Source organism: Anomaloglossus baeobatrachus, chromosome 9 (assembly GCF_048569485.1).
Source record: "Anomaloglossus baeobatrachus isolate aAnoBae1 chromosome 9, aAnoBae1.hap1, whole genome shotgun sequence".
NCBI lineage: Eukaryota > Metazoa > Chordata > Amphibia > Anura > Aromobatidae > Anomaloglossus > Anomaloglossus baeobatrachus.
In genome coordinates this window covers 85,744,835-85,889,013 of record NC_134361.1, presented here as the reverse complement: position 1 = coordinate 85,889,013, position 144,179 = coordinate 85,744,835, and the positions used below count along the sequence as shown (strand labels likewise).

General features: G+C 44.8%; 1 protein-coding gene across 1 annotated transcript; it reads left to right on the top strand.

The window, feature by feature from the left end:
- The first annotated feature begins 84,439 nt into the window (after window positions 1-84,439).
- FGF16 (fibroblast growth factor 16) lies at window positions 84,440-141,099 on the top strand. The gene is made up of 4 exons (XM_075322689.1): window positions 84,440-84,524; window positions 87,233-87,756; window positions 129,188-129,291; window positions 139,469-141,099. Exons 2-4 carry the CDS (start codon window positions 87,483-87,485, stop codon window positions 139,730-139,732), a joined length of 642 nt encoding a protein of 213 aa, XP_075178804.1. The 5' UTR covers window positions 84,440-84,524; window positions 87,233-87,482; the 3' UTR covers window positions 139,733-141,099.
- Window positions 141,100-144,179: the final 3,080 nt, after the last annotated feature.

Here is a 144,179-nt window from a genome sequence, read left to right as displayed (position 1 = left end):
CCTTGCTTGCTGTGTTTTTAAAAGAAGCCAAGATGAACAGAGCTGGGATCAGGAAAGACTTTGCTACCTACCCCGGTGTCATCCTGTGGACGGCTAAGAATAGCGTATTTTTGAATGTGCTTGATGCAAATCAAAACATCCTGTTTGCAACTAGGGCCCAAGTGCTGCCACTGATGGGGTGGGTGTCTGTGTGGCCCAATTTTTGGAAAAAAGGGAGACTCCGCTTGGAGTAACCCTTGCTTGCTGTGTTTTTAAAAGAAGCCAAGATGAACAGAGCTGGGATCAGGAAAGACTTTGCTACCTACCCCGGTGTCATCCTGGGGACGGTTAAGAATAGCGTATTTTTGAATGTGCTTGATGCAAATCTAGCTGTGAAGTGTACAACTGGGGCCCAAGTGCTGCCACTGAAGGGGTGGGTGTGTGTGGGGCCCAATTTTTGGAAAAAAGGGAGACTCCGCTTGGAGTAACCCTTGCTTGCTGTGTTTTTAAAAGAAGCCAAGATGAACAGAGCTGGGATCAGGAAAGACTTTGCTACCTACCCCGGTGTCATCCTGGGGACGGATAAGAATGGCGTATTTTTGAATGTGCTTGATGCAAATCTAGCTGTGAAGTGTACAACTGGGGCACAACTGCTGCCACTGAAGGGGTGGGTGTGTGGGGCCCAATTTTTGGAAAAAAGGGAGACTCCGCTTGGAGTCACCTTGCGGTGTTTTACATGACTTTAGAAGGGCGTGCCATGCCTATATCTGTGTGTCCTCCTCTTTTTCCTTGTCCAGCTGTTTTGTTTTCGCATGAGTACATGTCCTTGTCACTTTCCCATGTGTTTGTGTTGTGTTGTGAGTTGTTTGTCACCTTTTGGACACCTTTGAGGGTGTTTTCTAGGTGTTTTACTGTGTTTGTGATTGCCTGCCATTGTTTCCTATGGGCTCGAGTTCGGTTCGTCGAACGTTCGACGAGCCGAACTCGAGCCAGACCCCCCGTTCGGCGAACCGCCTCGAGCCGAACCGGGACCGGTTCGCTCATCTCTAATAAATACTAAAACAATGTAACCTTTAGTTCCTGAATTTTTATTTCTGAATACTTGTGCATTGCACTATATTTATGCCATGGAACATTTCCAAAAGTGTTACACAGACAAATCACGGGGGAAGAACACAATATAGTGAAAAGAAGGCGTCAAGTGGAGGTGTGAGTTGAATTTTCACACAATTAGAAAACATGTCACCTAGAGTGCAAATAACAAATTGCACCTGTGGTTCCAGTTGTAAAACACTATAGATACTGTCATGTCCGAAAGTGTTGGCACCCTTGAAATTGTTCCAGAAAATGAAATATTTCTCCAACAAAATTATTGCATTTACAGATATTTTGTCATACACGTTTATTTCCTTTGTGGGTATTAGGACACAAGAAAAAAACTGAGAGAAAAATGCAAATTGGACATAATTTTACAAGCAACCCCAAAAATGGGCCAGACAAATTTATTGGCATCTCTCCAAAATTGTGGGTAAACAACTTTATTTCAAGCATGTGGCTCTCATTCAAACTCACCTTTGGCAAGTAACAGGTGTGGGCAATATGAAAATCCCACCTGAAACTAGACAAAAAGTGAAGAAGTTGACTCAATCTTTGCATTGTGTGTCTGTGTGCCACACTAAACATGTAGAACAGAAAAGGGGAAAAAGAACTGTCTGAGGACTTGAGAACGAAAATTTTTGTAAAATATCAACAATGTCAAACTTACAAGTCCATCTCCAGAGATCCTAATGTTCCTTTGTCCATAGTGCGCAACATAATCAAGAAGTTTACAATCCATGGCACTGTCGCTCCTTGGACAAGGACAGCAGAGAAAAATTGATAAAAGGTTGCAACTCAGGAAAGTCCAGATGGTGGATGAGCAGCCCCAATCACGTTTCAAAGAAATTCAAGCTGTCCTGTAGGCTTAGGGTGAAGCATTGTCAGTGCAAACTATCCATCAACATTTAAATGTAATGAAACGCTATGGAAGGAGACGCAGTAGGCCCCTACGGCTAACATAGAAAGACATAAAATAGCTAGACAACCAACAACGGTTCTCAGTGGCACACATATCACTTATTATGGCAGCGTTCCCCCCTCCCTGACAAGCCTCCGGAAGAAGCAAGTGCAAAACATGTGTCGGGGTGAAGGCACACCCTGCCTCTACCCCCTGTGAGGAAAGAGTTAACTAAAATTGAATAGATGGACATTCATGCTGCTTTGCAAGGTGCACAAACAAGCCCAGCTACGCTCAGACGCTGAGAGCGGATTCAAGGACTCTGAATGTTATGTCTTGCCAAAAAAACAGAGATAAGACTTGTGTTTAATCAAGGACAAATACTTTGCCGAGGAACAAGACTTTCGCTTACCGAGAAGGGAAACTCATTTATGCTTTGCCAAGAAATGAAAGTTATGCCTTTGTACAAGACATAGCTACGCCCCTATTAGGTTGATAAAACCTGTGTGTGAAAATAAATTAGCAGTCTTCGGAGCGCACACTCCTTTGCCTTATGTGCAGATATCAGCGTCTGTCTATATCTCATTGAGGTTGAAGGAAGCTAAGGGGGGGGCCCGGGACTCCCTCTTCATTTGGTCATCGCTGGCAATAGTTGTGACCTACTGGTCAACTTAACATTTCTGGCGCCGGAGAACAGGGACCCGTATAACCCAGGATCCAGCGGACCATCTTGCCATCCTGAGGACGAGGGGACCAGACGTGGGGACCAAAAACACCTGGCCAGGTAAGAGTTGAACCTTCTTCTGCTCTTTTGCTCCCCAACTCTGTCCTCCTCTTTCCTCACCGCTGAAAGAGGGACACTGTGAGTAGAAACTGGGTAATTGGTGGGTCACTACTGAACTCTGAAAGAACTTTTGCCAGTAGATGTTTTTTTTTTTCTGTGCTTTGTGTCTGCTTTTCTGCGTTTTGCCTCTGTGCTTCTGTCCTGTCTAAATGGATGTGATATTCACTGCCCTAGTGTTAGTTGGCGGACCCCTGTTTGCCATTTTTCGTGGATATAGAGTATATCTCTGGTACAAAAAGGGTAACCCACCAACATTCAACATACTCAGCCCCCTCTGAACAAAGTTAGGACCCCACCTTAGGTAGGAATACAGAATAAGGAGTCAGTCTCCGGGTACTTCTAGGATAGGTGAGGCTAGTCCAAGGAACGTTCAAGGGTCTAAAAGCTGCAGAAAATAGGCGAAGAATGGGACAAGGAATATCAAAGGACAGAGCTGGATGCACCTTGCAGATTCTCATTACGTGTTACCATGGAAAAAGAACAGCCAGTCAGTCCAAGGAAGTTTTTAAGACATTTGGATTGAAGGGGAAGGACCAATTGGACCCCAACAAATGGGACAAAATAAGAACTACCAGAGCAGGAGTAATAGCAGATAAATCATGGACTGAAGTGGTCACAACTCTTTCTGACATGGCAAAGACAGCCCACGATCAAGGTTGGATATACCATGAAGAATCAGACACATGGGAAGAAACTGAGAAGAGAGCTAATAAGGATCCTGAACCTCCGCCGTACCTGTCAACTACTCCTGTAACAACCCCACAAACAGCAGGACCCCAGGGATGGACGTGCACTAATTGTGGCCAACAAAACCCGGATTGGGGAGAAACATGCCTGGCTTGTGGAGCCCCACGTTATAAACAAGCCACAGCACCAGCACCTCTTTATCCCGTAGTGGAAAGAAGAGTCCTTATAACACCACCTGCCGACCCAGCACAGCCAGATGCTCCCAGAGATGCAGTCCCCCGTACGTATGAGCAATACATACCCTGGACTCCTGCCGAACAGATGGCTTTCCTACAAAATGCTCCAGACCCGACTCGAAACCCAGTCAGTTTTTCACGTTACTTGGCCCAAATAAAGGTCTCTTACCAGAGCACTTGGTTGGACATGGAGGGTTTATGTAGAGTCAAAATGTCCCCTGAAATGTATGCCAAACTTACTGCCCATCTGACAGGGCATGTTCCGGATGATACCACTGTGGCATCCGGCCAAGACTTCATGAGAACACTCAATCTTTTCTGCGCCCAGGAGCAAAGAACTAAGGGCACAATGGGACCAGTGCATCAAGGTCCTGTGGAGAATGTCAGCTCATTTTACTACAGATTGATGCAGTCATTCGCAGATGAAGGGCTGGATTTACAAGCAGGCGCAATACAACACCTCATGGTAAGATCCTTTATGGATGGAATACATGCACCTCTGGCAGATAGGTTGAAAGCGTGCTGCCCCAAATGGAGAAACATGGAAGACATAGATCTTCTAGTAAACAAAGCAAGTGGCTTAGAAACTGACACAAAGGATAAAAGGACCAAGAAAGTTGTCATAGCGGCAGTGGACGGTCAGCCAGAAGTCACAAGAAAAAAGGGACCGACCTGCTACTATTGTGGGATCAGAGGACACGTGATCAGAGACTGCAGAAAGAAAAAGAGGGAAGGTCAAAACCAACCCAAGAGTCAGGAAGAAAAGACTGCCTGACTTGCGGCAGCACGGGATAGGGATGCCAGAGGTCCGTTTATACACGTCCCCCTTCAAATTGGTAGCAAGGAAATTAGGACTCTGCTGGACTCAGGAGCCTTACGCTCCATGCTCCCCAGGGACCTGGTACCTGAAGGCTCCATCTCATCCGAGCCTACTATAGTATCCAGTTTTGATGGACAAGCCCAGATAATCCTAATAACACATCCTTTAAAAGTGAAACTGGGACCAAACATATTCGTGTCCAAATTCTTAGTCTCCCCCCTGGGTGGAGATGCCATAATGGGAGCAGATGTACTATCAAGATTACAGGCTCAGATTGTCTATAATGAAGATGGATCTGCTGTCCTGCAAATTCCGGAGGATATTCCTGAAGAAGTCCTGTGCACCATTCAGATGATCGATGATCGACCAGAATTTGATGCCACACAGGAAGCAGACATGGATCCTGTACTTCTCCAAGTTCCTGCAAAACTCTGGTCCACATCGAAAACTGACCTCGGCACACTACCCGTGCCCCCATAAAAGTTTCAGTCAAGCCTGGCATTACACCTCTCCAAGACAAGTCAGACTTCAATGTGCGCTGCTGCTACCCCCAAACATCTCATTTGCTCGAGTAACCAGTCTAAACCTTGCTGATCTGTTGATCTTCACCAGTTTAGAAGGGGGGGACAGAGGAAGAGAGTGACAAACGTACCAGCAGCGCACCATTTGACCACGATTGTCAAGAACTCATCCAACATGAGGCAAAGCCCCTGCACAATATTCAAACAACACCACTTACAAATCCAGACTTTGAACTTTTTGTGGATGGTAGTAGATATGCCGACGAAACAGGCAAATTCCACACCGGATTTGCGGTAGTAACCCTACATGAAGTCATAACCAAGCAACCACTACCTCCGCACATATCTGCCCAAGAAGCAGAACGTCTTGCCCTTATCTGGGCAATTGAGTTCCTGAAGAAACGGACAGCGAACATCTACACGGACTCAGCTTATGCACATGGCATTGTGCACGAGTTTGGCACTATCTGGCAGACTAGAGGATTCCTCACAGCGGCTGGAAATCCCATGAGGCATGGAGCCTCAGTGAAAAACTAATGGAAGTAGCCTTGAAACCAAAGCAGTTGGCAATCATAAAGCTTGCTGTTTAGACCAAGGCTCAAACACCCGAGGCAAGGGGAAATCTCTTGGCCGACCAAACAGCAAAACAAGCAGCCTTACTCCCTTTGAAGGAGATGGAAACAGTGTCAACGACGTAGGAAGAAACGCAGAACCTCTCTGAGACACAGGAAAATGCCTCTGAGGAAGAAAAAGCCCAGATGGCGGGCCAAGGGGGCACAAAAATTAGAGGGGATTTGGTGCCTAAACGGACTTTCTGTCCTGCCACGTAGTTGGTTCCCTGCCATTTTCCAAATACTTCACTACCCTATGCACGGTAGCACAAATTCAATCATGAACCAGGTGCAACTTCATTGGGTAGCCCCCGGGTTCAGAAAATACGCCTCCCAGAGAATTAAAGCTTGTCACATCTGTCAACAGCATAATCCAGGCCAGCTAACAAAAACCCCGCAAAGACATATGCCAAAGATGTTTGTCCTGTTTCAAAGAGTACAAATCGAGTATATACAACTGCCAAGACATGGCCTCTACGAGTTTGTACTTGTCTGTGTAGACCTTTTCTCAGGATGGCCAGAGGCCTACCCTGTCAACTCAGCCACGGACAAAATCACAGCAAAAAAAATTGGCCTGTGAGCTGGTATCCCGGCTTGGACTCCCCGAAGTCATAGAGTCAGACCAAGGTACCCATTTCACTGGACAAGTTTTCCAGAATACCTGTTCCCTGTTAGGCATTCAGTCAGCCTTACACACACCTTACCACACACAGTCATCAGGGAAAGTGGAAAGGTTAAATGGAACTTTAAAGCTCAAACTAGCCAACGCAGTGGAGGAGACTGGTAGGCCTTGGAAACGATGTCTCCCCATAGCTCTTTACTCTATAAGGACCACCCCACAGGGAAAGCACAGGCTCTCACCTCTTGAAATACAGTTTGGAAGTGCCCCCAGATTAGGATGCTACTTCCCGCAGGAATTATACCTACAATGTGATAGCCTAACATCTTATGTTGTCTCCCTGCAGCAGAGACTAACTGAAACCCACCAAAGGGTCTATTCTTCTCTGCCCGATCCTGATGCCGTTCCAGGAACCCACTCCCTAAAGCCTGGTGACCGGGTCTACCTAAAGAAGCACGTGAGAAAGACCCTCGAGCCCCGATTTGAAGGACCTTTGACTGTCCAGCTGACCTCACCGACCTCCGTCAAATTAGAGGGGAGATAGACATGGGTCCATGCCAGCCACTGCAAGAAGGCCTAATACTGCTGATAAGTATTTCTATGTGTACTTCCTTTTTGGGGTCTTCGACACCAAGGCAGAATTCATTTGAGACCCACCATGAAGTGTTAGCAGAAAAACTTGAGGTCACAGACTGTTGGATATGTACACAAGTACCTGTGACAGCCTCCTCCATGCCTTACTTAGCTATACCACTGCCTATAAATGAAGTGTTCCAATGGGGAGGCTATTTCAATAGACTATCAGTCAATGACGCAAAGTATAAAAAATTGTGGAACATTAGTCTACCCATACCAATAGTAGGGTGGGTAGATTTCCCCTGGTGGCAAGGCAACCTTACTACCGGCCTACCCGGAACCCAACAATATTTAGCCTTTGAAGGAAACAGCTGGGTACCCCGTAATTACACAAAAACACCTATTATGGGCAATATTCCAATGGAAGGAATCAAAATAAGTTTTGGGCGAATCTCTGACAGCACAGATGCCTTGTTGTTAGAGAGACTTCTGCATGACCACATGTGGGCATACAATTCATTGTTTCCAGAAGGCACAAATGATACTTGTTATTCCAAACCTGGAAATTTATGGTGCAATGATTCTGACCCGTATGTGCCTGGCCGAGAAACCTGTGGTGAACAGTCTGCAGGGTATTGTAGTCCCCTAGGCCAACTTCCCGGATGGTGTATGCTGAGAAGCGTATCAGCTTTTATAGATATAGTGCATAGACTAATACTACAACATTCTGCCATCTGGGATCTCCCACCGCAAACCTACTGGATCTGTGGCTACAATGCCTACAAATGGCTACCAGTGGGAGTAAATGGCACTTGCACCCTAGCCCGTTTGACACCTGCCACTTTCATTATTAATACTACAGATATACCGGCAGGAAAAATGCCTCTCCACCTACTGGTAAAAAGAGCGGCAGATAACAAAGACAGGACTAGTGGCCGACCCCATGTAATTCAAATGAGCCATGTCAACAAATTTTTCAGCACCCTTTTCCTCTAGCCTATGGTAATGCAGATGTATGATAAGTTGGTGGAAAACACCGACTATCTTGATGATCAAATTTTCGAGGTTCTCCAAGCAGTAAATAGTACCATTCCCATACAGAGACAATTAATCATTGTAACCAACCAACATACTTTGGTACTGGATTACCTCACAGCTGCCCAAGGGGGTATGTGCCAAATAATAGGCCCTAGCTGTTGTCACTACATAGACCCAAAGGGAACCTTAAAAGTGCAAGCCAGCCTAAGGCCCGTTTCACACGTCAGTGAAAAACACAGACGTTTTTCACTGGCGTGTAAAACACGCACATGTCCCTGCGTGTGCCGTGAATCACGGCACACGTGGGTTGTCTAAGTGCAATCCGGGCTCCGTTCTCCGTGGCCCGTGATTGCACTTAGAGATTAACTCACCTGTGCCCGCTCCCGCTCTCCGTGGTGCTGAATCCTCCCGCGGTGCAGCATCCGGCCGGCAGTGACCCCTGCAGCAGCTGCTTCCGGGTCGGCTGTGTCTCGCATAATGAATATGCGCGACAGTAATCAGCCGGCTTAGAAGCAGCAGGGAGGACGGGCTGCAGAGAGCGTGCCTGAAGCCGGGTGAGTTAAAATGTTTATTATTTTAAATGCACGTTTTTTTCTGGCACATGTTTCACGGACCACACCACTGCGTGGTCCGTGGAACATCAGTGATGCCAGAAAAAAATGGACATGTCTCCGTGCAGCAATCACGCACACGTGGGTACGCTGCACGGAGACACATGCAGTGAAAAATCACTGACGTGTGAGCAGACCCATTCATTATAATGGGTCTGCGTATGTCAGTGATTCTGGTACGTTTAAAAAAAGCACAAACGTACCAGAATCACTGACGTGTGAAAGGGGCCTAACTGAGATACAAAAGCTGAGGAAAAAACATGATGAGGAGGTACTCAGGAGCTCGGATGCTTGGTGGAGCAATACATTTTCAATGTTTAACCCCGCAAACTGGTTTAAGGGAATAGGAGGATGGTTAATGGGGATACTGCAATCAGTATTCCAAGTGCTACTATGTCTATTGGTATAAATAATCAAAAATTTCGTGTAAAACACCTTAAATTGTAATAATAATCAAAAAATACCTCAAGAAGGAATAGGTGTCTCTTTTTCACATTTAAAAATAATTTTTTATTCAGGAATTTTAGTTAAAATTACATCAAATAAATATTTATAAATACTAATAAAAGGACTGGATCGAATGCCCATAATACAACGGCGGTTAAACCATAAATTACAACCTTTTAATTATTAGACTGACCAGTATGTAAATATAATTTTGATGTTATTCAAAAAATAAAGCATAAAGTGCAAAGTGCTTTTTCATTATAGAAAACATCAAACAATTGTGGACAAGAAGGCATTTAAATAAAAAACCATTATAAAGCAAGTGCCAATAGACCGCAATAAATATTGCTGAATACAAAATACCTTGGAGATGGTCAGGGTGGTTAGGTATGCCGCAAAATATCCCGACGCGCGTTTCAGCGTGCTTTCTTCAGGGGATGTGTGTGACATCCAGCAACAACCTGGCCCCTGCTGTGAGGTTGCTGGTTGTTGCTGAATGTCACACACAGCAACATCGCTAGCAACATCGCTGTTGCGTCACAAAACCCGTGACTCATCAGTGATGTTACCAGGGATGTTGCTTAGTGAGACGGGGCCTTAATGCTCATTAGTTTCTTATTATGCTAAAACTGAGTTCTATTCACAACAGTAATAAGCTTAGAAAACCTTTAATGTGCAGACAATAAAATGATAAGGAGTCATTAGAAAAGTATCCTTTCCTTACCCTTATCATAGTGATTCCCTGTGCCCTGCAGAGAAAATTATTCCAATGGCAATTATACAGAATATGTGTACATTCATTTTTAGCTTTATCATTGTACCTGTATGTACAAAAGATATGATTAGTGATGAGCGAGTGTAATCACTGCTATTCACTATTCACACAGATAGCATAGTATTTGAGTTACTTGTTATATTGCGAGTGTTTGTGTACTCACCTCGCGATATTCATATGTCCCGCCCAGCAGGTTTGGCGCCTGATTTGTAGCCACTAAACATGCTGGGCTTCTTACCCAATCACAGTAATGCTCCAGCCATCTTGGTTGCAGCATTATTGTGATAGGCCGGCCGCGCAGCGTCATAGGGTCTATAAAAGCCCTTCTGCCACCATTTTGCGCACAAGAGCAACCCCACTGTGGCAAGTCTGGAAGATTTTTCTGAAAGTCATTCAGGGAAAAACATTGTAATCTGTAGCATCTGCCATACCAAGATGAGCAGAGGCCAGGGCAAAGGCAACCTGAGCACCATCAGTATTCGGAACCGCATGGCAGCCAAGCATTCTAGTAGTTGGGCAGAACACCAGGGTATGAAACTTGTGTCTGCAGGTCAAACCACTGCCATTTCTCATGTGCTACGTCCTTCACAATCTGCTTTCCAGGAAGCAAGTGCAAATATATCCTGCCCACACGCTGCGAATACACAGACACAACAAACTTCAACCACATCCACTTCCTTGTCTCAGCAAAGCGTCCAGTTGTCCATGCCTGAGAGCTTGAAAAGGAAGCGTAAATACCCAGCCATACACTCACAGGCATAAAACCTAAACTCGCACATTGCCAAATCGAGATGTTGCCATTTATGCTTGTGAGAACACAGTGTTCCCATGATCTCTTGGCTGTGCCTGCCCCACGATACAGTGTTCCCAGCTGACACTATTTTGCCCGGTGTGCCGCCTCCGCATTACACAAACATGTGTTAAACAATCTCAACCGTGCTCTGACCAACGTCGTAACCGGGAAGGTCCACCGTTAGACACATGGACAAGTTGTTGTGGACAGAGATGATACATATCTGTCACAGCACACTGGGTGAACCTGGTGGAGGCTGGGACAAAGTCGCAAACTGGAACATCACACATCCTACCCATGCGAAGAATACCGGGCCCAACATCTACCAGACTTTGTGTGACGCCCTGGGCAAGCCAGGGGTCACAGGTCATCACACCACCACACCCTACACCCCAGTTAGGCACATACAGCTAACCCAAAAATCCTTGTTGCCTTCCTCCAGGGGCTGATGTTCACACCAGGGGGTGGGCCAGGTGGTTGGCTCCGCCCATCGAGGAGTTCACAGCCCTGGAGGCGGGAAGAACCAGGCAGATAGAGTTTGGAGGAGGAAGTGGAAGGAGTGGAAGATTAGCTCAGGGGGAGCTTGAGTGAGGAGCTAAGTGAAGGAGTAAACAGTGAAGTGTAAAGAGAGTGAAAAGTGACAGAAGTAAAGCCTGAAGTTGGTCCGGCTGTGTGCCCGGACAGTGACAGCAAGGTCAGCAGATGGCGGTGATTGTCTGGAGGGGTGACTGCTCGGAGGTTGCTGGAAGGACCGCGGACGGGTAGTGGCCCGGCGGTCTGGAGCAGTATACGAAGGACAGTCAGCACCAGGGCAGGGGCCTCTCGGACCCCGGCAAGGCTAGGAGTCGCCATAATTTGCCAAATCTGTCAGTGAAGGGGACGTCTGTCTCCAAACAACCAAGTCCCGATTGAAGGCAACAGTCCAACCATTAAGGAGGAACACCGCCACCGCCAGGGCACCAGTTCCTCGGGGCCAGCGCCTGCGGGCAAAGTAGGGCTCCTCCGGCCCATATCCAAGCCGGGGAGCGGGTTACCGGTGGGAACCCATCGCTACCAACACAGGAACATCAGGTGCAGGAAAAGGGACATCACCGTCACCTACTGGGGAAAGCAAGTGCAGCCGTCCGTGGGAACCGTCTTTCCAGCCGTGTGTTTTACCGAGAACTGTGTCATCGTCTCAGGCTGAGTGAGTACCACAGTGCCGCAAGGCACAGCGCTGCCCCCCGCGTCCCTGCGCCCACCAAGCCCTGCATCTCCCACCTCATCACTGGGCCCCGGGATCACCAACCCCTACCCACGGAGGGGCAACACAACAACTGGCTGCTCCATACCATGCTTCCCGGGATCCCCATACAGAGCAGCGGTGGTGTCAACAAATCACCACAACCGTGGGTGGTGTCACGGACAATATACTTTATCCCAAAACCCAATCCCCTTTCACTCACGGGCGAGGAGCGCCGCTCGAGACCCCCGGGATCCAGCCCACCGCTCGAGCCACCACTGAGCAGCCGGACCCGAGCAGAGGGGTGAGCGCAGTGCTGACACCCTCCTCCCCGCCCGTGACATTTGCACCTCATCATATGCCACTTGCTATCTCCCCTCCTTCTCGTCCTGATCCTCATCCTCTGCTTAATTACCCTCCCATCACTGCTAAGCTGGGAGCTGTGCAGCAGCGCATCAGCAAAGCGGCAATACACTCTGCTGAAGCTGATCTATTTAGGTCAGAAACCACAAACTGCAGCAGAGCTGTGTCAAAGAATAAAAGAACAGGCCAATCAGTGGCTCTCTCAGCTGGACCTCCAACCCTGTCTGGTCAATTGAGATAATGGGTGTAACCTGGTGGCGGCTTTAAAGATTGGCAAGCTGGTACATGTGCCATGCATTGCTCATGTGTTGAACCTAGTTGTTCAGAATTTTCTCAAAATATACCCTGACTTGTCGTACCTACTTGAGAAGGTGCGCCATATTAGCGCCCATTTCCACCATTGCTCTACCGCTTCTGCTAGTCTTACAGTGCTGCAAAAGCGCTTCACTTTGCCAAGTCACTGACTCATGTGCAACCTGCCTACACGGTGGAACTCTAAATATCATATGTTGGCGAGTATTAGTGAGCAGCAGAGGGCAGTAGTTGAATACCAGCTTCAACATACCCATCAGACTGAGAGTCAGCCACCACACATAACAACTGTCAATTAGGTGTGGATCACTGACATTTTTTAGGTTCTTGAGAACTTTCACTTCATAATCTCAAAGCGGAAGCTTTGAGTGCCCAGCATGTGGCTATGGAGCCAGATTTCCCAATGGGGATACTACCCAGCCAATATTCTGAAACAACATAGGGTGATGATGAGGAGGGAGAGGACTTGTTTTTCTGTGCTACACAGGGGACTCTCAACCCCAGTTTCATGTCTGTCCAGCATGGATGGGCTGGAGAGGAGGAGGTGGAGGAGGAGGCGAGTCATCGTGAGGAGAGGATGGGTATTGTTCCTCCTGGTGGGGGCACAGAACCTTTGCCTGTTTGCAACTTGGCCTACATGGCACAATTCATGTGTAAGTGTCTGTGGCAAGACCATCGCGAGATACACATTTTATCCAACAACCTATACTGGTTGATCCCTTTTCTGGACCCACGGTACAAGAAGAAATTTGCACAATGGAAACAGGGTCATTGTAGATCAGTTGATGAAAACATCACCGTCAGACAATGCTGGAGACAGAGTTACTGACTCTTTTCAACACCAAAAATTAATGGGGAGAGACACCAACACAAGGTCCAACAGAGGTGAGGGGAAAATGTGCTCAAATTTGGACATTTTTAATAAACCAGCATATCAGCAAGGGCTAACTGTGCCTGTAACAATGCCAAGGAAGGATAAGTTGCACAACATGGTCAAGAGGTACTAAAGTGACCATAACTGCATCCTTTTTGACGCTTCAGTTCCCTTTAATTATTGGGTGTCCAAGCTGAACACTTGGCCCAACCTCTCCTTATGCGCCTTGGAGGTGCCAGTCTGCCTGGCTGCTAGTGTGATATCAGAGCGTGTTTTTAGTTCTGCTGGTACGCACACACCTCTCCACAGAAAATATATACAGACTTACCCTGATTAAATTCAACAAGGACTGGATTTTTCCAAAGTTTGTAATCCCTCCAGATGAGAGCAAGCCATACTAAGTTCCGCCAAAATGTTGATTTTGCCTACTACTGTTAACATCCACCCCTTCCCATATAAAGCCATTTCTTTCCTGCGTCAATCATGACTCAGCCCATGGGGCTAATTTTTGTAAACACTATGCACATTGTGCAGTGGTGGACAAACCAGGACAGTACGCCTACTCCAGCCTTACTACTATTTGTCATTGGAGGTCTTTATGATGGTGACTCCCTGTGTCAACCATGACTCAGGCCATAGGGCTAATTTTTCCAAACAATGCACATTGTGCACTGGACAAACCAGGACAGTAGTCATACCAAACTAATATTTGTCATTGGAGACCCTTGTCACGGGTTGTCCCACATTGTGACTGAGATAGGGGATACATATTGGATAGAAATCTGCTGTCAATCACCATAGCTGGCAAAAAAACATCCCTGGGTTGTCCCACATTGTGACTGAGATAGGGGAATCATATTCAATAGCAATTTACAATAACTGTTGATGAACAACTGTTGGCCCTCTGAAAACTTGAATTGAGGGCCACAACTACTACACTGGTCCTACGTAGATAATGGGATGTCATGGGAGGCCCTTGTCATGGTGTCTTCCTGCATCTATGACACTGCCCCCAGGAGTAACTTTTAGAAATCCAATGTACATTCTGCACTGGACCAAGTGTAGAGTATCAACAGGTCTTCTCTTCCTACATAATCTGGGGAATATTGCCAATAAATATCTCTGAGCCATTTGGAGAAGCTTCTCCAACCCATCCTGGAGGGGGGTTACCATATATCCTTTGTCCATTCACTTGCACAAGTGATATATTTGAGCTCGTCTTCTAGTTGACTAGTGCAGCTTTATTTTTTCTGTTGGCAGAGTTCAGCCAAACCTGAGGCTCGCAGGCTGCAGTCACTTCTCCCTTCTTGTACTCTATGTCATTTTCCCTTCTTCTCTGTAGTCTCTGCCCTTAAATAAGTTAAATGAGTAAATGAGGGCCCTACAATATGAATAAGTGAGGGCATTCTCAAATGTACAGAAGAGGGTCCTACAAAATTTATAGGAGGGCTCTTCCAGGGCGACCTGAGGGCTTTTACCAAAATCAGGTTTCCTGACACCTTCAGATCCTTTGAAACCTTGAATTTAGGGCCTCAGAATGACATGGAGGTGGAGGAGGAGCATAAAGCCCACCTCCACAATGGGCGCATTGTAAACTGCTATGGAATATGTATTTCACTATCTGAGTCTCAATGAGGGAGGGACTGCCCAAATGTATAAGTAACAGCAGTCCCTCTAAAATGGGTACGGGTACGTTCTAGCTGGCCTTGTAAAGTGCTAGGGAATAGCTAACTAGAAATTGTGTATGACAGAGGGACCTACAAAATGTATAAGTCAGGGCCCTTTCAATTGTAAAAGTAAAAAAAGCCAAAATACTACATGTGAACAAACGCTAAAAGGGATATTTTTTTTTCTTCAGTTTATTTAGCCTTATATAGAAGTGTTTATGCAGGAAAAACTGTTTCTTAACCTTTTTGGCCTGTAAAATGCAATTTAGGTTAGGTTTGGTAGGTGTTCTTGTGCATCTGTAAAAGTGGCGTAATACTGTGACATCCTTATTCCCAGAAACCATATGTGAGTCAGAAATGCATGCAGGCATATTCTCCAGGCTCTCCCCATTCAGTTTCATCACTTTTCCATCCATTGCAGCCTTTTCCTCAGGCCCCCAGACCTCTTTGTTGGGTCCAGCAGAAAATTAGTCGCATTTCCTATTGACTTGCATTGTACTTGCTATTCGTAACGAATACATGAGTATTACAAAGTACTTGTTACGAGTGTAGAGATTACGAATATGTCGGTACTCGCTCATCTCTACATATGATCAATAAAAAAAATGTGATGTGTTTTTTTTCAAAGTCTGATCCATGAGGGTTTGTCTTCTGCTGGACCTTCTGCTGGTACTATGGCTGGCTAGTCTGAACCTGACAATCACAAATATGGAAAATATAGTTCCATGTGAGATTAAACTTTACTAAATAAAGCCCTTGTTCTACTGTATTTTTGCAAGTTGCTATTAAGAAAAGTATTGTTCTTGCAAATTGACCTTACTAAGCTCTACATTCACATTTATTGCCCACAGGCTGCAAAAACGTTTTGGCTCTTGTCTAATATGTACACTACAGATACAATACCACTTATAAGCTGATGACTAGCTGATGAAATCTACCTTTCTAGCCTGGTTGTTACCTCTTCACTCTTGAGAATCCCAGAGTGTCTATCAGCCTTAAGGTCCAGTCACACTAAACAACTTACCAGCGATCCCACCAGCGATCCCAACAACGATAGGGATCGCTGGTAAGTTGCTAGGAGGTTGCTGGTGAGATGTCACACTGCGACGCTCCAGCGATCCCACCAGCAACCTGACCTGGCAGGGATCGCTGGAGCGTCGCTACACGAGTTGCTGGTGAGCTCACCAGCAACCAGTGTCCCAGCCCCCAGCGCCGCGTGGAAGATGCTGCACTTGGTAACTAAGGTAAATATCGGGTAACCAACCCGATATTTACCTTGGTTACCAGCGCACGCAGCTACACGTGCAGAGAGCAGGGAGCAGCGCACACTGAGCGCTGGCTCCCTGCTCTCCTAGTTACAGCACACATCGGATTAATTACCCGATGTGTGCTGCAGCTAAATATGCACAGAGCAGGGAGCAGCGCACACCGGGTGCAGCTGCACAGGGTACATATATAGGGTATAGAGTACAGGGTGCAGCTGCACAGAGCAGGGAGCAGCGCACACTGCTTAGCGGTGGCTCCCTGCTCTCCTAGTTACAGCACACATCGGGTTAATTAACCCGATGTGTGCTGCAGCTACATGTGCACAGAGCAGGAGCCGGCACTGACAGTGAGAGCGGCGGAGGCTGGTAACAAAGGTAAATACCGGGTAACCAAGGACAGGGCTTCTTGGTTACCCAATGTTTACTGTGGTTACCAGCCTCCGCAGAAGCCGGCTCCTGCTGCCTGCACATTCAGTTGTTGCTCTGTCGCTGTCACACACAGCGATGTGCGCTTCACAGCGGGAGAGCAACAACTAAAAAATGGCCCAGGACATTCAGCAACAACCAGCGACCTCACAGCAGGGGCCGGGTTGTTGCTGGATGTCACACACAGAAACATCGCTAGCAACATCGCTGTTACGTCACAAAAGTTGTTCGTTAGCAGCGATGTTGCTAGCGATGTTGCTTAGTGTGACGGGGCCTTTATCCTACTTCTTCTCATCACGCTTTTAAAACTCATTGTGGACAAAAACAAACTCATAATCTTTCCTCCATCTCACTTATCCTCCACACTTGTTCTGTTATCACAATAAGGCTGCTTTCACACTACGTCTTTTTAACATGCGTCCTGAACGTTTTTTTAACGCAGAAACGGATCCAGTGCAAATGCGTTTTCATTTCAATGCATTTGCAATGGACTTGCATTAACATGCGTTCACCTGCGTTTGCGTGCGTTATAGTGAGGATCCAGCGACTTGCAGTTTTTTAACATCTTTCAAAAACGCTACTTGTAGCGTTTTTGAGCTGCGTCCAACTTCTGCAAATTGCTGGATCCTGACTAAACAGCATGCAAACGCAGGTGAACGCTGGCATGCTGATAGGCAGGATCCTGCTTGCTCTACTGAGCATGCCCAGAAGCCAGCCTCCGTGATCAGTCTATCTCTCTCCCCCTCTCTCTCCTCCCTCTCTCTCTGTCTCTCCCCCTCCCTCTCCCCCACCTGAGAGCTGCGGACACTCGTAACCAAGGTAAATATCGGGTAACCACTTATCTTAGTTACCCGATGTTTACGTTGGTAACGTGTGCAGGGAGCCCGGCTCCTAGCAGCTGCAGACGCTTGTAACCAAAGTAAATATCGGGTATCCAAGCAAGTATACTTGATGTTTACCTTGGTTACGAGCCTCGCAGCTGTCAGATGCCAGATCCCAGTCTGGCACGTTTAGTTCCCATCACTCCCGATCACATGACTCCAATGCCCGCCCCTAAACATCCAGTGACAGGATCCTGCAAAGTAACACATGCGTTTGCATGCGTTTTTTGCTGTAAAAGCAGGATCCGCTTTTGCAGCAAAAAAACGTTCAGGACGCATGTTAAAAAGACGTAGTGTGAAAGCAGCCTAAATGACATCACACTTTCCCTTGCCTCACAAGTCTGATGCCTGGGAGTAAACCTTGATTCTGCCTTGTACTTCAAACTGCTCATCCAAGCCCTTACTGCCTTTTGCTGCCTTCAACGGAAAAATATTTCCAAAATCTGACCTTTTCTCATCCCCAAATTCACTAAAAGCTAGCACACACTCTCATCTTCTCCCGCCTCGACAATTCCAATATCCTCATCTGTGGCCTTCCAAATAATCTTACATCTCTGCAGTCTATCCTTAAAGCCACTGTCTGAATAATCCACTTTATGGTTCACTACGTCTTCACTTCTCACATTTGCTTATCCATGCACTGGGTTTCACTTCCAAAGAGAATCCAGTTTAAGATACTAACATTGACCTACAAGGCCATCCATAATTTGTCTCCTCTATATGTCTGAAAACTGATATCCCGATAACTCCCTACACCTCATGTCTGGTCTTCACAAGACTTCCTTCTCTCCTGCAATCTCACACATTCCTCATACAATTGCCTCCAAGTTTCTTCCCAAGTATCCCCCATCCTCTGGAATTCAGTCAAATCGTCTCCCAAATTTGGAACCTTCAGATACAACCTGAAAACACATTTCTTTAGGAAAAAGTACAGCCTTCAATTTCCTTACTATCCCTTGAATACCACTATATCTGCGCCAACCCCCATTACCCAGTAGTTTGTAAGCCCACCAGAGCAGAGTTCTCTTCCTACTGTTCCTGTCCCAGTCTGTCAGTTTCTTTCACTATATGCATATGCATATGCACTATATGCATGTAACCCTTTTCATATGTACAGCACCCTGGAATTAATGACTGTATAAAAATTAAAATATAATAAAAAAAAAATAGAATGGATACAAGGATGCAACATAAATTTACAATTTGATATGTTTGTACAACCGCAAAATAACTCTATAGATAATTATACATAACTACAATTGAAAGTGTTGAATCCTTCAACACATTTAGCTTAAAAATTGTCAAAAAAAGTTTTCATATATATATATATATATATATATATATATATATATATATATATATATATATATATATATATACAGTTAGGTCCAGAAATATTTGGACAGTGACACAAGTTTTGTTAGTTTAGCTGTTTACAAAAACGTGTTCAGAAATACAAATATATATATAATATGGGCTGAAAGTGCACACTCCCAGCTGCAATATGAGAGTTTTCACATCCAAATCGGAGAAAGGGTTTAGGAATCATAGCTCTGTAATGCATAGCCTCCTCTTTTTAAAGGGACCAAAAGTAATTGGACAAGGGACTCTAAGGGCTGCAATTAACTCTGAAGGCGTCTCCCTCGTTAACCTGTAATCAATGAAGTAGTTAAAAGGTCTGGAGTTGATTACAGGTGTGTGGTTTTGCATTTGGAAGCTGTTGCTGTGACCAGACAACATGCGGTCTAAGGAACTCTCAATTGAGGTAAAGCAGAACATCCTGAGGCTGAAAAAAAAGAAAAAATCCATCAGAGAGATAGCAGACATGCTTGGAGTAGCAAAATCAACAGTCGGGTACATTCTGAGAAAAAAGGAATTGACTGGTGAGCTTGGGAACTCAAAAAGGCCTGGGCGTCCACGGATGACAACAGTGGTGGATGATCGCCGCATACTTTCTTTGGTGAAGAAGAACCCGTTCACAACATCAACTGAAGTCCAGAACACTCTCAGTGAAGTAGGTGTATCTGTCTCTAAGTCAACAGTAAAGAGAAGACTCCATGAAAGTAAATACAAAGGGTTCACATCTAGATGCAAACCATTCATCAATTCCAAAAATAGACAGGCCAGAGTTAAATTTGCTGAAAAACACCTCATGAAGCCAGCTCAGTTCTGGAAAAGTATTCTATGGACAGAAGAGACAAAGATCAACCTGTACCAGAATGATGGGAAGAAAAAAGTTTGGAGAAGAAAGGGAACGGCACATAATCCAAGGCACACCACATCCTCTGTAAAACATGGTGGAGGCAACGTGATGGCATGGGCATGCATGGCTTTCAATGGCACTGGGTCACTTGTGTTTATTGATGACATAACAGCAGACAAGAGTAGCCGGATGAATTCTGAAGTGTACCGGGATATACTTTCAGCCCAGATTCAGCCAAATGCCGCAAAGTTGATCGGACGGCGCTTCATAGTACAGATGGACAATGACCCCAAGCATACAGCCAAAGCTACCCAGGAGTTCATGAGTGCAAAAAAGTGGAACATTCTGCAATGGCCAAGTCAATCACCAGATCTTAACCCAATTGAGCATGCATTTCACTTGCTCAAATCCAGACTTAAGACGGAAAGACCCACAAACAAGCAAGACCTGAAGGCTGCGGCTGTAAAGGCCTGGCAAAGCATTAAGAAGGAGGAAACCCAGCGTTTGGTGATGTCCATGGGTTCCAGACTTAAGGCAGTGATTGCCTCCAAAGGATTCGCAACAAAATATTGAAAATAAAAATATTTTGTTTGGGTTTGGTTTATTTGTCCAATTACTTTTGACCTCCTAAAATGTGGAGTGTTTGTAAAGAAATGTGTACAATTCCTACAATTTCTATCAGATATTTTTGTTCAAACCTTCAAATTAAACGTTACAATCTGCACTTGAATTCTGTTGTAGAGGTTTCATTTCAAATCCAATGTGGTGGCATGCAGAGCCCAACTCGCGAAAATTGTGTCACTGTCCAAATATTTCTGGACCTAACTGTATATATATATACTGTATATATATACTCCAGGTATGGTTGCATATTTGTCTTACATATGAAGGTAATGGGTTAAGAAATCGAGGGTGTGGTGTACGTGATATCACAATAGAACACAGTGTACTCATTGCTCCTTATATTAAAACTTTTCCTACTTATTTTAGCACTCTATGTGGCAATTACAATTGTTTACATACTTGCCTCACCTTTTCTCCTACCTGGCACATAGCATGCTCCTTTTGAGAATTTCCATATATTGTTTTGCTTTATACCTTATACCATATATTGGACAAAAGACTTTCTTGATACAAATATATCTGTTGTATACATTGTATTACAGTGATAACACATTGTGACAAATAAAAGTAGCTGTAGATGGTAGTTTCATAGGTCACTTTCCTTCTATATATGTGGATTAGAATATTAATGTGCCTGTCCCTGGAGAGTGGGGTGTTACATTCCTTTAAAAGGACATTTGAGTTATTCCAGTGCATTATTTCAATACAAGGTAAGATATGTGATGAGACACAAGTCTCGAAAGGGAAGTACTGTATGTCCAAGCTCCTGGAAAAATAACTGGATTAGAAGTAAAATTTTCTTTTCCACTTCTGTGAACGGCATACATAGCCAATGAATTATATCTTCAAGATACCTGTTTATTATACTTAGTGTAGGCAGATATGCTCCTGGATATTTAAAGAAACCTTGTCAGTTCAGAAATTCTGTACAATTTATGCGTAGCATGTAGCGATGATCCTTTGAAATTTAAAGTCACAAACTTCACCCAATTTTCCCCCAAAAATTGAATTGCAGTTAATATATTTGTGCAAATCGCATAAATTAAAAAATCTGCAATTGCCTGGAGTTCCCCTTGGAATCAATTAATCTTCCCTTCATCGTTAAACTCCTGGAACACTTGGTCCACTTGGGTTTGATTCGCTATCTCTCAGATAACTCTTCTTGACCCTTCAGAATCTGGTTTCTGACTTTTTACACTCTACTGACTCAAACTCCACCTACTGAAGTCTGTAATGATCTACTAACGGCAAAATCTAATAGTTACTACATCCCTCTGATTCTCTTGGATCCCTCTGCTGCACGTGACACTGTGGATCACCAGCTCCTCCTTATTATGCTCTGTTCTATCAGCATCAAGGACATTGCTCTCTCTTAGTTCTAATCTAAACTCTCTGACTGCTCCTTCACTGTATTCTTTTTCAGCTCTTATTCCTTTTATTTTCCCCTTCTAATGGGGTTCCTCAAGGCTCAAACCTCCGCCTCTTCTCTATACACTGCCGCTATTGGACAAACCATCAGCAAATTTGGTTTCCAATATAATCTCTATGCTGATGACACTCAATTATACAAGTCTTCTGCTGACATCACCCCCACCTTAATACAAAATACCAGGTCTTATCTGTCAATTGTATTTAATACCATGTCCTCTCTCTATCTGAAACTGAATCTCTACAAAACGTAACTTCTTATATTTTCTCTCTCTACTAACTTACCTAAATTGCAATTGCCTTGGGTGGTTCAACCATAACTCCCAAGAAGCATGCTTGTTGTCTTGGAGTTAATAATTGACATAGAGCTTTCCTTTATTCCCCATGTCTAATCACTCACTTGCTCATGTTACCTGCATCTTTAAAAAATTCCTAGAATCCAACCTTTCCCCACCCTTGAAACTATTACCGTTGCTCCTATTCATTCCTGCCTGGACCACTTCATCTTTCTACTGATTGGTCTCCATGTAACCAAACCTTCTCCTCTTCAATCCATCCTGAATGTGTCAGCCAGGGTCGTATTTCTGTTTAGCCATTTAACTGATGCCTGCACCTTGTGCCAGTCATTACACTGGTTACCCATTCACTACATAATACAATACAAGCTCTCTACAGTTCTGCCCCACCCTATATCTCCTCCCTCACCTCTGTCTATCACCCAACCTGTGCTATCCATTATGCAGCTGATATAAGACTAACATCTTCCATCCGAACCTCACACCCAGACTTTTCTTGGACTACACCATTTTTATGCACTACCACAGACATTCCAATGGATACCTAGCACACACATTTTTAGGCCTCTTTCACACGTCCGTGAAAAACCACGCACGTTTTTCACGGACGTGTCAAAGGTGCGTTTTGCCCTCCGTGAGTCTTGTTTATGGCACACGTGTGTTCTCCGTGTGTTATCAGTGATAACACACGGAGAACGGGAACTTTCTACTCACCTGTCCCTGGCTTCGTTGTCCGTGGTGCTGATCTTCGGTCTTCGGTCCTGCCGACTCCCCACTGCTGCAGCTTCCGGCCGCAGTGAAGTGAATATGAAATGAGCATAATGAGCGGCGGTCAGAAGCAAGTGACAGCAGCGGCAAAGACAGCAGGGCTGGAGAAGGTGAGTAATGTTTTTTTATTATTTTCTCAGACACATGTGTTTTCTCCGGCGCGTGTCACACAGAACACCTCCGTGTGGTCCGTTTCCGTTCTGTGTGACACCCGTGATGCCGTAGAAAAACGGACATGTCTACGTGTGGAGCACACGGGCACACGTATGCTCCACATGTACACACGGTCCATGGCAGAATACGCACGTGAGCGCAGACCCATTGATTTAAATGGGTCTACGTGTGCCCGTGTCTCCGGTACGTGAGGAAACGGACCAAACGCGTGCCGGAGACACGGACGTGTGAAAGAGGCCTTAAGTATGTTTTAAAAACACAACTCTCTCAATTTACTAACCTAGCTCTCCACTGTTCCCTCTTTCTAAATTTCATTCAGAATTTAGCCCCTCCTATTCGTTTGTGTCCCCATTCTCCATGCACCCAATAGCACCTAGTAACCGCACTTAGACAGGTACTGATTGATGACCGGATCATGCAGCTCATTTGAAATGCCCTATTTATTATAATAATGGCTGGACCATACATGACAAGCACATTCTACCTATTGTGTCCCCATTTCCTTACAGATTGTAAGCTGGTGACCAGGACCCTCACTTCCCCAGTAACTGTTGAACTATGTATTCGTATTGTCTTTATTATTGGTACATGTCCCTGCTTAATTATAAAGTGCCGCTGACTATGTTTGCACTGTATAAAATTATTATTATTATTATTATTATTATTATTAATTGAACATGGTTTGAGCACAGTAATGAAAACAGCATATTCCACAACAACACTGCAGTATGAGACTTTTAAGGCTAACTAAATTGTATAAATGGTCTAAAAATTATAACTTTTAAGATGGCAGATGCTTGCATTGCTGTTGTTTTATAGACAGGTGGTGCAAATACAAGAAGCCATGGCATTTTTGCACGGCTTAGTGCAACAATTGTTTAGGAGTTATAAAGTGCTTTGCACTTTGCTAAATTTAAACCAACCAAAAATTATCCATTCAAGAGAAAAATAAAACAGGTTTCCTGTGCTGTTTTGAAGTAATGGCCTCTCAACCAGAAGTAAAAAAAAAGAGTAAAAAAAAAGTGGTCCATAACTAACTTTGCTAATCACAAAATGATTAGACAATTACAAAGGCTTTTCATCAAGCCATTGAAAAATTATGCCCTTATTTCTGGAGATAAAAGATTGGCAATGTTTTGATCATGAAGATTTTCTGGCTTGTTGTCATCAGGCCTTTTAAAAAATTAACCATATTTTCTTAGCTGTTCCTTAAGGGTATTATAACATTAGAGTATGTTTCTGAGCATCAATAGTACAGTCAAGCACTAAGAAACACTATGGACAGAGAGATGGTATGTGACTGGTATGGCTGTGTAATGGCTGTAACAGGAGCAGCACTGTAGAGAGTTAAGATGGGGTAGGCAAAGAGATGCGTGGCAGTTTGGGGCCAGCAATGGCGATTCTAGCTGCTACAGTATAGATGATATGAAGGACCATGGGTAGATGCATGGCGGAGTGTGGTCCATTGTCCCTGGCAACAGCTGACATGTAGACGACATTCAATGGACAGGCAGACAAGCAGATTGTATGGCCAATTTAATCACTGGCATCAGCCATTGGTGCATGAAAGTCTGCCCTGACGCATGCTTATTCATTTTGACAAATGTTAGGTTTTTCACTCTTATGCCAGACAACCTGGTCCGCTTGGTGTGACAAATCCACTAGCTGCACTGAATACACTCTCTGACATGACAATAGAGGCTGGACATGGACTGGACATGGCACTGTTAACACAGAAATGGGAGTAAAGTACAGCTGACTGACCCCTTACAAGATAAGGTCCTGGCAGTCGGTTAAGGGATAGGGACAGCATAGCTGACTTTAGCTGTGTAAAATTACAAACCTATAAGTTCTCCACCTCTTATGGCACTGTGAACTTTGTGGTAGCTGCCCCTCCACCCACACTGCCTGTCTGGAGATGTTTCAGTAATCACACTTATGTCTGTTGTGTTCACAACTTATAATTTCTCCGCTGTAAGGGTACTGTCACACTTTAGCGACGCTCCAGCGATCCCACCAGCGATCTGACCTGGTCAGGATCGCTGGTGCGTCACTACATGGTCGCTGGTGAGCTGTCAATCAGGCAGATCTCACCAGCGACCAGTGACCAGCCCCCAGCCAGCAGCGACGCGTGGAAGCGATGCTGCGCTTGGTAACTAAGGGAAATATCGGGTAACCAAGTGCTTGATTACCCGATATTTACCTTGGTTACCAGTGCACACCGCTTAGCGTTGGCTCCCTGCACTCCTAGCCAGAGTACACATAGGGTTAATAAGCAAACCACTTTGCTTATTTACCCGATGTGTACTCTGGCTATGTGTGCAGGGAGCAGGGAGCCGGTACTGGCAGCCTGAGAGCGGCGGACGCTAGTAACCAAGGTAAATATCGGGTAACCAAGCAAAGGGCTTCGCTTGGTTACCTGATATTTACCTTGGTTACAGCTTACCGCAGGCTGCCAGACGCCGGCTCCCTGCTCCCTGCACATTCAGATCGTTGCTCTTTCGCTGTCAAACACAGCGATGTGTGCTTCAAAGCGGGAGAGCAACGTCCAAAAAATGAACCAGCACTGTGTGTAACGAGCAGCAATCTCGCAGCAGGGGCCAGATCGCTGCTCAGTATCACACACAGCGAGATCGCTAATGAGGTCACTGGTGCGTCACAAAAACCGTGACTCCGCAGCGATCTCGCTAGCGATCTTGCTATGTGAGAAGTACCCCTAAGATCAGAGCAAGATGTCATTATTTGCCTCACACAGGAGTAAGCTGTTCTGGGTTACTTCTACTGAAACATCTCTGGACAGTCAGTTGGCAAGGGGGGGATTACAGCAGGGGAGATAGTGCTAGGAGTGAAGGAGAGCAGATAGAGAGGTTTATAATGTTACATCTAATCTCATCTGTGCTGACCCTCCCTTACACTCTGAAGGATTTGTAATGTGACATTGGAAAACTCAGCCGTGTTGCCCTTCACTTCACAGTGAACTTATTTTAAACTGTTACTCATCTGTGCTCTACTCTTAGAACGTTTTAATCATGGACAAGGTAAGATCATGAGAGCAAAGCTTTATCATTACATCTCACACACTGAGAAACTTGCTATAAGCTATTATGTGGGTGTGTTCTTTCTCCATTTCTCCAGAGGGTTGCTGCCTGCTTATGACTGGTCAACATCATACAGGGGAAGAAGCACATTCCCCCAATTAAAAATATATTATAACAACCATTTGGATTTAAAGAAATTTAATTCTTTATTTTTTTCCGCCTATGGAGAGGCAAGTTTTATTATTACATCATGTGTCCATTTTAATACAAAAAATTAGGTGAAATATTCTATTTTAAGTCTTCAGTTGTATAGGGATTTAGCTCCATCCAGATTAATATAGCAGCTATCATAACATATTATTGGATCTTCATAGCTCAATTACAAAGCTGTTTCTCAGACATACGGTAGATGATTGGCTGTTTGGTAAATAATTTATATAAATGATTACACTAATGCAGTTTATATTCAAATGATTTTTATTAGGTTTTGTAGTTAACACATTTTTTTTTTTTTTAAATCATGCATTAGAAAATGTAAGGACATATAGATAGTAATAACAAGGTTAAGAAAATTCACATATTTTGACCCCCCCAGTTTGTTAGTGATGATACATCAAGCAGTATATTTTGTTGGTCAAACCAATTGCTTATGAATTAACTTTTTGCAAAACATAACTAAACACCAAATAAAATTAACAACTTCCTGACATGGATTCCGTAGACAGTCCAGCAAATTTACGAGATCAAAAACATATAATTCTAGTGAGTATTAGATCAGGGAGATATCAAAGACTAGAGCTTCAAGTCTGGAATTATTAGTGAGCTTGTATTTCTCGAATATAGTTAGTGTTTCCTTAACGTCAGTTGGGCTATATAGTTTGTCGATGATTGGGCTCTAGCCATGGGTACCCTTTGGTGAGGTACTTGGTTTGAGTATTATTTTTTATGGCATAGTAGTACAGTACTCTAAAGTTTTATGTAGAGTTAGTTTCTCCTTAGCTTCTTGAATATTAGGAGCTTTCTCACTTTTCCATTTGGATGCAATGAGATTAGTGGAAACTAGTAGAATATGTATTACCATGAGCCTAAAATGTTTAGGTATCGCTTCAATGTTTAAGAGAAGAAAAAATAATTCTGGAGTTAGAGTTACATCTAGCTGTGTAATGGACCTTATAAGTGATTGAATGTCTCTCCAGAATTTCTTAATTTTTGGACACGACCAAAATATGTCAGTTATGTTGCCTGAATTTCCACAGTTTCCACAGTCCCCACAAAGCTTCTCATGAGCCAGATCAGACACCCCATACTTTGCACTGACGAGGGGCAAGCACCCCGAAACACCGTGTCTGCAAATTGGGATTCTGATCTGGCATATATATCCTAAGTCAGTGTTTCTCAACTCCAGTCCTCAAGACCCACCAACAGATCATGTTTTCAGGTTTTCCTCAATCAGGTTTTCAGAATTTCCTTAATGTAGCACAGGTGATGGAATTATTCCATGTGTAACATTGAGGAAAACCTGAAAACATGATCTGTTGGTGGGTCTTGAGGACTGGAGTTGAGAAACATTGTCCTAAGTTATATGTAAAGGATTGTTAAAAATCCACATTTAACTTTTAGGATCGCTACTTCCAATAGGTGGTGCTGCGCTAGAGTTTGTCTCCTGTCCTGGAGAGAGAATTTGCACAGTTTCTCCAGCATTTGTTTGAGGTATCTGGGTTAATTAAATGCAATTTATGGGGTGTGTAATACCAGCGGGTTATTATCTCATAATTGGTTTCTATAAGAGCAACGCAAGGTATATTTTTTTAGACTATGGCCAATGAATTTTGAAATCTTTCTTCAAATTGATTTTCTGGGATTTTTCACTCGATTTTCCACTTTTCCAAGTGTTTTAAGTTAAGGAGATTTGTGTCTTCGTTATAAATTTGGTAGATATATTTGGTTTTCCAAGTGTTTTGATTATTTGGATTCTTTAAGAGAGCTATGATGTTACTTGGAAGGTGGAGGGTGGTACTAGGTTTTATGAATATTTTTTCTATTATCTTCCAAGTTTTCTTATTTGACTTTGTTAGTTTGAAATCTTTTGCTAAATCTTGGTAGGGTTTCAGCTTATCGTTATCGAGTATGTCTGAGATTAAGCATATTCCCTTGGATTTCCAGTGGTTGGTGAGAATGCAGAAAGCGTTTCGATCTTCATCCAACCTATTGATTCGGTGTCGTGTATTTTTCTAGATTGGGCTCCGAATTTCCTCCATGTTATTATTGAGTTCCTGGTGATGACCTCCTTAGGTCGTCGCTTTTTAGAGTCGCATAGGTAGGCCACCACCAGGTCTCCAACTTCTATATTTGGACAAAAAGAATCTAATGCAGTTTCTAATTCACTGGTCAACATGATTTTTTTCACAGACTATTTAATGGCGATTCTAGTAGGATTTCACCTCTTGAATTCAAATATGTTGATAGAATTTTTTCATCAGGCAGTTTTTTACATGTATTGTTTATATTTAATTTTAGTGGGTTTTACCTTTTTATGGTTTACCATTGGATGATTTAACTAAATTATTTAGTGTTCTAATCAGTATGTGATCAGAGGAAGGAGGTCTTATGTTATGATAACAGACTAAATAACAAGATTACGCAGGTACATTCAAGTTTAGACATATTCACACATTTGGATATTGCATCATTTGTAAGTAAAGAACTAGTAGTGAAATGACAGTGAGTCTGTTTGCACAAGTGTTTGTTCTTCTGTTGGCATAAATTATTTTACTGGTTTCTCATATTTTATTAATACTATAAGTTTTTAGAAAATGTTTCAATAATGCCAAGAAAGTGTTTCAGTCCTTCAAACAATTTCTGTTATGTGTGTGGTGAAATGACTTTCAACAGTCAGAGACAAAATTTTATGTCACTTGTAAAAAATTGTTATGAGATTTCTTTGGGGTGTAAAATTGGTGATTCTAAAAGGTCGTGGGCACCAAATATATGCTGTTTATCTTCTATTACGCATCTTACTGGTTGGAAAAACGGTTCACCGAAGAACCATTTTACAGATTGCTATATCTGCTTAACAAACATTAAACGAATCCCATCCAAAACAAAATCTAGAGATAATTACCCCAATTTGCCATCTGCAATGAGGCCTTGCTTACATAGTGAAGAGCTTCCTGTACTCAAGTGTCCAGATTTTGTAACCATAAGTGAAAGCTCTGACTTTGACTTACTTACAATGAAGATGAAGCATACAGCAATGTAAAAAGTGATCCTACTTTTGAAGCCAGTTGTTCACCAGAACCTCAATTCTTATCTCAAGAAGATCTTACCAACCTTATCCGTGATTTCGATTTTTGTAAACAAGAAGCTTCTAAGTTCCAGGCTCAAAAGATGGAATCTTCTCTGCGAAGATGTGAGAATATGCAAGTATCGTAGCCGAGAGAATTATTTCAAAAGCTATTTCTCTGAAGAAAAAGGCATACTTTTTGTATTATTGTTTGTTCTGTTATGGAGGCCCTTGGGCATCAACTTCAGGAGATGGTGGGCAATTGTTCATTGACTCATCAAAAATTAGTTTGAAGGCCGTTCTTTTGCATAATGGTAATAATCTCCTGTCAATACCTGATGTGCATGCTGCTGATATGAAAGAGACATATTAAAAAATTAAACTGCTGTTAGAAAATATCCAGCATTAAAAATGTAACTGGAATATCTGTGAAGATTTGAATATGTGAGGGTGGCCAGGGGTGGTAGTCGCTGGCGAATGGCTTCTTGGCAGTCCTCCTTTGGGTGTCCACACCCCAGCCACCCCCACAGAGCAAGGGGGAATGGATCGGTGGCGGTGATCCTGGCTGGGTATGTGGTCTTTGTGTGTGCATGCCACACCTTTGACTAGGCCATTGTGAAAACACTGCTGGGGAGTCATCGACACAAACGCAAGATACTTTTTCAACAGTCTTTTATTGTAAGTTATGCAGAGTACTTCCAACACATCGATACTGTGGGCACAACACTTGAACGTGTTTTGTACATCATTTTTGACTTTAAGATACACTTTTACAGTAGGTTGCTCCATCCTTCCTGGTACTACTGATGCTGTTTGTCCATCCTCCTCTTCACTGTCTGGCACCAGAGTCCCAGATGATAAAGTTATATAATCCTCCGTGGCCAGGGTCTCATCCCACCCACAGGGACCCATTCTCTATAACGGTTTCAACTACGGTTGAACTTGCCTCGTCTACCATAGGTTCCGTGCTGATCTTTTTACTCAGGTCTATACCAAGCCTCTACTTGAGGACTAGTACCGCTGGAGTCAGTCCACTGAGCAGGAAACTTCTGTAGAGTTTGGGCCTGGTACTCACGACTGCGGAATGGAGGTGACCCTCTACCCGTCACAGGCTGCAGTTCTTCCCATGTGCTTTGTTCCCAGTTTGACCCTGAGGGTCTGGTCATGGATACCACAAACCCCCACTTACCTCAGCCTAAGGTATATGTTAGGCTTGCACACTTCTCCTACTTACTATACTATGCTATATTACCCACAAGTATAGCTTTCTACACTCTAACCACTACTGACTAAAGCAGGATGGATGTAGAACAGTATGTCAGCACTCAGTGGTGGAGGTGCATGTAAGCAGGTATAGTAACAATAAGTTCAACATACGACACTTCTCACAACAGGACAGTCAATGCAATTTTCTTTATTCCGTGATCAAGTGAATTGAAATCTCATGCAAAATATGGCAAAAATTATACAGCTTCTCGGCCTTTTTGTTTGTCACCTTACCTATATTTTTCTTGTTGACCAGTGTTTCTGTCTACAATGAGTTAATTTTCTAAAAGAAGCTTGTAATATTACATGTTACTTGGGCCTCATTTGGATGTCTGTATTTCACCTACATGTTTTATTCATGTTTTTCAGATTGAAGATCAGACTCACCCTTTCAAGTGACTGGATGCAATGAATGCATAAAAAATCAGGTAGCACTCAGACGCCATCTACATTATATGAGTGCTGTGTACTTTTCCCTGTATCAGGCCCCCTTCACACGTCTGTGATAAAAACGCAAGTTTTTCACAGTCCATGTTGAAGGTACATATGGCCATCCGAGCACCATGATTTTGGCACAAATGTGTTCTCCGTGTACTATCCATGATAGCACACATAGATCGGGAACTTTTTACTTACCTGTCCCCGGCGCTGTTGGCGCTACTGCTTACGGGTCCGCAGTGCAGTGAATATTCATGAGCAAAATGAGCAGGCCCAGAAGCAAGTGACAGCAGTGCTAAAGACAGCAGCGCTGGAGACAGGTGAGTATAGATAATCATTTTATTTCAAAGATACATGCTTTCTCCAGTACATGTCACACTCATGTCACACGGATCACATCAGTGTGCGGGGCCGTGTGACACCCATGCTGCCGCAGAAAAATGGACATGTCCCCTTGCGGAACACATGGACCCGCGTTTATGAAAAACCACAAATGTGTGCGCTGACCCATTGATTTTAATGGGTCTACCCATGTCCGTGTCTCCGGTACATATGAATACATACATCATATGCCCTGGAATCACTGACATGTGAAGGGGGCCTAATAGGTAGGAGAATCACATACTACTCTTGTGACGCCCTGGCCTATCAGGTCATCACAGGGTATTGTGCAATCTGCCCTTCTATGCAATATCCACCTCCATCTTGGTTATGGGTCCCCAACTTATGGTGTTGCTAACAGCAGTCAATCAAAATCCTAGGAACACTCTGCACCACACCTACCAGACACACCAGTGGACGGCCTGAGTGGAATAGGGTCGCCTACTTGGGGGGTTGGTTAAGGGGAGATCAGGAGTGTCAGGGGTAGTTCAGTGAAGCGTAGGAAGCGAAGGAGAGAAGAGGTCAGGAGCCGGGCTCCTTGGAAGTAACTAGGTGACAGACGGTGGTCTGGGCCTATTAGGAGCTGGACCCCCCGTCGCAGAGGATCGTGACAAGGGTCATGGAACTGTCGAGGAGGAGAGCCCGCGGCCTTGTACCATCACCGGGCTGGGACCAGGGCACAACGGGGTACGTGGACCCTAGGTCAGGGAGTAGCTTTAGGCAACCTGATAATTTAACCGACGAGAACGGAGCCTTCAAGATCTGCTCTCGACCTGCTCCAAAATTGGGGTACTAGCACAACGAGGTGGATAGGACTTTCCACAAAAACAGTCCAGAAAATCCCAAGCGTGAACCCTGAAAGCAAGCTCCCACAGTTAGCCACACTGGGGAGCGAACCTGACTAGTTTTATACTACTGGGGACAACTAGCAAGAGAACTAAGTGCCAGCGAAAAGGTCACAGATCATCAGGCAATACCATCGGGGACGGGACCCAAACTAGCTCCCCTCAGCGGCAGCGGTGTCCAGAACTTTGGTTTATCCAGTTGTTGGTGTCAGCTTTATGGACTGAGTGAGTACACAATTGACCCTTTCACCACCAACGGCACTTCCCAACTCCACCACCGAGGCCCGGGGCATTCCCCCTACTCATGGAGGGTCGCAACACCTGGCTGCCCCTGTCATCACCCCAGGTACTCCCCAACTACAGTGGTGGCACTCCACCTTACCACACACCACTGCTGACGTCACGAACTTTAACTATATAACCCCCTGTAAATACATTTTTATTTGAGTGGCCGCATGACCACCGGGTCCAGACGCCCTTCGAGCCACCTCGGATCCGGATCCGAGCAGCCCGGCTGTTGACGCAGGGGCGGCACACTCTGATGGTAAAAATGGACACATGGATCCAAAATACAAAATGGTCCATTTTCTCATAAGAAAATAAAAACGGACATCTGAATGAGGCTTTATTTTGTTCCAAGTCCTAGAGATGTTCTTCTTCAAGTGGACTGTAAATCATCAAATGGACTTCCTTACAATATACTCAATAAGAAAGACTCCACTTTGAAGTGACTGATTTCATCTAAATTCCCAGCACAAACTCTTCTTATGAGCGTAGACAAAGATTTTCTGTAATCTGAGATACTTTCCTCGTAGAAATGTAACCACATCAAACCATCAGGATAAACAGCAAGGGAAAGAAAGGACACTGAGCTCTCTTGAGTTACTGGCTAATTTCATTACCAGTATTGAGTAATTTTACTGCTCACTGACGGTTGGATGAAAAGGAGTTCGGATTTCCTGTGCAAGCAAGATTTTGGTAATAGACGGAGACACTTCACAGATGCTGCTAACCCAAATTCTGAGTTATGAGGACTTTGCATGTAGCAAACATTTGAGCCTAATCCCTCAGCAGCTGCTCAAATCTTCTAGTGACATCGATTTTCAATGCAGAGCAGTAAAATTAATACATTTACCTCATATTTTGCAGACTCACGTTTTACCCTGGTGAGATTAAAAATGAAATTTATTTCTGAAACTCGGTAATAACTTCACACAGACAAAGAAATAGCATGTAAGATGTGGTGAGACGTGCAACTACATAACACTAGGCATGAATAAAAATCACAGGACTATATTTCTTAAGTAATTAATCCTTTTTGTGAAAAAAAGCATTACAAATGTTTGTACTTAATATATATGGTACAACGAAAGAAATTCAGTAAGTTCCTTTAACCTTCACTCAATAGTCCAGAAAACGATAGGCTTCATTCACGTTGCAGCAGCTATGTTTTTTAGCCACAATGGTTTTGTTGGAATTTTCCAAAATTTTGAGATCCCACCAAAAAAATACAACATGGTCACAACGAGTGAATGAAACTTTAAAGTGCACATACTTATTAGATTAATCATACCTCCCAACCGTCCCGGATACAGCGGGACAGTCCCTCGTCTGAGCCTTTGATCCCGGGTCCCGCCCGTGAGGCTGTTTGTCCCGGCTCCACCCACCCACTGTAGCCCCGCCTCGCTGTTTCTCCCTTCTACTATTCATTACAGAGCCGAGCGCGCACCTACTCCTGTGACTGCTGCTGAGGTATGAATCACCCCTGCAGCAGAGCCGAGCCCCCCCTGCAGCAGAGCGACCCCCCCCTGCAGCAGAGCCCCCCCCCCCTGCACCAGAGCCGACCCCCCCCAGTCCCGGAGCCTGCGTTTGTCTGCAGCTGTTCTCTGATTCCCCGTGTGCGGCTTCTCACTGCTGCAGACACGCGGGGAATCAGGAAGCTGAGGAGACCGTGCAATCAGCACTTATCTCCTGCAGATAGCACTGGCCAGTAATAACCTATGCAGAGTGGCATCTGCAGGCTTCTATTAGCTTACCGATCAGTGGTCTCCTGCCTGTAGAGCTGCTGGGTCCTAGCTTCCCAACAACTTCAGCTCTGCTTTATCCTGGCTCCCCTACCAGTTAAAGGGAACATGTCAGCAGAAATTTCACAATAAAAATAAAAGATTCCCCTCTGCAGCTCCTGGGCTGCTTCTAGAAAGGTTCCTGTTGTTATTGTGCCCCCTTTGAGACCTACAAAAATACTTTATGAAGTCTTACCTTTTTGTATGCAAATGTGTTTTTATGGTCACGGGGGCGGGCTGTCTGGCGTCCGTTATTCCCCCTCCTGCCACTTTACGCAGTCCCCCATTGCTCATTTACATACACAAGGACGCCTTCCTCATGTAACTGTCCTCCCGAAGTTTTGCGCATGTGAACGCTTTTTCAGGTGATTGCGCAGGCACGAGATTATGGGCGGCGCTGTGATTGTCATCAGCAGCGTTAACCAAGTACCCGCCCATAATCTCGTGCCCGCACTTTTCCCTCTGACTCCACCGTTATGCGCAAGTGCTGGCCATATGAACCATGTTACCTATTACTGCTTGCACGAGATTATGGGCGGGTACTTGGATGACTTTGCTGATGACAATCACAGCGCCGCCCATAATCTCGCGCCCACGGTAATAGGTAACGTGGTTCATATGGACAGTGCTTGTGCATAACGGTGGAGGCAGAGTGAGAAGCGCGGGCACGAGATTATGGGCAGGTACTTGGATGACGCTGCTGATGACAATCACAGCGCCGCCCATAATCTCGCGCCCATGGTAATAGGTAACGTGGTTCATATGGCCAGTGCTTGCGCATAACGGTGGAGGCAGAGTGAGAAGCGCGGGCACGAGATTATGGGCGGGTACTTGGATGACGCTGCTGATGACAATCACAGCGCCGCCCATAATCTCGCGCCCACGGTAATAGGTAGCATGGTTCATATGGACAGTGCTTGCGCATAACAGTGGAGGCAGAGTGAGAAGCGTGGGTACAAGATTATGGGTGGGTACTTGGATAACGCTGCTGATGACAATCACAGCGCCGCCCATAATCTCGCGCCTGCGCAATCACCTCAAAAGCGTTCACACTTTGCACAGTGCTTACTCCCGCGAGAGTGGCACTGGGCATGCACAAAACTTCAGGAGGACAGTTACATGAGGAAGGCGTCCTCATGTATGGAAATGAGCAATGGGGGACGGCGTACAACGGCAGGAGGGGGAATAACGGACGCCAGGCAGCCCGCCCCCGTGACCATAAAAACAGATTTGCATACAAAAAGGTAAGACTTCATAAAGTATTTTTTTAGGTCTCAAAGGGGGCACAATAACAACAGGAACCTTTCCAGAATTCATCCCAGGAGCTGCAGAAGGGGAATCTTTTATTTTTTTTGCTAAATTTCTGGTGACAGTTTCCCTTTAAAGGGAACCTATCAGGTGCAATCTGCACTCAGAGCCAGGAGCAGTTCTGGGTGTATATTGCTAATCCCTCCCTAACTGTCCCTGTATACACTAGCATAGATAAAGGCATCTATAGAAAAAGTATTTTTAAAGAGCTTATATCTTATGCTAATTAGCGCGGGGACTAGTCCCAAGGGCGTTACTTCACTTGGCTAGTCGGCTCATATAGCGTGTTAGTACTCACACAGGGGCGTAATAACATGCTAACATGCTATGCGAGCCGACTAGCCAAGTGAAGTAACGCCCTTGTGACTAGTCCCCGCGCTCATTAGCATAAGATATAAGATCTTTAAAAATATTTGTTCTTGATCTCTTTATCTATGCTAGTGTATACAGGGACGGTTAGGCAGGGATTAGCAATATACACCCAGAACTGCTCCTGGCTCTGAGTGCATATTGCACCTGACAGGTTCACTTTAAAGGGAACCTGTCACCAGATTTGGGGCCTATAAGCTGCGGCCACCACCAGCGGGATCTTATGTACACATTCTAACATGCTGCATACCTCCCAACCGTCCCGGATACAGCGGGACTTTCACGCTTTACGTTGTTTGTCCCGTTGCCACGGGCGGGACGGCCGGCTCCCGGGCTCCGCCCACCCACTCTCTCTCCGCCTCCCTGCTTTTCCCTCCTACCATCCTAGTAGACGTGGCATAGAGAGGAGCGCTGCCTGTGCTGCTGCTGGTACAGTAAACTAATCTCCCCAGCGCTGATTTCCCTCCCTCCCCCCTCACCCCCGGCCGGAGCCTGTCTGTGCGGTCGGCCGGCCGCCTGTCTGTGCGGTCGGCCCGCCACCTGTCTGTGCAGGCGCCCCCCGCCGCCTGTCTGTGCGGGCGCCCCCCGCCGCCTGTCTGTGCGGGCGCCCCCCTGCCGCCTGTCTGTGCAGGCGCCCCCCCTGCCGCCTGTCTGTGCGGGCGCCCCCCTGCCGCCTGTCTGTGCGGGCGCCCCCCTGCCGCCTGTCTGTGCGGGCGCCCCCCGCCGCCTGTCTGTGCGGGCGCCCCCCTGCCGCCTGTCTGTGCGGGTGCCCCCCTGCCGCCTGTCTGTGCGGGCGCCCCCCTGCCGCCTGTCTGTGCGGGCGCCCCCCTGCCGCCTGTCTGTGCGGGCGCCCCCCGCCGCCTGTCTGTGCGGGCGGCCCGCCGCCTGTCTGTGCGGGCGGCCCGCCGCCTCTCTCTGCGGGCGGCTGGCCGCCTCTCTGTGCGGGCGGCCCGCCGCCTGTCTGTGAAGGCGGCCGGCCGCCTGTCTGTGCGGGCGCCCCCCGCCGCCTGTCTGTGCGGGCGGCCCGCCGCCTCATTGTGCGGGCGGCCGGCCGCCTCTCTCTGCGGGCAGCTGGCCGCCTCTCTGTGCGGGCGGCCCGCCGCCTGTCTGTGAAGGCGGCCGGCCGCCTGTCTGTGAAGGCGACCGGCCGCCTCACTGTGGCTGCCTGCGTGTCCGTGCTGGAGGCCCGCCGGCTGCCTGCGTGTCCGTGCTGGAGGCCCGCCGGCTGCCTGCGTGTCCGTGCTGGAGGCCCGCCGGCTGCCTGCGTGTCCGTGCTGGAGGCCCGCCGGCTGCCTGCGTGTCCGTGCTGGAGGCCCGCCGGCTGCCTGCGTGTCCGTGCTGGAGGCCCGCCGGCTGCCTACGTGTCCGTGCTGGAGGCCCGCCGGCTGCCTGCGTGTCCGTGCTGGAGGCCCGCCGGCTGCCTGCGTGTCCGTGCTGGAGGCCCGCCGGCTGCCTGCGTGTCCGTGCTGGAGGCCCGCCGGCTGCCTGCGTGTCCGTGCTGGAGGCCCGCCGGCTGCCTGCGTGTCCGTGCTGGAGGCCCGCCGGCTGCCTGCGTGTCCGTGCTGGAGGCCCGCCGGCTGCCTGCGTGTCCGTGCTGGAGGCCCGCCGGCTGCCTGCGTGTCCGTGCTGGAGGCCCGCCGGCTGCCTGCGTGTCCGTGCTGGAGGCCCGCCGGCTGCCTGCGTGTCCGTGCTGGAGGCCCGCCGGCTGCCTGCGTGTCCGTGCTGGAGGCCCGCCGGCTGCCTGCGTGTCCGTGCTGGAGGCCCGCCGGCTGCCTGCGTGTCCGTGCTGGAGGCCCGCCGGCTGCCTGCGTGTTTGTGCTGAATGGGTGTGGATGGGGAGTGGATATGGGCGTGACTGTGAAATGGGTGTGGTTAGGGGGCGTGGCCTAAAAATTTGCCGCGCGCCGCAAACTTTGTCCCTCTTTTCCTTCTTTAAAAGTTGGGAGGTATGGATTAATGCCAATTTTGCCTGGACTGGAGAAATAACTTATCTGTATGAGGCCTCTCAACTCTTCACCAAAATCACCAGAAGTATCAGCATTTTACATTTCTCAGTGGAGATAGGCCTCTGTTACAGCTCTCTGGCAGTAGCTTACTCAAATTTACTAAGCATGCTCAGTCGAAACTGAGCGTGTATGTGGGATCAGGAGCAATAGTTGTTTGCCAAATTAAAGCTATTGAAAGTGTACGGTCAACATTAGAGCGTGTGCACACATTGCTGTTACATTCGTCACTTCATCCCACTTGTTCACAATTCAATACCTTAACCTCTAGTCTTATAAGTTAAAAGACCCCCACAAAGACTAGACGAAAGTCAGCCAAACCTTCTAATTTTGGTGGGATAGTCCAGACAGCTAATGTGTATGTGGACCTCATAACATTACATAGGCTACAAGGCTTATGGCGGATCTGCAGGGGTGTTTTGGGGGTTAATAAAGTGGTGACAGAGGCTGATTTTTTGTATTTTATTTCAAATAAAGGATTTTTTCAATGTTTGTGTTTTTTTATGTTTTTGTTTGTGGTTATTTACTTTCACTTAGGACTCTTTCACACGTCCATGAAAATCACGCACGTTTTTCACGGATGTGTCAAAGGTGCGTATTGCCCTTCGTGAGCCGAGATTATGGCACACGTGTGTTTTCCGTGGGTTATCTGTGATAACACACGGAGAACGGGAACTTTCTACTCACCTGTCCCTGGCGTTGCTGTCCGAGGTGCTGATCTTCGGTCTCCAATCCTGCCGACTCCACGCGGCCGCAGCTTCCGGCCCACAGTGAGGTGAATATGCAATGAGCATAATGAGCGGCGGTCGGAAGCAAGTGACAGCAACGGTAGAGACTGCAGTGCTGGAGAAGGTGAGTATAGATTTTTTTTTTTTTACAAACACGTGTGTTTTCTCCAGTTCGTGTCACACGGATCACCTCCATGTGGTCCGTGTGCGGGCTGTGTGACTACCGTGAAGCCGGAGAAAACGGACATGTCTACGTGTGGAGGACACGGGCACATGTATGCTCCACACGTACACACGGTCCATAGCAAAACACGCACGTGTGCGCAGACCCATTGATTTTAATGGGTCTATGTGTGCCTGTGTCTCCGGTACGTGAGGAAACGGACCAAACATGTACCGGAGACACGGACGTGTGAAAGAGGCCTTACAGATTAGTAATGGGGGGGGGTCTCATAGACCCTCCCCATTACTAATCTAGGGCTTAGTGGCAGCTGTGAGCTGTTATGAGTCCCTTATTACCTTGATTGCCACCGCACCAGGGCAATCAGAAAGAGCCGGGTAAAGATATGGGACTGTCGCATCTAATGGATGCAACAATTCTGGGCAGCTGCAGGCAGCTATTTTTAGGTTGTGAGGTGGCGCAATAAGCATGGGTCTTCCCAGCCTGAGAATACAAGTCCCCAACTGTTGGGCTTTATCTTGGCTGATAATCAAAATTGGGAGGGGACCGCACTCTGATTTTTTAAATTATTTATTTAAATATTTTTTTTTAAAAAAGTTGCATATGGTTCCTTCTATTTTGATACACAGCCAAGATAAGCGTATGGCTGGGGGCTGCAGCCTATAGCCGTAGGCTTTATCTGTGCTGGATATCATAATATTGGGGGAGCCTACGCCAAATATTTTATTTTATTTATTTTTACAGTACAATATAGACCCGCAGACAAGGTCTGTGATTGGAAGCCTCAGACACGCTGTCACTCAGGGTGGAGGCACATCTGACTGCAATCAATCACAGACGCCAGTGGGTGGGGAAAGCAGTGCATATGCAATGAAGGCTAATGCACGGCCCCGGAAGTAAACGGGCAGCCTGGAAGCAGTGAACAGCCACGACAGAGCCTCAGTAAGTATGAAGCACTTGCTTCATTCTTATTTTCTTCATTTTTTTTTTTTAATTTCCTGAGATGCTGAATCCTGATTGTCACAAACCACCGGGGGGGTCACTCAGAAATCCCCCGCGCTGGCTACCAGTACGTCACAATCGGGGGGTAACAAGTGGGGGTCACCCCTCCTTTATACCTCCCGACCGACAGACAGAGCACGTGACGCGCTCTCTAGCGCCCCTCTTATAGTCAGGCCAATTATGGAATTGCCCGACAATAAGCAAGGAGGCCGCTATACTACTTATGCCGATTATTGAAGGGTCCCCGGTGAGAGTAAGGTATATATTCCCCCGACCTCCGCGGGCGGAATATATAAAATCTCCCCGAATCTCACTGGCCTCCCCACAATAATCCTTGGCACAATTCGCTGCCACCAACCGATTTACGGTAACTATTAGCCGAACACACAGACGTGGGATTCAAGATCGAGATAACAGAACAGCCCAAGATTAATTATATAATTTAATCAGCCTAAAGCACACTAGAAACTACAATATATACAATAGGGAATCTACAGAATATACATATGTCAGAGTACAGTTACAATCAAAGCATGGGTTACAAACAGGCATACACAGTTCCAGCAGTTACCTTGTTGCGTCTGGCCACAGGGGGGCGCTGTACCCAGGTTTCTAGGATCCTTCCCACAGATGTTTCCTACACGTGCCCCCAGCGAGAAGAACCACTGGAAAATGGCCGAAGTAGGGTTATCAACCTGGGCAAGTCCAGGTCCCCTCCTACCTTCGTGACCTCACAGGGAGCACTGCTCCACCCCTGGCTTGAGTTATGGACAATATCCCAACATGGAATATGGGCCATAACTTTGCCTGGGAGCGTCGTAGGCGGACGCCAACGCTCTCATTGTGACAGTTATGAATTTAGCTACAGAACGAGGGGACTCATGACCTGTCTGCCAGTTCCCCATTGGCTGATATCACGCCTGGGGCATTTCCCAATGTCCTGCTCCCATAAAAAGGGTGTGCCGGCATCGTCCGCATGCAGAGACACCATTTTTATGGTTGCCATATTTATCGGAAATATGGCTTGCGAGATATGAACCATTTTTTACTGGAGTCGTTCTGTCTGGCTATTTCCATAGCCTTGCTAACTAGCTAGCAGCTCCTACTACAGGGTGACGGCAGGGAGTCATCCTGTGTCCATTGTTCCCACACCACCTAATTTCCATATCACAGGACATGGCCATGGAGGTGTAAGTGGAACACTGAGAACAAGAAGGGAGGGGGCACTGCCAGGGAGTGATGAGGGACTATGACTGGAGTCATAATTCATCTTCATATCCCGGGATTTGCCTCACACCTCCCCCCTTTTGAGGGCGCTAGGGGGCAGCACACTCCGGTGTTCCCCCGTGCGCCCGTCCGCGACCTCTCCTTGTCGGGACAGCCCGTCTGCGTTACCGTGGTCACGGCCCCTTTTGTGGCGAATGGTGAAGTTGTATTGCTGGAGCGCAAGGCTCCATCGCAACAATCGCCCATTCGTCCCAGAGACGGTGTGCAACCAGCTGAGGGGATTGTGGTCCGTCTCCACGATGAAGTGGCGCCCGTATAGATAGGGTTGCAGACGCTGCAGGGCCCACACTATGGCCAGGCACTCCTTCTCCATCGTGGAATAGGCAACTTCCCTTGGTAACAGCTTCCTGCTCAGGTACAAGACTGGGTGCTCTTGGCTCGCAGAGTCCACCTGGCTGAGCACCGCACCGAGGCCGAAGTCACTGGCGTCGGTCTGTACTACAAACGGCCGCGTGAAGTCGGCTGCCTGTAGCACGGGCGGGCTGGACAGGGCGTCCTTTAGGGCCTGGAAGGCTGTCTCGCAGTCCATTGTCCAATCGACTGCAGAGGGCAGCTTCTTCTTGGTGAGGTCCGTCAAGGGCTTTGCCAGGCTACTATAGCATGGAACAAACCTCCTATAGTACCCAGCGGTCCCCAAGAAGGACATCACCTGCTTCTTGGTCCTGGGGGTGGGCCAGGATGCGATGGCTTCCACTTTCTCAGGCTCGGGCTTCAGTGTTCTCCCACCTACCCGGTGACCGAGGTACTGGACCTCGCTCATGGCCAGCTGACACTTTCCCGGCTTGATGGTCAAACCTGCCCGGTGGATCCGCCTGAGCACCTGTGCTAGATGCTCTAGGTGGTCCTCCCAGGTGGGACTGAAGACGGCAATGTCATCCAGGTACGCGGCCGCGTACCCTTCAAGTCCCTTGAGCAGGGTGTTGACCATCCGCTGGAAAGTGGCAGGGGCATTCCTCATCCCGAATGGCATCACCGTGGACTCGTACAGTCCAAATGGGGTAATAAAGGCAGAGCGTTCCCTGGCCTTGCGAGTCAGGGGGATCTGCCAATATCCCCGGCTCAGGTCCATGATGGTCAGGTACTGAGCCCCGGCCAACTGATCGAGCAGGTCATCGATGCGTGGCATTGGGTACGCATCGGCGACCGTGACAGCATTGAGCCCCCTGTAGTCCACGCAGAACCGAGTGGTTCGGTCCTTCTTAGGGACGAGGACTACAGGCGAGGCCCAAGCGCTGTTGGATGCCTGGATCACCCCCAGCTTCAGCATCTCGTCAATCTCCTGGCGCATGTGTTGCTGCACCTCCAGGGAGACCCGATATGCTGAACGCCGGATCGGGGGATGATCCCCAGTGTCCACGTGATGGACAGCCAAGTCAGTCCTTCCGGGCTGGTTGGTAAACAACCCCCGGAAGGGGAGGAGGGTGGCCCACAGCTGGGACCGTTGGTCCTCCAAGAGCTGGTGGCCAACCTCCACATCCTCAATGGATCCGCCTGCCCTAACCTGGGCTAGCATATCCAAGAGGGTTTCCGCTTCTCCCTCCTCGGGCAGGTTGCACACGGGGAGCGCACATGCCTCCCGCTCATGATGTGCCTTCATCATGTTCACATGGAAGGGCTTCCGCCTTCCACGGGCAGGGTCCAGGGTGACCAGGTACGTCACAGGGTTGAGCTGCTGGTACACGAGGTATGGGCCTTCCCAGGCTGCCTGAAGCTTGTCCTGTGGTACGGGGACCAGTACCCACACCTCTTGACCCACTTGGTAGGTCCTCTCACAAGCGTTCTGGTCGTACCAACGCTTCTGATCGGCCTGGGCTTGAGCCATATTGTCGTGTACCAGTTGCGTCAAGGCCTGCATTTTGTCCCGGAAGCGCATGACATACTCGATAACCGACACTCCAGGGGTGGCCAAATCCCCTTCCCAAGCCTCTGTCACCAGAGCCAGGGGGCCCCGCACACGTCGCCCGTACAGGAGCTCAAACGGTGAGAATCCTGTTGAGGCCTGTGGAACCTCCCGGTAAGCAAATAACAGGTGTGGGAGATACCGCTCCCAGTCACGCCCATGGGAGTCGACCAACATCTTAAGCATCTGCTTTAAGGTGCCATTGAACCGCTCGCACAGGCCATTAGTCTGTGGATGGTACGGGCTGGCCACCAGATGTCGCACCTGGACTTGCTTACAGAGGGCCTCCATCAGCTGGGACATGAATTGGGTCCCCCGGTCAGTGAGCATTTCCTGGGGAAAACCCACTCGGGAGAAAATCTCCAGCAATGCGGTGGCCACCTTGTCAGCCCGAATGGACGACAAGGCCACTGCTTCTGGGTACCGGGTGGCATAGTCCACTACCGTCAGTATGAAGCGTTTCCCGGAGCTGCTGGGGATGGCCAGCGGGCCGACCAGATCCACAGCCACCCTCCTGAAAGGCTCATCGATGATTGGCAGAGATACTAGTGGGGCTTTGGGGCGTGGCCCCGCCTTCCCCACTCTCGGACAGGTCTCACACGAACGGCAGTAGGCAGCCACATCGGCCCCCATTTTTGGCCAGTAGAAATGCTGGTTTAACCTGGCCTTGGTCTTAGCGATCCCTAGGTGTCCGGCCATCGGAATCTCATGTGCGATCCGCAACAACTCCGTCCGGAACGGATAGGGTACCACCAACTGTCGGTCCCTGGGCCACGCCTCCGGTGAACCCTGCTGGACCGTGGCCCGGTACAGCCGTCCTTGGTCCCAGACCACTCGCTCCGGGTCCGAGTCCGAGGGAGGCTGTGCCGCCTGCTCCTTAAGAGCTTTCAGGCTGTCGTCAGCTTCTAACGCTGCCTGAAACCCCTGACTAGATGTGGCCAGAATCGACGAGACTGTCACATCTTCAGTCAGTACCCCGGGACCTGTGTCCTGGCCTCCACCTGACTCGGCTGCCACTTGGTCAGAAGGGGAAGAGCTATCGGACCTCCGGGAGGCCCCTTGGCTTCCAGCACTCCCACTGCGGGTGACAGCGGCCACAGCCGCTGCGGCCGTGGGTCGTGCCTGCTCCTCCTCCGTTCCTGACCAAGTCGCCGGTTCAGGCAGACCTACCTGGCTTCCTGACACCCCGGTTGTGGGGGAACCATGCACCGAGATCTTACCTGGGAGCACTTCCGCTCCTGGACCGGCCCCAATCTCACCTGCCTGCTCCCCTCCTGCAGCAACAGAACCCCGCTGTGAAATCTCTGGGGACCCCACATTTGCTGTGGTAGCCCCCACCCCACACACTGGTCCTCCCCCTGCAGCACCCTGCTCTCTGCTTATCCCTGCAGAGGGCAGCAGATCCCAGCTCACAGGCTGGTTACTTGTAGAGGCATTGTCACACCTTTCTCTGACCCCCTCCCCTGTCACAGCTGCAGCTGAGTGTGTGTCTATGGTGTCTATGCAAGCAGAAATATCAGAGTTCACTCCCTCCTCCCTTACATCATTCATAGATAACACATTAACATTGTCCGGAGGCATGTCAGTACGGGCTGAAGGTTCAGCCCTTGGTTGGGGCCCAAACTGGGAGGTTATCTGCCCCAAATCTGTCCCAAGTAGCACGTTTGCAGGGATCCGATCAGTTACCCCCACCTCCCTCACCCCTCGCCCTGCGCCCCAGTCCACATAAATGTCAGCAACAGGCAGCGCCGGGTCAATGCCTCCAATCCCGGAGACAGCGAGGGTTTTTCCAGGGATCAAGTCTTGGGGGGACACCATCTCAGGCCGCACCAGAGTCACCTCCGAGGCGCTGTCTCGCAGTCCTATGGTCACAGACCGGCCGACGGTGACAGGTTGGAAGCTGTCCAGGGACCTACCACCACCCCCACCCACACAATACACCTTGGGCGGCCCTTGGGACGGGGACGGAGCCGGGGCCTTGGGACGCTGAGGGCACATGGCCTTGAAGTGTCCAGGTAGGTTGCACTGGTGGCACCGTCTTGGTTCTGCCACGGGCCTGGAGAGGGGAGTTGAGGGGGACACCCCCTGCAGTCTAGGGGCAGGTGGGGCAGTCGTAGAGTTCATCTTACCCCCTCTCCAGGTGCTGCTGGTGGCTGCTCTCCTGGCTTCAGGAGCCCGATTGTTGGTGTAGTCATCGGCCAGGGCAGCTGTAGCCGTGGACCCCTTTGGCTTCTGGTCTCGGATGAACTGGCGGAGATCCTCAGGGCAGTTCCACAAGAGTTGCTCCGTGATGAACAAGTCCAGGATCTCCGGTCCGGTGGAAAGCTGCAGGCCTTGGGTCCAGTGGTCGGCAGCTCGGGCAAGTGCCCGCCGGTGGTCAGCCCAGGAGTCCTTTGGTCCCTTCTGTAGGCTCCGGAACTTCTTGCGGTAGGACTCTGGAGTGAGGTTGTACTGTTGGATCAGGGCCCGCTTGATGGTGTCGTAGCCCTGATCTGCCTCAGCAGGCAAGTCCCCAAGGACATCTAGGGCCTTACCCCTTAAACGGGGGGTCAGGTATTTGGCCCACTGGTCCTTGTCCAGATGGTGCTGCAAGCAAGTCCGTTCAAAAGCAGTCAAGAAAGAGTCCAAGTCTCCATCCTTCTCCAGCACTGGGAAGTCCTCAACACGGACCTTTGGAAGTTTGGTGTCTTGAAGGTCACGTGTGGCTGATGAGGGCCGGAGCTGAGCTAGCTGCAGCTGGTAGTCACGCTCTGCCTGGCGCTCTTCACGCGCTGCCTGCCGCTCCGCAGCCTCAGCCTCACGCGCTGCTTGCCGCTCTGCCCTGCGCTCTGCCAGGAGTCCCTTGTAGCCCTCCTGGTCTCCAGCCTGGAGAAGGGCCATAGCCATTTGAAGAAGGCTATCCGAGCCTCCCAGGCTCGGTGGAATGGCACGTGGTGATCTGCGGCCCGCTGCGGAGCCTGGTGATTCACTGTCCCTTGCAGAGCGGAGGGCTGGCATCTGGCTCGTTGAGGACCCTTGGGTGAGCTGCTCCTCATCTTGTCCATAATTGCCAGCTTGTGCGCTGTCCTCTGCAGAACGGTTTTCTGGCGTCGAGCTCCTGGAGGACTCGTGGGCAACCTCCTCATTGCTGTCCACAGCACCGTCCTCCCTCTCTTCGGCTCCTGCCTTAGCATTGGCCAGTTGCATAGCTCTGCTCCTGGTGCCATCAGCCATTCTTGCAGACTTTTGGTCACTGACACAGAACTGACACCTGATGCCTCCACACACCTTACAGTATCTGCACTCTGACACTCTAGTGTTGAGCTAGTCTGAAGACCCCAGCAGCCACAGCTGCTGCAGGCAGTCTTTAGTGTCTGGGAGTATGGGTCTCACACTCACACACACTATTATCTCGATCCCACCGCTATGCCACCAATATGTCACAAACCACCGGGGGGGTCACTCAGAAATCCCCCGCGCTGGCTACCAGTACGTCACAATCGGGGGGTAACAAGTGGGGGTCACCCCTCCTTTATACCTCCCGACCGACAGACAGAGCACGTGACGCGCTCTCTAGCGCCCCTCTTATAGTCAGGCCAATTATGGAATTGCCCGACAATAAGCAAGGAGGCCGCTATACTACTTATGCCGATTATTGAAGGGTCCCCGGTGAGAGTAAGGTATATATTCCCCCGACCTCCGCGGGCGGAATATATAAAATCTCCCCGAATCTCACTGGCCTCCCCACAATAATCCTTGGCACAATTCGCTGCCACCAACCGATTTACGGTAACTATTAGCCGAACACACAGACGTGGGATTCAAGATCGAGATAACAGAACAGCCCAAGATTAATTATATAATTTAATCAGCCTAAAGCACACTAGAAACTACAATATATACAATAGGGAATCTACAGAATATACATATGTCAGAGTACAGTTACAATCAAAGCATGGGTTACAAACAGGCATACACAGTTCCAGCAGTTACCTTGTTGCGTCTGGCCACAGGGGGGCGCTGTACCCAGGTTTCTAGGATCCTTCCCACAGATGTTTCCTACACGTGCCCCCAGCGAGAAGAACCACTGGAAAATGGCCGAAGTAGGGTTATCAACCTGGGCAAGTCCAGGTCCCCTCCTACCTTCGTGACCTCACAGGGAGCACTGCTCCACCCCTGGCTTGAGTTATGGACAATATCCCAACATGGAATATGGGCCATAACTTTGCCTGGGAGCGTCGTAGGCGGACGCCAACGCTCTCATTGTGACAGTTATGAATTTAGCTACAGAACGAGGGGACTCATGACCTGTCTGCCAGTTCCCCATTGGCTGATATCACACCTGGGGCATTTCCCAATGTCCTGCTCCCATAAAAAGGGTGTGCCGGCATCGTCCGCATGCAGAGACACCATTTTTATGGTTGCCATATTTATCGGAAATATGGCTTGCGAGATATGAACCATTTTTTACTGGAGTCGTTCTGTCTGGCTATTTCCATAGCCTTGCTAACTAGCTAGCAGCTCCTACTACAGGGTGACGGCAGGGAGTCATCCTGTGTCCATTGTTCCCACACCACCTAATTTCCATATCACAGGACATGGCCATGGAGGTGTAAGTGGAACACTGAGAACAAGAAGGGAGGGGGCACTGCCAGGGAGTGATGAGGGACTATGACTGGAGTCATAATTCATCTTCATATCCCGGGATTTGCCTCACACTGATTAATACCCGGAATTCTGACACTTGCGTAAGTTGAAACCGCACGGATCTGGACTTTACAGTTTGAGTCCGCCCATCACTACTTACAAGTGATTTGTAGAGGGGTAACAATACAATGGGATCACAGGTTTTTATCTCTTTTTTACACCCTAAAATCTTGTTTGCTTTTGCAGCTGCTACCTCACATTGAGTGCTGCTGAGTAGCTCACTTGTAACCAGAATACCCAAGTGCTTCTTTTGTTCTTTAGTCCCAAGTATATTTCCATCTATTCTATATATAGCAATATGATTACTCCATCTTAAGTGCATTACTCTACATTTATCAACATTAAACCTCATCTGCCATGTGTTTGCCATGCAGAGTTCTAATCCAGATTATTCTGTAATGTTATGTTTTATTATATCATTTCATGGGACAACACTGAAGATATGAAACTTTGATACAATGTAAAGTAGGTAGTGTACAGCTTGTATCACAGTGTAAATTTGGTGTACCCTCTAAATAACTCACCACACAGCTATTAATGTCTATATCGCTGGCAATAAAAGTGAGTACACTTCTAAGTGAAAATAGCCAAATTGTGCCCCTTGTTATGTGATCGAAGATCTCAGGTGTGAATGGGGAGCAGATGTGTTACATTTGGTGTTATCGCTCCCACACTCTCTGGTCACTGGAAGTACAATGTGGCACCTCATGGCCTTCCCCTCTGAGGATTTGAAAAAAAAATTAAAATTCTACATAAAGATGGCTCAGGCTATGAGATGATTGCCAGCACTCTGAAACTGAAATACAGCAAGTCGGCCAAGATCATACAACAGTATAACAAGACACGTTCCACTCAAAACAAGCCGTGCGCAACCAAAGAAGTTGAGTGCACATGTTCAGCGTCATATCCAGAGGTTGTCTTTTCAAAATAGATGAGTGCTGTCAGCATTGCTGCAGAGGTTAAAGGGAACAAAGCAGCAGGAGTTTCCAATATAGAGTAAAGGCAGTGCCATACTAGCACTATCAAGGTAAGTAAAATTATACCTTCAGTTTCACGATTGGATGTAGATTGACAAAAAAACGTTCTCAAAGGTCCAGAAATTATTGCATTGGTTGAGTGGCATGTGCAACGGGACGGGACTTTGTGGATTTGGCCCTCTGTATATATTCCTCCTCCTGCGTCCTCATTGCTTGCCCCCTTTTCTTTATTTAAATTTTGCACCGTGACGCCATTGCCGCTGTTGGCGTCGCGTGCACATTGCTATTGTGATGTGGTCTTGATAAAAATGGCACCGGAGTCAGCGCATGCGTGTACCACAATCTCCAGTGCCATTTTATTGAAGACACTGTGGAGATAAATATGAGCGGCAGCAGTGCATACACAGATTGATTTTTTTTTTCATCTGCTCACACATCCCCGCCTCTCATAGTCGACTACACAGTGTCTTCAATAAAGTGGCGTTGGAGTGCTTAAAGAAGCACTCCAGTAATTTGTTTCCCCTAAACCAGTGTAAATTTTAGTGTAGTGCAGGGGTCTCAAACACGCGGCCCACGGGCCACATGCGGCCCGTCAGGCTGCTTCATGCGGCCCCCAGGCTTCGGACCCTGTTACTATCGCGGCCGGTGCAGGAGCCGCAGCCACTGTCTGCACTTTGTTAGATGAATGTTTTGCTGGCGCTGATCTGAGTCAAGGACTCTGCGCTCTCGAGCCGGCAATACAATCATCTGACAGAAATCACTGACAGGGGCTGTGGCCCTTGCACCGGCCGCGATAGTAACAGGGGCATGGGTCTGGGGTCCGCACGAAGCAGAGATGAGGAGCCGAGGGAGCGCGGGACAGGTGAGAAGAATTGTGTGTGTGTGTGTGTGTGTGTGTGTAGGACGGCATATTAACCCCTTAGCGACCTATGAGTACTGGGTACGTTATGGCTCCCTGGTACTTAAGGACCCATGACGTACCCAGTATGTCATGGCGAGATCACAGCCCCGGAGCCCCGGTGACTGCGATCGCTTTGCATTGCAAATACCTTAGATTCGGGGACCTCAGGAGGGGAGGTGTCTCCTCCCCGGACCTACGGAGGCTGTGATTGGCTGACGAACGCCGCTCAGCCAATCAGAGCCACTAATGTTTCAGCCATTGAAAACGGCTGATACATTGAAATCCAGCTATGATCAGTGCAGCTGTAGCACCGATCATTGGCTGGAGCTGGGTGACCTCTGTTTCACCCGCCCCCAGCTCTGATTGGAGAGACCGGCCTTGTGACCGATCTGTCCAATCACTGTGGATCTGGGGCCAGAGACCGCCCCCTCAGCTTCACTCCAGAGTCTGTGGAAGCTGAGAGTGATCGGTAAGTTATAGCCACTGCCCCTGCCCACTTTCAGCCACCGCCGCCGCCACCCATTACTACAGGATGGGGACATGACTATAGAATAGGGACAAGGTGGGCACATGACTATAGAATAGGGACAAGGTGGGCACATTACTATAGGATGGGGACAAGGTTGGCACATGACTATAGGATGGGGACAAGGTGGGCACATGTCTATAGAATAGGGACAAGGTGGGCACATTACTATAGGATGGGGACAAGGTGGGCACATGACTATAGGATGGGGACAAGGTGGGCACATGACTACAGGATAGGGACAAGGTGGGCACATGACTATAGGATGGGGACAAGGTGGGCACATGACTACAGGATAGGGACAAGGTGGGCACATGACTATAGGATGGGGACAAGGTGGGCACATGACTACAGGATGGGGACAAGGTGGGCACATGACTACAGGATGGGGACAAGGTGGGCACATGACTACAGGATGGGGACAAGGTGGGCACATGACTATAGGATAGGGACAAGGTGGGCACATGACTACAGGATGGGGACAAGGTGAGCACATGACTATAGGATGGGGACAAGGTGGGCACATGACTATAGGATGGGGACAAGGTGGGCACATGACTACAGGATAGGGACAAGGTGGGCACATGACTATAGGATGGGGACAAGGTGGGCACATGATTATAGAATAGGGACAAGGTGGGCACATAACTATAGGATGGGGATAAGGTGGGCACATGATTATAGAATAGGGACAAGGTGGGCACATGATTATAGAATAAGGTCAAGGTGGGCACATGACTACAGGATGGGGACAAGGTGGGCACATGCCTTTAGAATAGGGACAAGGTGGGAACATTACTAAAGGATGGAGACATTACAAGGATGGGCATAATACTATTGGATGGGGACATTAGTATAGGATGGGCACAGTACTACAGGATAGGGACATTACTACAAGGGAACAAGGATGAGAAACTTTACTATAGGATAGGGATAAGGCTGGGGACATTACTATAGAATGGGACAACTATATGATGGGGACAGTACTACAGGATAGGGAGATTGCTACAAGGGGACAAAGATGGGGAACATTACTATAAGATGGGGGACAAGGCTGGACACATTACTACAGGATGGGCACATTACAACAAGATGGGGAACATTACTAAAAGATGTTGGCCAAAATTTCTATATAGTGATAATTGTAACACTATTAGTTACAAGAAAGGGATAAAATGTAAAAAAAAATAAGGCATGACTTTTTTTCACCATCACATTTTTTTTATATATATATATATATATATATATATTTAAACAAAGAATGTGCACATTTATTATAATAAACAAGTGAAAAATGTTCAAAATCAGTGATCCAAAGGAGTGTAAAAAAATATATATGGTACCAATAAAAATGTCACTTTGTCCTGCAAAGAATGCGGCCCCCCCAAATTATTTTTTTCCTCTGTGCGGCCCATACACCCAGCCGAGTTTGAGACCCCTGGTGTAGTGTAATGCCTGTGTGATAATACACTCACCGATTGTTGGTTTATTATGTGACTGACTCCATAATGACTTCACAGCCGCAGCTTGTCTCTGCAGACTTCCCTCTTTTCCGGTCTTCTGCAGCACATCTTAAGAATTTAAAAAGATCAGAGTACTCATACTTTACTGTTCCCTTGGACCAAGGTCACCATTTTCTTTTATTTATAATCTTGCAGCAAGAGTTAGAAGGAAACACTAGTATGCAGTGTCAATCATGATACTCATCTCATACAATGCAAAATTTCATGGGAACACAACACCTTCCTAATGTAGACTAAAGGCTACTTTACACGCTGCGATATCGGTTCCGATATCGCTAGCATGGGTACCCGCCCCCATCTGTTGTGCGACACGGGCAAATCGCTGCCTGTGCCGCACAACATCGCGCAGACCCGTCACACATACTTACCTGCCCGGTGACGTCGCTGTGACCGGCGAACCGCCTCCTTTCTAAGGGGGTGGTCCGTGCGGCGTCACAGCGACGTCACTGAAGCGTCACTGAACCGCCGCCCAATAGCAGCGGAGGGGCGGAGCTGAGCGGGACGTAACATCCCGCCCACCTCCTTCCTTCCGCATAGCGGCCGGGAGGCAGGTAAGGGGAGCTTCCTCGTTCCTGCGGCATCACACATAGCGATATGATGATGATGGTGATGATGTGTGATGGGCATACCGCTACCCGTCGCGCACAAAATCGCGCACCCCCGTCACACGTCTTACCTGCCCTGTGATCGCTCTGGCCGGCGATCCACCTCCTTTCTAAGGGGGCTGGTCGTGCGGCGTCACAGCGACGTCACACGGCAGGCGTCCAATAGAAGCGGAGGGGCGGAGATGAGCGGAACGTAACATCCCGCCCACCTCCTTCCTTCCGCATTGCCGGTGGAGGCAGGTAAGAAGATGTTCCTCGCTCCTGCAGTGTCACACACAGCGATGTGTGCTGACGCAGGAACGAGGAACAACATCGCTAATGAGAAGTAAACGATTTTTTGTTTTAGGATGACCTCTCCGTGGCAAACGATTTTGGGCGCTTTTGCGATCGTTTTAGATCGCACATACTGTAAGTGTCACACGCTGCGATATCGTTAATGACGCCGGATTTGCGTCACTAACGACGTGACCCCGACGATAAAACATTAACGATATCTTAGCGTGTAAAGCCCCCTTAAGGCTCGACTTATATTTATCCTGTGCCCTACACTGAACACTTACACCAGGGTTGCCATATAAATCTCTAAAATGCATGATGCAGTTGAAACCTTGGATGGAAAAGGGTTTCATCCACGCTGTGGACTGTTTTTGGCCTACTATCCAGCCCTTTTTTGAAAGCTGTTATAGTATCTGTCATTACTACCTCTTGTGGTGGGGCATTCCACAGTCTGACTGCTCTAATTGTAAAGAACCCTTTCCTATTAAGCTGCCAAAATCACCTTTCTTTCACCCATAATGAGTGCCACCTGATTCTTAGTATTGTCTTTGGAAGGAATAAGTCATGTGGCAGTCCTTTATATTGACCACACATGTATTTATAGATATAAATGAGATTTCCTCTGAGAAGTCTTTTTTCTAAGCTAAACAAGCCCAACTTTTTCAACTTCTCATCAAATGGGATGCCTTCCATTCCTCGTAATAATCTAGTTGCCTGCCTTTGAACTGACTCTAACTTCTGGATCCCATATTCTAGATGTGGCGTTACCAGTCATTTATAGAGGGGTAACAATATTTTGGTATCACAGGATTTTATCTTTTTATACATCCTAAAACCTTGTTTGCTTTTGCAGCTGCTGCCTGACATTAAGTGCTGCTGCTCAACTTACCTATAACCAGAATACCCAAGTCCTTCTCCTGTACTGTAGTCCCGAGTTTACTTCCATTTAATATATACGCAGCAATAGGATTATGTCACGGGCGGAGGAGGGGACGCTGTGCTCGGGTCCGGCGCTGCTGCTGCTCGGTGGCTCGAGCGGTGGGCCGGATCCGGGGACTCGAGCGGCGCTCCTCGCCCGTGAGTGAAAGGGGATGATTTCTGGGTTTGGGAAGTCAGTCCGTGACGCCACCCACGGTTTGTGGTGATAATGGGACACCACCGCTGCTCTGGACGGGGATCCCGGGAGCGATGACAGGGAGCAGCTGAGGTGTTTCTCCCCTCCGTGGGAAGGGGGGGTTGGTGGTCCCGGGGCCCGGTAATAGCCACTGGAGGGTGGGTGGCAGGAGTTGGGGAGGTGCAGGGTCGCGGGGGCGGCAGCGCAGTGCCAGGCGGCACCAGGTGGTACTCACTCAGCCAGTAACGTACACGGAGTCTCTGGTAAAACAAATGGCTGGATGGACGGGTCCCACAGACGGCTGCGGTGGTCACTCCCGGTAGGTTGGCGGTGACTGTCTCTCTCTGCACCTTTGATGTGTTTTCGGCCCCCGATGGCTTCCCACCGGTGACCCGCTCCCCAGCAGTGTAGTTACAAGAGAAGCCCCTTTTGCCCGCAGGCGCTGGCCCTGGGAACTCTAGCTGTGGCGGTAGCTGTATTTTCCTTCATGGTTGAGCGGTTGCCTTCAGTCGGGTCTTTGCTGCTGGGAAACCCCGGAGGTTCCCATCGCTGACGGATTTCACCGGTTTAACGGTGAATCCAAGCCTGGTCGGGGTCTGTAGGCCCTGCCGAATGGTGCTGGCTTCTCTTCGCTCCCCGGTCCGGTACCGGCGGGCCACCGCCCGACCCCAGTCCTTACGGCTGTGCGTCAATTGGCCTCGCCTGCAGACGGTCACCACCATCTGCCAACCTTGCTCTTAGGTGCCCGGGCCACGTACCTGGACACAGTCAGTCTGCTCTTACTCCTCCACTACTACTTCACTCCTTCACTTTCACTGTCCCTCACTGTTCTGACTGCCTTTTCCTGCCTCCAGGACTGTGAACTCCTCAGTGGGTGGGGCCAACCGCCTGGCTCCACCCCACCTGGTGTGGACATCAGCCCCTGGAGGGAGGCAACAAGGATTTGTGTGTGACTCTGGTGTTCCTAACCGGGGTGTGGGGTGTGTTGTTGCTGTACCTGTGACGTCCTGGCTTGTCCAGGGCGCCACAATTACTCTGTCATAGGTGCATTACTCTACATTTATCAACATGAAATCTCATTTGCCAAGTTTGTCCATTCTGACATCTTATCCATATCGTTTTGTAATATTGTACTATCAAAGTAAGGTTTTAATATCCTACATAGTTTGATGTCATCAGCAAAGGCTGATACTTTACTCTTAATCACATCCCCAAGTCATTAATAAAGAGATTAAAAACAATCAGTCTTAAGCCAATTCCTTACCCATCTGCTTATAGTTTCCCCTAGTTCTTGTTTCTGAAGCATCATTCAAAACTGTTATGTGGCACAGTATCAAATTCCTTTGCAAAGTCCAGGTAAATGACATCAGCTGCATTATCAACACCCAGATTTACACTTACCTTATATTGGTTAGACACAACATATCTTTAATGAATACATGCTTGTTGTTTGTTATTAAATTATTCTCTGCAATATATTTCTACAGTCATCTCTTATAACACCCTCAAAAATTTTGCATACTACTGATGTCACACATACTGAACGGTAGGTGCCTGGACCCATCTTCTTACCTTTCTTAAATATTGGTATCACATCAGCCATACTATAATCCTGAGGCACTAAATCTGTTACAAGAGAGTCTAAGAAGATGAGATACAGCAGTCTGTCAATTACTGAGATCAATTCCTTCATTATTCATGGATGAATGCCATCTGGTCCCGTGGAATTTTTCATTTTTAATTTGTTCAGATGCAGGCACATACTTTCTCTTGTACTTTTGTATTAAACTAGTTATATCAGGTGGCAAACTTTGATTTATGCCTTGTTGAATGATCCCTGGAACAGTCAGTTCGTTGGTGAATACGGATGAAAATTGCCTGTTTAATATCTCAGCCTTTTCTTTGTCTTCTATAATTATCTTGCTATTATCATCTTTTAAGAGGCCAATACCATGCATATTTTTTTTTTTGTATTGATGTATTTATACATTTTGGGGGGATCAGCTATGTAACAAAGCTTATAGTAAACTCCCAATTACCTGTGGCTAAACATAAAAAAAATACAAATGTGGTATCACAGTTATCGAACCAATTAGAAGAATAAAGCTGTTTTATCCCTTTTATGGCACGATGAACAGCATAAAAAAAGAAAAAACAATGTTTCTTTTTCATTATGCCTCACAAAAATCAAAATCAAGAAGCGATAAAAAAACCTTAAGTTGTAAAAATTGGTACAAAACGCCAACTCATTCCATAAAAAACAAGTCTTCACATGACTGTCGGCAGAATAATAAAAAAAACCTATAGTCTTCAAAATTCAGTAATGCAAAAAAACTTTAGTTTTTTTTAGTTTTGTTATTTTCATTTCTTTTTTACAAACTAAAGATTTTTTTTTAGTGTGAAAGTAGACTAACCTAAAAAAAACTATAGAAATCTTGTATCACTGTAATTCTACTGACCTGAGGAATAAAGCTGCCTTATTACTTATTCTGCAAGGTGAACGGTGTAAAAAATAGTAGTAAAGTCAGTTCTTCATCTGCTGTTTATTTGTTTTTTTTCTGCCTCCCAAACATCACAGTAAAGTTGGTGTTACACGCAGTGATATCGCTAGCAACATCGCTGGTGAAAGCACCCGCCCCCATCGTTTGTGCGTCACGGGCAAATTGCTGCCCGTGGCGCATAAAATCATTTGGAGCCGTCACACCTACTTACCTGCCTAGCGACGTCGCTGTTGCCGGCAAACTGCCTCCTTTCTAAGGGGGCAGTTCGTGCGGCGTCACAGCGACGTCACTAAGCGGCCGCCCAATAGAAGCAGAGGGGCGGAGATGAGCGGCCATAACATGCCGCCCACCTCCTTCCTTACGCATTGCCGGCGGCCGCAGGTAAGATGCAGTTCATCGTTCCCGAGGTGTCACACGTAGCGATGTGTGCTGCCTCAGGAACGATGAACAACCTGCGACCTCAACAATCAACAATTTTTTAAAATGGAACGACGTGTCAACGATGGATGATAAGGTGAGTATTTTCCATCGTTAACGGTCGTTCCTTGCTGTCACACGCAACAACGTCGCTAACGATGCTGGATGTTCGTCACGGAATCCGTGGCCCCAGCGATATATCGTTAGATACATCGCTGCATGTAACGGGGCCTTTAGACTCAGCTCACATTTATCCTGCGCTCTACACTGAGCGCTTAGACCACGGATTACATATATATCTCTGAAAAACATAATTCAGACAAAATTCCCAAAGGAAAATTCAGAGTAATGAGTCAGAGGGAGTCACTTTGAACGCCCATCTGGCTTGTGATCCGGCGGTGTCCATCTTTTTACGTCTTTTTAGGCTTGCACAAAAGTGCTGTCAACAACAATTTTGTGTACTTTTGAAAAGAAGAACACCACTGAACAGAAATCAAATGGAGATGGGAGTAACTCTGCTGTCACTTTATAGTGAATGGATCCATCGGACGTTTTACCTGAATCATGTGTTTCAGAAATTTAGATGGAAACCCTGATGTCAAAAGGATCTTGACATGCTAGAACAATGGGCCAAGGAGAACAGAATGATATTTAACAGGGACAAATGTAAAGTCATACATCTGGGTAAAAGAAATGTAAAAAGCACATATAGTATGTGAGGAATAGAACTAGGTGATTGCACTGGGGAAAAGGACTTGGGCATAATAGTAGATCACAGATTCAGCATGAGCCAACAATGCTGTGCTGGAGCTAAAAAGAGGCCAACAAAATACTGGGATGTTGCAAGACAAGAATTAAATCTAGTTCAGAGAGGTAATTATTCCCCTATACTCTGCCTTGGTCAGTCCCCACCTGGAATACTGTGTACAGTTCTGGGAGCCCCATAGGTAGTGAGCTCTCCATCACTGGAAATATTCAAGCGGAAGCTAGAAAAACATATAGCTGGGATGATTTAGGAAAACCTGCACTCACAGAGAGTTGGACCGGATGGCCCTTGAGGTCCCATCCAACTCTACCATTCTATGATTCTAAATGCTCAGCATAGAGCACAGCATAAATGTGAAATAATTCAAAATGTTTTACACTCAAATTGCCCAAAAAAAGCATTCAACTCAACCCACAAAAAAATAAAATCTACTCAGGTGTGTTATCTGCACAGGGAAGGTATTAGAAAATTCATATAACAGATAGGAAACAAAGAGTAGTCATAAATGGAACATTCTCTAAATGGGCCATAGTCAGCAGTGGGGTGCCGCAGGGATCTGTGCTAGGACCAATTCTTTTTAATCTCTTTATTAATGACCTTGTGGATGGGATTGATAGTAAAGTGTCAGTCTTTGCTGATGACACCAAACTATGTAGGATATTAAAAACTGACCTTGATAGTACAATATTACAAAAAGATCTGGATAAGATGTCAGAATGGGCTGATACTTGGCAAATGAGATTTAATGTTGATAAACGTAAAGTAATGCACCTAGGACGGAGTAATCCTATAACTGCGTATACATTAAATGGAAGTAAACTCGGGACTACAGAACAGGAGAAAGACTTGGGTATTCTCATTACAAATAAGCTGAGCAGCAGCACTCAATGTCAAGCAGCAGCTGCAAAAGCAAACAAGATTCTAGGGTGTATAAAAAGAGAGATTAGATCCCGTGATCCCAACGTATTGTTACCCCTCTATAAATCACTTGTAAGGCCACATCTGGAATATGGGATTCAGTTTTGGGCTCCACATTTTAAAAAGGACATTCAGAAGTTAGAGTCAGTTCAAAGGCAGGCAACTAGACTACTACAAGGAATGGAAGGCCTCCCGTATGATGACAGGTTGAAAAAGTTAGATATGTTTAGCTTAGAAAAAAGACGTCTTAGAGGAGATCTCATTTATATGTATAAATACATGTGTGGTCAATATAAAGGACTGGCACATGACTTATTTCTTCCAAAGACAATACTAAGGACCAGGGGGCATTCACTGCGAGTGGAAGAAAAGCGATTCCGACAGCTAAATAGGAAAGGGTTCTTTACAGTTAGAGCAATCAGACTGTGGAATGCCCTACCACAGGAGGTGGTGGTGGCAGACACTGTGACGGCTTTCGGAAAAGGGCTGGATGGTTTCCTCAGTGCACGCAGCATTGTTGGTTATAAATGACTTTGTGACCAAATGTAGAACTGGTGGAGGAAGGATGAACTAGATGGACCTAGGTCTTTTTTCAACCTTAGTAACTATGTAACTATGTAACTATGTAAGACATGATCGGAGAGTATATACAGTCATGGCCAAAAGTTTTGAGAATGCTACAAATATTAATTTTTACAAAGTCTACTGCTTAAGTTTTTCTAATGGCAATTTGCATATACTCCAGAATGTCATAAAGAGGGATCAGCTTAACAGCAATTACTTGCAAAGTCAATATTGGCTAAGAAAATTAACTTTAACCCCCAAAACACATTTCAACATCATTGCATTCCTGCCTTAAAAGGAGCAGCTAACATTGTTTTAGTGATTGTTCCATTAACACAGGTGTGGGTGTTGATGAGGACAGGGCTGGCGATCAATCAGTCATGATTAAGTAAGAATGACACCACTGGACACTTTAAAAGGAGGCTGGTGCTTGGTATCATTGTTTCTCTTCAGTTAACCATGGTTATCTCTAAAGAAACACGTGCAGCCATCATTGCTCTGCACAAAAATGGCCTAACAGGGAAGAGTATCGCAGCTACAAAGATTGCACCTCAGTCAACAATCTATCGCATCATCAAGAACTTCAAGGAGAGAGCTTCCATTGTTGCCAAAAAGGCTCCAGGGTGCAAAAGAAGGACCAGCAAACACCAGGACCGTATCTTAAAACTGTTTCAGCTGCGGGATCGGACTACCAGCAGTGCCGAGCTAGCTCAGCAATGGTGGCAGCAGGCCGGTGTGAGTGCTTCTGCATGCACTGTGAGGCGGAGACTGCTTGAGCAAGGCCTGGTTTCAAGGAGGGCAGCAAAGAAGCCACTTCTCTCCAGAAAAAAACATCAGGGACCGACTGATATTCTGCAAAAGATACAGGGAGTGGACTGTTGAAGACTGGGGTAAAGTCATTTTCTCAGATGAATCCCCTTTTCGATTGTTTGGGACATCTGGAAAACAGCTTATTAGGAGAAGAAGAGGTGAGCGCTACTACCAGTCTTGTCTCATGCCAACTGTTATGCATCCTGAAACCATTCATGTGTGGGGTTGCTTCTCAGCCAAGGGAATCGGCTCACTCACAGTCTTGCCTAAAAACACAGCCATGAATAAAGAATGGTACCAGAATGTCCTCCAAGAGCAACTTCTCCCAACTGTCCAAGAGCAGTTTGGCGCCCAACAATGCCTTTTCCAGCATGATGGAGCACCTTACCATAAAGCAAAGGTGATCACTAAATGGCTCATGGAACAAAACATAGAGATTTTGGGTCCATGGCCTGGAAACCTCCCAGATCTTAATCCCATTGAGAACTTGTGGGCAATCATCAAGAGACGGGTGGACAAACAAAAAACAACAAATTCTGGCAAAATGCAAGCATTGCTTATGCAAGAATGGACAGCTATCAGTCAGGATTTGGTCCAGAAGTTGATTGAGAGCATGCCAGGGAGAATTGCAGAGGTCCTGAAGAAGAAGGGTCAACACTGCAAATATTGACTTGCTGCATTAACTCATTCTAACTGTCAATATAACCTTTTGGTACTCATAATATGATTGCAATTATATTTCTGTATGTGATGTAAACATCAGACAAACACAATTAAAAACCAGAGGGCAACAGATCATGTGAAAATATAATTTTGGTGTCATTCTCAAAACTTTTGGCCATGACTGTACAGGTGAAAAGAGGTTCCCTGGGGAAAAAGGCCCATGCAGAAAGAAATAATCACAGTATTACATTAGTGTGTAGTCATATGCTAACATGTTCAATTTTATGGGGAATTGCATATGTATGATACAAAGTAGCATGTAGATAAAGTGCTGTAGTGTATGTGATATTAGTATATACTGTGTAACTTGATGACAACTCCCAATTTTTTATTTGTAGGTTAGCATATAGGTCATGAATGCACTGGGACCTTTATAATGTTTATCGGTATTCTATCAGGTGTGTTATCTGTTAAATGAAATATAGGGTAGGGGGTTTCCATGTTACTGGTAGCACAAAGGTTGTGGAAAAGCGCTTTGGCTCCCTCCCAAAAAAAGAAATACAGCAAAATCTGTACATCCACTTGTTTTGCATTAGTGTAGTGAGGAAAAACCACTTAATTTACGGGGTGAGTGCCTCGAGAAGCACAAGATGGGTACAATATACATGTGTACAGGCCCTACAATGTACTGGGCACTACAAGGGCTTATTTGCAATTCTGCAACATTCACTACATTTGACTCAATAAGATAAAATTGTTACTACACTCATAGAGTAATTCTCAGACGGGTGTAATTTCCGAAATTTGGTCACTTGATGGGGTTTCTGCTGTTCTAGCACTTATGGGCTTTGCAAATGGCATCTGCAAACTATTCTAGGAAAATCTGTGCTCCAAAAGTCAAATGGCTTCCTTAAAGCCATGCTGTGTGGCCAAACAGTACTGTACAGTCACATGTGGGGGATTGCCACGTTCAGGAGAAATTGTGCAATACATTATGGGGCCTTTTTAAACCTATTTCTCTTGTGACAATTGTAAATTTGGGATTAAAACATTTTGGTGGTAAAAATGAAATTATTTTTTCTTCACCGCCCAATAGTATAACATTTTGTGACACACCTGTAGTGTCAAAATGCTCTCTACCCCCATAGATAAGTTAATTGAGGGGTGTACTTTGTAAAATGGGGTCACTCATGGGGTCTGCTTTTCTGTAATTTTAGGGGCTTTGTCAATGTGACATGGCACCAAAAACCATTCCAACTAATTCTGAATTCCAATGTAGTACTCCTTCCCTTTTGAGCTTTGCACTGTGCCTCAGAAGTAGTTTTTTGACCACATATTGGGCATTGGTGAACTCAGAAAACTTTGTGTAACAAATTGTATGGTCCATTCTCTCCTATTACCCTTTTTGAAAATTAAAACTTTGGGGCAAAGCAACATTTTAGTGGAAATGTTGTTTATTTTTTTAATTCACAGCCCAATGTTATACAATTCCGTGAATTACCTGAGAGTTACAATTAGTCACTACACTCCTAGATGAATTTTTTATGAGGTGTCGTTTACAGAATGGGGTTCAATTGTGGGGAGTTTCTGCTGTTTTGGTATGTCAAATGTAACATGGCGTTCACAATCTATTCCAACCAAAATTGCACTCCTTCCCATTTGAGCCTTGCCGTGTGCCCAAACAGTTGTTTTCCATTACACATAAGGCATCCGTGTACGCAATAGAAATTGAGCAACAAGCCATATGGTGTACTTTCTCCTGTTAACCTTGTGAAAAACAAAACATTTGAGGCTAAATCAATATTTTTGTGGGAAAATGTAATTTTTTTTTTTATTTTCACAACTCAACGTTATAAAATTCTGTGAAGCACCTGGGCATTCAAAGTACTAGCCACACATATAAAAAGGTTCCTTGAGGAGTCTAGTTTCCAAAAGGAGGTTATTTTTTGGTGGTTTCCACTGTTTAGGCACATCAGGGGTTCTCCAAACACAACACGGCATCCACTAAAGATTCCAGACAATTTTACTTTCCAAAAGACAAATGATGCTCCACTCCCTTCTGAGCCCTTCTGTGCACCGAAACAGTAGTTTTCAACATCATATGGGGTATCGGTGTACTCAGAAGAAATTGCGCAACAAATTGTATGATACCCTTTCTCCTGTGACCGTGACTAGATGAGCGATCCTGCCAAAAGATCAGATCGGTTCAGTATCACTGAGCCCACCTGAGATCGCCAATTGGATCATCGATCCCAGCCGAGGCCATCGTTGATCCTAGCTAAATCCATTAAATTCAATGGGAGGCAAAAGTGATGTGTTGTAAAATGATGTAGGGGCCTGTGAAAGAAAGAAAATAAAAAAGGGTTAAAGCAGTGCATACTTACGAAGTCTCTCCGTGGCTGAAGCACTACTTCCATGGCCGACAATTATCCCTAATGCACATTCACTGCGTTCCTCTTCCATCTCTGATTGGCTGCTATTGGACCATGCCACCACCCTCTGAGGCCTGCAACACACATCCTTCAAACATGTGCGAGTTTGGTCCGTGTCCGTATATACCGGAGACACGGACAAACATGCACCAATGTTATTTAATGTTTGAGGACACATGTGCGTTTTTCATTAAGGTCCGTGTGTCCGTGTGCGTGCTATGTTTGTGTCTCCATTTTGCACGGAAGCATGTCCGTTTTCATCACGGAACACGCACCACCGACCCAATGAAAGTCAACGGGTCTGTGCGCACGCCTAAGTGACACGGACGCATCTCTGTATGCTCCGTGTACGTTTTGTGCTTTTTTCATGTGATGTCGGTCTTTTTTTTTTTTTCTGTGTCGTTCTCTCCCTTAGTCCGTCGGTCGGTCGGTCTCTCTCTGTCTGTCGGTGGGTCTCTCTGTCTTTTCTGTCCCTCTCGCTGTCTGTCGGTCAGTTCCCCCCCCTCTCTCATACTTACCGTTCCCCGATCTCCGGCGCGGCGCTGCACTGCTGTTATAAAAGCTCCGGCGGCTTTTACTATTTTGAAAAAGCCGGCCGCTCATTAAACAATCTCGTATTCCCTGCTTTACCCGCCCACCGGCAAATATGATTGGTTGCAGTGAGACACGCCCATACGCTGATTGACAGCTGTCTAACTGCAACCAATCACAGCTGCCGGTGGGCGCGTCACTATGGAGCAGAGAAATAAATGAATAAATAATTAAAAAAACCAACGTGCGGTCCCCCCAATTTTAATACCAGCCAGATAAAGCCATACGGCCTCAGGCTGGTATTCTCAGTATGGGGAGTCCCACGTTATGGGGAGCTCCCCAGCCTAATAATATCAGCCAGCAGCTGCCCAGAATTGCCGCATACATTATATGCGACAGTTCTGGGACTGTACTCGGCTCTTCCCGATTTGCCCTGGTGCGTTGACAATCGGGGTAATAAGGAGTTAATGGCAGCCCATAGCTACCACTAAATCCTAGATTAATCATGTCAGGCGTCTCCCCGAGATACCTTCCATCAGTAATCTGTAAATTACAGTAAATAAATACACACACCTGAAAAAATCCTTTATTTGCAATAAAAACCACTAACAAATACCCTCATTCACCACTTTATTCAGCCCGAAAAAGCCATCCATGTCCTGCGTAATCCACAGAGTTCCAGCGTCGCTTCCAGCTCTGCTACATGGAGGTGACAGGAGCTGCAGAAGACACCGCCGCTCCTGACAGCTCCATGCAGCAACTGAAGACAGCCGCGAGATCAGCGATCATGTCACTGAGGTTACTCGCGGCCACCGCTGGATCATACAACTGTGACAGCAAGTCGCCCGAGTGACAGCGATGAAGTCACAGGTGAGTTGCTGTCACAGTTGTATGATCCAGCGGTGGCTGCGAGTTACCTGACTGATGTTATCGCTGATCATGTGGCTCTCTTCAGTTGCTGCATGGCGGTGTCTTCTGCAGCTCCTGTCACCTCCATGTAGCAGAGCTGGAAGCGACGCTGGAACTCCGTGCATTACGCCGGACATGGAGGGCTTTTTCGGGCTGAATAAAGTGGTGAATAAGGGTATTTGTTAGTGGTTTTTATTGCAAATAAAGGATTTTTTCAGGTGTGTGTATTTACTGTAACTTACAGATTAATCATGGAAGGTATCTCGGGGAGACGCCTGACATGATTAATCTAGGATTTAGTGGTAGCTATGGGCTGCCATTAACTCCTCATTACCCCGATTGCCAACGCACCAGGGCAAATCGGGAAGAGCCGGGTACAGTCCCAGAACTGTCGCATATAATGTATGCGGCAATTCTGGGCGGCTGCTGGCTGATATTATTAGGCTGGGGAGCTCCCCACAACGTGGGGCTCCCCATCTTGAGAATACCAGCCTGCAGCCGTATGGCTTTATCTGGCTGGTATTAAAATTGGGGGGGACTGCACGTCGTTTTTTTTAATTATTTATTTATTTCTCTGCTCCATAGTGACACGCCCACCGGCGGCTGTGATTGGTTGCAGTTAGACAGCTGTCACTCAGCGTATGGGCGTGTCTCACTGCAACCAATCATATTTGCCAGTGGGCGGGGAAAGCAGGGAATATGAGATTGTTTAATGAGCGGCCGGCTTTTTCAAAATAATAAAAGCCGCCAGAGCAGTGTGAATGCCGTGCAGTGCCGCGCCGGTGATCGGGGATCGGTGAGTATGAGAGAGGGCTGCTCACTTCCGTCACTCGGGGAATTAGCGGTCACCGGTGAATCCTTCACGGGTGACCGCTAATCATTACGCGGCACACAGACAGAGCCGCAGAATGACAATGAATTCAGGTAAAGTTCACCCGAGTTCATTCTCATCACGCAACTCTGTCTGCTGTCAGCCAGCATGTAGTAACGACATTTTGCATCACACACGCAACATTTCTCATGGAAAACACAAACACATGTCAGTTAAGTTTCACACGCACACAAGGACATTTCACACGCACATACGGCTAGCATACGGGATACACACGCAGGACACACATACCATAAAACGGACCTAAAAATGGAAAACGGACCCGAAAAATGACCCGTATTACACGCACATGGTTTTCAAGGACGTGTGTTTCAGGCCTGAGACAGTATCTGTGATTGGAATCACAAACACTGTCTGTGTCCTTATACTGGTGAAGGCACAGCACACGATCATGGAACATGACCAAACGCTGTGAGGTTCAGGCAGAGACTGAGTCGCAATGATCGGTGATGTCACTCAGGTTAGTTGTGGTCAAAGCGGGATGTTACCATGGCACACCACCTGTGACCGCAGGTAACCTGACCTCAAGTGACTTGAATGAACACTCGCTGAGTTCCCAGTTCTGCATTTCCTGGTAGAAAACTGCATTTTTTTTTGCCAAGAGATGTAGATTTGGTGATGAAATTTTCACACCATATTCCTTCACCCAACCTACACCTCTAGGAAAAAAAATTGTGGTAATAATGCATCTTTTTACCAGGATATGCAGATTGGGTGCAGGAATATGGTGTAAAAACTTTAGCACCAAATCTGCATCTCTTGGCAAAAAAAATGTCGTTTTCTGCCAGGAGATGCAGGTCTGTGAACTCAGTGAGAGTTCATTGAAATCACCTGAGGTCAGGTCATCTGCGGTCACAGGTGGAGGGCCGTGGGAACCTCCAGCTGTGACCACAACAAACCTGAGTGATGTCAACGATCATTGGGGTTCTGTCCCTGCCTGAACATCACAGTTCCATGATCGTGCGCTATGACTTCAGTAATGTAGCAGTGCTAGAATCGTCATGGGACCTGATGTGGATTATAGAAGACCTGCATGGGTATTTTGGGGGTTAATAAAGTTGTGAAATAGGGTGTGCTTTTTGTCTTTTATTTCAAATAAAGGATTTTTTTGGGTGTTTGTGTTCACATACTTTTAGTTACAGGTTAGTAATGGGGGGTCTCATAGACATCTCCCATTAGTAATCTAGGGCTTAGTGGCAGCTGTGAGCTGACATTAAAACCTTATTACCCGACTGCCACCACACCAACGCAATCAGGAAGAGCCAGAAAAAGTGCTGGGATTGTCACATCTAATGGATATGACAATCCTGGTTGGCTGCAGGCTGCTATTTTTAGGCTGGGGGGAGGCCAAAAACCATGGGTCTCCCAAGCCTGAGAATGCCAGCCCCAAGCTGTTGGGCTTTATTATGGCTGGGTATCAAAATTAGAGGGGGGGCCGCATTCCATTTTTGTTATTATTTATTTATTTATTTAAATAATTTAATAATAATAAAAAAAAAAGCTACATGCAGTTTCTCCTATTTTGATACACATCAAAGATAAGCACATGGCTGGGGACTGAAGCTTGTAGCCATGGTCTTTATCTGTGCTGGAATTAATAGATGGGGAACCCTATGCCAATTGTTTTATTTATTTATTTATTTTACACCACAATATATAGATCCGCACACAGCGTCTGTGATTCCAACCAATCACAGACGTTGTCTGGGGGCAGGTCTGACAGCAGCTAATCAGAGACGCTGGTCAACAGGGAAAGCAGTGAATATGTATTAGGGATAATTATTGGACCCAGAAGTAGCGCTGCAGTAAGCATGTCCTGCTTTAACCCATTTGCTTCTTTCCATTACAGTGGCCAATCACAGCCATGTCAATACTTGACATGGCTGTGATGGGCACGGAGAGGATGGTTTTTGCCATCCGAACATTTACCGATTCTTGGCAAGATCGCCAAGTTTTGCGGTAAATGATCTGATGTCCGATCCCGATTCAATCAAATCCAATGCCAAAGACTACGATTTTAACATTTTCAAATCTTTGATGATCAGGATCGCTCATCTCTATTCACCACGCCTCTAGATAAATGTCTTTAGGGGTGTAGCTTCCAAAATGTGCTGACTTGTGAGAGGTTTCCCTTACTTAGGCACATCAGGGCCTCTGCAAACACGACATGGCGTTCTTATCTATCCCAGCTACTTTTGTGCTAAAAAAGTAAAATAGCACTCCTTCCCTTCCGAGCGCCCAAACAGTAGTTCTCTAACACATATGGTGTATCGTGTACTCAGGAAAAATTGCACAACAAATTGTATTGTACACTTCTCCTGTTACCCTTGTGAAAATGCAAAATTTGGAGGTAAATTAACATTTGTGTTGGAAAAAGTAAAATTTTAATTTTTTCCTTCCACATTGCCTTAGTCTCTGTGAAGGACCTAAAGGGTTAATAAATGTCTTAGGTGTGGTTTTGAGCAGTTTGAGGGGTGAACTTTTTAGAATTGTGTCACTTTCCTGTATAGGCCTCTCAAAGTCACTTCAAATGTGTTGTGGTCTCTAAAAAATGATTTAATTAAATTTTCTTGGAAAAATCAGAAATTGCTGATAATTATTTAACCATTATAACTTCCTAATGTGATGCTACTGTGGCGCCCTGGACTAGCCAGGTCGTCAAAGGTACTACAACACGACACCCCCACCCCGAGATATGCACATCAGTCAGACACAAATCTTTGTTGCCTCCCTCCAGGGGCTGATGTCCACACCAGGTGGGGTGGAGCCAGGCAGTTGGCCCCACCCACTGAGGAGTTCACGGTCCTGGAGGCGGGAAAAAGAAGTCAATGAAGTTAGGGAAGTCAAAGTGAGAGGAGTGAAGTAGGAGTAGAGGAGCAAACTGACCGTGTCCGGGTACGTGGCCCGGTCACCGAGAGCAAGGTTGGCAGACGGTGGTGGCCATTTGCAGGAGAGGCAGATCAACGCGGAACCGTAGGACTGGGGACGGGCGGTACCGAACCGGGGAGCGAAGTGAAGCCAGCACAAACCGGCAGGGCCTATGGACCCCGACCAGGCTTGGAGTCACCGTTAATAAGGTCAAATCCGTTAGTGACCGGAACCCCAGGGGTTTCCAAACAGCCAAGACGCGATTGAAGGCAATCGTCCAAACAGCACAAGGGGAATACAGCTACCGCCACAGCTAGAGTTCCCAGGGCCAGAGCCTGCGGGCAAAAGGGCTCCTCCGGCCCATATACATGCCGGGGAGCGGGTTACCGGTGGGAAGCCATCGGGACCGAAGATACACAACAGGTGCAGGGAAAGGCAGCCACCACCAACCGTCCGGGAGAAACCACAGCAGCCGGCTGCGGGACCCGTCCATCCAGCCGTTTGTTTTACCAGAGACTTGCATCCATTTGTGGCTGAGTGAGTACTACCGTGCCCACCTTCACCACAAACCGTGGGTGGCGTCACGGACCAAATCCCCAAACCAAACCACCCCTTTCACTCACGGGCGAGGAGCGCCGCTCGAGTCCCCGGATCCGGCCCAACGCTCGAGCCACCGAGCAGCAGCAGCAGCAACGCCGGACCCGAGTGTGGTGAGCGCAGCACCCTCCCCGCCCGCCACACTACCATTGGGGAGCGCAGGAATACAGGGAGGATACAGTGCTCCTCCTAAGTGCAGTTAGCGCAAACCCACTAGAGGTCACTAGCACCAGTGCCGGGATGTAATAGAGTGGTCGATAAGCTGAAGGTCAGTGCCGGGATGTCATGACTGTACAGAGGAGCGAGCAAAGCTTAAATCTGGTGAGAGTCGAGGGTCGGAAGCCAGAAGTTCATGTCAAGAGACGAAGGTAAGCAGTAGTAAGAGCACAAACCGGTGTCAGAAGCCAAGAGGAAAAGTAAGTATAGAGAAGGAAACGGATCGAGGGTAACAAGTGCAGAGCGGGTAGGGAGACAGGGAATTCAAACAGGACGGGACGGACGGAGATCAGGTGAAGGAGTATTTGGAAGCGGGACAAGATCAGAACAAACTCATGGGGACCAGGAAGCGCACATTGCAAAGCAGGAATTATTACTGGTGGCGTTCCGAGAGAAACAACTCCAAGATAAACGAGCATGACTCCCGGATCAAGACAGAATAGAATAGGCGCCTCCCAAATGACCTAACCCCCGGATTATACCAACAGCAGGAAATCAAACACATTCAATGGCTGCAGGATGCATGACACCTAACCAAAAAAGTATGCTTCAAAAAATGGTGCTGATATAAAGTAAACATTTGGGAAATGTTAACTATTTTGGGTGACAAAAGTCCCTGGTTCAAGGGCATAAAAATTCAAAGTCTGAAAATTGCAAAATTTCATCCTAAATTTACAACTAACATGAAGCTCAATATTTCACAAAACAACAATCTCAGAATCACTGGAATCCATTGCAGCGTTACAGAGTTATTACCTCATAAAGTGACACTGATCAAAAGTGAAAAAAACAGCCTGGTCAGGAAGGTGAAAACAGGCTCAGGGGTGAAGCGATTAGGGGCATAAAAATTAAAACTTTGAAAATTGCAAACATTTGCACATTTTTACCCAAATTCTGATATTTTCATAAATAAACATAAAAAAAATCAATTTTAATTTACCACTACCATGAAGTACAATGTGTCACAAAAAACAACCTCAGAATTACTTGGATCCTTTGAAGAGTTCCAGTACCTTATAAATTGACACTGCTCAGAATTGGAAAATTTGACCTGGTTAGGAAGGTGAAAACAGGCTTCAGCGAAAAAGGGTTAAGGTTTCAACAATGTAGTTTCATAGTTTTAAGCTGGACTATCCAATCAACATAATTTTCTTATCAGCTGTCTCATTTTGAAATAATATAATTTTCCTCTATTACCTACCAATGTAGCGCATGTATATTATAATGGCATCAGAAGTGTAAGGTGGGCTTTGCACGTTGCGACATCGCAAGGCGATGCTGCGATGTCGCACGCGATAGTCCCCGCCCCCGTCGCAGGTACGATATCTTGTGATAGCTGGCGTAGCGAAAATTATCGCTACGCCAGCTTCACATGCACTCACCTGCCCTGCGACCGTCGCTCTGGCCGGCGACCCGCCTCCTTCCTAAGGGGGCGGGTCGTGCGGCGTCATAGCGACTTCACACGGCAGGAGACCAATAGCAGCGGAGGGGCGGAGATGAGCAGGATGTAAACATCCCGCCCACCTCCTTCCTTCCGCATAGCCGCCGGCGGCAGGTAAGCTGATGTTCCTCGCTCCTGCGGCGTTATACACAGCGATGTGTGCAGCCGCAGGAGCGAGGAACTACATCGTACCTGTCGCTGCAGCATAATTATGAAAAAGTCGGAGCCTGCAACGATGATACGATAACGACGCTTTTGCGCTCGTTAATCGTATCATCTACCATTTACACACTACGATCTCGAAAGTGACGCCGGATGTGCGTCACTTTCGATTTGACCCCACCGACATCGCATGTGCGATGTTGCAACATGCAAAGCCGCCCTAACTCCCATAGCGGCAGATCACGTGACCGTTATGGAGTCTGTGAGTTGGGGGATCCATGTGTTATCCATCTAAAGTTCTTGCTGTGAACACACAGTTCAAACTTCAAACAGGAGCGGTCTGTGGAGGGAGCAGTATGGAGGAGCGTGACAGAGTGCAGCCAATGAGAGCTTCAGAGGGCGGCGGGATTTTCCACCATCTGAGCTGAGCTGCTCTTCCACAGTAATTTATCAGTCATCACTAACCAGTAAAACCAGAACGGGGGCGAGTCTGACATACAGTGCTGGCCAAAAGTATTGGCACCCCTGCGATTCTGTCAGATAATACTCAGTTTCTTCTTTGAAAATGATTGCAATCACAAATTCTTTGCCATTATTATCCTCATTTAATTTGTCTTCAATGAAAAAAAAAAAAATTGTCATAAAGCCAAATTGGATATAATTCCACACTAAACATAAAAAAGGGGGTGGACCAAAGTATTGGCACTGTTTGAAAAATCATGTGATGCTTCTCTTATTTGTGTAATTAACAGCACCTGTAACTTACCTGTGGCACCTAACAGGTGTTGGCAATAACTAAATCACACTTGCAGCCAGTTGACATGGATTAAAGTTGACTCAACCTCTGTCCTGTGTCCTTGTGTGTACCACATTGAGCATGGAGAAAAGAAAGAAGACCAAAGAACTGTCTGAGGACTTGAGAATCCAAATTGTGAGGAAGCATGAGCAATCTCAAGGCTACAAGTCCATCTCCAAAGACCTGAAAGTTCCTGTGTCTATGGTGCGCCGTGTCATCAAGAAGTTTAAAGCCCATGGCACTGTGGCTAACCTCCCTAGATGTGGAAGGAAAAGAAAAATTGACGAGAGATTTCAACGCAAGATTGTGCGGATGGTGGATAAAGAACCTCGACTAACATCCAAACAAGTTCAAGCTGCCCTGCAGTCCGAGGGTACAACAGAGTCAACCCGTACTATCCGTCGGCGTCTGAATGAAAAGCTGGGTGTTCCTGAGAGGTCATGGGTCTTCCAGCAGGACAATGACCCAAAACACACTTCAAAAAGCACTAGAAAATGGTTTGATAGAAAGCACTGGAGACTACTAAAGTGGCCAGCAATGAGTCCAGATCTGAATCCCATAGAACACCTGTGAATCGATCTCAAAATGGCAGTTTGGAGAAGGCACCCTTCAAATCTCAGGGACCTGGAGCAGTTTGCCAAAGAAGAATGGTGTAAAATTCCAGCAGAGCATTGTAAGAAAGTCATTGATGGTTACCGGAAGCGGTTGTTCACAGTTATTTTGGCTAAAGGTTGTGCAACCAAGTATTAGGCTAAGGGTGCCAATACTTTTGTCTGGCCCATTTTTGGAGTTTTGTGTGAAATCAATGATTTGATTTTTGTTTCATTCTCTTTTGTGTTTTTTCATTGCAAGCAAAATAAATGAAGATAATAATACCAAAAAATTTGTGATTGCAATCATTTTCAAGAAGAAACTGAGTATTATCTGACAGAATTGCAGGGGTGCCAATACTTTTGGCCAGCACTGTAAAGCACAAGCAACAAAGGATGTCAAAACTCAAAACTGGAATTTTATTTCATTTCATTCCATTATGTATCATATTGCCCTTTATAATAGTGTACATTTCAACGTGGCAGGCCGTAGTGCAGGTGTGGTGTGTATGGTTAAGTTTGATTAGTAACACTGGTGTCATGATCTAGGCCGGCTTTTCCCTGCTGCTGGTTACAGCCAGCTCTGGCCTAGTCATGTCAGGGGTTAACTTCCCTTGCCTCATTCTGGATCCCAGGACGCTATATATTGCCTCCCTACCTGTGGCTCAGTGCCAGTGATATTTCTGCCTTGCAGCTTGTATACTGGCTCTGGTGAGTGTTCTCGATCTGTCCTGCCTCCCTGCTACTGTGTCCTGACTTGTACCCTCCCCCATTCGTCTGCCTTTCCCGGTCCCTGGCTTCCCGTTCCTGTCCGTTGTTTGTGTTTCCCTCTGCATACCTGATCTCCAGCTTCCGACTCGGTTCTATTTTCTGACTTGATTTTGATACTCCCTTTGCAGTGACTTGACTTTTCTGGCTAGACCCTGACTGTTTGACGACTCTATTGCCCTCTGGTGGTTTGCCTGTTAACTGCCTGCTGAAGTTACTCTGCTGTACTTCGCCTGCCTTTCTGTTACAGTGTGACTTAGTCTCTTCTTCACAACTCTGCTGCCACCTAGTAGGGAATACGCTGTACTACGTCTTACTCGCCCTTTGTACAGCGTGACAACTGGTGTGCAAAAACAAACATTCACAGTTAAATATCTAATTTTATTAAAAAATATATATTTTTTTATTTTTATTTATTTTTTTAACAAAATGTAACCCAATTCTCAAAATGTATGAACAAGTAACGAACAATAAATGCTTGTTCGAAAAAAAAAGCCAACACCTGCAATGATGCGCTGTATTGGTGTGATGTGTACAGATGTAAAATTTGACTAGTAAAACAAAATAGTGGATTGTGAATTGCTGACTTTGTAAAGTAGGCAGTCACAATTAGAATGTCTGCATTTTGGAGAATTTTCTTTTGTATTTTTAAAAACCAATTATTCTACTCTTTACAAAAATGACTGCACTTGTGACATTATTATTACTATTATTATTATTTATTTATAGAGCACCATTGATTCCATGGTGCTGTACATGAGAAGGGGTTACATACAGCATACATATACAAGTTACAGTAGACAGACTAGTACAGAGGGAAGAGGGCCCTGCTCTTGCGGGCTTACATTCTATAGGATTTTGGGGAGGAGACAGTAGGTGGGGTGTAGGTTGGGCGGCCGCTCCGCACGGTGGTCAGGCAGCAGCTCCGCACGGTGGTGAAGCAGTGAGGTCATTGTAGATTATAGGCATTTCTGAACAGATGAGTTTTCAGGTTCCGTTTGAAGACTTCAAGGGTAGCAGATAGCCTGATGTGTTGATGCAGCGAGTTCCAGAAGACTGGGGATGCTCGGGAGAAGTCTTGGAGTCGGTTGCGTGAGGAGCGAAGGAGAGAGGAGGAGAGAAGGAGATCTTGGGAGGACCGGAGATTACGTTTTGGAGTGTAGCAAGAGATTAGTTCAGAGATATACGGAGGAGACAATTTATGGATGGCTTTGTAGGTCAGTGTCAGTAGTTTGAATTGGATATGTTGGAAGATTGGGAGCCAGTGGAGGGACTTGCAAAGAGGAGAAGCGGGGTGGTATTGAGGTGAGAAGTGGATCAGTTGGGCAGCAGAATTAAGGATGGACTGGAGAGGGGCGAGCGGGTTAGCAGGGAGGCCACAGAGGAGGATGTTACAGTAATTGAGGCGGGAGATTATGAGGGCATGCCCTAGCATTTTTGTAGATTGCGAGTTGAGGAAATTACAGATTCTGGAAATAATTTTGAGTTGAAGACGGCAGGAGGTGGTGAGGGATTGGATATGTGGTATGAAGGACAAGGCAGAGTTAAAGGTCACTCCGAGGCACCGAACTTTGGGTACTGGTGAGAGAATGGTGTTATTTATTGTCATAGATAGATCAGGTAGAGAGTGTAGGTGAGATGGAGGAAAGATGATTAGTTCAGTTTTGGCCACATTGAGCTTTAGGAAGTGAGAGGAGAAAAGGAGGATATAGCAGATAGACACTATAGGATTCTGGACAGCAGAGATGTGATATCTGGGCCAGAGAGATAGATCTGAGTGTCATCGGCATATAGGTAGTACTGGAAGCCATGGAACTTTATGAGTTGTCCCAGGCCAAATGTATAGATAGAAAAAAGTAAGGGTCCCAGGACAGAGCCGTGAGGGATGGGATGAAGAGGTTGTGTGGGAGTGGGAGACACTAAAAGCGTGGTTGGAAAGGTATGAAGAGATCCAAGAGAGGGCAAGATCTCTGACACCAAGGGAAGAGAGGATCTGTAATAGGAGGGAGTGGTCGACAGTGTCAAAGGCTGAGGACAGGTCTAGAAGTAGAAGTATGGAGAAGAGATTGTTTGCTTTGGCAGTAAGTCATTTGCGATTTTAGTCAGGGCAGTTTTGGTAGAATGGTGTGGACGGAAGCCGGACTGTAGGTTGTCAAAGAGAGAGTTTGATGAGAGGTGGGAGGAAAGTTCAGCATGGACATGCAGTTCCAGGAGTTTTGAGGTAAACGGGAGTAGTGATATGGGGCGATAGCTGGTAGTAGACGTTGGGTCGAGAGAAGGTTTCTTTAGGATTGGTGTGACTGATGCATGTTTAAATGCAGAAGGGAAGGTGCCAGTCGTTAAAGATAGGTTGAAAAGATGGGTTAAGGCTGGAATAAGGATAGTGGTGAGGTTGGGGAGGATGTGGGATGGGATGGGGTCAAGTGTGCAGGCGGTGAGATGCGCTTTTGAGAGACGAGGTGCAAGCTCTCCTTCAGTGATTGTGGGGAGGACGTTTATGGGGGAGGGGCAGTGGTCAGTTATATGAAGGGGTTGTGGTGGCTGAGCAGAGAAGACTTGCCTTATTTAGTCGATTTTTTTCTTTGAAATAAGTGGCAAAGTCTTCTGCAGAAATGAGGGAAGTTGGAGGGGCCAGTGGTGGGCGAAGGAGGGAGTTGAAAGTATTGAATAACTGTTGGGGTTGTGTGTTAAAGAGGATATGAGGTTTCTGAAGTATTCCTGTTTAGCGGAGGTGAGGGCAGAACGAAATGTGTGAATTGCATTTTTGAATGTGGTGAAGTCTTCCTGGGAGTGCGTTATCTTCCACCGCCGCTCTGCAGCCCTAGACACTTCCCTAAGTTTTTTAGTGAGGCTGTTGTGCCAGAGCTGTCTATTGATTCGTCTCACTCTGCCATGTACAGTATGTATGTTTGTGTCGTGGAGTGATGATATGGAGGACAGCGGTAGGATACAGTCAGAGAGGGTGTGCATGTTGAGGTGTGCAAGCACGCTGCTGACTGACACTGTTTTTTTCTGTAAACAATATTGCGCTGGCTTGTTTCTGCTTTCTAGTGCTTTATGAACGAAGAAAAAATTCATAATGCAAATGCAGCAAGACAGATGATAGCTATACCATATCACTGATAATTTACACTGAGCCTGGCACTTCTGCGGGCCCTTCCTCTATATCTCTTAACTCCTTTCAATTGAATCTTTTATCTTCTTCAGGGCTGTATTTTTACTACACTTTACTGTCTATAGTATTTGGCCAATATTATAGGGATTCTACTTCATGTCTCTATGGCTGAGCTTTGAACTCTGATGTCTACTCACTATGCTATATCTCCTTAAAGGGAACCTGTCACCAGACGTTTATAATACTCACCTAACAGTCGGTGCAGAGCAGACTGGTCAGATGGGCGTCTCCGTTCTCTGAGTCCGCACCTCCTCTTTTGGCCATCTTTGTCCTCCTGAAGCCTGGGTACATGATGCGTATTACGTCATACACACAAGCCAACATTGAGGTCCTGCGCAGGCGCACTTTGATCTGCGCCCTGAGTAGGGCAGATCAAAGTATTGTAGTGCGCCTGCGCGGGACCTCAATGTCGTCTAGTGTAGATGACGTAGAACACGTCATCCACACTAACTTCAGCAGAAGGGGGACAAAGATGGCCGAAAGAGGAGGCGCGGACCCGGAGAATGGAGACACCTATTCAACCAGTCTGCTCCGCACCGACCGTTAGGTGAGTATGATAAACATCCGGTGACAGGTTCCTTTAAAATGGCTGCTGCATTTTTCGACTAACTTTTAGAAAAGCTATGATAGTCCCTCCTGATTAGCTGCACTATACCATGTAATTTGCAAATATAAACGATGAAAATAACAAAAAAGCCTAAAATACAAAAGAAATGTGTCATCTTTAACTTTATACCTTTTAGAGATCATTTCAGCTTCAAACTCTCTTAACTGTTTTTTGACCAGCGGTGTCCAAACTTTTGCATGTCTTTGTAACTGATTTTTAAATCCATTGTCTTTAATCTTCCTTTCTTTTCGCTGTGAGTATAGCATGGTATGGAGGTGATACATTCTTAGGGACCTGGGCTATATTTGTGCTTAAGGGGGAGGGGAGACACCAGACATACTGTTCATTTTCCCCTGTGATGTCTTTACAGTTGCTACAATGTTGCTGATTGATCCGATGTAAGTCAACTTGACTTTCAAAACAAGTTCTCTACGACCAATGTATTGTATTTGTGAGTTAAATATCATATTAAATATATTATATGAGTCAAAATTAGTAACTGACCCCGTAAGGCTGGTGTAACAGACCCTTTGTTGCAGGACAGCTGCAATGGCAACTGTCATGTAACTGTCCCAGGCTACGTGCGTATTATACTTTTATTAAACTTTTGTTTGTCTGATGTACAAAAAATATAGAAAGAAGGATATGGAGTGAAAAAGTTAAATGGGCCCAGCACAAGGTATATGGCTGCGACTGGAACTGCCGATACTGGCTCAATAAACTGCAATATTGAATTTACAGCGTTGCCTTATGGTTTATTTCCCTAAATTCTGTATTTACACAATAAATAGTTCATCCTACTTTAAGGTTACATTTAAAATGAATTGAAACAGGGTACTATATGATCGCAGGTTGCTGACAGACACCACCACTATTGTTTGTCACAAAGCTCCTTATATACAGAAAAGAGTGGACATTAGCCTCCTATGGCAAATTAGTGCTATTCACAAGTGCCAAAAGACTACTACTACTCCAGCAGGATACAGCTATATATAGCTGAATCCTGCTGGAGTAGTAGTAGTCTTTTGGCCTGAGCAATATACAGCTGCAATTCCATCTTGCTGTAAGTAATAATATTCTTTTTTGCTTTTTTTATATTCACAAGTGCGTAACACAATGCGTTTCAGATTCTATATACCAGTTTTATATTAGTTCACTCTTTAGGGAGTCAGACTAATCACCTGGTTGGGCTGTGTTAAGGCCTGGGTTCTGATGTAAATGCGGTTTCTCAGACCCCACCACCCAGCCACGAAAAGGCTGATTTCAGTCCCAGCCACTAGAGACATGCAGGCCACACAAGCATCTTCATTCTCCATTCTAAGGCATGTTCTATGTATGTGCATACAGCACCAATTAGAGGCCGGCGCAGCCGCCAAATTCAATTAACCGCTTTAGGGTTTACAAACCATGATGCAGTTAAAAGAAATGACATTTGACACAACAAATTTATTAATATTTATTTTTAGAGCTATATACAGTGCCTACAAGTAGTATTCAACCCCCTGCAGATTTAGCAGGTTTACACATTCGGAATTAACTTGGCATTGTGACATTTGGACTGTAGATCAGCCTGGAAGTGTGAAATGCACTGCAGCAAAAAAGAATGTTATTTCTTTTTTTTTTAAATTGTGAAAAGTTTATTCAGAGGGTCATTTATTATTCAACCCCTCAAACCACAAGAATTCTGTTTGGTTCCCCTAAAGTATTAAGAAGTATTTCAGGCACAAAGAACAATGAGCTTCACGTTTGGATTAATTATCTCTTTTTCCAGCCTTTTCTGACTAATTAAGACCCTCCCCAAACTTGTGAACAGCACTCATACTTAGTCAACATGGGAAAGACAAAGGAGCATTCCAAGGCCATCAGAGACAAGATCGTGGAGGGTCACAAGGCTGGCAAGGGGTACAAAACCCTTTCCAAGGAGTTGGGCCTACCTGTCTCCACTGTTGGGAGCATCATCCGGAAGTGGAAGGCTTATGGAACTACTGTTAGCCTTCCACGGCCTGGACAGCCTTTGAAAGTTTCCACCCGTGCCGAGGCCAGGCTTGTCCGAAGAGTCAAGGCTAACCCAAGGACAACAAGGAAGGAGCTCCGGGAAGATCTCATGGTAGTGGGGGCATTGGTTTCAGTCAATACTATTAGTAACGTACTCCACCGCAATGGTCTCCGTTCCAGACGAGCCCGTAAGGTACCTTTACTTTCAAAGCGTCATGTCAAGGCTTGTCTACAGTTTGCTCATGATCACTTGGAGGACTCTGAGACAGACTGGTTCAAGGTTCTCTGGTCTGATGAGACCAAGATCGAGATCTTTGGTGCCAACCACACACGTGACGTTTGGAGACTGGATGGCACTGCATACGACCCCAAGAATACCATCCCTACAGTCAAGCATGGTGGTGGCAGCATCATGCTGTGGGGCAGTTTCTGAGCCAAGGGGCCTGGCCATCTGGTCCGCATCCATGGGAAGATGGATAGCATGGCCTACCTGGAGATTTTGGCCAAGAACCTCCGCTCCTCCATCAAGGATCTTAAGATGGGTCGTCATTTCATCTTCCAACAAGACAACGACCCAAAGCACACAGCCAAGAAAACCAAGGCCTGGTTCAAGAGGGAAAAAATCAAGGTGTTGCAGTGGCCTAGTCAGTCTCCTGACCTTAACCCAATTGAAAACTTGTGGAAGGAGCTCAAGATTAAAGTCCACATGAGACACCCAAAGAACCTAGATAACTTGGAGAAGATCTGCATGGAGGAGTGGGCCAAGATAACTCCAGAGACCTGTGCCGGCCTGATCAGGTCTTATAAAAGACGATTATTAGCTGTAATTGCAAACAAGGGTTATTCCACAAAATATTAAACCTAGGGGTTGAATAATAATTGACCCACACTTTTATGTTGAAAATTTATTAAAATTTAACTGAGCAACATAACTTGTTGGTTTGTAAGATTTATGCATCTGTTAATAAATCCTGCTCTTTTTTGAAGTTTGCAGGCTCTAACTTATTTGCATCTTATCAAACCTGCTAAATCTGCAGGGGGTTGAAGACTACTTGTAGGCACTGTATGTGAAAGGGGGGTTACATACAAAACACATACAAATCTAAATTACTGTTTCGGCACACCTGGCTAAGTGAATCCAGCAAACTAGAGGCCACAGGCAGACAGGAGATCAGGAAGAAGGTACCAGAAGCACTGGAGGCCACAGGCAGACAGAAGACTGGAAAACAGGTAGCAGAAGCACTGGAGGTTGCAGGCAGACAGGAGATCTGGAAGCAGGTAGTAGAAGCCCTGGAGGCCATAAGCAGACAAGAAACTGGGAATCAGGTAGCAGAAGCACTGGATGCCATAGGCAGACAGGAAATAAGGAAGCAGGTAAGAGAAGCACTGTAGGCGGTAGGCAGACAGGAGATCAGGAAGAAGGTACCAGAAGCACTGGAGGCCGCAGGAAGACACGAGATCAGGAAGAAGGTACCAGAATCACTGGAGGCCGCAGGAAGACAGGAGATCAGGAAGAAGGTACCAGAAGTACTGGAGGCCGCAGGCAGACAGGAAATCAGGAAGAAGGTACCAAAAGCACTGGAGGCCACAGGCAAACATGAGATCAGGAAGCAGGTAAGAGAAGCACTGTAGGCCATAGGTAGACAAGAAACTGGGAATCAGGTAGCAGAAGCACTAGACGCCGCAGACAGACAGGAGATCAGAAAGCAGATAAGAAAAGCACTGTAGGCCATAGGCAGACAGGAGATCAGGAAGAAGGTACCAGAAGCACTGGAGGCCGCAGGCAGACAGGAAATCAGGAAGCAGGTAAGAGAAGCACTGTAGGCCATAGGTAGACAAGAAATTAGGAATCAGGTAGCTGAAGCACTGGGGGTTGCAGGCAGACAGAAGACCGGGAAGCAGGTAGCAGAAGCACTGAATGCCGCAGGCAGACAGGAGACCTGGAAGGAGGTAACAGAAGCACTGTAGGCCATAGGCAGACAAGAAATTGGGAATCAGGTAACAGAAGCACTGGACACCGCAGGCAGAAAGGAGAGCTGGAAGCAGGTAGCAAAGCACTGGAGGCTGCAAGAAGAAAGGAAAATGGGAAGCAAGTAGTAGAGCAGGAAGCAGAAGAATTAGAGACCGTATTAAGGCAGGTGACCGAGAAGCAGGTGGCAGAAGCTTTGGAGGCCATTTGCAGTCAGGACACAGCAAAACTAAAAGTCTTGATACCAAGAAATTGGTGTGTGTCTTATATAGATCTGCCCTATATAGACCAGGCAGATGTTCACTTGGGAGCCCTGCCCTGCCCTTCGCGACTTGCAATCTACAGTGTAATGGGTAAGTAGTCAGTAGGTTGGTGGTTTGCAGCAGCTCCAGTGGTGGTGTAATGACAGCCGGGTCATTGCAAGCTGTAATCTTTCTTGGATAGATGGGTTTCAAGTTCTGTCTGAAGGCTTCTGAATGTTGGAGAAAATCTGAGGTGTTGGAGCACAGAATTCCAGGGGATGGGGGATGCCTTGGAGGAATCCTGTAGACAATTTAGGTGAGGCACATACAAGAGTGGAAGAGAAAAGAAGGTCTTGGCAGTACCAGAGATTACGAGTGGGAAGATATCGGGAGATCAGTTTGGAGTTGTATGGAGGATACATATGAGCAGCTTATGTCGTGTTTACATTGCTGTGCACAATGTTCATTTTATGGGGCACATTTGCTGCACTTATTCATATGGATTCCGGGTGGATTCTGCTTGAAGAATAATTTCTGTGTACATGCCCTCATATGACACATTTTGTTAACTATTTTCATCAGTAATTATAAGACAAAAAAAGTGTCTAAAACCTGGAGGATGTGAAAATATTTCCATAAAGCCTTTTCTCTGTGTAGGTTCAACTCCTCATTTTGGCCTACAAAAAGTCTCCAAAATACATCCATGGGAAGATCTCCTAAAGAAAATGGAAAGTTTACACAGTTCACGCTCTACTAATGCCAACGAATAAAACTAATCCATTTAGCTTTTTATTGTATAGCATTTTACCATGCCAGGAGACACTATTATGGCAGACTCCTCTTAAGTTTTTGGACCACTTTCCATCACCATTTTGAAGTCTTCTCCGATGATCTCTAGTTACACATACATTTATAGTAAAGAATAGTAATTGCAGTGATAATCCCAGCCAAAGATTCCTAACAGTTCAACCATTCTCTGATGTAAGGGGTATGATCATTTTTTCTATTTATACACAGCAATTATTACTTGAATCAAATATATAAACTACTCAGACGTTTGTTCATGTACATCATCAGTATTTCATGTGATTTTCATGTATAGATAAATAAATACATTACAAAGCTTCTCCTATTAATTGTAATGTAAATGCACTAGTTTCTTCTATATGGGGCGTATTGAAGTGTATAGGATCCCATACAGCTAAGCCATGTAGCATCTGATTTTTACAGATACATTGCATTGATATAATAATAATAATAATAATAATAATAATAATAAACCATATTTGACCTTGTATATTTTAATGACTGCTGATGCATAAAAATGGATGACATATGGATTGCTAACAGAAGAAATTGTGATGGAAATCTTTATTTTTTTCTGGATAAAACTTGGGTGATTTTTATATGCTTATATGAACTTAAAGGGGGTTATTCCCATCTCCAACATCCTATCCCAATATGTAGTAGGTGTAATAATAATAATATTAGAAAATACCTCCAATAGGAATGTAGTATAGTTCTCCTGATATAGCCGTGTCTCTTACCTCATGTGCAAGAAATTGCGGCTTAGTTGCTCATGATCGAAACCACTGATATCTAACTTTAACGATATGAGTGGATGTAAGCATTGATACCTAAGGCTGGTTTCACATCAGCAATATTCTGCCGCACTGCCGGATCTGGCACAAATGCAGTACAGTTCAATACAGTTCACAGGCATCGCTGCAAGCTCGGGTCACATGCGGTCATGTGACCAGAGCATGTGACAGCTTGTGATCGGAGCATGTGACAGCTTGTGATCGGAGCTTGCCACGATGCCAGTGAACTGTATTGAATTGTACTGCATTTGTGCCGGATCCGGCAGTGCGGCAGAATACCGCTGATGTGAAACTAGCTTAAGCTGCAATGCCCTGTGTGACGCCCTGGACTAACCAGGTAGTCACAGATAGCGCCCCGCACAACACCAGTCCCACACCAGGTAACACCAGCTAAACCACATAAACCCTAGTCACCTCCCTCAGAGCTTAATGGACACACCAGGAGGGCAGAGCCAGGCGGTTGGCACGCCCACCGAGGAGTTCAGAGGGCCTGAGGCAGGAAACAGTCAGTGCTGAGTCAAGTCAGTTCAGTCAGGAGTGAGATTACTGACAGGTGTGAGGGTCGTAGCCCGCACACATTGGCTAGGAGGCATATGGTGGCCTAGCCTGCAGGAGCCGGAAAGACGGCCAGGGAACCGACTGGAAACCAGAGCACACACAGGAGGGTACTCAGACCCTGAAACGAGGTCCAGAAGCCACTGAACTGAGTTAATTCACTGATTGTGTTCTGGACTAAAGGTCTTTTCCCACCCAAGTCCCGACTGAAGACAACAGCCCACCGAGGGGGATAGAAAGCCACCGCACAGGCAGAGAGATCCCACGGGCCAGCGTCTGCGGGCAAACGGGCTTTCCCGACACACATACCGCCGGGGAGCGGACTCCCGTCGCTGAAGCGAAGGCAGTCTACATGTACACTACACGGTGCAGGAGAAAGGCAAAGACCACCGAACCGGGTGGGGGACCAGACTGAGCCGGCTGCGGGCACCGGCCACCATCAACTTTGCTTACCAGAGACTTGTGTGTGTCAATAACAGTGAGTGCCACAGTGCCCTCCGGTCGCGCACTGTCCTGTATCGCCCAGCTACTTAGTCCCAACGGGTCCCGGGGACATCATCCCTGCCCACGGAGGGGTTAACATCTTGCTGCATAACCATCTCCCCCAGGTGCCCTGTAACTGCAGCGGTGGTGTCTACACCTTCACCACATCCCGTGGGTGGCGTCACGAACTCAAACACGGCTCCGGCCGTACACCTACCTACCACCCCCCAACGTAGCGCCAGCATCCTTTCAGAGCGAAGTGACCCCTGGTCCGGAGGCGCTCGAGCCACCCACCAATGAGCCCGGAACCGAGAGCCGAGCGCGGGGCGGTACACCCTGCACATGAGGTAAAAGACATGGCTATATCAGGAGAACTATACTACATTTCTAATTGGGGGTATTTGCTGATATTATTATTATTACTACACCTACTACATACTGGGATAGGATCTCGGAGATGGGAATAATTCTTTAATCTAAGGGCTTGCTCACATAACTGTATTTTGCGATTCGACAAAACATCGGATAGCACTCAGACCAATGTTATTCTATGCAAATATGCACAAGTCTGATTATGTCCTCTGAGATGGTCAGCGGAAAAAAATCGCAGCATGTCCCAGTTGGATCCGATTATCAGGTCGTACTCAGCCATGCAAGTCAAGGAGTCCATGGAAAAAATCAGAATATGCTCAGATGACAATCCGCGTACAGTTCGATTTTCACATACAGACAGAATGGAGAATATGGAAAAAATCGGAGCACACTATGATGACCAGTCTCTAATCAAAGGCTGGTCAGTTTGATCGGAGTGTGATCTGCATAGTCGTCCCAATTCTCGCGGATGAAGGAATATGCGCTCGTCTGACCCGAGCCTAACAGTCATCAGATACCAGCTAAGATTTCAAGCACAACAGCTGAGACAATATGAAGCAGAAAATAGTCCTGGAAATAAGGTTTTAAAGAATTGCTACTGACAACATTAAGAAGCTCACTCCTGGATGTGGGTGTAGAAATGCAAAGTTCAGCATGTAAATTACATTTCCCCAGTTTAAGGAATGTTTTGTAACCCCACCCTAGAGACCATGTGCCTGCCCTTCTGTCTGAGTTTTGCATATGGGCAGACACCTGATTGCTACAGGACCCTAGCAGTTCCTAAAAGAGCCGAGGAAGACGAAGCTTCTTCTGCAGATCAGTCTCCTCTGCAGACAGGCAGCTCCTACAAGACGTCTGCAGGTGAAGCAGCCAATGAATGAACAACAGCGCCGCCTAGTGGCCTCATCCTCATCTCACACCCTCACTGGTAAGATTTGTACCGGTTGTGCACAACACTGGAGATGCTGAGTGTGCAGGGAATGGATGGATGGAAAGATGGGTGGATGAATGAATGGGTAGATGGATAGATAGGTCGATGAATAGATGGGTGGATGGATAGATAGGTGGATGGATAGATAGGTGGATGAATGAATGGGTAGATGGATAGATAGGTGGATGAATAGATGGGTGGATGGATAGATAGGTGGATGAATAGATGGGTGGATGGATAGATAGGTGGATGAATAGATGGGTGGATGGATAGATAGGTGGATGAATGAATGGGTAGATGGATAGATAGGTGGATGAATAGATGGGTGGATGGATAGATAGGTGGATGAATAGATGGGTGGATGGATAGATAGGTGGATGAATGAATGGGTAGATGGATAGATAGGTCGATGAATAGATGGGTGGATGGATAGATAGGTGGATGGATAGATAGGTGGATGAATGAATGGGTAGATGGATAGATAGGTGGATGAATGAATGGGTAGATGGATAGATAGGTGGATGAATAGATGGGTGGATGGATAGATAGGTGGATGAATGGATGGATGGATAGATAGGTGGATGGATGAATGAATGAGTGGATGGATAGATAGGTGGATGAATGGATGGATGGATAGATAGGTGGATGAATGGATGGATAGATAGGTGGATGGATGAATGAATGAGTGGATGGATAGATAGGTGGATGAATGAATGAGTGGATGGATAGATAGGTGGATGAATGGATGGATGGATAGATAGGTGGATGGATGAATGAATGAGTGGATGGATAGATAGGTGGATGAATGAATGAGTGGATGGATAGATAGGTGGATGAATGAATGAGTGGATGGATAGATAGGTGGATGAATGAATGAGTGGATGGATAGATAGGTGGATGAATGAATGGATGGATAGGTTTGCTGATTGCATTTATGTTTCTATTCTACAATATATATATAGAAAATACACATGCAGACACATTATGCTACTTCTATGTGCCCCGCACACATATGGCATTGTATGGCACATGAAACATATCAGTAGTCCAGCAGAGTCTGCTGTAAATTGCCTTGTTATAATTACCATGTGTATAATTGAAGTGGAGTCAAAATAGTTTCTTGTCCCCCATAGGCTTATCACTGGGGATCAGTCAGGCACATTATCTGTCTCAGTTTTCCTTCTGTCCTCAGTCTCTTTCTTGAGTTTCTCCAGACAGCTGCAGCTCCAGCCACAGTATCACAGGGCACACATGATCTGGGGGAAACACCTGTTCCCAACATGAAAAAGGTGGACAGACTTCAAACTGTCTGACATATACAGTATATATGTAGATATATATATATCCCCCTCTCTCTAGTGGCTTGTAAAATATCAAGCCATAAACTGCTGTATCATTTTGCTAAAGCTCCCTTTCCCCCTCGCCATGCACTGACACTGTGCCCTGCATAATCAGATGCTGAGAGTGTGTGAGCGGACACCTATGTGTGCAATGTGTGAGTGGACACCTGAGTGTAGTGTGTGAGTGGACACCTGAGTGTGCAGTGTGTGAGCGGACACTAGTGTGTGAGTTGACACCTGAGTGAGTGGACACCTGTATGTGCAGTGTGTGAGTGGACACCTGTATGCAGTGTGTGAGTGGAAACCTGTATGCAGTGTGTGAGTGGACACCTGTATGTACAGTGTGTGAGTGGACACCTGTATGCAGTGTGTGAGTGGACACCTGTATGTGCAATGTATGAGTAGACACCTGTATGTTCAGTGTGTGAGTGGACACCTGTATGTGCAGTGTGTGAGTGGACACCTGTATGTGCAGTGTGTGAGTGGACACCTGTATGTGCAATGTGTGAGTGGACACCTGTATGTGCAGTGTGTGAGTGGACACCTGTATGTGCAGTGTGTGAGTGGACACCTGTATGTGCAATGTGTGAGTGGACACCTGTATGTCCAGTGTGTGAGTGGACACCTGTATGTGCAGTGTGTGAGTGGACACCTGTATGTGCAGTGTGTGAGTGGACACCTGTATGTGCAGTGTGTGAGTGGACACCTGTGTGTGTGCAGTGTGTGAGTGGACACCTGTGTGTGTGTGCAGTGTGTGAGTGGACACCTGTGTGTGTGCAGTGTGTGAGTGGACACCTGTGTGTGTGCAGTGTGTGAGTGGACACCTGTGTGTGTGCAGTGTGTGAGTGGACACCTGTGTGTGTGCAGTGTGTGAGTGGACACCTGTGTGTGCAGTGTGTGAGCGGACACCTGTGTGTGTGTGCAGTGTGTGAGTGGACACCTGTGTGTGTGTGTGCAGTGTGTGAGTGGACACCTGTGTGTGTGTGTGTGCAGTGTGTGAGTGGACACCTGTGTGTGTGCAATGTGTGAGTGGACACCTGTGTGTGTGAGTGGACACCTGTGTGTGTGCAGTGTGTGAGTGCAGGCTGATTTGTGTACCACACTCAGGTCACACACTCGTGATTTCATCAGGGACGTTGCCAGAGACCGTCCTGCCTCACTGCCATGTGCACATTTTTCCTTTCTATAATAAAGGAGGGAGTGCAACATTTTTTTCTTCAAAAAGAACTAAATGGATCAGAGGGGAAAAAAAGCTTTAGCCAGGGGGAATAATAATGAGGTGTGGCTTGTATTTAAATATCCAGTAAGTCAATGTTAAGGGGAGTGTGTTATGTATATAAAGTGCAGTTTTCATCTCTTCTCTAGACAGACCCAGCTATGAAAAGCAACAGGAGATTAATGAAGAGGGACAAGACTTCAATTCCCCACTGGAACAAGGTCACTTGTAGACACATCTACACGGAGGGGCTGCTGCCACCAAGAGGCATTGACAAGCTGATGGACATCAACAGCACATTACTGATCTGATTGATCCACAAAGTTCACTTCTCGTTTTCCTAAAAAGTCTGAGGGACTTGCATTGACAACACCGTGCCCATCCTTGTCCTCTCCTGCAATGGCTGAAGTTGGTGGCTTTTTGGCATCTCTGGATATAGATTTGCATGGATTTTCTTCATCTCTTGGGAATGTTCCTTTAGCCGACTCTCCTGGGTTTCTGAATGAAAGACTGGGTCAGATAGAAGGGAGGCTGCAACGAGGTTCTCCCACTGATTTTGCTCATCTAAAGGGCATCTTGAGGAGAAGGCAGCTCTACTGCAGGACTGGGTTTCACCTGGAGATTTTCCCTAATGGTACCGTGCATGGCACAAGGCAGGACCACAGCAGATTTGGTAAGACTCCCTGTGATTTCTAGAGCTATTACTACTTTCTCTATTATTATTTTCTGTTTTGATTGCCTCTGATTTGCATATTCAGGGATCATAATAACTGTATTCTTATATAGGTAAAGAAATAGGTGGTTTGGGCTCTTTAAATTAAAAAAAATATATTATCTTAAAAGTTTTTATCACAACTTTTGGGTTCAATGCAGGCACAAAAAGAACTACAAAATATGAATGCCTTAAAGTGAATCCTACAGGTTACAAATAACTTTATTATATTATTATTATTTATATATTTATTTTGTATTTTATTTTTATTTTTTTTGCATTAGGGTGAAATATATATATTAATATATAATATATGTCATTTAATCGTATGAATGTACACCTTACCATCATATAAGAATAAACACCAGACAATAGACAGTGATTGAAAAAAATATATATAGTTTGAATCACTATATATATATATATATATATATATATATATATATATATATATATCCCTCTCTCTAGTGGCTTGTAAAATATCAAGCCATTAACTGCTGTATCATTTTGTTAAAGCTCCCTTTCCCCCTTATTATATTTTACATGTGTATATATATATATATATATATATATATATATATATATATATATATAAAATTTATTTATTTTTTTCTTGCGTCTCTTTCCAAATGCAGTTTCCATTACATCTTCCTTGACTTGGTTTATTAGTTTGATGATTTTTGCAATATAATTTCACTTCTTCTGGCATTCCCCACATTTTAATCTCTGGGCATATCCTGAATATCCTGGAATTTTCTGTTATAGGGAAATATGCAGACATTGAGTGCAATATTTTGGCATCTTCTGGTTTAGAGGACCATTGTGTAATGTTCTGGGGCAGAGGAATATATTGGCATAATAAAGCCATGACAGCATTATGAAGTGTCAGTTTATCATGTTATTGCCCTGTAGTCATCATTACTAGTTTTCTCACCATATCAGTTGAAATGTTGATGTAGACTGGAAACAGATGCCAGCACTGCAAGGTACTATGACCCTTGAGTAAATGAACTTTCTTCCTCATCCTTTCTCTAGACTTTCTCCAGGAGCTTATTGTTACCTGGTCATTCCAACTTACTTCTATTGTAAAATATTTCATTTTAATTCTAAAGTTCCAACATATTCTGCATCGCTGTACACACATTGTACTTGTAATCTAATACCTCACATATGCAGATAGGCTAAGTACATTTCATAGCCAATAAAGCTCAGGTGTCTTACCCTTGTAATCTTTTTATTGGGTATGAAATGTTAGGGAATGTAGACGTTCAGGTGGACAGCCATGACTTTCTCACCATTATGATGCTACATGGGTTGGGTTATAGTATACTTAGCAGCTGACTGCTCCAGGAAATCTGATTTCTCTTCTTTTGTTACTCTTAATTAGCTGTCAGATATGTGATAGAGGAAACGAATGTCACATCATTTAATCTATATTTAGGATACTTTTTCCTGCAGCCAAAGAAAGCGAATCATATGTTCATTTTTGTATTAATTACTCATTTTTTTTTATGTAGCACCAACATAGTCTGCTGTACTGTACATAATTGATTAGTATTCACATCACTTCAACTTTGCCTATATAAAACACATACACAGGATCAGTTCATTTACCCCCGATTGAGTTACTAGAATGTTTGTTTGTGTATACAAACATTGTGTAAAAAACAAACAATGTATCTATATATATATATATATATATATATATGAGAGATATAGATATATGGTAGAAGCTTCTAGCAAATCAGAAGGTAATAGCGCTGCTCCCCCAGGACAGGCGTCAGACATAGCTCGGATCCGTCTGGTGTTTGGACAGTGATGGAACAGTTAACCTATTTAAGGTGTGCCTTCATTCAGGAGTATTTTCAGTGACCCTCTCCCATGCTCCCATGTCTGAGACCCACCCAAGAGGAAACAGGTGTCCTTCCTCTAGATGTCTGTTCTCACATCACCATCCTGCGACGCCTTGTGGGCCTGGTCTGGGAAGGCAAGGGTTAACCCCTTCCCTGCCAACCTGCATACCAACCCCCGAAACGCCGCCGACGCCGCCAGTGCCACATACAAAACTAATTACACGATTAATATAAATCATCTCTCCTTTCCAGTTTCTGCTTGGGTAGAATTGAAATGCTAAACAAATGTGCTCATTTTCAAGAAATTTCAGCTGCTTTTTTTCCAACTTCCCCCTTTTTTTTTTTTTTCTGCAGGTGCACAAAAAACATTTTCAGGAATGTCTGGGATTAGTCAACTCATCCCAGGTCCTGCCCTCCCTGGATTCCTTTCTGGAATCACAGAGCGGGGTCCAGGGTTTCCGTCTACCCAGTGTAATGCGCTTTCTACATTTCACTTCAGCCTTGATTTCATCTGTCAAACAAGTAATCGGGTGGTCGGACTTTTCAAAGTATATGATGAATTGTTACGTTATATAAACAATCTACAGTATTGTAGTAGAATGCGAACTGCACAAACACTAAGGTCCAATATATATTTGTGCAGATCGCATTCTACTACATTACTGTAGATGTAGATTGTTTATATAACAACAATTAATCATATTCTTCAAAGTGTATATACATAATCTTCCTTGACACATACTCAGACAAAGAATGATATAAAGTTGCATATAGTGATGAGGACAATATTACATTCTTGGGTAAAACACTTTTCGAGTCTTTTGTGCAAATTGAGTCTCTACTTAACTTCCAAAAAGACTTAATGTAGTTATTTTTAGTCTCTTTTTATTCTAATAAATACAATATAGTTCTGAATCCTGTAAGCATCTTAAGGGTGCTTTACACACGCTAACGATATATCGTCGGGGTCACGGTGTTCGTGACGCACATCCAGCACCGTTAGCGATATCGTATGTGACTAAAAGGAGAGACGATCAGCAATCGCAAAAACATCAAAAATCGTTGATTGTTGACACGTCGCTCCTTTTCATAATATGGTTGGTGGTGCATGCCGCTGGTTGTTCGTCGTTCCTGCGGCATCACACATCCCTATGTGTGGCACCGCAGGAACGACGAACATCTCCTTACCTCCGTCCACTGGCAATGAGGAAGGAAGGAGGTGGGCGGCATGTTCCGGCCGCTCATCTCCGCCCCTCCTCTGCTATTGGGTGGCCGCTTAGTGACGCCGCTGTGACGCCGAACGAACCGCCCCCTTAAAGGAGAGATTGTTCGGTGTCTCCAGCGACATTGCTAAGCAGGTATGTGCGTGTGACGCTGCCGTAGCGATATTGTTCGCTACGGCAGCGATCACCCCCATGATGAAACAGCGACGTGGGTGGGTGCTATCGCTAGCGATGTCGCGACGTCTAAAGCACCCTTTACTCTTTCTGTGTAGTTTCCTTGCTGACATCCATTCTTCAGCTATATAATTAAATCACATTATGATTATGTCTTATGTTCCGCACAGGATGCACATTGCATTATTGTATCATATGGAGGACCCCAGAATCTTAGAATGATGGAGGTTTGGAGGTTTATTTTGTGTTTACGCAGGGAATTATACAATTTTATTTGGAGGAGATATCACTTTAAGCAGGTGAAGTGTTGTATATTCTGACTTTATGCTCACACAGAGGTTTTTACAGGGATTTTGAAGCAAATCTTTTCTACAATCCAAATCAAAAACCGCTTTGATGTGGATTTTGAAACGGAGCTGCTGTAATATCCACATGACAAAAGCTAAGTGAACATACACTAAGGGGCACTTTGCACACAACGACATCGCAAGCCGATGCTTGCGATGCCGAGCACGATAGTCCCCGCCCCCGTCGCAGCAGCGATATCTTGTGATAGCAGCCGTAGCGAACTTTATCGCTACGGCAGCTTCACATGGACTCACCTGCCTTGCAACGTCGATCTGGCCAGCGATCTGCCTCCTTTATTAAGGGGGCGGGTCGTGCGGCATCATAGCGACGTCACACGGCAGGCGGCCAATAGAAGCGGAGGGGCGGAGATGAGCGGGACGTAAACATCCTGCCCACCTCTGTCATTCCGCATAGCCGGCGTGAGCTGCAGGACGCAGGTAGGAGATGTTCCTCGCTCCTGCGGCTTCACACACAGAGATGTGTGCTGCCGTAGGAACGAGGAACAACATCGTACCTGTCGCAGTCACATAATTATGGAATTCCCAGACACTACACCGATGATACGATTACGACGATTTTGCGCTCGTTAATCGTATCATCTAGGATTTACACAGTATGATGTCGAGTGCGACTCCGGATGTGCGTCACTTTCGACATGATCCCACCGACATCGCACCTGCGATGTCGTAGTGTGCAAAGTGCCCCTAAGGATGGCAGAACTGACACAAGTAATGTGGTGAACTGTGGTCAGCAAGTAAAGTGTTATATTATATATATAAATATATATATATATATATAAAAATATATATGTCGACTGTGAGCCCTCGCGGGCAGGGTCCTCTCTCCTCCTATACCAGTCTGTTTTGTACTGTTAATGATTGTTGTACGTATACCCTCTTTCACTTGTAAAGCGCCATGGAATAAATGGCGCTATAATAATAAATAATAATAATAATAATATACTACGTGATTAAACTGGTCACCGGCAAGTGCCATAATATCATCTCACAATGGTAGAGATATGGCAAAAACATGATGACCAGGGCAGAAAATATATGAAAAGAGGTAATATATCATTGGAAGGCAGGTGACAAAACTTTTACCAACTACAAAAAGAAATGACCTCAGTTTCTTGGTCAGAAAGGAGAAGCAAAGTCTTAGATTATATTTGTCAATACTATCTAAAACATTCCTTAGGAGAATGTACGTGGTTCTGGGGTCTTGGCGATATAGGTCAATGTGCAATGTAGTATGAGATCAGGATATATTAGATTGAGACATTCTTGAAGGTCAGTATAGTATCATGTTAGTAAGTGGTGAAGTCGTTCTGCGCAGTTCCTCAGTTTTATACATTCATTCCAATGTAGTATTTACATACAGCTATTTTATATGCAGGTAAAGCCAGTATAACACATTCAATTTCACTTCTCATCCTTTTCTTTTAGACACTTCTTAGCTCATAAAATCTACAATCAAAACCTGCCTTACATACCAGTACAATTCCCCTCCAAAGGCCCCATACACGCTAGGGAAAGGTTGGTCAAACCTGTTGACTTTGGCAGGGCAGGATGAGTGCCGAAATGCCCAGCGCCAAGCATATTTCACTTCATTCTTTCTTTGAATGTATCTACCACCGATATTTTAATGATTTATAAGTCTCAGCAATTTTAATGATTTTAATATTCTTTTTATTTTGGTTTATCTTTAATATGGTGATGTCTGTGACCCACCATGAAATCCATAAAATGGGAAACAGCAGCAGCTGGCTCAATGCCTCAGTGCATGCCCAATAGTAATACTACTATCTTTATGCCCCCTTCACAAAAAACAAACGTTTTCCACGGCCCGGTGTAGAGCTCCATGGGCTATCCATGTGTTTTCAGCGTGCTGTCCGCGTGCTATCCTTGTGACATCCGGGTAGCATACAAACAGCATGAACTTACCTGTTTCCGGCGCTGCTGTCACACTTGCTTCCGAGTCCGCGATCAGTGCAGTGAATATTCATGAGGCATAATGAGCGGGACCCAGAAGCAACAGCAGCGCTGGAGACAGGTAAATATAAAAATCCATTTAATTTCAATGAGGTGTCCTGCGATACATGTCACGCTGATGTCACCACGGATCACATTAGTGTGCGGTCCGTGTGACATTGTACTGCAGTCCAAAACCGGACATGTTGCCATGTGGAGCACATGGACACACATGTGCTCCACATGGACACACGGTCTGTGTCAAAACACGGACGTGTGAACAAACCCATTAAATATAATGGGTCTGCGTGTGTCCGTGTCTCTGCTACGTGTGGAAACAGACACCACACGTACCAGAGACACAGATATGTGAAGGAGGCCTAACAAGGTGAGCACATTGACACTTACAGTATCTCATTCTATTACTCCTCCAAACCAGCTTAAAGGGAATCTGTCACCAGGTTTTTGCTACTTGATCTGAGAGCAGAATAATGTAGGGGCAAAGACCAAGATGCCACTGATGTGTAACTTACTGGGCTGCTCGTTGTAGTATTCAGAAAATCTCTGTTTTATCAGCAGGAGATTATAACTAGAGAACTAGAGAACACTACCACAAGAGGTAGTAATGGCAGATACTATAACAGCTTTTATATCAGGGCTGGATGATTTCCTCAGTACACAAAACATTGTTGGTTATAAATGACTTAGTGACTAAATGTAGAACTGGTGGAGGAAGGTTGAACTAGATGGACCTAGGTCTTTTTTCAACCTAAGTAACTATGTAACTATGTAACTATGTAACTACTTGGCTGTCTGCCAGGTAGTCCAACCATGCCCCCACCACTGATTGGCAGCTTTCTGCCTATGCACTGTATACACAGATTCCAATCAGTGGTGTGGGCATGGTTATACAGACCTCAGCATTCAGAGAAATGGCAGATAAAACAATTTTAATCTAGATTGTAGCACCCAGTAAAGTAAGTGGAATCAGGGCCTTTGCCCCTACACCATACTGATCATACCCTTTATAAAGATCTCTGTTTTGTACAACATACGTCTTTTTCTGTGTTTTATGTGTGCAGTGTCCTCCTTAAGGCCCCGTCACACTAAGCAACATCGCTAGCAACATCGCTGCTAACGAACAACTTTTGTGACGTTGCTAGCGATGTTGCTGTGTGTGACATCCAGCAACAACCTGGCCCCTGCTGTGAGGTCGTTGGTTGTTGCTGAATGTCCTGGGCCATTTTTTAGTTGTTGCTGTCCCGCTGTGCAGCACAGATCGCTGTGTGTGACAGCGAGACAGCAACAACTAATGTGCAGGCAGCAGGAGCCGGCTTCTGCGGAGGCTGGTAACCAATGTAAACATCGGGTAACCAAGAAGCCCTGTCCTTGGTTACCCGATATTTACCTTTGTTACAAGCCTCCGCCGCTCTCACTGTCAGTGCCGGCTCCTGCTCTGTGCACATGTAGCTGCAGCACACATCGGGTAATTAACCCGATGTGTGCTGTAACTAGGAGAGCAAGGAGCCAGCGCTAAGCATTGTGCGCTGCTCCCTGCTCTGTGCACATTTAGCTGCAGCACACATCGGGTAATTAACCCGATGTGTGCTGTAACTAGGAGAGCAGGGAGCCAGCGCTCAGTGTGCGCTGCTCCCTGCTCTCTGCACGTGTAGCTCCGTGCGGTGGTAACCAAGGTAAATATCGGGTTGGTTACCCGATATTTACCTTAGTTACCAAGCCAGCATCTTCCACGCGGCGCTGGGGGCTTGTCACTGGTTGCTGGTGAGCTCACCAGCAACTTGTGTAGCGACGCTCCAGCGATCCCTGCCAGGTCAGGTTGCTGGTGGGATCGCTGGAGCGTTGCAGTGTGACATCTCACCAGCAACCTCCTAGCAACTTACCAGCGATCCCTATCGTTGTTGGGATCGCTGGTAAGTTGCTTAGTGTGACTGGACCTTAATTCTTCCCTAAATTTCAGTGTCCAACTATTTTGCTCTAAACTGAGCGTTCATGTATATTCAGAGCTGGGAGGAAAAGCTATCGACTGACAGTGATTCCATTTTGGGGGCAGCATAAGAAGGGAGCCTTCCAATAAATGAGCTGCTTTCTATGGGTACCGATCTGCTAACCCTGGCAATCAGCTAATATCAATGGGGTCTCAGAAGCCAAAATGGTAAAATACGTGATGTCCACTCAGAAGCCATTATTATGTCAGTGTCGAAATATGAGTTTCGTGGAATCTCCGAGCTGCTGTGTTGATTGTAAGGAGAGGCCAAACAAATGGACATTGAAAGAAAAGGGGTTTTAATCTACACGTTTCGATGTACCCTCACTTCTTCCTCAGTATACAACTGAAAGTTTGAGGTTTCAATAAAGATCTTTTGAAAAATCCATAATTTTCACTGCAGCATGCGGCACGATTTTTAAAGCCAAACAGTAGAATGCCTCACAAAAAATAACAGACCCTATTTTAGTCAATAGGGTCTGTGTGTCACTGTCTGTCGCCATCATGTTATGCATTAATTTCCTGCATAAATTATGTTTTTTCTGTTTCTGAACCAATTTGGAAACCTAGCCTTAAGGCCGTTTTACACGCTACGACATCGCTAAAGCGATCTCGTTGGGGTCACGGAATTTGTGACACACATCCGGCCGCTTTAGCGATGTTGTTGTGTGTGACACCTATGAGCGATTTTTGAATCGTCGCAAAAACGTTCAAAATTGCTCATCGGTGACATCCCCCCTATTCTCGATTATCGTTGCTAATGCTGTGACCATGTAGTTTGTTGTTCCTGCGCAGCACACATCGCTATGTGTGACACCGCAGGAACAAGGAACCTCACCTTACCTGCGTCCCGCCCGCAATGAGGAAGGAAGGAGGTGGGCGGTATATTACGTCCCGCTCATCTCCGCCCCTCCGCTTTGATTGGGCGGCCGCTTAGTGACGTCGATGTGACGCCAAACGGCTGCCCCCTTAGAAAGGAGGCGGTTCGCCGGTCACAGCGACATTGCTAGGCAGGTACGTAATGTGACGGGTCCGTGCGATTTTATGCGCCATGGGCAACGATTTGCCCGTGTCGCACAAACGATGGGGGCGGGTACGCACGCTAGTGATATCGGTAATGATATCGCAGTGTGTAAAGTGGCCTTTAATGTGATTTTTCCCACACAAAAAACACATTTTTCACCTATCCACAGGAAAGTAGTTGTCATGTGCGATTTATATGGAGAAATATGTTACAACATGGACTTTGGTGTCATCAGTAGGTACCATGATTATTACGCATATAGTAAAAATCGGTAAGATACATTGTGTTCTGCTAAATTTCTTTTTTTTTATATACATCATCCACTAATGGAGCTCTGACTCCGATGTGAACAGAACTTTAACAATAATCACAACCACACAAGACTTCACAAACTGATATTTTAGATATGTAAATGTCACAGCAAAAATCACAGTGTTGTTTTACTCAATTTCTTTTTCACAGTTTCCGCAATTAACTAAAAAGGAATGAGTCTTCACCCTTAGGCTGGAAGCAGACAATGGTATGGCATCCGATGTGAGTGTATCAGATGTGATATGCTAATGACCCTCAGCTCCCGCTGTGCTGCCAGTGTAAGGCGGGCTTCACATCAGCGATATACTGCCGCAATACCATATCCGGCACAAGCGCGGTACAGTTCAATACAATTCAATGGAATTGCGGCAAGATAAGGTCACATGCTGTCACATGTGGCCGCATGTGACCCCATGTGAACATATCTTGCTTCGAGTCCATTGAACTGTATTGAACTGTACCGCATTTTTGAGGGATCCGGCACTGCGGCAGAATACCGCTGATGTGAGAGCAACTTTAGCCGAGTGTCATGCAACTGTGATCCGATCCTGTGATCAGATTATAGCTGTGGAGGAGAGGGAGGGGTTAATCTTCCCATCTCCTCCATTGTCATCTGATGCGATTATCGCTCTGCACTTGAATGTCATCCGAGTGCAATCCGATATTTCACTCGCACCCATAGACTTGTATGGGTGCGAGTGACACAGCTTTCGTTGACAATTGCAGCATTCTGTGACTTTTCTCTCATCCATAAGCTAGATGAGAAAAAAGCTGACCATCTCCTCTCCCTCATTGAATAACATTGGCCCAAGTCATACGCACATGTGAGTGTACCCTTATAGAGGATATGTCTCTGCTCCAAAGTTGTTTATTTTAGTAAATATTTGTATTTCCTATGTGATAGTAGTTCTAGATCCTTTTCTCTTACAACGCTGGCATTCCTTTGATTTACTTACTGAATAACTATGAAGAAACTGACATCTGGGTGTTACCATTGTACTTGTCAAAGGGGTGTGTCTCTACATAGCCTATGTAGTCAGCACTGATTGGACAGACCCCCAACTGGCAACCAACATCCATCAATTATTCATAAATTTCTCGGAGGAATAACAGAGGAACGCCCTATCACAGAGTTAAGAAAAATGCTCCAGAATTATATTAGAGAGTTTTGAAATGCAACAAGTTTAGATTAAATAATCCTGTTATTATGATTCGTAATAAGAATATATAATGCACGGCATTGAGGGAAAACTAATAGTAATTTCCGCTGAGAAAAAGCACCTTTCAAATGACAAGAAATATATGGTGCATACGCGTAAAAGAACCCAAATTCTGCAGATGGAGCCAGATTAGTTAAAAATTGGATTATATTCTTATTATATTATCATTGTTGATATTGATTTGCGGCCTAAAAATGTGTTGCAGGGGTGTCTGAGATGAATGAAGTGGCGTTGTAATACTAGATATGGACAGGTGTGGCGCTGTTTATGGAAAACTGCAGAAAATGGTTTTTAATTTTCAATAATTTCTAGTTTCGCGAAAGGACCTTTTACTAGACCTTTCTTCTTTGGTGTTGAATCCCTTTTTCTATATAACTATTGGTGTCACGTGGTTTATCATGCAGCTCGGGCTTTTTCTATTGAGTTGCAATGTTAGTGTCTAACTCCATGATTAAATTGACCTCAATATCAGGACACATCTTTCATTACATGGGAATATGTTGTTAGCGCTAACTTCTGATGTTACAGTGTCACATTTCCTGATTTGATTTCTGATTAACGTGGAGCCTTGGGGTGACCATGTGACGAGACTTGTCACATTACAGTCATGACTCTCCATAATGAAGTCACAGCCTAATTATATTTAAAAAGAAAAAAATCTGAATGTGATAAAATTAGAAAGTGTGGGGCTTGGACATTGTCAGACCCTCGTGCCTCATCTGAACAGTGCAGTGGTAATACTTCCTCTAGCTAAAGACCTCCCATACTGGCGGCTGGAGTCGTGCTGCCTGACCGCTCCATGTAGACTCCAGCTGTTACCGCATCCCTGGCAATAAATGACTTCAGCAATGTCATCTCCAATCAATGTTCCAATGGAGCATTGTGAACATAGCCTTAATTAGATCATTCTTAAAACAGATATAGATGGAGAACCCAAGATTAAGACATTGCAGAAAAGGGTCACTTATCCAGATATTTACTATTTCCAGCTGTTTTCACTTTTTTCTTGCAACTTTTTCCTTAATGCCACTCCTCCTACCACTTTTTGTAAAAAAAAAAAAGTGGGTGAGGCTTAGAGCAGGTTAAGAGGCAATCACGGCTTGAAAAACTTATGAGGCATTTCCAATGGCCAATTATTCAAATTCTAATGGCAATAACCCATTGTTTTCAATAATAGGGATGAGAGAATCTGAGCGGTAAAGTTTGGGGTTCATCTGCTGGTGTAGGTCCACTGTGTTTCATCAAGACCAAAGTCAGCGCAGCCGTCTACCAGGAAAGTTTAGAGCACTTCATGCTTCCCTCGGCCGACAAGCTTTTTGGAGATGGAAATTTCATTTTCTAGCAGGACTTGGCACCTGTCCACACTGCCAAAAGTACCATTACCTGGTTTAATAACCACAGTATCAGTGTGCTTAATTGGCCGGCAAACTCTCCTGATGTAAACTCCATAGAGAATATATGGGGTATTGTTAAGAGGAAGATGAGACACACCAGACCTAACAATCCAGACGAGCTGAAGGCTGCTATCAAAGCAACCTGGGCTTCCATAAAACCTCAGCAGTTCCACAGGCTGATCAGCTCCATACCACATCTCATTGATGCAGTAATTCATGCAAAAGGAGCCACGACCAAGTATTGAGTGCATTTACTGTCCAGACTTTTCAGTAGGCGCCAACATTTCTGAGCTTAAAATCGATTTTCAGTTGGTCTTATCTAATATTCTAATTCTCTGAGATAATGACTTTTGGGTTTTCATTGGCTGTAAGCCATAATTATAAACATTAACAGAAATAAACACTTGAAAGAGATCCCTCTGTGTTTAATGACTCTATATAATATATGTGTTTCCTTTTGTATTGAATTACTGAAATAAATTGCCTTTTTGATAATATTCTAATGTATTGAGATACAGTCCCTGACAGAAGTTCTGTGGCTTATCCATGTTATGTAAATAAAAGCTTATAACCTGACTTTAAATTCATCCATTGGTTTAATAAATTACTCTTTTGAAAGCTGAATCCGTCCCAAATTTTGTTTAGGTTATGAAAATAAAGTTGCTGCAAAGCTGAAATATTGATCATTTAATGAACACAGAAAGGTCAGATTTTGGCAAGACAAAATTTGGGAGGGTTTAAGCTTTCAAAAGAGTAATTTATGAAACCAATGGATGAATTTAAAGTCAGGTTATAAGCTTTTATTTACATAACATGGATAAGCGACAGAAATTCTGTCAGGGACTGTACACTTGTATGTTAATATAGTAGCACAGATTTTGAACCTTTATCAATTAAACAGAAAATCAACAATTGAACATCCACTTTGTGGCCAACAATGGCAGAATGAATAGAAAAGCAAGTGAGTTAGAGAGGTGTGAAGTCCTTAGAAGGTTAGAGCATTTTGTGTTCGCTCCAAGGAGCACAAATAGTCCTTTTGTCTTGGAGGCATTTGTGTAACTTATCCTTATATTGATCATACTAGTAGTAGAGTAGTTTGTACATCAAAGAGAAAACAGAAAAGTCTTGATCAGCAGAAGATGCATTTGCAGGATCATGATTCTTAAGCAAACACAAACTTGCATAGAGTGCCATTTACTATGCTGCATGGGCACATTCTACAAAAAAATATATTAATCTGGTTACATTTCTAGAACCTGCAGATCAAAGCGCACTTATTATATAATAAAATACTAGACCGTGAAAGCACTGAGCTAGTCAACCACAGAGCCCACTTTACATAATGAGAGAGTTAAGGATTTCGGTATCAGTTGCAGCATTACTTGTAAAGTCACCTCGCTCATGACTGCTCTGTTTTTATTTCAGTATCAATTAAGCATTATGTGAACGGTTGTGGAACGTATGGTACGGGTAGTAACATAAGCAATGGACAGAAGAGATTTCATCACTAAGCCTGCATATGTCCATTATAATGGCAAAGGGGTGGTCCAAAATTAGAAAAACTTGGCTGCTTTCTTCCTAAAACAATTTCACACGTTTTTCTAATACTGGAAACTACTTTTTCTAATTAAATAAGGATAATCCTACAAGGCGATAGTGGAATTTGCTTATTAAAGGGAATCTGTCATCAGGATTTCACCCCTAATCTATTTGTTATGTAGCTCCTTCAAAGATGAGTTCAGCAATGCCTTTACATTGAATGTCCATTCCTCAGTTACTGAGAAATCAGCATTTGAATTGATATGTAAATGAGGCCTGTACATCTGAAGCCTCCGTCACTCCAGCTCTATTGCCCACCCAACTCCGCCTCCTAATTCTTGACTGATAGCCTTTCAGCTGTGTGACTTTGAGCTAAGAAGCCACCAATCAAGTAGGAGGAGGCAGAGCTGGAGTAAAGTGGGCTTTACACACTACAACAAATCTAACGATGTGTTGGCGGGGTCACGTCGTAAGTGACGCACATCCGGCATCGTTAGTGGTGTTGTAGCGTGTGACAGCTACGTGCGATTGCGATTGAACGTAAAACCGTTCAGCGCATACACGTCGTTCATTTCCTTAAAATTGCACATCGGGTTGTTCAATGTTCCCGAGGCAGCACACATCGCAGTGTGTGACACCCCGGGAACGATGAACAGATCTTACCTGCATCCTGCGGCTCCCGCCGGCAATGCGGAAGGAAGGAGGTGGGCGGGATGTTTACGTCTCGCTCATCTCCACCCCTCCGCTTCTATTCTATATGGAGAGAAGGTATGCACACCAGTGACTATGTAAGGGGAATATATGAAAAGCAGAAACTGCTGTGTGAATACTGACATGAAAAATCCAATAGCTATATGTAAGAATGAAAATATGAAAAATGGAATCTGCATTACTGCCATGAATATATGAATAAAGAGAAATGTAGCTATTGAAATGATCAATGCAACAGAGCCCCAACACTACGCCAAAGTATTTCTCTACGTTGGGGTCCCTAGCTTGTGTGTGTCCTCTCATGCAGTTAAAAAACTTTCAAAAAACAGTTCAGACTCAGAATGGAGTTCCAGACGTTATTTCTTCATTCCTCCGCTTCTATTGGCCGGCTGCCGCGTGACGTCGCTGTGACACCGAACGTCCCTCCCACTCCAGGAAGTGGATGTTCGCCGCCCACATCAAGGTCGTATGGAAGGGTAAGTATGTGTGACGGAAAATAATCGTTTGTGCGACACGGTCAACAAATTGAACGTGCCGCACATACGATGGGGGCGGTTACGATCGCATACGATATCGTATTTGATATCGTAAGGTGTAAAGCAGGCTTAATAAAGGCTTCTGATCTACAGATAGCTCCTCGGCCTCATTTGCTTATCAATTCAATAGACTGGCCATATAAAGGTGTTGCTGGACCTGTCTTTTAAAGAGCTGCATGCCAATATATATAATTTGGGGTCTGAAATCCTGGTGGCAGATTCCCTTTAAGTTATTAGTACATCAGTCACACCACTGATTTTGTCTCTGTTGTACTAAGTTAGTAAGCCAAACAATTAAGTTACATTCTAGATCCCTATGTTTTTAGTGATCTTTCATGATTCATAGCACGAGATTACCAATAGAAAACTTCCTACAATTAATGTCTACACAATCAAACTATATAATATTGTCAAAACAAGCCAACTGTATCACAATGCATCTTGCCCACAGTACATGTGTTTTTAAGGGTTTTTTCTTCTGTATCTACTTCCCTTAATGAACACTCACTACAAGTCTTGAATTGTATCTGTCATTTCATATGAGTGTCATATGTGCGGCCCTGAAGAATAGCACAATTTCTGGCCGTGGTATGACTTGTACTCTGCATTTTTCCAGTGTTTCCCTCTGTATGCTCTGATTCTAAGGCGCTAAGGGGTAAAATCCCTGAATCCAGTGATGTCACTTGCTGATCAGCTTGCATTCATTTTAATAAAATCACTGTTTTATCTGCTGAAGATCTAGCAGATATCTGAATGCTAAGCTCTTTATACTCCCACTTGCACCACTGATTAGCAGATTTTTGTCCATATACAGTGTACACAGAGAGCGGCCAATCAGTGAGAGCAGAGGATTACCTGGTGTAAGTGACACAAGGCTGAAGTCAGGCTCTCAGATCTACATCATTCTGCTCTCAGATTACATGACAGATTCCCTTTAATAAGGCCACATTCACACACCTGGGTTTGGTCAGTATTTCACATCAGTATTTCTAAGCCAAATCCAGGAGTGGGACACTCTAAAGCCTGCTTTACACGTTGCAATTTCGCATACGATATCGTATGCGATTTGCAACACCCCAATCATATGTGTGGCACGTTCAATTTGTTGAACGTGCCGCACAAATGAATAACCCCCGTCACACGTACTTACCTTCCATACGACCTCGCTGTGGGCGGCGAATGTCCACTTCCTGGAGTGGGAGGGACGTTTGGCGTCACATCGACGTCACGCGGCAGCCGGCCAATAGAAGCGGAGGGGCGGAGCTGAGCGGGACGTAAACATCCCGCCCACCTCCTTCCTTCCGCATTGTGGGCCGGGAGCCGCAGGACACAGGTAAGATCTGTTCATCGTTCCCGGGGTGTCATACACTGCGATGTGCGCTACCCCGGGTACGATGAACAATCTGACGTGCAATTCTAGACAAAGGTACGATGTGTATGCGATGAACGTTTTACCGTTCAATCGCAATCGCACGTACCTGTCACACACTGCAATGTACCTTACAATGCCGGATGTGCGTCACTTACGACGTGACCCCGCCGACACATCGTAAGATATATTGCAGCGTGTAAAGCAGGCTTTAGGCTATGTTCACACAGGGCTTTTTTGGTAAGTTTTTGCTGCATTTTTTAGCTGTAGATTTGCCTTGCTTTTATGCAAATTCATGCTAATAAAAAGCTGCTTTTTACAGCCCCAGCAAAGTCTATGAGATTTCTGAAATCTCATGCACACACACAAACACATCAGTTTTTTTCCCTGACGGTTTTGTCAAATACCTGCGTTTTTGGTCAGGTTTTTAAAGAATGAGCATGTCAATTCTTTGCTGCAGATTAGCTGCGTTTTTTCATTGATACAACCCATTTTGTAGAAAAAAAGCCGCAAATCCACACCAAATCTGCAGCAAAAACGCCACTAAAAACGCATGGAAAACACACCAAAAACGCAGATGACTCAAAGAAGATTTCCTGCCACAAGATCAGGTTTTGGTCAGGAAAAAAACTTACCAAAAAAAGATCTGTGTGAACATAACCTTACAGGTTATCTTAAGATAATGATATATTCTTACCAAAAATTTTGATCTCAAAGTCTAAGGCGGGCTTTGCACGTTGCGACATCGCAAGCCGATGCTGCGATGTCGCACGCGATAGTCCCCGCCCCCGTCACAGGTACGATATCATGTGATAGCTGACGTAGCGAAAATTATCGTTACGCCAGCTTCACATGCACTCACCTGCCCTGCGACCGTCGCTCTGCCCGGCGACCCGCCTCCTTCCTAAGAGGGCGGGTCGTGCGGCGTCATAGCGACGTACACGGCAGGTGGCCAATAGCGGCGGAGGGGCGGAGATGAGCAGGATGTAAACATCCCGCCCACCTCCTTCCTTCCGCATATCCTACGGAAGCCGCGGTGATGCCGGTAGGAGACGTTCCTTGCTCCTGCGACTTCACACACAGCGATGTGTGCTGCCGCAGGAGCGGGGAACAACCACGGACCGTCGCATCAGCGTAATTATGGATTACGCCGACGCTGCACCGATGATACGATTACGACGTTTTTGCGCTTGTTAATCGTATCATCTAGGCTTTACACACTACGATGTCGCATGCGATGCCGGATGTGCGTCACTTTCAATTTGACCCCACCGACATCGCACCTGCGATGTCGTAGTGTGCAAAGCCCGCCTAAATGTGGATAAAATGAAGATGCAGAAATATTATACAGCAGATAACTCACCGTGTGTATGTGACAGCTCTGAGAGCACAAACCATGCGGACAGCAACATTGCAAACATGATCAAATTCAAAGAGATGAATTCATAATTAAAAAGATTTTTAAAAACTGTTTTAAAATTAGAACGGCTTCATACAGCAGCCAATAAGCCTGCGACATTCATTATTAACTGTCTAAAAAATGAGCGCTGAAATCTATTTGCATTGGTGATCTGTTCCATTTTTCTTTCTAATAGTTTTTATAAATCATTCAAAATGTATTATTGTTAGACACCAGGAATAGACAAACATGACTGTTTGGTTACTATCCATCTAAAGCTACATTCGCACAGGATAGATTTGATGCAGCGGTCCCACAGTGGTATATCGCTGCAGATATCATTGCAAAAAAGGTTCCGGGATGACGCCCATTTCACTATTTGCACGGCAAAGGGTGAAACTTTCCCTTACATCCGCAGCATATACTGACATGTTACAGATCTGAAACCCGCAGCTCCTGACCGTTTATGCTGCAGATATATTTTGCAGATTTCTTAAAATCTCATGCACTTTGCTGACAATGTAAAACGCAGTGGATTTGATGCAAGCAAATATGCAGTGTAAAATGTTCAGTGTTTTCACAATGTGGGAATGTAGCCTTCAATATTATTATTACTATTTATTATTATAGCGCCATTTATTCCATGGGGCTTTACATGTGAAAAGGGGCATACATAGACAATAACAATAACCATGAACAATTCAAGACACAGATGGGTACAGAAGGAAAGAGGACCCTGCCCCTGAGGGATCACAGTCTATAGGGAAGGGGTGAGGATACAGTAGGTGAGGGTAGAGCGGATCGTGTGACGCTATGGTGCACTGACGGTTACTGCATGTTGTAGGCTTGTCGAAAGAGGTAGGTCTTCTGGATACTTTTGATGGTTTCCACAATAGTCGAGAATCTCATGAATTCACTATATATATCTACTACATATATTAGACCACTGAGACCAGCAAGTAAACCAAGAGCCAGACTTTAGAACACTGAAAATGGGGATCTGCAACTCCGTCCTGAATGGAATGGAGGTGCTCATGTGTGGCCTCTGCTCTATTAATTTCCTTTGGGACTGCCTAATGCATCCCTTAACTAATCCCATAGACAATGAATGGAGTAAAGACCACGCAAGCGCACCTCCACTCCATCCAGAACAGAGCTGCAATCCTATTTTTATTGTTATAAAGCCCCAATCTCCGTATCGTTGGGGATCCTAATGGTTTGACCCCTGCAATCAGCAAGTTATGATCTTTCCTATACATAAGGATAACTTGTTTTTTTTTTAATAACCCTGTAAGACAGTATTATTATATCTGCCCAAGATCTGATATCTATGAGATTATGTTTAGAAAATATATGTTGAGACGATGCTATCCTGGATTTACCATTCTTAGGAAGCAGGCCAAGAGACTCCTGAGGTCTCAACATCGCAACGCACCAGCCCAGATAAATATGATCAAAAGTTATCTCAGGGCACAAATATGATCTAAACTCTCTGCCCCACATGGATGAACAACTTTGTGGAAAAAAATGAACAACCTTAGAGATGAGAACTAAAGTTAAAACAAGGGCAACCAGCAGAATCCATGCCATACGGTTAGTTCGGAGCGATACCTTTCCCATCTACAGCGCTCAGTTGCGTCTGTTACCTGCTCTACCTGGCCATTGTCTTACTCCGCTTTGCAGCCTGTTCCATTTCCCATTATTCATGTGAGTGAATGTGTCTAGACGTTCAATATAAGACATTCTGGGTCTGTACATTACAGAGCTCCCCAAGGCAGTGTTAAAAGAATATTTGTGTGCTGCATTTCAAAGGGAAGCCCAATAGTATTTATTGGAAACCTGTGTCTGTACATAAAACGGAGCTGAATCATGCAGCACAAGTCTATAACATTATGTGCATGCTACATTCATTTGCTATTAACTCTTTAAGTAACTGAGAAACAAGCTGTTCGTTACACAGACTTCCATCCTGGGGCTATATGTGACATAATGAAGTATTTGGCAGGGAACACAATGATAGAAAAGCCTTATTCCAGTCAATGTATAATTATATGCATGGATCATTCACATCATGCACCCAAAAGGCAAAGAAACTGCGTCTTTAAGGACAGTGGGCAAAGTTCTAGAAATGTTTTATTTGGATTACTTTATATTAAGAGCCATTTGTACCAAAAGGTCAATTCATGAGACCTAATGAGCTGCGTGCAATTCAGAATGCATTGTTTCCTTTTCGTTGACTATCAATCATGATTCACCCTGCAAGTACAGAACAAAGGAATAATTTACATCCCTCCTCCAACTGTTGTTACATGAGTATTATCAGCCTTGTTATTGGCTTCCATGATTACATTATGATTTGGTGACACATGGTTTTGGAAAGTCTTGTGCCTTCCAATGGTATATTAATTGTTATAAGGTTTGGCTCCTACAATTCCTATTCTTGTGGTAATACACTTTCTTATCCTCTTGATCAAAAATAGCTTATTGGGAATTATTCATTACATCACCTATAGGGCTCACTCACACTGTCAAGTATGATCCGATGTTTTGTCAGTTAGCACTCAACCCACAATGTTATACTACGGAGCAGTCCCGATCAGCACTTTTTTCTCACGCCAATTTGGACGACGTGCACCAATTCAAGTCAATGGGTACATGCAAAACATCGGACTGCACTCAAATGTCATCCGAGTGCAGTCTTATATATGTCCACACAGACAATGGAGAAATGGTGAACTCAAGTTCTGCATTTTCTTCTTGGAGCAGAGTTTGAGCCAAGTGTCATTTGCATAATCCATCTGATTCTCTCGCATGAGAGAATATTTCGCTAATGTGAGCAGCCCTTAAAGCAGCATTAAAGAGGTTGTCCACTAGTAGGACAGCCCCTTCTGATTCTGCATGTTTCCCTTAGGTAAAATAATAAAGCCTGTGCTCACCTCCCATACTGTAGCCCTTCCTAGTCTGCGATCGCAGTGCTGAGGCTCATGTGGGGTTGTGACGTCACGCGAGCCCCTCATCCAATCAGTACCAGCTTCCTTCTCCCCGCATTTGAGTTAATTAACAGGAAGTGAGCTCAGCGTCTGTGCTCACTTCCTGTGGATTGTTCATTTGGTCCAAAGGTGGGGAGAAGAAAGCTAGTACTGATTGGATGAAGGGCTCGCATGACGTCACAGCCACCTGTGAGCCCCGGGACCACTATCATGGAAACCGCTGGAAGGGAGCCAGTACGGGAGGTGAGTACTGGATTTATTATTTTATCTGGGGGAAACGTGGAATCAAAAGGGGCTTTCCTAGTAGTGGACAACTCCTTTAAATTATACTGCACGTAAGGTTCTGAGCTAATGAATTTAATAGCTCACAATCACTGGTAGAGAGCTGAGTTATTCAATAGTAAGTGTCTCATATCCTGTTCTCTTCCAGCTATGTCCATCCGCATTGGTCACCAGATGGAGTTAAAGTGGTACTGGGAGACAGGAGGTAGAATTTTTAGAAAGATTTGATAGAAATGGCTCCAAAAAATAACCCTTCATTCATGGTAGCATGAACAATTCTGTATAGCATATCTTGTTCAGAAGAGACTGCACATATTCTTTAATATTTAGCCATTATTTCAATATTTTTCGTAAAATTCAATAATAAATGTGATGAAAATAAACTTCCTAATATATATATAGATATATATTTAAGGAAAAATGCCTTTTTTCACTTCTCAGACACCTTACTTAATTCGCCTGGTGCCTGCATTCACCACTCACAGTCAGTTCAATGGTAAAAAACAGACCTGAAAATAAACTATCTGCTCACTGAGGGATCAGATTACAGCTGCTGCACCTTGATACTTGTGGAGATTGAAGGAGGTATCAGATATATAAAGTAGAGCAAAAGATAAAAGAGAAACAGACATAGATATTGCTGCTGCTTCTAGTTAGCCAACACCATTTTTAGTTGCTGAATAATGTCCCCCAATTTCTGTTTCTTCTGGGGATGTTCTACCGAGACAACCCGAGGCAGGATATCCTCGTCTCTCCTCTACACTATGTGCAGTGCATTGGACACATCAGTGTAACTAGACTCTGCTCACTCTGTGGCTGATCTCAGGGAAAACTCACAATTACAGACAGCGCGTACAGAAGGGAAATCTGTAACATGCTGGTTATAGCATAGCCTAGTTTGATACTGGATGGGTGATGGTCTGCAGAGGCATGTCCTTGGAGGCAGGGGCTGTCATATCACTGGTGCAACTTGTGCAGCCGGTAAAGAGGTCCATTTCTATCCCAAACAGGTGCAATTTTGCGTTTTTACAATCTCTTGGGCTGCAAAGGGCCCATATAGTCTTCTTGCACAGAGACCCTTTTTTGTCTGTGTCCACCAGTTCTTGGAGGATCACATTACCGCCACATCATCGTCAACAGTACCCTGACTGCTGTTAAGATATCAGTATGAAATCGTCACAGCCATTGTAATACATTACGCTGGTTCAGTAGGACTTTGGTTCCTCCGGGTACAAGTCAATGAATGATCTCATGTGAGCAGAGAGTGTGTAGGTAGTTAATGGACCACTATTGCATAGATGCCATTGAGCTGCCCCCATTTCAGCACATCTAAACCCAATTCTGAACCTCTGGGATTCTATGTATCAGTGCATCTGATGCCGCCAAGTAGTGCCACAGACTGTCCTGGAGCTCACTGACACTGTGATCATGGTTTGAGAGGAGAAGCCCCAGGGCACCTAATGCTGTTTCATCAGAAGTATGCTCAGATGTAGTTGGAAGTGCAAATAGGCAAGTGGGGACTGTGCACACTACTGACAGAGTATGATTTCACGTGATGAAATTCATTCATTTTGAATCCACCTGTTAATACAATTTTTTTTATACAGATTTTTGGGGTGATTTGGAATCCAAGCCTCAATTGGTTGAATATTTTGGCTTCCATTGTTATCAATACATTATTTTATAATCAATGTATTACACAATTTAAACTTTCATTCCTGTGTGATTCAAGGGATCACTTCATTTTTTTTTCGCAATGTACTGTATATACTTATATATATTTCAAGACTGTTATTGCATGAAACCAACAAAAAGACAACTCAAGAAGCAATTCTGAGATTCTGAGAAACATTACAATGTCTTTAAAATCACTAAACCTGTCCAAACCTGTTACTAATTCCCATCATATGAACCTCAAAGTTTGGTAGAATATAATCTGAAAAACTCAAAGCTGCTACTGGGAATCCTTTGATTTATGGGCTCAAATCTTTAAATACAGTGTAATCTGTAGATTGATTGGTGTTCTTAATTCTATAATTTCTTTACATTACACTCTCTTTCAGCAACTTTTCAAACTTTGCTGATTTTTCTTTTTCACTCCCATTTATATAGCTATATATATTAGTTAATAGTTATGTGTATATATATATATATATATATATATATAATATAATATATATTTTTATATATATATATATATATATATATATATATATACATACACATTCATTCATTCATTCATTATTTTAATATTTAAAATATTTTATATATAGCTTGCAAACTTCCAAACTTCCCTTTATAAATAATAATAGAATAATAGAGGCAGAATCCTAGGGTTGGAAGCAGAGTCAAATTATCAAATTATAAGGAGAAGACATTGCTTTATCCAATTGACATGAGTGGGAGAAAGCCACATGATTGGGTAAAGCGGGCTTTACACGCTACGATATATCAAACGATATGTCGTCGGGGTCACGTCGTTAGTGACGCACATCCGGCCTCGTTTGACATATCGTAGCGTGTGACAGCTACGAGCGAGTGTGAACGAGCAAAAATACTCACCTTATCGTTGCTCGTTGACACGTCGCTCATTTTCTAAAACTCGAACGTCCGGTTGTTCATTGTTCCCGAGGCAGCACACATTGCTCCGTGTGACACCCCGGGAACGATGAACACAGCTTACCTGTGTCCCGCCAGCAATGCGGAAGGAAGGAGGTGGGCGAAATGTTTACGTCCCTCTCATCTCCGCCCCTCCGCTTTTTTTGGCCGGCCGCTGTGTGACGTCGCTGTGACGCCGAACGTCCCTCCCCCTTCAGGAAGAGGATGTTCACCGCCCACAGGGAGGTCGTTTGTAAGGTAAGTACGTGTGACAGGGGTTTACGACTTTGTGCGCCACGGGCAAGAAATTGCCCGTGCCGCACAAACTATGGGGGCAGGTGCGATCGCTCATGCGATCACACGAGAAATTGCAGCATGTAAAGCAGCTTTAATATGCGTGCATTGCCACCGATTCTACATTTTGCTGCAAGGAGGAATAGAGTGGATGTCTTAGAGGTGGGACAAGAGACATACAACAACCATGATCAGGCCCTGCTTTGCAGATGTCAATAGTATAATACAAGGGTCATCTGTTCATCTTCCTTTAGCCATGCCTGTGCAGGCAGAAATTGCTTTCTTGTAGAAGAAAACTTCAGATGTGGATGGTCAGAACCTAGAGAATGTGGCTGGGTTACTGAGTGATGAAGGACATGGTCAATATCAGAACACACATATTCTCCAGAATTTTACCCTATAAACTGTATAACCTTGAGCTCATCGATCCAAAAGCAGTAAAGACATGAAGTGATTTTTTATGCTATGGAATCTGTGAGCTGCATGATGTAGGGACAGAGAGCCTAATTCCCATGATGTATCAATTACAGGACTGCTTGGTGCAGTTGTAACATGGTTGGTGATGGTAGCCGTGAGCGATCTACCAGCGAGATACCCCGCCACACCACATGCAAATGTGTGTGCTTTTTTCATGGATGTTACCTGGGCGATACGCCTCCACATATTACAGGTTGCTGTAGGAGAATGCAGGACAGGACCAGATGGTTTGCATCAAATTGGGAAAGACTAAAGTCCAAAAATACATTTTTTTTACTTAACATCAACTTGGTGGGAACTATGTACATCAGATAGTACATATAAGTACAGTGTTTCACCTGTCTTAAGCAGGTATGGACTTTTCTTGGTTACATATAGTGAAACTCCATTTTCCTTGGACTTCATACTCTTGCATCTCATGATATTCCAGTCATCAATTCTGGGAGACATCATCTTCCCCTTTGAGGGCCATACTGGTCGAGGTGTAATGCTACAGCTACTTTCAGTTCCCAACTGACTGAGGACCAAGGTTCTTGGGGTACATCTGCACGACTCCTCACTAACACCTTCAAAGTCCTCTGTTAACAAACATGCATCTCCAGGTCCATACACCCGGATAAACCTGAACACCTTCTTGACATCAAAGATGAGGTCCTCTCCATGGGAACACTGATTTTTAAATTCCTGTGTTTAGAGGCCTTCTTGTCACTTGCATGCCGTCCACTTAGCCTTTTCTTTTTTCTCTTTAACAGACTGCTGTATACCAAGGACATACTCCTCCAGTTTTCTGAGAACTCTTTTGCTTTCACCCATCGGTAGAGGTCCCAACTTTGGGCTCCTTGGTGCTTCTTCACCGTGAGCTAAAGTGGTGGATTTCAGAGCATAGAACTTGGTAGTTTGCGCCTTCCTTGTTCATCCCTGAACCACTACTGAATGTTTTGGCCTCTCGCTCAGCTTCCTATCCACTGGATGAAGCGCCTTCCTCCTGGTTAGGGACTACTCTAGGGTCACTGGATCCCTCTTGTGGGCTTCACATTTCCAATTCAATGAGCAGCTCCAGCATTGCCATCTTAACCACTGCCTGCGGTCTAGTTTTCTCCTTTAGGACACCCTACCAGCACAGTACCTGGAGTCCTGAAGCAACATCACCCACTGGTTCACCCTTCCATTACTTCTTGCTGCAGACATCTGGGCCTTCGTCGCAGCTGCGATTCCAGCGGACACAATCTGTGGGAGGCCAGTGGACTCTACCTTAACTGCGTCCTCAGAAATATGGCCTGCAGCCCCATATCTCTGCTGTCATTCTCTGAATCGCTTGCTAGCAACTTGCTGGCCTTCATCCCTTCTTCACAACACATTCTTCTCCACATTCGGCAGAGTGATGGAGCTGTGTTCTCTTGGTTCGTGGTTTTTATCTTCCTCCTTCATCCTTCCGGGAACCGTATTTAGACACATACGCTGAGTCAATTGCCTGTCATGATGCCTCTACCACTGGCCACTACTCCTGAGTCTTCTCTGGATCTCCCTGTGGGCAGGACTTCTGTTTCCACCTCATTTTACCTTTTGACTAATTCCCTTTAAAGATAAAATAAATATTAACATTTATCCTCTATTGTGTCAATGAACTGACATTAAGAATATATTGGATATGTAACTTATAGATTTGTTATAAAATCTTGGGTTTCATGATCTTCATAGGCATAGTTGTCAAAGTTTCCATTATTTAATGGACTAAATTTAAATGGTACATATCTCCATATCTTTCCACAAAGGAGTATTGAAACATATGTGACTAAATTCTTCTGAGCAAAGAACAAATTCCATTTTGGAACATCATTGGAAACTGTTGTGTTGCATCATATAATTTGATTGATTGATAGATAGAAAGAGAAAAACAGAAAGATAGGTAGAGCATTTTCCAGTACATACATTCTCTCTAGCAGAGATGAGGCCCGAACTATGAGAACTCAGGTGACTACTCACTGGTACCTAATATAAAAAAAAAGAAATGGATAGAAAAGATGGTAATCACTCAAGATTTTTAGACAAAATAATTGATTTATTTTTATTATTAGCTGTCTTACTGACCATTCAAGTGTGTGCATAGCTCAAATTAAATTAACCCCTTCACACCCCCGGCAATTTTCCGTTTTTGTTTTTGTCCTCCCCTTCTTCCAAGAGCCATAAAGTTTTTATTTTTCCGTCAATATCGCCATATGAGGGCTTTGTTTTTGCAGGATGAGTTGTACTTTTGAATGAAACCATTAGTTTTACCATATAGTATACTGAAAAATAAGAAGTGCTGTGAAATTGCAAAAAAAAAAAGTGCAATAACACAATTGTTTTTCGTATGTTATTTACTATGTTCAATACATGGCAAAACAAAGCTGAAATTATGATCCCACAGGTCAGTACAAGTTCACAGATGCCATACATGTATAGTTTTACTTTTATTTAGGCCTCTGACACACATCCGTTAAAATCACACACGTGTAATATGGGCAGTTTTTCAGGTCCGTGATCCGTTTTTATGTCCATTTTTATGGTACGTGTGGCATCCGTGTGAACAGCGTATGCTAGGCCTGTGTGCGTGTGGAATGTCCGTGTGTGTGTGAGATACATAACTGACATGTGAGTGTGTTTTGTCCGTGTGAAATGGTACGTGTGTGATGTAAAATGTCGTTGATGCTTACCCGCTGACAGCAGACAGTGTCGCACGTAGAGAATGAACTCAGGTGACCTTCACCCGACTTCATTGTCATACCGCGGCTCTGTCTGTGTGTCGCATACTGATTAGCGGTCACCCGTGAAGGAATCACCGGTGACCGCTAATCCCCAGAGAAACTGAAGTGAGCAGCGCGATTTTCGCTGCTGTCACTCAGGTTACCCGCGGCCTGCTGGAGTCATCCACCCGAGACCACAACTCACCTGTGACTTCATCGCTCTCACCTGGGTGACTTGCTGTCACAGTTGGAGGAGCCAACAGTGGCTGCGAGTTACCTGAGTGACGTCATCGATGATCGCGATACTTACATCAGTTGCTGCATGGGGCTGCCAGGGGCGGTGGTGTTCTTTTGCAGCTCCTGTCACATTCATGTAGCCAAGCTGGAAACGACGAAGGACCTCCATGGATTACGCCGGACATGGATGGGTTTTTGAGGGTTAATAAAGTGGTGAACAAGGGTATTTGTTAGTGTTTATTATTGCAAATAGAGGATTTTTCGTTGTGTGTGTTTATTAACTTTAAATTACAGGTTAATCATTGGAGGAGTCTCATAGATGCCTGCAATGATTAATCTAGGACTTATTGGCAGCTATGGGCTGCTGCCATTAACTCCTTATTACCCCGATTGCCAACACACCAGGGGAATTCGGAAGAGCCGGGTAGAGTCCCAGAACTGTCGCATCTAATGGATGCGGCATTTCTGGGCGGCTGCTGGCTGATATTGTTAGCCTGGAGGGCTCCCCATAACGTGGAGCTCCCCATCCTGAGAATACCAGCCTTCAGCCGTGTGGCTATACCCTGGCTGGTATCAAAATGGGGGGGGACCGCACGTCATTTTTTTTTAATTAATTATTTATTTATTTTACTGCACATTATAGACCCGCCCACCGGCGGCTGTGATTGGTTGCAGTGAGACAGCTGTCACTCAGCGTGTGGGCATGTCTAACTGCAACCAATCATAGGCACCGGTGGGCGTGGAAAGCAGGGAATACTAGATTGATTAATGAGCGGCCGGCTTTTTCAAAATAGTAAAAGCCGCCGGAACAGTGTGAACGCCGTGCAGCGCAGCGCCGGTGATCGGGGATTGGTAAGTATGAGAGAGGGGGGAGACTGACCGACAGACAGAGAGAGGGACAGACAAGACAGAGAGAGAGACAGACAGACAGAGAGAGACCGACCGACGGACTGAGGGAGATTGACCGACATACACAGGAAAAGAAAGAATGACCGACATCGCTAGAAAAAAAGCACAAAACGTACACGGAGCGTACAGAGATGCATCCGTGTCACGTACTTGTGCGCACCAAACCATTGACTTTCATGGTGTCCGTGTGTGCGTGTTCCGTGCAGGAAACGGACATGCTGCTGTGAAAAACGGAAACACATACGGATCACGGACACAGACACACGGACATGATGAAAAACGCAAGTTTGACCACAAACATAGATTAACATTGGTGCACGTTTGTCCGTGTCTCCGGTATATACGGAAACGGACCAAACACGCACGTTTTTAACGGATGTGTGTCGGAGGCCTTACATAGTTACATAGTTACATAGTAGTTACATAGTTACTAAGGTTGAAAAAAGACCTAGGTCCATCTAGTTCAACCTTCCTCCACCAGTTCTATACCTGGTCACCAAGTCATTTATAACCAACAATGTTGTGTGTAGTGAGGAAATCATCCAGCCCTTTTTTAAAAGCTGTTATAGTATCTGCCATTACTACCTCTTGTGGTAGGGCATTCCACAGTCTGACTGCTCTAACTGTAAAGAACCCTTTCCTATTTAGCTGTCGGAATCGCTTTTCTTCCACTCGCAGTGAGTGTCCCCTGGTCCTTAATAGTGAAACAAAATTCAGAAAATTTGTAAAATTTACCAAAAAAACCAAAGTAACGCTTTTGTCATCATTTTCCAAGACCTGTAGCGTTCTCATTTTTCGGTATCTGGAGCTCAGTGACTGTTTATTTTTTGTGTTTTGTGCTGGTGTTTTTAATTGTACCATTTTTGCATAGATGGAATGTTTTGATCACCTATTATTTCATTTTTAAAACTTAATTTTGGTGCTTGGATTTTTTTTTTCTTGTTATGCCATATACCGATCAGATTAATTAATTTTATATTTTGATAGATTATGCATTTCTGAAATTAGTGATTCCAAATATGTGGTTTTTATTGTTTTATTATCAATGGGACAAACATGGGTGATTTGAACTTTTAGGGTTTGGGTTTTTTTAATATTTTTTAAAACCTTTTTTTTTTTTTTTCCTGATTTTACTAGTCCCCTAGACTTTATGACTGCAGTGTACAATCACTTCTCCTGATCAGAACGATGCTAAACCATCACTCTGATCAGAAGAAATGCTGTGTCACTGTGAGTGCTGGTGTTCTCCCGGCATTCACAGGAAACACGTCATGGCGGCAACAGGGGTCAATCTGATGCCACTCTGCCATGCCAACCCATTGGAGTCATGTGATTGTGTCATGGGGCTGCTGATGGTGGTGAGGAATGATGCTATTCCCATTAGAGCGTATTAGATAGTGCTGTCGGAGTTTGACAGCAGAATTTGAGGGGTTAACAGGTGCGGATGGATCTCTAATACACTCACGCCTGTTAGCTGCACGTCTGCTGATCAGATCGGGAGATATGTGCGGTGATGACGACGGGCTCGCCATGGAGCCCCCGGTAACTGAGGGGAGGCAACCTAGGACATATATGTACACCCTAAGTCGTGAAGGGGTAAATATCATTTTGAACGACTTCAAGTATGTAAAACTAAACTAAATGGAATGGCACTGTCGATTGGTTTGTTAGTATTAAATATCCAATACCCTCAGGAGGCTGGCATAGTTCTAGGTGGACACTTAGCCCTTGTACTGTTACACTGTACACAATGAATATTCAGCTTTCTGGTGCTCTCAGACATGACAATTAGGAACTCCACATAACATAATTTGGTGTATACACTATTTCATGACTGATGTTTGAGGTAGACCGTAACTGAATATGACCTTCAGGTTTCGGTATACAGCCAGTCAGATCAGATATTTTTGGGGTACCGCTATAAACAGTTGTAGGGAGAAGTCTCATAAATAGAGAGCAATTGAATAACTTATTGCATATAATACATTTACAATGCTACATCAATATTACATGCTATCAATAGGCAATTCTGAGTGGATGGACCCCACATATATTTTGGTCAGTTCATCAATGCTGCATATATGGCTTCTGATTAGATTTCTTCAAACCTTACAATCATGTTGATTTCAAGATTTTTTTAATATTCCTACAAAGTGACAAAAGACCAGATGAAGGAAATCCTTAGACTTTATAGACGATTGTTGTATTCCTATTTTCCACCTGTCAGCAGTCCTGGAGTTCCCTTTGAATGAGGAGACTATGGAAGGTCAGTACTAGACAGCTGGGATCTGTCCAGGCCTAACACTTGTGTTTGAGTAAGGGCTGGAAACACATTTGTATCCAAACCACTGCCTAATTACTCCATCTGGTGAATATGAGTACAAAGGGGCATGACCAGGACTTCACGTACTGTGTTTTGACTGAAACCGCTACCAATAAACGGCTTCCATATGGAGCCAGTCACTCCCTGTGCTCTGTACAGCAATGGCACAGTGCATTGAGTCTCCACGGCAGTCTGTGAAAGAGTGAGAAGGTCTTAAGGTTATTAATATCACATAATATGCCTTCAAAATGATTCAGCGGATGAAAATTGATCCCAATTAAAAAGTAATGTTTAACTTAAGACTTGATTAAATTGTTGAAACAACTTTTTTAACAAGTTGCTCGAAAGGGGATTACTTTCCATTTTTACAATGCAAATAGTATAAAAGAAGTGTTCTGAGAAAAAACTGATGAAGTTTCGTGGCTATCACGTTTTCTTGACCTTGGAGATGATCAAGTTGAAAATAAAGAGCAGATGTGTCCTACTTCAATGAATGTATGGCAACAGGTACGTTTGGAAAACCAAAGGAATCCTAGACGGGATCAAATTAGTCTCCACCCCTGGCCCTCAGACTTTAAGTTCCCTGCCAAAGTACAGAATACTCATTAAAAGGTCTTTAATGCTGAAAGGTGAACAGTTACAGAAGTCTGGAAGTTACAATGCCAGCTGCTATTTTGGTAACAGCATCGCCTCAGCACGAATTGTTCTTCATGTGTTAGAAGATGAATGTGAACTCCCTACAACATCATATAGTAACATTATCAATGATGAATCTGTACTCACTATACAAAACATGCACACATTTCACCATCTCACGGATCAGGAAAATCAGGACTTCTGATGGTAGACTTTCATGCCTGGCAAGAGCATGCCCATCACAAGCCACTTACTCTACTGACTTTATATCTTCTATACCATGGTTGGGGAAGAGCATTCACCCATCATCTGTGAACATCATTGCTCGTTTCTCTTAACTAGATTAAGTTAGACGAAGGGCACCACCCATTGGGCTCTCCCAGTATACATATAACCATATGAAACAAAAAGAAAAAGAGTATACTCAACAGGGATCACCAATGAGTCATTATATAGAAATATACAAAAAAAACTTTATTGTAATGACATATCAAAAACATACATTTCTCTGGCTCAGAGAGCAATCAAGACACACAACAAATCGGCATTAAAAACACTTAAAAAGCCAATCACAGCTTATATCCCCAAACACGCTGTCCCCCAAAAGAATGCAAGTGTGGTATACAGGACAAAAATAGGTGCTTTTTATGGGTGCGTACATCCACAAAACTCCCTAGTATCCGTTGCCCACTTAGTAACAAATGTTATTGTATATAGACCTGGTATCAGCTGCCCATTAGAGTGGGAAAATAGGTACCTTAGTAATAAATAAATAAGTACGAGTAGCGAGTGGCTACCACTGTATATTGAAACAGGGGGCGACTTGAGTAATATATTAGATAGAAGGACCACACTGTCACACGGTCACCTAAACTGATACTCACAATAAGTGAAAATGGCAGGCCTGCCTGGGGAGGGGGGGGGGGAAAGGGGGAGAGAAATGGTAACAGAGTGGGGTTTGGACTGCGTGCACAGACACCACGCGTATCGCCTCTAACCTGGTGGCTTCCTCAGGGGAGAAACGTTTTTTTCTCTTAACTAGTGATGGGTGGACCCGAACTGTGAAAAGGAACCGGTTTCAAACTTGCCCAAATGCCGGACCCAGGCCCGAGATTCCGGGTGTTTGTCTTGGATCCAGCAACTCGGGGAATAAAAAGTAGTAAAGGAAAAATAAAGAAAATAAGAGTGAAGCAAGCGCTTGATACTTACCAAGGCTTTGTTGCGGCTGTACACTGCTCCCGCGGTCGCTCATTAACTTCCTAGGCCGCTCATTATTGCTCATCCATATGCACTGCTTTCCCCGCTTTGATAGCTGGGGGCTGGTTTTTCTCGGCTGAGAACAATGGTTATTGGGAGCTCCCCAGCCTAAAAATAGTAGCCTGCAGCCACCCTGAAATTGACGCATCCATTAGATACAACAATCCCGGCTCTTTACCCGGCTCTTCACAACTGCCCTGGTGCTATGGCAATCAGAGTAATAAGGGGTTAAATGAAAGCCACAACTGTCATCAAGCCCAAAATTAGTGATGGGTAAGGGTCTATGAGACCCCCCCATCACTAATCGTATAAATAAAAAGAAATAAACACAAACACAGAAAAAATCCTTTATTTGAAATTAAATACAGCACCCTCTTTCCCCTCTTTATTAACCTCAAAAAGACCCTTGATGTTCTGCCATAACTACACGACGTCCCACGACGGTCCTGGCTCTGCTACATCCAAGGCTGAAGAGACCGAAAACATGTCCAATCTCTCCAGGCTCTGGAAAACACTGACAAGGGGGACCCAGATGGCAGCAGTGATGTCACTCAGTTCATCGGAGGTCATTCCTGGATTACCATGGTATGACTTCTGGTGACCTGAAGCACTCTTGCTATTGGATCATTTTTCTGATGAAAAAAAACATCATCTAATATTCTTGACACATTTGTTTAACTCTGTTAAACAAAGAGTTAATTTGTGACTTTTACATATTTCTACAGAATGTGATCTTGAAGTACATCAGATGTTCACATAAGTCTTAAATGTAGAATTTAGGACTTGTGTGAACATCTGATGTACTTCAAGTTCAAATTTCTGTAAAAACTTGGAAAATTCTCACATGTTCAAGAACCAATGAATAAGTAGTTTAATTGGTTTTAATCTCTATTATAAAAGCTACTGAGTCTTATCAATCCCTACTCTGACGTTTTATATGCTTTGGACAGTGCGTACTTATTGGTGTCTTTTTGCAATAAATTTATCACAAAGGCCCCAGTTTATCAATGTATTAAACCAGAAATTTGTCATAAAGCACATTGAAAAGCCACAAAGTTTTGTGCAATGTGAAGTTGCAAAAATAGCAACAAAAAGAGGAGATAAAAACTCCCACAAAAATGTAATATACTCACAGCAGAAAAGAGGGCAACCAGTCCAGTTAGCCCAGGCCAACACATCTAATGCACCAACAGGATGCAGACAAGCCTCTCAACATGATGGATACTTCAGAGGTGCAAGGTAAATTGCACACTAGTGGCGCGCATAGGGCGCTGTTCACACTTGTATGCGCATGGTGTCCAGCCAGCAACCTATTACCACGCCCTTACTATTAGATTAGGTGGGTTACCCGGACACTACTCACTGCAGCACACAAGGGACAGAGATTCCATTATGCACGGCTGTATTAAGAGGCCCGGCTGCAACCCGTATAAAAAAGTGCAAAAAATATATCAAACATACTGTATATGAGGTATTAGTAAATTGGCCAATGTACATTAGCCTGCAATCCTCATCACGGATCCTCATGCTTGCAGGTCCCTACACTGATAAATAGCAACAAAAAGAGGAGATAAAAACTCCCCCAAAAATGTAATATACTCACTGCAGAAACGTGTGAACAGCGCTCTATGCGTGCCACTAGTGTGCAATTTACCTTGCACCTGTGAAGTGTCCATCATGTTGAGAGGTTTGTCTGCATCCTGTTGGTGCATTAGATGTGTTGGCCTGGGCAAACTGGACTGGTTGCCCTCTTTTCTGCTGTGAGTATATTACAATGTGAAGTTGCACAATAATTGTGCAACTTTTCACATTTTCTCTGCAGTTTTGGCCAATTCTGCCAAAATGGACGAACCTCTTTCAGGACAGGGCATGGCAAAGCCCACTCATCTAATTCATGATGAGCTGTGGCATACCTTACACCACAAATCTTACTCCAGTGCCTGATCCGAGTAAGATTTGTGGCAAGACGCATGTCACTTTTAAGACATACCTGATTTATTAAGGGGTGAGCGCCTCTAAATGAATAAATGATTGCCAATCTGCTGCTTGTTTGCTAATAGGCAATTTAATAAGCTGTTTACACAAGCAAATTGCACTTCAGATGTTCAATGAACAAACTGTAAGGCAATGTTCATACAGTGTGTTTTTGCATGTTTTTTTTCATTGGTTTTATGCAAATACATGTTACTAAAAACCTAATTTTTAAAATACCAGCAAATCTTATAAGATTCCAGAAATCTCCTGCACACAGACACACACCTGCTTTTTTCCTAACTGAACTTGCAAAATCCTGCTTTTTTTTTTTTTTAAAGAAGCAGCATGTTAAGTCTTTCAGTGTTTTTGCTGCTTTTTTCCCTATTGAAAAATGTCCTTAATAATAAATTGTGTTTAATTATGTTATCTTTGTCTAATATTTAAATTTGTTTTGTGATCTGAAACATTTGTGTGACAAACATGCAAAAGAATAAGAAATCATGAAGGGGGCAAACACTTTTTCACACCACTTTATATAGCCCGGAGTTGACATTAATTGATTGCTATACTAAGCTTAGTGATGTATTCATGTACTGATGGTAATTCTGGTGACCTATTCATGTACTCATGATGGTACTGGTGTTGTATGTATTTACTGACAGTGGTTCTTGTGATTATTCATGTACTGGTGGAGGTTCTGTTAAGGCATTAATGTAGTGATAGTGGTTCTGGTGATACACTTATTTACTGCTGGTGGTTCTGGTGATGTATTCATGTACTGATGGTTGTTCTAGTTACCTACTTACTGATTATGGCTCTGATTCCGTGTTTATGTACTGTAGATGGCTCTGTGATACGTTCATGTACTGATGATGACTTGATTTTGGTTTCATATGTATGTACTGATGATGGTTCTGGTGATGAATACAGGATGAGAGCCATCATCACAATGAGAATACATCACTAGAGTCATCAATAGTATATGGATACAGCACCAATACAACCATCAGTACATGAATACATCACCAAAACCACTATCCAAATGAGAATATGGCACCAGAACAGCCATCAGTTTTGTTGAAAACTGTATTTGTTGCATGACCTATAAAAACCATCATACATTTCCCTTTATAATGGGGTCTGTTTAGCTTCTATTGAGGTATCCACCAAATGCAGCACATCTTAATTGAAACCAAACTGCCCCCATTATGGTTAAGTAATATTAGATTCCATGACTGTCCTTGGCTTTAACATTTACAATATAGGATGTCATTGATGGAGAGCACCATTTTTCCCTGGGATCGTGTAAACAGTCTACAACGAATGATTTCAAAACTAACTATGAAAATACACTCCCTGTTGAGCCTCACCTCTAAAGTACACCTTTTTTTACTTTTTCTAGTATTTTTTTGGTGACACAGGTAATAATTCTAGTGTAAGCGGTCGTCAAAGCTTTTTACCTGACCCATCGTAGGGGGAAGGGGGAGTACATTAGGGGACTGAGGGTTTATGTGGGGAAGCACCATCGGCTTCATCTGCCAAAATAACTTGGCCCTGCCCTGACCTCACATAAAGAATCAGATGTGATCCCATGCTGTCCTGTTTATATACTCTCTTTTACTTTTTCTCCTGGCTAGGAGCTGTGGTGTATCCAACCAGGTTGCTGCACGTTCAGGGGCACATTTATATGAGTACTTGGGAAAGAAACATTTTTTAACACATCCAAATGTGGAACATATTGTTATTCTATGATCTATTAATTAAAATGTACTTTGTTCATGGGACAACCCCCTTAAAGTATAGAACTGAGATGTAAAGATCGTAAAAAAAAAGTGCAAACAATGAAGGTGGCTCAGTGCTTTCTGCAGCACTGTGGCCAACTTAAAAAGCTAATTAGTGAGGGTGCAATTTTGAAAGAAAAGGAAAACATCTTTAAATTAAAGGGTTTGTTCGCTACTCAGATATTGATGACTTATCCTTAGAATAGGTTATTAATATCAGATCGGTAAGGGTCAAACACTGGCATCTCCATAGATCAGCTGTTACTGGCAGTGGCATATATAAACATTGTATGGGGTAGTGGCAGTTCTGCTTCATATATTGCTTGGTGACCACTCCCAAATACAGCTAGTAAGCTCCTTGCTAACTACACTGATGAGCAAAAGGGTAACAGTGTTTTGAACTTTTGCATGTCAGGCTCAATATCTCACAATGCATTACAGCTTTGAATGTGAGACTACCTTCATTTTATGGACAATTAACTCATCTATCGCAAACTACAATTTAACTTGCAACTGTTATGCAAATTCTTGTCATGTCACTGCAGTGGTACTGTATTGCTCCTAAAAATATAAATTTAAATGTTTGCTATTTTGTTAGTATTTTGTAAATTCACATTGGGCTTTCAACACTGATTGAATCATTCTGGGCATTTTTTCAATCAAATTTAAGCATGTTTCGAGTAAAATCTGATCTCAGGTCTCTTTTACACGTTCCCAATGTTGGAGCATACTGGTCGACTCACTTGGGTATGTATACAGCTTTTCTTCAACTCTATCCACAAATGTTTGGCTGGCTTGAGGTCTGTGGACTATAGGGATCAATCCAGCACTTCAACTTCATTGTCATTGAACCATTTCTTTACCAATCTCGACGTATGGTTTCGGCAGTTGTCCAGCTGGAACACTGTCGTCCTTTTTATACCCATAGTACTCCAGTGTATGAAGTAACTCACCTTGTAGGATACTCACATATAGGTCAGCATTCAGACCTCCATCCATCGTGGTCAAGTACCCAACGCCTTTGGCTGTGAAACAACCCTATATCATTAAACTTCCTCCACCAAATGTAACAATTTCTTCAATTTCTTGATCCATTAGCTCTTTTCCCTTGTTTCTTCCACACCCATGTGCACCCATCAGAGCCTAGTTTATTGACTTTGATTTCTTAACTCCAAATCGCCCATTTCCAATCTTCTACTGTTCACTTTTCATCCTTTTTTGCAAATTCAGGCAGAAGAAGCCTCGACTTCAATGAAGGTGTTGAAGTCGAGGCTTTTTGACCTTTTTTCAAGTCACCATTCCAGACTTATGTAATGAGTGTCAAACGGTGCTTGCATTGATGTCTGTGATCTCACTTATACGAAGCATACAAGCCACCTCCACTGCCATATTTGTCGTGCCAGAACTTATAGACCTTGTGATGAGCTGTCTTGTTGACTCCGTTATTTTGCCTGGATGTCTGTTGTCCACCTATTGGCTTTTGAATTGATGGACGGATTTTATTTCGAATTCTTCCAACTGTCATGGCACTCACATGATGCATTTTAGCAATTTTCTTGGCTGAGAGACTGCTATTGATCAGCTGGATGATGCTATTTCTCTTTTCTTGGGAAATTCAAACCAGTGACATTTTGCTCTGGAATCAACCTGATAACACACTGAGCAATAATGGAATGTAAAAACAGGTTGTAATTTGTAGTATGCAGGAAGAAAAAATATTTTTCCACCACCAGGAGCAAAACAGTAACAATGCAGAGACATGACAAAATTTTGCATAACTGCTAAATAATTAAAAGTCAAATTTATGTATGAGAGGGCTAAGATGATTGCCTTTAAAATGAAGTTAGTCTCACGCTCAAAGCTGCAGTGGATGATGAGATAAGAGACTGAAAGTCAAAAGTTTAAAACATTGTTACCATTTTGCTTGTCAGTGTAATAAGAGGTGACCTGCAGTACCGGGGAGCTGGCGTTCCAGTCAGTACACCATTCACATCAAGCCAGAGCTGGTAACTCCTGATCAGTGGGGGTGACGGGTGTCGGATCCCAATTGACCTGTTATTGATGACATGTCCTATGATTATATCATCATCATCCAAGAATTGGAAAACCCCTTTGAGCAGTCAAACAAGATAGAGCTGGAAGGAGACAGAGTGCCAAAACTATTTAGTTATGCAATTAAACAATTTACATTATTACTAAGTAGATGTTATGGACAGGTGTGGTTAGTGTGCGGAGATATACAAAATATTTGTATTCATGAATGTTGACAAAATACTTTTTGAGTCTGCATGAGATTACTGTTGATAAAACAAGAGATGGCTGGTTCAGAAATTAGAACAGACATTTTTCAAATACTACCATAGGCCTCTTTCACACGTTCGTGCCTCCGGTACGTGTATGGTCCGTTTCCTCACGTACCGGAAACACGTACACACGTAGATCTATGTCTTCCTATGGTGTCGGACACACGTATGTATTTTCGCACGGAACGTGTGTCCGTTCCATACATACGTGTGTCCGCTTGTTTCTCACGCCGACATGTCCATTTTATCTCCGGCATCACGGGTGTCACATGTAACGCAATTGGGTCACACGTAACACACACGGACCACACGGATGTGTTCTGTGTGACACCCACCGGAGAAAAGACATGTATCTGCGAGAAAAAAAAACCCACATTACTCACCTTCTCCAGCCCTGCTGTCTCTGCCGCTGCTGTCACTTGCTGCCGACCGCCGCTCATTATGCTAATTGAATATTCACTTCACTGCGGCCGGAAGCAGCAGCAGCGGGGAATCGGCAGGACCGGAGACCGAAGATCAGCACGACGGACAGCGACGCCAGGGACAGGTGAGCAGAGCGTTCCCATTCTCCGTGTGTTATCACGGATAACACACGGAGAACACACGTTGGCCATGCATACAGCTCACAGAGGGCAATACGCACCTTTGACACATCCGTGAAACACGTGCGTGATTTTCACGGACGTGTATAAGAGGCCTTAAGGAAATCTAAGTTAATAGAGGAGTTTCCCCTGTTCAGAACATTCAACTATTAGCCACAGCATAAATGCTAGAAATAAAAATATGTTACTTTAAGGGACTCAACACTTCCATGTCTTTTTGTAAAGACAACAATGACTCATTTCACTGTTGAGAAATTGAAAACTTGTAGGATTCCCCTACAAATTATATGTGGTCATTGTGGGGTATGGCAGTGGGAAACTAATTAGTCTTCTGAAGCTTCAAAGAAAAATACGTGTCCACAAGAAATAATGGACCCGATTGGACAAAGATATAACCTGTAACTTGTTTTGAAAGTTTACAAAAATTTTTAACAATCCAGAGTTGCGCCAACATTTTGCTATTTTGGTATTTTCATACTAGTTTTGCCCAGCTCTGACAAAATGGGCAGGAGTGAGATGGGGCAGAATCTGGGTGCGACACCACAGCTTGTCTAACTCATAACCTTATGCAAAATCAGGATCAAAATTGTTCAACAATATCAGCAGTCTCAAGTTTACAGGTCCAGCTCCACAGATCTTGATGTTCCTTTGTCCACAATGCACAACATAATCAACAAGTTTACAACCCATGGCATTGTAGCTAATCTCCCTGGACCTACACAGCAGAGAAAAATTGATGAATGGTTACAAGGCAATGTAGTCAGGGTGGTGGGTAAGCAGCTGCAATCAAGTTCCAAAGAAATTCAAGCTCTCCTACAGGCTCAGAAGGCATCAGTGTGAGAGTGAACTGTTGACATTTGAATGAAATGAAACACTATGGAAGAGCCCCAGGAGGACCCCTCTGTTGACACAGACATACACCTAGACTGTAGTTTGCAAAAATGTATGTGAGTAAGCCAAAATCCTTCTGGGAAAGTGTCTTGTAGATAGATGAGACCAAGATAGAGCTTTTTGGTAAAGCACATCATTCTACTGTTTATCAAAAACACAAAGAGGTCTACAAGAAAAGAATACAGGACCTACTGTGAAATATGGTGAAGGTTCAAAGATATTTTGAGCTTGTTTTGCTGCCTCTGGCAATGGATGTTTTGACTGTGTGCAAGGCATCATGGAATCTAAAGATTACCAAAGGATTTTGGGTCACAATGCCCAGTGTCAGAAAGTTGGGTCTCCATCCAAGATCATGGGTCTTCCAACAGGACAATGACCCCAAATATACTTCAAGAAGCCCCAGAAATGGATGGAAAGAAAGCGCTGGAGAGTTCTGGAGTGGCAGCAATGAGTCCAGACCTAAATCCTGCTGAACACCTGAGGAGAGATCTTACAATTGCTGTTAGGAGAAGGCACCTTCAAATATGAGAGACCTGGAGTGGTCCATAATTCCAGCTGAGAGGCTTACACCTTGTTGATGGTTATATTGTTATATTGTTTGCTTTGTTGCTTTGTATGTATGTGTATATAGATAGATAGATATAGATAGATATTTTGTCTTTTTTTCATTCTGCCGGGCTTTTTTTACAGTGACCAGTGTTATTTCTGTATACATTAGAAAACTTTGAGTCTTTTTTTTCCATCGTAGCTGTAAGTAATGAAGCATAAGTAGATCTTTTCCATTTGATGAATGTAAAGTAGTAGAGGGCTATCATTAAAATATTTCTATTGTTTGGAACTACTATTCACCATCAGATACAAGAGAATGAGCTAAAATCACCTCCTGGGCCGACATTCAAGACAGAAGTAACTAAAATATTGTGAAATGTGATGAATTTTATGTTTGAGAAGCTTAAAATAGGTTTGGTACAAGACATTGTGCAGTGAAACAATCCGGTCATTAAGGATCCTCATTCTCTCCAGAAAAAGCATCATAGGCTATGTTCAAACAGGGCATTTTTGGTGCACTTTTTTTCATTGGTTTTATGCAAATCCATGGTATTAAAAAGGAGCTGTGATTTTGCCGAGTTTTTGGTCAATGAAACTAACTTTATTTAAATATGTCCTGCAGACAAATGATACACCAAAAGGCAGAAAAAAATGCAGGAAAAAATGCAGCTTTTTTACTGCCAAGAGATTAGGTGTTTGTTGCAAAAAAAAAAAGAAAAAAATGCCCATAGGCTGCCATTGTTCTCGACAGCACAGGTCTTGTTTACATAGGACAATGCAACATCGAGAATGATGATCTTTTGTGCTGCATAAAAGATCATTTCACCCGACGAACAAGCATTTTACTCGTTCAGGTGATCAGCAGCCTGTTTATACTGCATGATTATCGAGAAACAAGTGTTCCTAGGATTGCCCATTCATGAAAATCATGTAAATTGAGCTTTAAAGCATGCAAAAAGCATTTTCTAGGGTTACGCTAAGGGCATGTTTACACCATCAGGCTTTGTGAGGTTAAATGACTGCTGATCAGTTACTTGTTTGTTCCTCGGCAGTCATTTAATGGCCTAATTAAACATGCAAACAGCATTTCCTATGCGCACAAAGCAGTCAGTAATAGATCATTATGTGCGCATAGGCTGTCATGGTTCTCAGCAGAGAAGAGAACAATGATTTTAACGTTCCGCTCATTTTTTAGGTGATTGTCAGCAATTACAGGTTCCGCAGATTCCAGGAGTAGGACATAGATGGATCTCCTCCAAGGCTTGTGTACTAACCACAGATAATATTTCAGTATGAGATTCCTGCCTACTGAGGGATCCCTCTGAAATTGTATTAAAGTGTATCCGATAAATAAGAATGTTTATAAATACTGAATCAATAAAGCAAACACATAAATAATGAGATATAAGAAAAAGCTTCATAATGCATAAAAATGCTGAGGATTTCTGACTCTGATCCGGCTCACACTTGGCCTCTTGTTTCACTGTAGGAATCTTGGAGTTCATTAGCTTGGCTGTGGGTCTTGTCAGTATCCGTGGTGTGGACTCAGGACTGTACTTGGGCATGAATGAGAGAGGAGAGCTGTATGGGTCGGTAAGTTTGAACATTTTATAAATACCGCACTATATCACATTATACTAACTGTGTAAGTAATGAAAATGATACAGCTGTAAATCGGATCTACAGTGGAACCTTGGATTAAGAGTAACTTGGTATGAGAGTGTTTTGTAAGACAAGCAAAGCTTTTTACAAATTGGTAACTTGCTTTAAGAGCAATGTTTTGCAATAAGAGCAAATGCCCACCGTGTAGACTTCCGATTCTGTGCTTTCACCGCGCTCTGACCCGCTCTGGAGGTAACTTTCTGTACATATTTACTGTATACAGTATACCAGTGTACAGTACAGTATATACTATATAGCATGTCTATCAATTTGCATTTGTGGATACAGTATTGTACTTTCTTTCTGCTAACCAGTACAGCACACTGCTTGTACTGTAATTTAATTGCCTGGGCAGTATTCCTACCCCACATTTGGCTTAGTTCTGCCCTTATTTTGGGGAGAATAGATTTGGGGGTGCTTTTTATGTATTGTACCAGAATAAAGGTTGTTATATCTATATATCATTATTCTCTCTATAGTGTTCCTCCCGAACACCAACATTTCTATTGTAAACTAACGTGCAGTTTAATTTGTGTTATATGTGTTTGTACTGTGCAGTATTTTGTATTAGTGTACTGTAATAATTTTAAATGAATACAGTACATTTTTTGTATTACTGTAATAAGTTTATATAAATACAGTAAATATTTTTGGGTTGTGGAATGAATTGTCTGCATTTCAATTATTTCCTATGGGAAATTTTGCTTTGATATAAGAGTAACTTGGTTTAAGAGCGCACTCCCGGAACAAATCATGCTCGTACTCCAAGGTTCCACTGTATATGAAAAGTGGCACTAATTTGTCTGGTATTTTTCATCTTTTTATTTCATTTTTACATTTTAAATAAAGAACCAAATAAGGTTCACTGTTCATGAGAATGTTTTTGAAATAGTCTGATTTTGGCATTTTCATGAAGATATTGGAGCAGTTCATTTGAATAATAGAATTTGTAAATTAAAGTTTATTTCAATCCAAATATGTAGTAGATATTATTATTATTATTATTATAAATGCCTCCAATTAATGTAGCATAGTTACTAGTCATGTCTCTTTCATCATGTGCAGGGCATTGCATTGTATCCATGGTTATGTCCACTTATAGTGACAGTTAGGCCTGGGTGCGTCTCAGTTACATAGAAATACATGCTGCTGACCCACTCCTGTTAGGAGAGTGTGCGGCCGCGCCGGGTGATGCGATGCGAGACTTGCGTGAGTTATGTGATTCTAGCCTTAGTTGCTACTGGTCATAACCATGGATTCCTATGCTGCAATGCCCAGCACATGAGGTAAGAGACATGGCTATATGAAGAGAACTATACTACATTTCTAATTGAATGTATTTTCTAATATTATTACACCTACTACATATTGGGGTAGGATCATGGTGATGGGAATACCCCTTTAAGTCCCTATTTCCGAATGTAGGATCATTTTTGTCCTGTGTATACACAAAGTCTGAGTATAGGCTTTTGACATTGCTTGGTCTAGAGTTTATGGCCAAGAGTTGACAATACCATTCACATCAGGACCAGACTACATTACAAATAAATATTTTGTGTGGTCACAGAGACAAGGCTAATTTTTTTTTACCTAGGGCAATGGTTCAGTTTGCTGGTCCGACCCTGTTTTGAAATACCCTGACATCCAGACATGCCCCTTCCCTAACAATGCCCCTAACCAGCTCAGATTTGGTTGTTTAACCCATTTGTCATCCGTGCAGATTGGCTTATTTTGGATAATCTACTTGGATTTGTTGATAATTTGCTAATTAGGATAGTCAAGCTAGATGAAAATATCCTTTTGTTTATAGCCTGTTGGAAACCATAGTAATTGACACCATGGAGCAGCAGGTAGGCGTTGGAGCCTAAATAAACATGTAACTAACATGTTACTCATCATGACTCAGAGAAACCCGATTTATCCTGCTGATAACTGTGCCCTGCAATCATCCCAGACACCATTGTACATATCTCAGTCCTTTCCAGTGTGAGGCAGATGGACAAACAGTATCTTCCGCGATCGGCAGAGGATCACTGTGTCCCTTGTGCTGGAATCTCGCGCAGCCTCACCCACTTTACACTTCATCAAGTTGTGTTGACTTGTGATAATCACATTTTTTAATTTGAATAAATCTTGATCACTTAAGCAGATAAAACATCAGTAATTGGGTTACGGAGAGAAACCCCACCTCTTGTGTGCCCAAGGGCCTAAGAATGTGCATTTTAAGGCATTTGGAAATTGGATAAGGGTCGCCTTGATGTGCAGCTGGTTAAATACATACCCTCATATTAACCCCTGCAGGGCCATCCTGATAAAGTAACCCAATCACAAAACATGACTGATAAAAGGGAAACTGGTGATTTTCTATGTGAGGTTTAATTCCATTTTAGGTTCCTACAAACATTTATAAACAATGTTACATAAGTTGTTCCAAATAGAAACAACATGTTCATTCATATAAGCATTAATTAATAGGATCCAGTATGCCATGCTCCCTGCGAGCGTAAAGCTTCTGGATTATGTAACATCTATGCAGTGTACAGAAACAGCGCCCCTAGTGGCCAGAAGCGGAACAATCTAAAATCTTCAGAATTATAAAATATGGGAGGTTAGTTGCTAGGACTGTGACTTAAGGCCCTGTCACACACAGAGATAAATCTGCGGCAGATCTGTGGTTGCAGTGAAATTGTGGACAATCAGTGCCAGGTTTGTGGCTGTGTACAAATGGAACAATATGTCCATGATTTCACTGCAACCACAGATCTGCCAAAGATTTATCTCTGTGTGTGACGGGGCCTTTAGTGTTTTAGTGCTTATTCCATCCTTCTAATGTAACTGTATATTTAATAGTATTTATTTTATTCACTTACATAGTGCCATTAATTCCATAGCACTTTACAGATTTCAGCATTGCTGTTCCTATTGGGGTTCACAATCTAAATTCCCTATCAGTATGTTTTTGGAGAGTGGAAGGAAATCCATACAAACACAGGGAGAACATACAAATGCCTTGTAGATGTTGTGCTTGGTGGGATTTGACCCCAGGACCCCAGCGTTGCAAAGCAACAGTACTACCCACGGAGCCAACATACAGTGCTACCCACTGAGCCACCGTGATGCCGATGATTTGGAACCCTATTCGATACCTTTACATTTTTCATCACTATAAGGGTACAGTTCCACTTACGCACAGCTTCCGCTGGGAGAGCATCAGAGGTGATATGCTAACAACCCTCTGGTGCGAGCGACAGCCGAGAACACTTTCTCCCCATCTCCTCGGCTGCCTGTCTCTGCGTACATCAGACTGCGGTCGGATGACATGCGAGTGCAGTGCAATGTTTCACACTTGCTGTGATTCATTTCTCAGCCCGATATGGCATGAGAAATCAATCTCAGATGGACACAGCCCCATAGTTTTGCACTAGAGTGAGCGCAATCCGATGTTTTATCAGATTGCACTTGTCCAGGCAAAACGCAAGTGAAACCGAAGCCTAACTGTAACTCCCGCCAGTGATTCTGACACTGGCCGACATTGTATGAGATTGTTGCAGTCAGTGTAAATAGGCTGCATTCTGCCAGTTTTAGGGCTTGTGAGCACGTTGCGTAATTGCATGCATTTATGCTGCGTATAGCACTGCAGCGTAAATGGATGCGTCCTGCGTCCCCAGCACAATCTATGAAGATTGTGCATGATACGTGCGCACAATGCTTTTATGAACGCAGTGATTTGGGTGGTAAAATTTTGACCCAAATCCGTGCGTTCATAAAATGAGCATGTCAATTATTCCGTGCGCTATGGATGCAGCTCCCACTCTGTCTATGGTGGGGGCAGCAGCCATAGCACATGAAATCGGCTTATTTTTGTACTGAAAACTGCATCCATTATGCAGTGTTTCTGCAGCGATTTGACGCGCACATGTGCTGTCAAATCGCTGCAGAATATTCAGGAGTTATGTGCACATGAGCCCTTATATGGACTGATGGCTACTAGTTGCTGACAATAAATTAGTAAATTAAATTAACCAAGTTATCCATTTTTTGCTGCCCTGGATAATTATCATGTATAGTACATAGTAGATCCTGTAGGGCACATACCTCCTGAGCATATTCTCCTAACATTGGACACTTACTCACTGTCTGCTTAGCTTTAGCCCTACCTCTGGTACCACTGTCTTGAGAATGGAGTTCCGTCTTGCAGCCTCTGTGAACTGAGAGCTAAAGTAAATGAAGAGAGGTAATTAGTGTTGAGCGAGTGTTGACTATTTGTACTCGCTATGCTGTTAGCGAGTACTGTCCGCTACTCGCATATTCATTACGAGTACTGAACGCAATGTAAGTCAACGGGAAATACTCGCTAAGTAGAAAGTAACCTGAAAGCCATACTTTTAGCAACTCGCACGAAAATTACGGCTTTCGGGTTATTCACTACTTAGCAAGTATGTCCCATTGACTTACATTGTGCCCACTACTCGTAACGAATATGTGAGTAGCGGACAGTACTCGCTAACAGCATAGCGAATACAAATAGTCAACTACTCGCTGAACACTAGCGGTAATCCTTCACTACTAATAGCCGAATCAAGGGAATCCCCTCCTTGTGCAGTATTAAAATCTACTCTCAGGCTATGTGCGCACTAGAAAGTGCCTTTTTCTTAAGAAAAATCCGGACCCTCTGAAAGAATACACGTGGTTAAAACTGCGGTAAAACCGGACCTGCGTTTTTGCCGCGGTTTGCCTCGGATTTTCCGCAAGTTGGTCCCCGCGAATTTTTACCATTACCTATGGCAAAAAACGCAGGTACCTGCAGAAAAGAAGTGATATGCTCATTAATTCCGTAGCGGAAAATCCGCGCGTATAAAAAAACGCAGTGTGCGCACAGCATTTTTTACAACCCATAGCATTTGCTGGGGAATGACTGCAGCAATGTTAGACACATTTTCTGCAGCAAATTTGCGGCAAATCCGCGGCAAAATTTGCAGTAAATCCGCAGCGTGCGCACAGGGCCTTAGGCCCCTTTCACACATCAGTTTTTTGCCAATCAATCACAATCCATCGAAATGTGAAAAAAACAGATCCAGCGCTGGATCTGTCGCCTTACTTGTCTTTTATAATGGAAGCCTATGGGCACAGGATCCATCCTATGACAGAATCCAGCGACGGATTCCGGTTTTTTTAAACAGAGCATGCTCAGATGGGGTAAAACAGTGTCTGGATGAAGAAATCTCTCTCTCCTCACATGACAGATTCAGAAGGAACTTCCCAATTGAAAAAAAAAAGTGGTACGACGGATCAGTTTTTTACCAGGACCGTCGCATCAGTTTTACCACAATCTGCGATGGATCCGTTGTATCAGTCACAAGACGGATTGTGACTGATGGCAAAAAACTGAAGTGTGGAAGAGGCCTTAGTTGTATAGAGCAGTCATATGGCACAAACTGAGGTTTATGCATTTATACTAATTTTGAGGAATAACAATTTTATTCTCTCTAGAGATTTTGAGCAGATCGTGCCATATTGGATTAGATTTCATGTAAAGCCGGTGTCACACTTGCGAGTGCCTTGCGTGTAACTCGCGCGAGTCTCGCGTTGCATCACCCGGCATGGACTCACACTCTCCTCACAGGAGCGGGTCGGTTACATGCATCTCTATGCAGCTGAGACGCTCCTGTCCAGAAAGTGTGAGTCAGGGCTGGGTGATGCACCGCGAGACTCGCGCGAGATACACGCAAGGCACTCGCAAGTGTGACACCGGCCTTAAAGCCAGTGTCCCCTAGAAGCATATGAAGGCCCTATACAGCATATGTGGATGCGCCATGGTGGTGCCTGTAATACCAATAGACGCCAATTAGTGATGTAAATTTGCCCTGTGGTCACAATCATCTGCTGCTTCTTATGAATGGCCATCAGGCAGCCGTGGAGCTTCTGCCTCACAACCTGAAACTTATGTTCTGTAATTTTATAGTTCAGCACAATACTAATTCCCTGCCCTTAGACTTTCTACTTTACCTTCATTGAACTCCATGTTTTGTTAAACTACTGTTCAGAAAAGATTATTTTTGGCACAAAAGGCTAATTTAATGGGGCCTGTAGAAGTTCACAACCTGAGCACCTTCTTCAGCACCTCCTGCCAAATAAGTCATTATATTTCACCTTCCAGCTTTCATTCCTGCCAAATTAATGCAGAAAAACAAAATGAAGAAAAATCCCCTTATTCGGCCCGGCATTTGGCCGTAGATATCCATACTGTATTATATGTTGCAAGGGTTTTTTTTTTTCTGTAAGAAAAGGTAGAGTTTTCTGCTGCGAACTCTCGCTTTTCACAAACGTATATACATATGGTAGTCATTTCATGATTAAAAATGTGTTTCTACAATAGCCGGCTCTCTTCCCTCTGCGGATTTGAGCTGGCCCTGCGATGTGTCACTTGCAAGCCAGCTTCTTTTATGTCAAAGCTGTAAAATTCATGTTGAAAACATATATTGTCTGTGCCAAGGCATAAGGGAACAATCTTCAAAAAATCTATGTACAGGTGGAGATTTTCCTATTAAAATGATCAAAGACACAATTAGCAACGCTAAAAGAAAAACATTCTTGGCCCAAAGGAAAAAGTCAAGGAATTAATTTTTTTTTCTTCCCAGAAACCCAGCTGGGAGAATGCAAGGGAAAAAAAAATCATAGATAATTAACCCCCCGCACGCCAGAATCTCGTACTGGAAAGGTACAGAAGCCGGTATAGGGAAGGTAGCAAGGACAAAAGGACTGCGGAATATAAATGGCTGCGTTTCTGAGTCTTCACTCCCAGGCCAGCAGGAGGATCAGTCTGGCTGTTAAAGCTGCTGGAAATCCATCAAGGGTCCCTAAGGCTATGTGGCCCCAAATAGCTTGTAAAAAAAAAAAACATACGGAAAGTAGCATTTCTTCCATCTGAAGTCACGCTAAACCATTAATCACATCTGTCTTTCCCATAGATTAAGATGCATTTAAACACTCAATGACTGAGCTAATTATATGTGTTATTTTATATTTGTAGCAACAAAAGCCAGTCCAGGTTCTAGTAAAAGTAAAGGCAGAGAATATCAGGCTGCGGCTATACAAACACTCACATGATGGATTCAGAAGGAACTTTCCAATTGATGGAGTTTTTGAAAACACTTTGTAGATGAAGCGATGTATGGCAGACTGATTCTAACGCATGCTGACGAGTGTGTTAACACATAGTAGAATATATTATTGATTTTTTCAAATAGTAGTTCCATAATATAAGGTTACTATTAGTATACGGGGCATTCTGGTGACACATATAAGTCTGGGGGCTAATGTGAAGAGGACCTCTCAACGGGTCAAGTGACCATTTTTTGCTCATGTTTTCTTCCCACTGCTTCTCTGCGTGGTCTACTTTCTTAGTTTTTTTCTTCTGAAGCCATATGGTTTCAAAAATGCAGACTTTTTTATTTAGTGCTACTTTTTATGGGTGGTAGACACATAAGGCTATGTGTCCACGTTGCTTTTTACCTGCTTTTTACTTGCTTTTTTGCTGCTTTTTCAACTGCAGCGTTTAATGCCAAAATGGATGTGTTCTGCTTTTTAAGCAAAGTCTATGGGAATTTGGGTTTCTTGTGCCCACTATGCAGTTCAAACTGCAGCCTTTTTGTGGCAGAAATTTGGGCAAAAACTCTGCTTTGCAGTTCAAAACTCAAATGGCAAAAACAATTGACATGTCAATTGTTTTTGCCATATGAGTTTTGAACTGCAAAGCAGAGTTTTTGCCCAAATTTCTGCCACAAAAAGGCTGCAGTTTGAACTGCATAGTGGGGACAAGAAAACCAAAATCCCATAGACTTTGCTTAAAAAGCAGAACACATCCATTTTGGCATTAAACGCTGCAGTTGCACAAGTAGCAAAAAAGCAAGTAAAAAGCAGGTAAAAAGCAACGTGGACACATAGCCTAAAGGCCCCGTCACACTAAGCAACATCGCTAGCAACATCGCTAGCAACATCGCTGCTAACGAACAACTTTTGTGACGTTGCTAGCGATGTTGCTGTGTGTGACATCCAGCAACAACCTGGCCCCTGCTGTGAGGTCGTTGGTTGTTGCTGAATGTCCTGGGCCATTTTTTAGTTGTTGCTCTCCCGCTGTGAAGCGCAGATCGCTGTGTGTGACAGCGAGACAGCAACAACTAAATGTGCAGGCAGCAGGAGCCGGCTTCTGCGGAGGCTGGTAACCAATGTAAACATCGGGTAACCAAGAAGCCCTGTCCTTGGTTACCCGATATTTACCTTTGTTACCAGCCTCCGCCGCTCTCACTGTCAGTGCCGGGTCCTGCTCTGTGCACATGTAGCTGCAGCACACATCAGGTTAATTAACCCGATGTGTGCTGTAACTAGGAGAGCAAGGAGCCAGCGCTAAGCATTGTGCGCTGCTCCCTGCTCTGTGCACATTTAGCTGCAGCACACATCGGGTAATTAACCCGATGTGTGCTGTAACTAGGAGAGCAGGGAGCCAGCGCTCAGTGTGCGCTGCTCCCTGCTCTCTGCGCGTGCGGTGGTAACCAAGGTAAATATCGGGTTGGTTACCCGATATTTACCTTAGTTACCAAGCGCAGCATCTTCCACGCGGCGCTGGGGGCTTGTCACTGGTTGCTAGTGAGCTCACCAGCAACTTGTGTAGCGACGCTCCAGCGATCCCTGCCAGGTCAGGTTGCTGGTGGGATCACTGGAGCGTCGCAGTGTGACATCTCACCAGCAACCTCCTAGCAACTTACCAGCGATCCCTATCGTTGTTGGGATCGCTGGTAAGTTGCTTAGTGTGACTGGACCTTTAGTCTTTAAGGGTGTGTCTATAATCTACTCAACATTATTACCCATGAGCCACGCCCCCTTGGTAAAGACCATATAAATTAGCACTTAATAAAAAGACTCATATCTCTGGATCCTTATAGCGGAATGTAAAAAATTAAAAAAGTTGAATATTCAGGGGGGACAGCGAAAATAAAATGAGAGCAAATGCTGCCCACTTTGATCTGGTGACAAAGCCTCTTTGAAGGGAACCTGTCACCAGAGTTGTTCCCCATAAACTGCAGCTACCACCTGTAAGCCAATATATACAGCATTCTAGAATACTGTATATAAGTGCCCAAGCCGATCTGGGGAATACAAATAACCAGTTTTTATGATACTCACCCACGAGGCGGTCCAGTGTGATAGGCATTTCTGGTCTCCGTCCGGCGCCTCCTATGTTCTTGCGAACCCCATCCTCCTTCCCTGCTCCATATGGATGACGTGTTCTACATCATCCACACAGAGTCCTCCATTGCGCTCCTGCTGAGGGCAGATTAAAGTATTGTAGCGTGCATGTGCGGGCGGTATTTGACCTTTCCTAACACCTGCGCATTACAGTACCTTACTCTGCCCGCAGCAGGTCTGAGAGAAGTGCGTGTATGTTACTCTGCCCACAGCAGGTCAGAGAGAAGTGCGTGTATATAGTAGCATATTGGAGGACTCTTGTGTGGATGACGTAGGATGTGTCATAAACATGAAGCAGGGAAGGAGAATGGCGATGGCAAGAACATAGTAAGCGCCAAACTGAGATCAGCGACACCAATCGGACCGGACCGCCTCAAGGGTGAGTATCATAAAATATGTTTTTTAAGTTATACAGCGTGGCCTGGGCTCTTTTATACAGTATTCTAGAATGCTGTATATAAGGGCTTACTGGTGGTGGCCGCAGCTTATAGGGGACAAATCTGGTGACAGGTTCCCTTTAAATCATAATATTAGCCATTGCCCTGTGAATCTTACAGCAGACAGACTGTTTTACAGTAGCCAATAACCTGAATATTGCTGTCTGCGATAGACAGCAGCCTATGATATACCCTTGAGGTGATAGCACAACAGTGCATATCCCTGGGATTTTTTTTAAAAAATCTCAGCAAATATAATTGTTGGGGTTTTTTTGTTTGTTTTTTATTTTTAATAAAACTTGTCTAGAATGTACAATAAAGTTCCATTGTTTTGACATTTGTTATATATAATAGTGTATTTTATAGCTTTTCTACAACCGATGAATTCCATTTGAACTTCACCATTGTTTTTTCTTCTTGCTTGGCAGAAAAAGCTGAACAGGGAATGTGTTTTTCGAGAGCAGTTTGAAGAAAATTGGTACAACACATACGCATCCACCTTGTATAAGCACGTGGACTCAGAGAGACCAGAGAGACAAGAGAGACCGTATTATGTGGCCCTAAATAAAGATGGCTCTCCAAGAGATGGATATAGGACTAAACGACATCAGAAGTTCACACATTTCCTCCCAAGACCTGTGGATCCTTCTAAAATACCGGTCATGTACAGAGACCTTTTTCACTATAGGTGACGTTCCACTACCTACTGATGCCAATGTACATACCTGGGACTCTTATAGAGGCTGGAGTGCTGTTTAAAATGCTACTTGGCCGGAAGGCACAATCCTTTTAAGCTGTTGTGAGAGGACCTGTTTAAGAGGTTTGCTGTCTAGGAGAAAAGGTGATGGCCTTCACAATATAGACCACTTTTCCTTTTTATATAAAAGAGATACTTATTTTGTAAATATAGATAAGACAATAGGTACTTTGTACCATTCTCTACCACAAACGTATACCACTGGTTACCAGTCTCTGGAACCCAATATTCATAAGCATTCCTGACATTGGTTGAGCTAAAGTCTTCAGTAGAAGAAAGGCCTGCAATAATGGCTCTTTATGGTCATTTTGATACTGAAGACTTTAGCCTGAGAGTAATGGTACTGTGCTTGAATGTATGAGAGCATTTATCTTTCTAAGGGGATCATATATTTGTTCCTTTTTTAAATGAGACAAAAATTCCTAGAAGGGGATTCTTTTTGGAATCTCGTGAAACAAGATATATTGGTGCTGTGGGCGAACAATAAAACTGGCCTGTGGCTTTTTATGAATTATGTAACCAAAAAAATCAACTCATGTTAGAAATCCACATGTAAAAAATTCTAAACGACTGTGAACTATCACTGAAACCTTCCACAAGCATTAGCACGTGACTAGAAGCTGTAGGGAGCCGACAGGGAATGATACAAATGACATGCACACGCTACAATAGACTTGTGTGTAATATTCTAAAGGTTGAGAAATGGTATTAACCACTCTAGCGGCTCAAATCAGCTTTAGAAAACTATCCCTCAGACCCAAACATAGATCGAGGTGGAGCAAACAGGATGATTGGAAGTCCAACCCAAGTATGCTCCATCTTCTCATGTGCCTTATATAACCACATGTCACCGACCCACTAACATTTCACACATATATGGATGTGATCTAGGCACTCCCTGTTAAAAAATGTTGTTTATTGGAACATTGGATGCATATGACAACTTCTGTAACCAACATGGATGGATGATCAACACAACCTGTGCCATCCTATGGCAGAAGATCTGAAAACAAACTCAAGAGAGATGATGGTGACCTTTCAAACATTTGGTCAAAAGTCTTCTGAAAATACAAATCTGTGGATTCCCCCCTCCCCTGAACTCAAAATGCTCCTGTTTTCAAAGAACGTTATATAGATGCAAGTATAGATACTGTGCATAAGGATGACAACTATTTATGAAATGTATATGATATTTATTTTATATATTTATTTATTTCAAATAATTTTATTTTTAATGAGAGATGACTATGACCAGATTTTTCATCAGGAGGAAAAAACTAAATCCTACTGACGCATAAAAAAAAGAAGAATAATTTGGAGTCTTTAAGAGCTTATTGGCAATAAAATTGTCTTTATATTGTAAGCTGTTGTGTTTTTCATTGGGTTAGATGGTAAAAAATTATTTTATAAATGTGTTGTATTTAAATGGCCAGAAAAAATATACTAGTCCAGCACTTGGGGATTAAAATCTCATTTCATAGTTTTTCTTAAGTTGATGGTAGCAGAAATCCATCGAGCTCTACCTATAGGCTAACATGTTGATTCAGAGGAATGCAAAAACCCCATGGGCAGACAGCAATAGCTCCATATTAGAGGAAAAATTCCTTCCCGACTCCACATACTGCAACCAGACTAGTTCCTTGGATAAAGGACCAATAACAGAAAACTTGTAACTTTATTCACATCTTCATAAATATTTCATATTGGCAATCATGACAGCATGAGATTGAACTGAAAGAGGTTGCCCACTACGTTTACATTGATAGCCTATCCTTAGGACAGGTTTTCAATGTCAGATTGGCCGGGGTCCGACACCCCGCACTCCCACTGATTAGCTGTAGTTGGTCCTGGCGGCGGCAGCAGGCAGCCGGAGGTGCTTAGTTCTGGTACTGCTCTGTCTTCTGATAGTGGCTACGGCCGGGTGCTGCACATCTGCCTCCCATTCAGATCAATAGGATGCGGATGTGCAGTACCTGGTCATGGCTACTAGCAGAAGACAGAGCAGTACCGAAGCTGAGTATTTCTGGCTGCTGGCTGCCGCCACCGGGACCCACAACAGCTGATCAGCAGGGTTGCGGGGTGTCAAAACCCAGCCAATCAGACATTGATGACCTATCCTAAGGATAGGCCATCAATGTAAAAGTAGTGGACAACCCCTTTAAATGGGCATTGTACATTCAGAAAACTGTCTTATAACCCTCTAAAGTGCTGGCCATTGGGTGTCTCTCTTCTGTCTGTCTGTCCACTGTTGTCAAGATTAATCCACTTCCAGCAGCAGAGATACCGAGAAGTACAGGAAGTTGGGCCAGGTCTTTAATTTTGTTCTCCAGCTCTCCTTTCCATCAAGTTGCATGTCCATCAAGCAAAGTCAGCCCTTATCTTGGAGCAGGTAATCTTTGGACAGTCGTAGTGTGAAGCCCCGCTGGTATCGCTGATGCAGTGTCGGTGCATTACCTTCAGGGACTCCACGTAGCTGGGTCTTGGTCACAAGTAGGAAATCTTCTATTTGTCGTGACGCCACTCTCAGATTTGCGGTCAGTGGGGACCGCCACTGCAGGTTAAGGGCTGCCTGGGGCTGATGGTGGGTGCAGTCGGATGTAGTAGCCTCCTGAGAGTGAGGCAAGCCCCAGGGCCCTGTGTAGATGTGTAGAACTACAAGGCGCAGAATGACTCCACACAAGCAGGATGTCTTTCAGGGTTTTTACTCACAGTTGATGGCAAGGTGAGTGACCCGGGCATAGCTGGGATGGACCAAGTGGGAACCAGGTGTCCTTCAGGCTGACTTCTGATGGTGACTACCAACTCGCCTTCCTTAGCCCTTTTAGGTTTGGGGTGACCCCGACTTTTAGTCCCTATGGGGATCACCCAGGGAAGATGCTGCAGCCTCTCTCCCCTTCGGTTGCCGTGTGCTTGTCGCCTGGACCAGGCCACTCCAGCTACTTGCCTCCTGCGACCTATGGGCCCTAACTGTGGCTACGTGGCTGCGGCTTTTGGTTGTGGTGGTGTGGGCTTTGAGGGCCCCACACCGGCAGGTTTGGCAGGGAAAGGTGAATCTATCCTCGCTCCGGGATCTGCCGCCCGTTTGGGCCTGGTACTCTCTAGCAGTCTCCTTACTTCCCACTCCGTGCCCTCTCTTTAGCTGAAGATGGATTTCGGGTAGCACTCCTAGTTGACCGTTCTCCCCCGTTGGTAGCCACTGCGCGGACGCTGTCAGACTACAGCAGCCCACGGGATCTGCTCCTCACTTGAGCTCCCTGGACTCTGCACTGAACTGGCTCACATCTGGGACCTTCACTGCTGCTCCTGTCTGAGCTCCACTTTCCTGCTCCTCACTCCTCCACACTCTGCTTCAGACTGTTTACTCCTCCTTCTCTTTTCCCTTTTGTGCCTGCCTACGCCACCTAGCAACCAGACTCTCTTACCACACCCCTTGATTGGAGATGGAGGCTCTACCCCCTCCACTATTCCAGTGGAGGTGAAGGCTTGCCCCCTCCTGGGTTCCCCAGGGGTCCTCTCAAAGGTACATGTGTGAGACCTGATCACTATGCGCCTGTGTAGTCACACCTCGGTCAGCCTTCTGGATTACCTGTATTGTACTGTCCCCAGCATGGGTGCAGTACTCAGTGGTGCCTGACCAGGTCAGGGGCGCCACATTCCCCCTTAGTTATCACCAGCACGTCCTCGGGCTTCAAGACAACATTTTAAAATGCATAAAACATTAAAACATGGTAAAACATTTTAAGACCACCAGTTATCATACATCACCACCCTCCACCCACAAGTCCGTTAACCCACCCAAAACCCTCTCAGGAGGCAGGTCACCGGTTTCTTTTGGTAACCAGGTCTGGGCCATCCACTTCCCCAGACCTTTCCTCCAATCTGCCTCTCCCGTTGGCCGCGCCTTCAGCCACTTCTGGCAGGATGTAGAGGCGGCTTTCAGGGTCTGGTGGTTTCAGGGTCTACCTGGCCTGGTGGATCCGCGCCTTCAGCCTCTTCTGGCAGGATGTAGAGGCGGCCTCCACAGTTGGTGCTGACCAGGTACCCTCTTTGTGGTGGAGAGCCAGGCCCCATAAACAGGCATGCTCTCTGGTCGCAGGCGAGCCAAGGCCCTATATACGGACGGACTCCTCCTGGTTGCAGACGAGCCAAGCCCCTAAACAGGCTGGCTCTGGTGGTGGTGCCACTGGTGTAACTATTTACACTGCGAGAGTTTGTGGCTATAGCAAGTTCATAGCCTTAAGGTTTATTTCTCACAATAGTTTTTGTGGGCACATACTTAAACGCAAACGTTGCAAAACTTCAAACTTTTCAAAACTGGTCAAAACAGTAACTTGTTGTACTTTGTGTGGATTCCTCTACTCCTCTTTACCAGGGCTTTGGCC

What these genes read in the sequence shown, in the direction of transcription:
- FGF16 (XM_075322689.1), top strand. Translation starts at nt 87,483, where the DNA reads ATGGCTGAAGTTGGTGGCTTTTTGGCATCTCTGGATATAGATTTGCAT. An exon ending in GCAGGACCACAGCAGATTTG is followed by an intron (nt 87,757 to 129,187) that starts GTAAGACTCCCT and finishes GTTTCACTGTAG; the next exon opens with GAATCTTGGAGTTCATTAGC. An exon ending in GAGGAGAGCTGTATGGGTCG is followed by an intron (nt 129,292 to 139,468) that starts GTAAGTTTGAAC and finishes CTTGCTTGGCAG; the next exon opens with AAAAAGCTGAACAGGGAATG.